The 107,178-nt window shown below is 45.7% G+C and overlaps 1 protein-coding gene and 1 pseudogene across 5 annotated transcripts; both read left to right on the forward strand.

Moving 5' to 3' along the window:
• Positions 1-23,285: 23,285 nt before the first annotated feature.
• ACSL1 (acyl-CoA synthetase long chain family member 1) lies at positions 23,286-92,868 on the forward strand. Of its 5 annotated transcripts, XM_055315744.1 has the most exons (22): positions 23,299-23,422; positions 24,099-24,192; positions 45,351-45,577; positions 60,615-60,729; positions 64,982-65,046; positions 67,595-67,696; positions 70,620-70,719; positions 71,372-71,550; positions 74,523-74,555; positions 74,708-74,759; positions 75,364-75,437; positions 78,075-78,152; positions 81,034-81,168; positions 82,545-82,679; positions 83,720-83,815; positions 84,504-84,576; positions 86,301-86,389; positions 87,573-87,689; positions 89,224-89,367; positions 90,602-90,703; positions 90,809-90,880; positions 91,194-92,868. In XM_055315744.1, the coding sequence occupies exons 3-22, from the start codon at positions 45,383-45,385 to the stop codon at positions 91,332-91,334; spliced, it is 2,097 nt and encodes a 698-aa protein (XP_055171719.1). In that variant the 5' UTR covers positions 23,299-23,422; positions 24,099-24,192; positions 45,351-45,382; the 3' UTR covers positions 91,335-92,868. The 5 variants fall into 5 exon arrangements, with proteins under 5 accessions (XP_055171718.1, XP_055171719.1, XP_055171720.1 ...); XM_055315743.1 differs by lacking the exon at positions 24,099-24,192 and having other exon boundaries at positions 23,286-23,422; XM_055315745.1 differs by lacking the exons at positions 23,299-23,422; positions 24,099-24,192 and adding an exon at positions 43,701-43,759.
• Positions 78,311-80,164, forward strand: LOC129503572 (eukaryotic translation initiation factor 4E type 2-like; annotated as a pseudogene).
• Positions 92,869-107,178: the final 14,310 nt, after the last annotated feature.

Raw genomic sequence — 107,178 nt, forward strand, 5'->3', positions numbered from 1 at the left:
CCCACTCGGCAGGGAGGGAGTCTGCTTCTCCCTCTCTCTCTGCATCCTCCCTGCTGCTCATGCTCTGTCTCTGTTTCTCTCTCAAATAAATTAAATTTTTAAAAAATTAACTTCATCTATTTCTTTTCACTTTTTTAATGTGGCTATTAGACCATTTAAACTTACATATGAGGGCAGCCCGGGTGGCTCAGCGGTTGAGTGCCTGCCTTTGGCCCAGGATGTGATCCTGGAGACCTGGGATCGAGTCCCACGTCGGGCTCCCTGCATGGAGCCTGCTTCTCCCTCTGCCTGTGTCTCTGCGCCTCTCTCTCTGTCTCTCATGAATAAATAAATAAAATCCTTAAAATAAATAAATAAACTTACATATGAATCTCAGATTATAGTCACAGTGCTGCTGTAGATGTCAGATCCAGTGAGGGCAGTGATTGTGTCTGTGCTCATCCAATAACTGTCACACTCACAGAATTTAACACAGCCTCAAGCACTGAAAAGAACCAAATAAATAATTTGTAGAATGAATGAAAATATGAATGAGCACATGGAGATCAGTTCCTCATTTCTCTGAAGCAAGAAGCATTTCTACTCCCTCATACCCCCTTTAATGTCTGAGAAAGAGGCAGGAGATTTGTAAAAATCCACCTCTCAAATATGAATCTCTGTCCCTGGACTCCCCTTAGTGTATATCTGATCACCTGCTCAGAAATTTCACTGAGGTGGGTACCAGACATCTCAAATTTAACATCTCCAGAGCTGAATCCTTGATATTCTTCACAAACCAGTCCTGCCCAAACCTTTCTTACCTCAATAAATGGTGCCCTGGTCTACCAGTCTTTCGGGATAAAAAAACCCCTAGTCATTCTGGAATACTCTACGTCCCCTGTTAATAGCACTACCCAATCCCATCCAATCAAGAAATAAGATTTATTGGTTCTACTGCAAAATATATTACGGATGTACCCAGATTTCTCCACCATCACTGCTGCCACATTGCGACAAGTCACCTTCATCTGTCATTGGCACTCAGAAATTCTGTGAACCATCGTTATCCTTCTGGCAAAGACAAAACAATGGATGCCTGGAAAACTTGGTAAGATGACTTTTATTGGTATTTAACAAATGGGTTTCAGTAGAGCACATAAGCTGCAGGATGGATATAGGTGGGCACTCATCTAAATATACAGCAGCCTTCGGGCAGGTCTTAAATTTGCCCAGACAAAAATCTGCTCTCTAGAAAAAACTCTCCATGGAGGTGGGATCCAGAGATGGGCAGGCAGAGGCTTTACCCCCATCATTTATTGGCTGTATGACCCCAGCCTTTCCTGGGTGGTGGGTACCACAGCAGAGCAAGCATCACTCCCCCTCCTAGCACAGCTTCCTGCTGTCTTTTGGGGACCTCATCAACAGTGTTCCCCCCAGCTCAGAAGTAAGCGAAGCACACCCCTACCCTCCCCCCCCCACTTGAAACACACAAAACATAAAATAACAGCTTTCATCTCTGAATCACAGATAAGATGAAGGAGATATCAAACATTTATGGAAATAAATCATGGGACCTCCTCAAACACCCTCCTCCCCTACAAACACACCACCATCCTTCTGGTGCCTGGCTTCATCTTTGGCTCTTTCTGGTGTGATTTTTCTCTCTTCCATGTGACACCACACTTCCCAGGGGTAGCCCTCTAGTCACTCTCTCCCACTCAGTTCTGCTGTGCCAGGCCAATCTTCCAGAAGTACCATTTTCTTTAAGACATTTTCTTAAATAAGAATCTGCAGTAGCTCCTGTGGTTCATTCATTTATCTTAAAAATTCATTCATCCAAACTACATTTATATGGGGCTGTATGCTGGGGATGATGATGAGCAAAACAGGCCAGTGCTAAGTCCCTAAGTCTGGATGAGCCCCATACTCTTTCCTACAATTTTTTTTAACATTTTACCATCTCTCAAACAGGCCATTGCTGTCATTATTTCCCCAAACAGGAGTTCCACCTTCACTCATTTTCATTCTATGAATTTCACTCATCACGAAAGGACCAATTCAAAGCCTCCCTTCTTAATACTTGTCTGAATTAGTATCTTTTATTTCCTGTACTAATTTGGTTGCTATCCTTCACTGTCTTATTTTTTTTAATGCAGTTACTTTTTCCTATCTGTGGGTCTTATTCCTATAGTTAAACATAAATATAAACAGCTTGAGTGGGATTCTTCCAATGTCTAGTTGGTAGACTGTTTTGTAATATTTTTGATTAATTGCTTGATATACACAGAAATTTACTATTTGAGAGATCTACTCCATTATCAGTGAAATTCACATATAGATTATAGTTGACCTTTGAACAACACAGGTTTGAACTGTGCAGATCCAATAATATGTGAATTTTTTCAAAAAAAGTTGGAAAATTTTATGGAGAATTGCGACAATTTGAGAAAATTCGGATGAACCACACAGCCTAGGGATATCGAAAAAAGTTAAGAAAAAGGTATGTCATGAATGAGTAAAATATATGTAGAGATTAGCCTATTTTATCATTTGCTACCATAAAATATACACAAATCTATTACAAAAAGTTAAAATTTATGAAAACTTACAGAGACCATACATACCACCATTTGCAGCCAGGAGAAATATAAACAAGCATAAAGATGCGGTTAGTAGAACTAACTGTAGTACATATTGCACTACACTAATAATTTTGTAGCCACCTCCTACAGCTCCTGGGGTGAGCTCAAGTGTATAGGTAGCCTCTTAAAACACCGTCATGCTAATTATCTCCATATGGGCAGCTCATCTCTCCAGTAAATTGAATGGCAGTAAAAAGTGATCACTAACAGTTCTTACATATTTTTCATCATATTTAGTGCAATATTTGAACACCACGGAATCCATGTGAAGCACCACTAGCAATGCTGGAAGTGCTCCCAAGAAGCAGAGAAAAGTCTTGATATTATCAAAAAAAAGTTGAATTGCTTGATATGTACTGGAGATGGTGACCTATAAGATGTGGTTGCCTGTAGTTTCAAGTAAATGAATCCATCATAAGAACCATTATAAAAAAGAAAAGAAAAGAAAATCCGTGATGCCATTGCCACAGCTACACCGGGGGCATGAAAATCTTGCACTTCTTGCTAAATATCCTTTATTTCTTATTGGGAATGTGTGAGTGTGCAACCTAGGGTGGGGGAGGGGAGCAGTGTGGGGGAGGGACTGAAAGAAAGAGAATCTCCATGCTGAGGCTCAATCCCATGACCCTGAGATCATGACCCGAGACGTTAACCCAACTGAGCCACCCAGGCACCTGGAAGAATAACAGCTTTTATGCAGGCACAAGATTGTTACAGGAAAGGCATATATCTACAGCCTCCAACATGATTCAAGACAAAGCAGGGTCCTGATATGACAACGTGAAGCAGAAGGAAGGCAAATGATCTAAAGCTGAAGAATTTAATACCAGCAAAGGATGGTTTGATCTTAGAAAGAGGTTTGGTTTAAGTAATCTCAAGATAACAGGAGAAGTGGCTTCTGCTGACCAAGAGGCACCAGATAAGTTCTCAGACACATGGAGAAAATCATGGAGGAGAAAGATCTGCCCGAACGGGTTTTTAATGCAGATGAAGGCAGAAATGCCACAAAGGACATTTATCAGTAGGAGGAAAAGCAAGTACTAGGATTCGGGACAGGAGGGGATAGGCTAACACTCCTGCTTTGTGCAAAGGTAGTTGGGTTTATGATCAGGACTGCCCTTTTCTGGGAAGCTGTGAACCCCTAGCCTTGAAGGGAAAAGATAAACACCAGCTGTCGGTCTTTTGATTATACAGCCAGAACCCTTTTTTTCTGGATTAGTTCCATCAATACTTTGTCCCTGAAGTCAGGAAGTACCTTAGCAATAAATGACTGCCTTTTAAAGTTCCTTTGGAAAAAAAAAAAGGTTTTAAGATAAAGTTCCTTTCATATTGGACAACACCCCTGGTGCCCCACAACCCCATGAATTCAACACCAAAAGCATCGAAGTGGTCCCTTGCCCCCAAACACAACATCTCTAATTCAGACTCTAGATCGGGGGTCATAAGGACTTTTAAGGCTCATTACACACATTACTCTATAGAAAGATTCTCAAAGCTGTTGAAGAGAACCCCGGTAGAGAGAAATCATGAAAGTCTGGAAGAATTACACCATTGAAGGGGCCATTGTTGTCATAGAAAAAGCCATCAAGCCCGAAGCAATAAATTCCTGCTGGAGAAAACTGCTCAGATGCTGTGCAAGACTTCACAGGATTTACGCCAGTGCCAGTCGAGGAAATAATGAAAGAGATTACGGATATGGTAGAAAAGGGTAGGGGATAAAGGGTTTCGAGATATGGGTGTTAGAAAAATTCAAGAGCTAATAGAATACCACGTCAGAGGAATTAAGAGATGGCCAGACTGAGATGAAGGCTCTCAAATCAATGCCAGCCAACGAGGAAGAAGATGCAGAAGGGGGCAGTGCCAGGAAAATGGACATTGGCCACTCTGGCAGAAACCAATCTGATTAACTCAAGAACTGATTTTTGTCTTTTTTTAATGACCTGGACCCTTCTGTGATACAGGCACTGACACCGTAACAGTGGAAGAAGGATTGGGCCCATTTAGAAATATCTCTAGACAAATGGAAAAGCAAAAAAGGCAGGCAGAGATTACGATATATTTCTATAAATGCATACCTAGTGTGCCTGCTCCTCCTGCCTCCTCTTCTACCTCTGCCTGCCCTGGGACAGCGAGACTAACTCCCTAAGTCTGGATGAGCTCCATCCTCCTCAGCCTACTCAACAGGAAGACGAGGAGAATCAAGGCCTTTATGATGACCCATTTTCCACTTAATGAATAATATATAATTGTCATGCCATTCCATTAAGGATATCTGTCATGTATGTGTATGTGGCTTCTGTGAAGATCTAACATTAGTAGGGCAAGAACTGTAGAAAACGTTCTTTTATCATCGTCCTCACCACGGCCTACGTTTTCACCGTGCAGAGCACCGTGAGCAAGACTTGGCAATGGCTAGCTTATCCTTATATAGGCAGAAGGTGAGCAGTACTTAGTAAAAAATTAATAATGCGTTAGTTTTCTTACTGTTTTATGACTGCTTTCAAAGAATTACATCACCGTAGAGCAGTATGCCTCTCTTTCATAATTGCAGAAGTTACACATGGGGCAATCATGGGTAAGTGGTTTTAAACAATGTAACGATGTTTTCAATACTGTGTTACTGTGTTATGAATATTACTATTATGCTGTGTGCCATAAAAATTTTATAGCAATTTCATTAATGTATAGTCTAGGCTACTGTGAAGCAATCATAGTGGATATACAAGGCTACCATAAAGCAATCATATCGCTGCTTTTTCATTATTAATGTGTGAATCATTATACCTGTAAATAAATATGAATTTTTTACATCATATTTTCATTTTCTCATGTTTGGTGTTATTAATGTGTATTAACATCTACAGTGTTTTGGATCATATAAGACAATATTGAAGTAGGTACTGACAAATGATTCATTTTGGTTATTTTTTTTTAAGATTTTATTTATTTATTCATGAGAGACACACAGAGAGAAAGAGAGAGGCAGAGACATATGCAGAGGGAGAAGCAGGCTCCCCACAGGGAGCCTGATGTGGGACTCGATCCCGGGATCCTGGGATCACGACTTGAGCTGAAGTCAGACGCTCAACCACTGAGCTCCCCAGGTGCCCCTTCTTTATGTGATTTTATTAATAACATTTTCTTTTCTCTAGCTTGGTTTGTTGTAAGAATACAGTATATGATATATATAACATACAAAATATGTGTTAAGGCTTCTAGTCAACAGTAGGTTATTAGTTGAGTTTTCTGGAAGTCAGAAGTTACACACAGATTTTAACTGTGTTTGGAAGGGTTGGCACCCCTAGCCCCTGCATTATTCAAGGATCAACTGTATTTATTTTTGTCGTCATACTGAATTATCCAATTGAATTTCTATTATTTGAACTTTATATAAAGTCTTTAATCGGGAGATATTTAATATCTATTCTCTACACTGAAAAATTGTTTACAAATTCTATTTGTAAACAGGAAATATGCTTAGTCAGGATTTGCTATTTCTCTTATTATTATTCGTTATGTTTAATATGGCATTGAGCAAACAGGCAGTGCCTAATTAAAAAACAATCGATTGTAATGTTTCCTGTATTTCAATGGTTGATTTTCTTGTCAAACTTTGCTATTACATTCTGACTTAATTGAAAGCAAGATTGTGTTTTATTTACTCTGCATCAACAATGCCCCGGACAGCCCTGCTACCTGTTTGAAAGAAAAAGAATCAAAGAATATGATGGATGGATGGATGGATGGACAAATTGAGGAATGAGTGCAATTTCTTCGAACCTAGGTATAAAAGTTGCCTGAAGAAACTGGTATATGAGCTTACCTTAAAGACTAAAAAAGCTTTAGATTTGGGAGTTGATAATAAGGGCAAACCCAAGTAAAGCAAGTATATTAAGCAGCAGCTGATGGATCAGAAGAATTTGAGTTGGCTAGATATGAAGTGCCAGAAGATATGGTTGATGACTAAAAATGTGTTTAGCATACTTGTGAATCCATTAGAAGCTTTTTAAGCTCCTTGAAGGCATGGCCTGTTGATGAGTGTGTTTGCAGAGCTCAGTCCTTTGCCTGCCACAGTGAAATAATGGAATAAAAGACAAGTCATGGAGGAAGGTTGGCCCATGACTATGTCTCTGAAGTCATCTACTGAAATTGTTTTCCTGGCTCACTCCATTCTACCATATTGATTGCCCTGTCCTTTCCAACACATGACTCAGAGCCTTTGCCTTCATTCTTCCCTTTACCTGACACTTACCTTACTCTGCTCTGCTTCATTGACCTTCCTTCTCTTCCTTAAACATAACCTCCCTGACACCTTTGTGGTTACCATTTATTCTTTATTTTTATTTTAGTTTCAGAGGTAGAATTTCATGATTCATCAGTTGGAAATTACACTCAGTGTTCATTATGAAACATGCCCTCCTTAATGCCCATTACCAAGTTACCCCATCTCCCTACCCACTTCCAGTGACCCTTAGTTTGGTTCCTAGGGTTTAGCGTCTCTTATGGTTTACCTCCCTCTCAATTTTCATCTTATTTTATTTTTCCTTCCCTTCCCCTATGTTCATCTGTTTTATTTCATAAGTTCCACATATGAGTGAAATTATATGGTATTTGTCTTTCTTTGACTGACTTATTTTGCTTAGCATAGTACCCTCTAGTTCCATCCATGTTGTTGCAATGCAATTGCCATTTATTCCATCACTCTGCTGGGAAAATTCTTCCCATTTGTCATCATGGCACTTGATCCCTCTTTCATTTAAATATCTTCTCAAGGGATCCCTGGGTGGCGCAGCGGTTTGGCGCCTGCCTTCGGCCCAGGGTGCGATCCTGGAGACCCAGGATCGAATCCCACGTCGGGCTCCCGGTGCATGGAGCCTGCTTCTCCTTCTGCCTATGTCTCTGCCTCTCTCTCTCTCTCTCTCTCTGTGACTATCATAAATAAATAAAAATTTAAAAAAAGAAAAAGAAAGAAAAAAAAATCTTCTCAAAATTTCTTTTGCTTCCTTGAGAAGCCTTCCTTGCCAATGTATATAAGGAGTGCCTCTCTCCTGTCACTGTCAATCTCCCAAACTTTCATTTTAATTCTTTTTTTTTTCAGATTTTATTTACTTATTTGAGAGAGAGAGTGTGTGTGCATGTGTGGGGGAGAGAGACAGACACAGAGACACACAGAGAGAGAATATGTTGGGGGAAGGGGCAGAGGGAGACAGACAAGCAGACTCCCCACTGAGCAGGAAGTCCGTCACAGGGCTCAATCACAGGACCCTGAGATCATGACTTGAACCAAAGGCAGATACTTAACTGACTGAACCACACAGGTACCCCCAACTTTTATTTTTCTATTGTTTTATTTTTCTTGATAGCACATATTGCCACCTTATGTTATTTGACAGTTGTATCTTTATTGTTGACCTCTCACCCTGTTAGAATATGAGCTCTTAATCCTAAAAGTTCATATGCTGTTGGAGAATTTCCTTGTTCCCTATTTCCCTAGAACACTGCTTCACATAGAAAATTCAATAAAATGTTGAATAAACAAATAAGTACTTTAAATACCTTACCCTGGAATTGAAGACTTTTTATACTTGTACTCCAATCTTTCGTTGGGTGACTAAGTCCTAGAACTTCAAAGGTAGAATGGACCATGTTAAGATTATCTTATCCCGGGACACCTGGGTGGCTCAGCAGTTGAGCATCTGCCTTCAGCTCAGGTTGTGATCCCAGATTTCCGGGCTCAAGTCCCACATCAAGCTCCCTGCAGGGAACCTGCTTCTCCCTCTGCCTGTGTCTCTGCCTCTCATTCTGTGTCTCTCATGAATAAATAAATAAAACCATTAAAAAAAAAAGATTATCTTATCTATTCAGGGACACTTGGGTGGCTCAGTTGGTTAGGTGTCTCACTGACTCATGATTTCTGCTCAGATCACGATCTCAGGGTATGAGATCAAACACTGCCTCGGGCTCTATGCTCAGCAGGGAGTCTGCTTAAGATGCTCCCTCTCGCCCTCTAAAACAAATAAATCTTTAAAAAAAAAAAGATTGTTTTATCCATCCAAAGCATTTAAAAGATGAGAATAACAAGGCCTAACATGTAAAGCATAAATTGGAGGCCAAATCACACAGTTAATTGGTGAAAGAGCCAGAATTAGAAACTTGATCTCCCATGGCCTAGCAGGCTTAACCCCAGTCCACACCCATTCTGCCTTCCACCCTCCATCAGGAATCAAAGCGAGCTTTCTAAAATGCAGCTGTGACCCACCTCTGTTTGAAACTGTTCAGTGACTCTCCATCACCCAGTCCAATCAGCTGGGCTGGCCAAGAGCAGCTGCCATGTTGGCCCCATGCCCTTGTTCTATGCTCAGGGTCATTTCATCCATCTGTACCTCCCTATATGATCATTTGTACCTGGACCTGTTAGCATTGGCTTGATGATTCCTAGCCATTTATCCTTCAAAACATTGTTTAAGGGGTTACTCCACCATGAGGCCTACCATTATTCCATCAACCCAAGTCCCTGAGAAATAATTAATTCCCCTCCTCTACATTAATTCTAATCCTAGTACTTGCCTCTATCATTGCAAAAGATTTTATTTACCCATTCATGAGAGACATAAAGAGAGGCAGAGATATAGGCAGAGGGAGAAGCAGGCACCTCATGGGGAGCCTGATGTGGGACCATGACCTGAGCCAAAGGCAGACATCCAACCAGTGAGCCACCCATGCATCCCCATCACATACATTATAACCCCCCCCACACACACACACACAAGGTTACAGAATTTGGTGGACATTTGTAATTTTTTACTGTGCAATGCTCAACTCTCCTTCTATGGGTGGGGGGGGGAGGCGGGGGGAGGTAGGGTCACACTACCTTATTGGCAACTACAGATGACAAAGCCTAGAGATCCTCTTTCTCTACCCTGGCAGCCAGAGTGCAGGCATAGGGCCAGAGGCTGACAATCAGAGGCTCATCCTACAATTTGGAATCTTGAGCAAGTGTAACAATCACAAAGAGATTAACTGGGATCTCCTTCTTGCACCAGCGACTGCGGCTGTGGTGGTGGCATTCTAACAAGGCTATTCTTGCTAAAAGATGGCTATGCTTCTTCTTGCTTCTTGGCTTGGATACCAGGCTCAGATACTGAATGTCTTGTGAGTTCTTTCCAATATTCCAGATCTATACAAATCAGCCATAATTGGTTTCTATTGCTTACAGCCAAGAAGCCAACCGTTCAGTAGAGGGTAGGTGTGTTAATCCGCTCCCCACCCCCGCCCCCAAGCTCTCCCAGAAGCAGTGCAGTGAAGATTGTACTTCTGGAGCAGACTGCAAGGGTTTGAATCTTGACTTCTGCACTCACCAGCTATGTAGCTTCAGGCCAGTAGTTCAACCTCTCAAACCTGCAATTTCTATTAAATAGGAAGAAATGTCATGGTAGATTTAAATAAAAGTATATTTAAATCTTAGTGCATGTATATGCACTTAGTGCATGTATATGTAAACTCAGTGCAAAGTTCAATAAATTTTGCAGTTACTCTCATGTATCCACGTATGGTGATTCAAGTAGTTCAATCTTTCTCCTAAAAAAAAAAAAACAAAAAACTTTCTCCTAAACAACCTGCCTCCTTCTATCCTATTTCTGATTTATCTATTTCTTGTCATCTGAATATATCTTGGGCACTTGGCTCCCTCATCTAAAGGGCTCGGCACCATCCCCATCTGTCTAAATCCTAACTATTCTTCAAGGTCCCTTCAGTGAGGGATCCACCATGGCTATTCCTCCCAGTGAACGTCCTGCCTCTTTGTTCCCATAGTGCTCTTTCCCTACACTATTTATGATAGATTGGATTCTCGGCCCCTGCTATTCACAGCCCCTTCTTGTGGAAGTATTATGCGCCACCCTCATAACTTGACGGGTCCAATAAAATGTGAGCAGAAGTGGCATGTGCCCCATCCAAGCAGAGCTTTGAAAGTGATGTTGTGGCCCTCCCATTGCACTTTCTTCTTTGCCATGAGTGGCATCTCCTTTGAGAGAGGCTGTCCTTCTAACCTGGGTCCTGGAGAGATGAAAATTTGTGGAGTCCACAGATGATCTTTAGTTCAGCTGTCATGAGACTGAAAAATAAACTTTTGGGGCACTTGGGTGGCTCAGTGGTTGAGCGTCTGCCTTTGGCTCAGGTCGTGATCCTGGGGTCCTGGGATCTAGTCCCACAATTTGCTTCCTGCAGGGAGCCTGCTTCTCCCTCTGCCTGTGTCTCTGCCTCTCTCTCTGTGTCTCTCATGAACAAATAAATAAAAATCTTTAAAAAAAGAAAAGAAAAGAAAAGAAATAGAAACTTTTGTTGTTATCAGCCACTGAAATTTTATTTTATTTTTTAAAGATTTTATTTATTTGACAGAGAGACAGCACAAGCAAGGGGAGCAGCAGGCAGAGGGGAGGGAAAAGCAGGCTCCTCACTGAGCAGCAGGCCGATATGGGGCTCCATCCCAGGACTCCGGGATCAAGACCTGAGCCAAAGGCAGATGCTTGACAGACTGAGCCACTCAGGTGCCCCAGACACTGAAATTTTAGAGTTCATGTCCCTGTAGCAAAACCTAGCATAAGCTGACTAAGGCACCACTCATTCACATTTTTTTCTGTGCTATTTGGTATTATTATTTATCCTTAAAAATATATATCCTGTGTTCCTGGGGTATTTTCCAAAACCAATAGCCAATTTTCTGCTGACATCAACAATTCAATTCAGTTCATAACCTAGAGTCAGCACAGACTCCCAAAGGTTAAGGGCTCAGTCCCAAAGACTGCCCTCTTGCTTCAGATGTCAATTGCAAGTAGCGAGGCCCCACACTTATGTCCAATTTGGCTACAGATTGGGCATTCCCATGATTCACTTCTCAGGTTCCATAATTGGCTAGCACAACTCATAGAACTCAGGGATGTTATAAAGGTTAAAAATAAACAGCCAGATGAAGAAGTTTATTGGGGCAGGGTCCAGGAAGGTCCTGAGTGTGGGAGCAGCTATCTCCGTGGAGTTGGGGTGTTCCACCCTCTGGGCACATGAATGTGTCCACTAACTCAGAAGCTCATCAGATTTCTTCTTCTCAGAGGTGTTATGGAACTGAATCTCCAGACCCCTGCTAACTTCCTGGAAGTCAATGAGTGAGGCTGGAAGATGACCCTAGTCTGAGGCTACTCTAAATCACCTCATTAGCATAAACTCAAGCCAAAGGGACTCACGTTGAATAACAAAAGACACTTATCACTCTATCACTCAGGAAATTCCAAGGGTTTTAGGGACTCCAGGCCAGGAATCAAGGATAAAGACCGAATACATTCCCTATTATTTAACAATTCCCAGTATAACTTAAAAACCTTTGCAGATAGAAATCACGTCTTTTGTCTTCTACCCACAACAGTTCCGAGCCCCAGATGGTGCCTACCAGTAAAAGTGAGCGGATGGTAAATGTGATTTTTCAATATACTTGAAAAGGAGGTAAATTAAAGCTGACCTATTAACCCAAAGTTTAGACTAGACCACTATGCTATTTTTTTTTCATTTAACATAAAAGTTATAGAAACTAAATAGCATGGGGTATATACCTCAGTAGGAACAACACCCAGGAGAAAGAGATTTCAGAAAATTACAACCATTTAAGTCTTCAGCAACCTCTCCAGATTATTACCAAAAAAGCCAAGTGCTTGGCAAAGTGGGAGTTTTGTAAATTCTGTCAAATCGAGTGACCTGAAGAAGACCCCGTGAGAGTAGAGGCATCTAAATTTTTTAAACTGTGATTCCAAATGACCAGAAGCCCATAGGTATGTGCCTGCATTTTAAATGGAAGAAGAGCCTGTCAGCTATTGAAAAAAAAAAAAAAGTATATGGATTTTTAACAGTGATACAAAACCAGTCCTCTGCAAAACACCTTTTAATAGCCTTTACCTGTGCAGAATGAGTATTATAATCAATTTTATTCAGTCAGTGAGAACACTGATATTTACCATATTGAACTAATTTCAAAAATCCGTGTATTTAGGCCAAATACATGGGATCCCTGGATGGCTCAGTGGTTTAGCGCCTGCCTTTGGCCCAGGGCATGATCCTGGAGTCCTGGAATCGAGTCTCATATTGGGTTCCCTGCGTGGAGCCTGCTTCTCCCTCTGCCTGTGTCTCTGCGTGTGTGTGTGTGTGTGTGTGTGTGTGTGTGTGTGTGTCTCTCTCTCTCATGAATGAATAAATAAAATCTTTAACAAACAAACAAAAAAACAAAGACATCTTCTGTTCTATGTAAGACTATTCCTGATGGAGACTCTTGGCTTCAAATTTAACAGAGTCAAGGAAGAGAATGTACTGTCACAGACATAGGTGGGCATCAAAGAAGGGTCAGACTTTGATCACATGGCCAAAATGCTGGAGGCCCCAGTACCGTGTCTTTTTAGTGAGTGAATTAGGTAAAATATTTTGTACTAAAATTTTTGAGAAAGAGTATATTCTAGGGATAGATAGGCTCTTGGTCATCATACTGTGAGCCGAGGTCCCATATATTATTCAATTCTGTGCATCTGTCATGAGCAGGTGTACACACACGCACCTGCACACTCCAACACCTGCCTCTTGGATACCGTATCGTAACTGCCCAGCAAATGTTTTTAAATGAAGTCTGCAGACCTTCATTTAAAAACTTAGAATAAAACATCAATCCTTTGCTGCCTACATGTGCCAAACTGATAACACCATGCACTTAAAAATGGTTACACTATACCTGGAGGCTTGGGATGGGGAACCTAGAACCAACGTCCTATTATGTGGCAGGCCGCTCATCACCTGTAGTTTCAGGTGTGGGAAATGAGGCTCAGAGAGAGAAGTCATACAAGTACCGTTAAGACAAATTTCTAGACCCAAGATGGATCTGCTCCTGCCCAGGATGTACTGTCAGTAAACCAAATTCAGATGACTTTCGTGTGCCTATAAATGCTCCACTTGACCAGAAATGCACTATATGGAGTGGGCCAATGCCCAAATGCCAAGCCCGCCTGGGCTCTATACATATTTCTTTGTTCCTTCTCACTCCAATCAAGGGTAACTATGTAGCTCCAGCCAATCAGGTATTTTCTGTTTTTCTCTTCCCTGTCCTTCATCATTTATCTTATAAACACTTCCCACCTTCCTCCCTGCTTTACAGTTCTTGAATGGGATGGGCTCCATGAAGTGTGTTAAATAATTTGTTCACATCGATGTCCTTTTGGGAATGTAGATGAGGTCCAGAGCAGATGGCCAAGAAAAAATTCTTGACATGTCTTAGGTGCATAAAGGTGACTGGCTTTATTAAAGCCCAGGGACAGGACCCGTGGGCAGAAAGAGCTGCTGCGCTGGGGTTGTGAGGGGTGACTGATTATATACTCAGGAATTGGGGGAGGGAAGAAAAAAGGGAAGTGTCCAAAAGGACTTTGATATGCTAAAAGAGACTCTCAGGATCCTGGAGGCCTTCCTATTGTGGAGCTAGAGTTGTTTTTCCCTCCAGCAAAGCCTTAACAGTAAGACAATTGGGAGTTTCCCTGGGAAGGTTATATGTAGTCTTGCCTGTCTCTTGTACTGGTCAATAGGCTGCAGGCCATAAGAAAATTTATTTTATTTACATAAATAAATGTACCTTTGTTTCCCACATCACTTTGGATCAGGGGGTGATGTTAGGATTCCAGGAAATTGAGTCTATGGGCCTATCTATAATCTAACTTTCAGAGACCCCACAAGAATGCTTTTTTCTGAAAATCACTAAGATGTTTGTAAACTGATGGAGACTCCTGTCTTGCAGGACTGAGATCTCTATTAACCATTTGTTTTGTCCTTTCCTTAGTTTTAGGGCAGCCAGGAGTGCCTGAGGAATGTCACACATGTCCCACCTGGAAGTGGCGAGGAGGTGTTTACAGGTGTTCGCTTGTGCTTTGCCCTCAGCTTGCTTTCTGCTCCCTCATCAGCATCACTTAAATTGTCTTCTTTAACCATTTTATTTGTTATAATTTTATTTATTCATCAGACACACACACACATACACACAGAGCGGGGGGGGGGCGGTGCAGAGACACAGGCAGAGGAGAGGCAGGCTCCATGCAGGGAGCCCGATGTGGGACTCGATCCCAGGACTCCAGGATCACGCCCTGACCCAAAGGCAGATGCTCAACCACTGAGCCACCCAGGCATCTCTTCTTTAACCATTTTTAAATTACCAGTAACAGGGGCACCTGAGCGGCTCGGTTGGTTAAGCGTCGTCCTTTGGCTAAGGTCATGATCCCAGGATCCTGGGATGGAGCCCCACATCTGCTCATCAGGAAGTCTGCTTCTCCCTGTTCCTCTGGCCCCTCCCCCCAATTTGTGCACTCTCTCTCTCTCTCTCTCTCTCAAATAAGTAAATAAAATCTTTAAAAAAATTTTTTTTAATTAAAAAGCAAAATACCAGTAAGAGGCAGAGTCCAGCCTGGAACTTAGATCTTTATATTTCCAAAGTGGATACTCTTTCTATACTGCCAGAGGCTCTTAACCTAGGGACCCTCAGACCCCCATACACAGCATGTGGTAAAGACAGGATCCCTATCTTTCATCAGATTCTCAGGGTGACCCGGGGCCTCCAGAAGGCTCAGGTGCAGGGCTTGGGACCACGTGCAGGGGCTGGGCTGGAGCAGTGAGGACGAAGGAGAGGCCAGAGCAGAACTGAGGAAGGCTGCATGTGGCTCCCCTCACCCAGTTTCAACACCTCTCTGAGCTGCTATACCAACCCCAGGGGGATTACCAGTGTCCTGTCCCCAGGAACCTGGGATGACCGATGATCTGGTCCAAGTCCCCTGCAGGCCCTGTGGTATTTTTAGACACATTCTCTTCACTGAAGAAAGTTCAGGGCAGCCCCAGTGGCTCAGCGGTTTAGCGCCGCCTTTAGCCCAGGGTGTGATCCTGAGAACCGGGATCAAGTCCCACCTCGGGCTCCCTGCATGGAGCCTGCTTCTCCCTCTGCCTGTGTCTCTGTCTCTGTCTCTCTCTGTGTGTCTCTAATAAATAAATAAAATCTTAAAAAAAAAAAAAGAAAAGAAAGTTCAAACACTGCTGGGTGTTGTGGGCCTGCCACAGAATAGTTGGATGGGGGTCACAGGGAGTGGGGGTCAGAGAGGCCCCAGGATCAGGGCCGGGCCTCCACCCATCACTCTCTCAAGCACATAGTGAGGGAGCAGCATTGTGACCTGACAGAGAAGGAAGCCAGTGAGTTCTAGTTCTAGGAATGGACTAGAAATAACTATCGATACCAAATCTAACTTTCCTCTGGACTTGTAGGCCACAAGCCTTCCCGAGTATAACTAGGATGGAGATTGAAACCCTGTTTTTATTCATTTCCAGGAATCTGTAGAGTGCTTACTGCTACCACCAGGCACCGGGCAGGGAAGGGGGTGGTCCCTGTGTGATATAAAGGAGAATAAGACACATTCCATCTGTATGTGTGTTACACAAACAAGTCATCACAACCGAATGTGACAAGTCCTATGACAGAAACATTATAAAGAGCTGTGGGAGCACGTCCAGAGGAAAGAGCAATTATACATAGGGGAATGAGAAGCAGTTCTACTGGAGGTGGTGGTGACACAGCAGTTCAATAGAATAAACGTGTACCAAGTGTCAGGCATTGTGTTGGCATGAGGGTAGGGGGTGTCTATGTGCAGATTATCCACTGTTGGGCAGCTCAAAGCCGGGCCCATTGGCCTAGAAGCACGGAATTGACAACCTGTTAAAATAGGCAACACATCTTAAGTGCAGGCTAACACAGCTCTGGGGGCAACGCATTCTGTGTGTTTGTGTGGTGTGTCTGTGTCCTGGAGTAAGGGATGCCTGAGTTAGGTCTTGGGTAAGTAAGACTTTACAGGGTTGCAGATAGAAAGAAGTATAAGCTACAAAGCCTTCCCAAAGAGAAGCAAAAGTAATAGTATTTACATTCACGAAGGGCCAAGCAGTGTACTGAGTGTTTTACAGGCATTATCTCATAGAGCAACTCACTAGCCCCTGCCCTGCTTTCTTTCTTTCTTTCTTTCTTTCTTTCTTTCTTTCTTTCTTTCTTTCTTTCTTCCTTTCTTTCTTTCTTTCTTAAGACATATTCATCCTTTCTTGGATCAAAGATGACACATGATCCCTAAAAGGCCCACCATACCCCAAGCATCTCACTCTCTCTGTCCTTCTCTATCTATCCATCCACCTGCCTATCTATCTATCATCATCATCTACCTATCTATCCCAGGGTCTATTTAGGCATCAGATATAGGATTTTATTTTCTTGAGAAAGTATGGTCTTCTAATAAGCAGAAAACACACTTTCAAAAGTTTTGGCTTATGTATTCTTCTATTAAGTCAGCGGAGAGATTATTGAACAAAAAGAGAACATGATGTTTGGACAGCAGGGGTGTGATTAATATTTAAGTACCTTGGAAGGAGCTTTCTTCTTGATATATTTCATCTTGTCACCCTAAACTGTTTAAAGGGACACTCCAGATTTTAAAGCAGAAAAGCACATTTTGTCAGAGCACTAGTGGTTTTGAATTGGGAACTTTAGTTCGATAAACTCTGTTGACTCACTAAAGTTTACAGAAGGCTGGAGGGCTCCTGTGATGGACTTGCCAGGAATGCTCAAAGGTACAAATTCTTAAGGGAAACAATATATGCCACGACTGTACATTGAACTGGACAGTCATACATGTTTTCATATTGACCAAGGAATTATTTCCTTGACTAAAACCCATAGACGCATGATTTTTCCTGTTAAACATCATTTCTTCTGTGAAAACAGAGGGAGCACAGGACTGTAATCTCTCGAGGAATAGGGAGAGTGAAAGGCATCAGGATGATATATTCTTTGGAATGAAGAATATTTGATTTACTTTGTCCACAGGATTGGAGGGCAGGATTCCTTCCTCTTTCAGCTCTAGTATTTTGAAACTTTTTTTTATAAAGATTTTTTTATTCATGAGACACACACACACAGAGAGAGAGAGAGAGAGAGAGAGAGAGAGAGAGGCAGAGACACAGGCAGAGGGAGAAGCAGGCTCCATGCAGGGAGCCAATGCAGGACTCAATCCTGGATTCCAGGATCACACCCTGAGCTGAAGGCAGCTGCTCAACTGCTGAGCCACCCAGGTGGCCCATATTTTCAAACTTTATCTGTATCCACTGTACTTCTTTCCCTCCAGTCCCAGGAAAAGGTCTTTTCCTCTGCTAGAAGCTAATAATGTTCCCTGCTTTCCAAAACGTTTGCCTGTCATCTCCTTCAGCATTGGGGTGTCCCTTCACCAACAAAGTTACAAACTAAATATTCTTAGACAGTATGTTTGCTTTAGCTAATGTGATTTTTCTTTACTTTTTTAAATTGAGATATGATTGACATATAACATATATTAGTTTCAGGTGTACAGCATAATGATTGGCTATATGTATATTGTGATTGAATCACCATAATAAATCTTTAACACCCATCACTACTAGTATTATATTTTGTGTATTCGTAAATGCGTATTTTTCCAGATTTTAATATCTCTGGCATCAAGATGTGTGGTAGATATTTTGCAATATGGTCATTGTAGTTGCCCTCTGAATCAATGTCCTTGGGTAATCCTTTCCCACGTGGATTTGGTCATGTGGCTTGCTTTCACCAATGGAATAGTGACAAACATAAAGCTTGAAGAACAATTGTATGTTGGGGCTTGTCCCCTTTGCTGGGCTTGGAGCCCTGACACCACCATTTTGGCACACATGAAGTAGCTTACTGGGGTGGGCACGTGGAAGAGAACTAAGGGGTGGGGGGCACCTGAGTGGCTCAGCAGTTAAGCGTCTGCCTTTGGCTCAAGGCATGATCCTGGGATCCAGGATTGAGTCCCACATTGGGCTTCCTGTGGAGAGTCTGCTTCTCCCTCTGCCTGTGTCTCTGCCTCTCTGTCTCTCATGAGTAAATAAATAAATCTTAAAAAAAAAAAAGGCGAGAACAAAGGGACCCCAGCAAACAGCCTGCAGACCAAGTGAGTGAGGCCATTCCTGAACCATCCACCTCATTGATCTACCAGCTGACTGGCTGCAAGAGAGTGCTCAGGAGAGACCAGCAGAGGAGCTATCTGGTTGAACCCGCCCAAGTGCCAAAGCCACAGTACCATGAGCTAAAAAATGGTTGTTTTTGAGCTACTAGGTTTTTTTTTTTTTAAATTTTATTTATTTGAGAGAGAGCAAGAGGAGAGCATGTGTGGAGGTGGGGAGAGGCAGAGGGAGAGGGAGAAGCAGACTCCGCGCTGAGTAGGGAGCCCAACCCCGGGATCATGACCTGAGCCGAAGGCAGATGTTAAGCAACAACTAGGTTTTAAGGTGATTTGCTATACAGAAAAAGTTAAGCAATATAGGGTGCATCTTCCAACTGTGATATTGTAATTATAGTGGGGAGCATTTTTTTCTTTCTCAGAGATACGTAAAATAATGGTGCATCTTAAAATGGATTGTGACTTGGAATGGATGCCATATGGTATTATACTCACTGGGCAGATGAGAAAGCTAGGGACTAGAGAGTTTCTTGCCCAAGGTCTGGAACCAGTAAGTTGTGGAATTTGTAGCCAAGCAGTCTGACTCTAAGCCTTTGCTCTTAACCTGGAAATATTTCCATCCAGCTGGATAGGATGAACCTCCAGGAGCTCCGCAGTGGGAAAAGGGGTACACCCATGGAAGTTACTGCCTATAGAGCTATAGACTAACTCTTCCTCATAAAGTTAATGAAGTCAGAGGATCAAGTGCACTTAATAAAAGGGGTGTGGGAGAAGGGAAGGTGATGGCTTCATTACGGCTACTGGAGACCATGTGATAATAACCAGTAGTTACAGAACAGTGCCAGTTTGGTGGAAATATCCTTTTTTCCCTATTGCTGGCAGCCCAGAAAATCTGAGATTAATGGCATAAGGTGCCTGCTCTCTAGTTTCATGGGGGAGATGGATGTATGCCTAGTGTTGATGTAGCCTCAAAAGAGACTGAATAGGGATCCCTGGGTGGCGCAGCGGTTTGGCGCCTGCCTTTGGCCCATGGCGCGATCCTGGAGACCCGGGATTGAATCCCACATCGGGCTCCCAGTGCATGGAGCCTGCTTTTCCCTCTGCCTATGTCTCTGCCTTTCTCTCTCTCTCTCTGTGTGACTATCATAAATAAATAAAAAATTAAAAAAAATTAAAAATTAAAAAAAAAGAGACTGAGTAATGAGCACCTAGCCACTGATGCAACCCTTTCTTTAACCATCCACTTACCAAGGGCTGGAATTAAAAGCACATTGGCCACTATTAACTGATGTGGCTATACTTCAGATGACCATGCTCAAAAAGAGCAGATACAGAAGATTAACAATAGTTACAACTTGGCAGTTGGCAATCACAGGTGGGAGCTTGTGAGACAAGATCATTGTCAACCTATCCCTCAGCTTGTCCCAACGAGGACCTTGACTCTCTTTAGCTTCTCTAGAAGATGGATCAGTCAGTTTTAAATGGCAATAGATTTGGACCCAGCCAGAATTAGCTGCCACATTTTAATCAAGCCAAAATGGGATTGAGAACAACTGGTCAGAGACTCAAACTTCCATTAGGAGATTTGCTCTGCTGCAACACCAGTTGGCTTTTGTTTGGGTGGCTACAGAAATGTTTGGGGGAAAAGAGACTTAAGACTGGGTTCTCAGGTCTCCCCGAGTCACAAAATGGAATCCCCAATCATGGGATCTGTAACCTTCATTTAATGAGAAAGCTGAGGCCATGGGCTGACACCCTTCTAAGGTAGGTACCATGATTCCTGTCTTACAGAGGATGAGATGCGGCTTATGCCCAACTCCGAAGCCTATGTTTTTAACTACTGTGCAATACTGCCTACCTTCAAAGTCTTTATTTCATGGTCACAGGACAACCCTATAAACTGCAAAACTTTTTGAAATGACTAGGGACATAAGTTTAAAAAAAAATGTTAGCACTGAAAGGGACCTGAGAAATTCTTCAGTCTAGCTCCCTATTTCCAGAGAAGAAACCTGAATTCGCTTCCCTATGTCACACAGCAGCTTTACTAGAGAGAGTAGGAATTGAGATGTAATCCCTGGTTTGTGCCATTCCTACTCTACAGCTGTCAGCTACCTGCATTAGGGCTAGAAACCAAGGAAGAGCACATTGATGGGGAGAAAAGTATCTTGGAGGGGAAGGGATAGGAAGACAGTGACCCCTTGGAGGGGAAGGGATAGGAAGACAGTCACATGTTGTGGGTTGAATTGTGTCCCCCGCCACCCGAATTTATTTGTTGAAAAATCTGAATTGCTACTACCTTAAAATGTAACCTTATTTAAAGATAGGGTCTTTACAGAGGGTAATCAAGTTAATGCCGTGATGGTGGACCCTAATCCAATATGACTGGTGTCCTCATAGAAGAAGAAATGTGGGGATCCCTGGGTGGCGCAGCGGTTTGGCGCCTGCCTTTGGCCCAGGGTGTGATCCTGGAGACCCGGGATCGAATCCCACGTCGGGCTCCCGGTGCATGGAGCCTGCTTCTCCCTCTGCCTATGTCTCTGCTCTCTCTCTCTCTCTCTCTCTCTCTCTCTCTCTCTCTCTCTATCTCTCTGTGACTATCATAAATAAAATTTAAAAAGAAGAAGAAGAAGAAGAAGAAGAAGAAGAAGAAGAAGAAGAAGAAGAAGAAATGTGAACAGAGACACAAACGGAGGGAAAACCAGGTGAGGAGACATGGGGAAGAGACAGCCTTCTCCAAGCCAAAGAGAGATGCCTGAAGCAGATTCTTCCCTCACTGCTCTCAGAAGGAAGCAACACTGCCCACACCATGATTTTGAAATTCTAGCCTCTAGAATTATGATGAGACAATAAATTTCTGGATCTAAGCTACCTGGGTTTTGTGATACTTTGGCAGCCCCAACAAACCACTCCAGCAGAGAACTTGGAAGTGTCTGAGGAGGGGTGATGGACTCGTTGGAGAAGCAAGAGAAAAAAGAAGAGGCTAAAATGACAAAATCACAGGTGAGGAGAAAGAGACCTGGCCAGAGAAGTCAAGGATTAGCCAAGTGGAAACCAACAGAAAGGGAAGTGGAGTTCATTTTTAATTTTAGATGGAGAATCTAGGTGTAGAAAGGGATTTGGGGGCACTCAGCTGCTACGGAGGCCACTGGAGTGTGGGCTGTCCTCACCGTCACTGTCCTATGGTGCTCAGCACACTTTAGGAGGCAAGTCCTTAGGGTATTACTTGCTTGAGTCAACTTGATGTGCTTGTGGCCTCCAGTGATACTTGCTTGAGTCAACTTGATGTGCTTGTGGCCTCCAGTGAGCACAGGCTCACACAAACCTAAGTACAAGCGGAGCCCAGTGGTTACGTGCATGCCCTGGAAGCAGAGCATCCAAGCGCAGTTTTGCCCTCTCTAGCCTTCAGCCTCGGTGCCTGTTTCCCCCTCATCTATAAAAGGAATAATGTCACCATTATTAACCGCATGGGGTTATGATGAAGAGTCAAGAAGATAATGTGTGTGAAGTGTTTCAGTAAACTGTACCTGTTGTTATGAGTGGTGTTTATCATAATTTTTTAGATTTTATTTACTTAGAGAGCGAGAGCGCGAGTGCCTGTGAGTTGGGGGAGGGGCAGATGGACAGACTCTTAACTATGCAGATCCCCGATGAGTGGGGAGCCTGGGCCTGGGCTGGGCCCCACACCCATCAGATCATGATTTGAGCAAAAACTAAGATTCCCATGCTTAACGGACTGAGCCACCTAGGCACCCCTTGGAGGTATTTATTATAACAATATTTCCTCTCATGCTTCAAATTCAAAGAAGTACTAGATAGCAGCCCTCCTTCCAATGCTGGGCACGAGCACCGCTGGACCCGGAACCACCATTGTTACTAGAGGTTTAGGACACCAGCAGGCCTCAGGTGCTAAGAGGAAAAATAACATCTAGGATGGGATCTGAGAAAATTCATGCCAAATGGGCATCGCAGGGATGCAGAACCCCTCAAAACCACAGCGAGGGCCGAGTAGGCTCCACCGGCTCCGAGAACTTGGCAGGTGAACATTGCCCTTGAGTAACGTTGAGTGTGCGTTGTGCTCTAACTATACCCGGTTTGATTAGTCCAGGGTTGCTTCACGCCAGGGCATTGCAGAAGTCCAGACAAGAGCCTTCCCCTGCCAGGGCCTGTGGCGAAACCCCATGTGGGGACCGTGGTGAAATCGGGTTAAACCGGGCTCCGCAAGTGGGTGCCAAAAAAAAAAAAAAAATAGGCAAAGGAAGCCCTCCCGCCAGCAGGGTCCGTCCCTGCAGAAGCCCCCAACCCCCGTCCGCCAAGAAGTCAGCAGGGCAGGCCATGGGGTAGGGGGCGGGTGGAGGATGCGAAAGGGCGTCCTCCTGTCCCCATAGCCACGGGGCCCCAGGGCTAGCCAGGCTTCCCGCCGCCTCCCTGCACCCGCCAGCAGGCAGCGGAGCTCGCGCGTAGCCAGACGCGAGGCGGGCACGCGTCGGGGGCGGGGCCTGCGGGTGGGCGGGGCGGGGCCTGCGGGTGGGCGGGGCCTGCGGACGGGACGGGACGGGACGGGACGGGGCGGGGCGGGGCGGGGCGGGGCGGGCGCGGCGGGCGCACCGGCAGCAGCTTGGCTCGGCGGCGTTGGAGGCTGGGGCGCTGCCCGGGCGTAGCGGCTACGGCGGCGCCCTTAAATAGCATCCGGAGCGGGCGCTGGCCAGGCAGTGGGGCTGCGGTGACAGCGGGCGGCGTAGCGGCCCGGCCAGGCGGGAGGTGAGTGCTCCAGCGGCGGGGAGCCGCGTCGTCTCCGGCTGCGGCGCGGCGGAGGTGCGGGGCTCGGGCTGCCTGCCCCGCCGGCCCAAGCCCGGGAGGCGGCGGCCGCAGCGGAGACGCGTGAGGCGCCCCTCGGCTCCCGGGCCCTTGCGCTGCTCCGGCCTCTGCGCCCGGCTCCCCGTGCGGCGGCGGCAGCCGAGGCCTCCGGGCCGCTTCCTGTGCTGCGCCGGGGATGCCCGGCCGCCGTTTCCCGCGGGGCTGGTGCCCGGCGGGGGGGGGGCGCGGGTGACGCGCGCCGCGGGACCGGCCCCCTGCCTGTGTGGCGGCGGGGACCGGCCCGGCCCGGAAGCGGGCCCCCGGGCGCCAGCGGGAGGGCTGATCCCGCGGGGCTGCGGCCGGGGGGCTCCGGGCCTCGGGCATCCGTCCGGCCCCGCGGCAGGGCGGGCCGGGCGCTCTCGGACCGTCCTGCCGCCCCGCGGTGCTGGTGGCCCCGCGCCGAGCGCCTGCTTGCAGGGGGCTCCGCTGCAGCATCCGAAGCCCGCTGCCGAATGCAGAAATTCTCGCGGTGTCTCCCGGGGAGCGCCCGGAGCCGCTGCACGGAGCCGCGTTGGAGGCATTGATGTACCGAGCCTGGGTTTTTTGTTTTTTTGTTTGTTTTTTTTTTTTTTGAGATTAGGAAGCAAGGAATGACTCCTATCACCTGCAGCGTAGACGGCGAGTCGTGGCCAGTGACTCTAACGGACACGTGGACTAGAACCTAGAGACGGACGGTAAACCGCGTGTGTTAGAGTCTCAGACCCCTTCCCCACCCCACCTACCTTCAAGGTTACGGGGCTTAATTAAGGAAGACCCTTGTTAAGAGTGCTCCCTGCCTTTTAAAAGTGAAGACTTTTTTTTTTATTTTATATATATATATATTTTTTTATAAATTAATTTTTATTGGTGTTCAATTTACCAACATACAGAATAACACCCAGTGCTCATCCCGTCAAGTGTCCCCCTCCGTGCCCGTCACCCATTCACCCCCACCCCCCGCCCTCCTCCCCCTCCACCACCCCTAGTTCATTTCCCAGAGTTAGAAGTCTTTATGCTCTGTGTCCCTTTCTGATATCGTCTTCTTGATGCAGGAGTATCCCAAAGTGCCTCGGACGGTCAATACCCTTCCTTTTATTATTTATTTATTTCTTTGGCCTTTGCTTAGCATGAGAAAAAAAAAAAAAAAGACATGCGGCCTCCGTTTCTGACACAGCTTTCATCTGCGATGAAATTTGCTTAACCCAAGCAAAAAGTCAGTTCAGAGATTTCTGATTGATTCTGCACTTTCAAGTAGAGACGGCAGGTTAGGATGCAGAGGAGTGGGGTCGAGGAGGTCGAGCTTTTAATGGAAATCTTGCTTCCCATCATTGTGGAGCCAGCCTTTGGAGACGATCTTTCCTGTCCTCGCTCAAATGGGAGAACCCATTCCCAGTCTGAAACTTGACTCTGTATTTGTGAAACGACTGCATTAGGCCAAGGCCTTTCATAAGCTAATAAGACTCTATGACTGGAAGACGAAAAATCCTTAAGAATAGCAAACCTCGTACCTCCCTTCCTACTTAAAATAATATGGACCTACTATAGACCGTGTATCATAGACCTCTGTCTTCTGCATTTGCTATAAACAGAGAAGACCTTTTTAAATCACCCTGCCCCTCGAAATTATAATCATTTTGTATATGTGCTGCCGAAGCGAGCACAAAATTATAAGCATTTTGACCTGCTTCCTTCCTGTTTCTGTTATGCGTATGTTGGCAGTATTTTTTTTATTATTATTGCAGGCAGCCTGACTAAAAAGAGATCTCTGGGCTTTTAATTTGGGGCCTTTAAGAGATAGCTACTTGTGACAAATGCAGATGAGGACAGGTTTCTGTATCCTAGAGGTTGGAGTTTTCCTGGCTACCTCTCTTGTGAATGAAGTTGGAAATAACTGAGGGTGTACTAGCATGCCACAGTGTCATGCTCCGTGTCCAGGCCTTACTACATCTTTCCTCCTTGATGTGGCTGTCTTGTGAAAAATGGATGTGTGCAGAAGAGGGGCGGGGGAAAGATCAGATTGTTTTGTCATCACAGCTGGGGATTTCTCTTCGCTGCCTTCAAGTTTCACTTTTCTGGAAAGAGCAGGACTAGGAATACTAGTAATTTCTAGATGTTGGTCCTCAGTAACCTGAGATGAATATACAATTTTTAAGGTCAGTTGCTGAATTTATGGTGCCAGTTTGCCACCTGAAGCATATGTCCATTATCCTTTGGCACTTACTGTCCCTTATATCCAAATTCTGTTGAGTTAGGACCCATTAATAACGTTTTATGAACAGTATTGTTTGGATGATGCACTGGGTTAGCCTCTTGTATTAGACAGAGGAACTTCCTTTAAGGCAGCTCCAAGCTGTTGGTATCCTATGGCCTAACTTGAAATCAGTAAAAATCAGTTTTTACTGAAGGTGGTCCCTCCAAATTGGGCAGACAGACACCTTAGGGTCACTTTTCTTTGACATTCCTCCCTGGAGAGTACATCTCACTGAACAGAGCTGATCTGAAGCTGCCAGTGGTTGAGTTTAAATTTCAATATTATCCTACTTCAAGGGCCTCTGAGAGCTTGCTTGCTTGCTTGCTTATTTATTTATTTATTTATTTATTTATTTATTTGAGAGAGAGAGAGAGAATGAGAGTGAGCCCTAGCAGGAAGGAGAGGAAGAAGGAGAGAGAATCTGAAGCAGAGTCTGCCCCGACTGCAGAGCCTGAGGCTGGGCCCCATCTCACAACCCTGAGATCATGACCTGACCTGAAACCCAGAGTCCCAGTGCTTGCTTAACTGACTGGGCCACCCAGGCGCCCCTGGAGAGCTTTTGAAGAAACATGAGTTTGTAAAGTTTATGAACGAGAACGGAGGCAATTTTACCAGTGGTTGTGGCTGTGACTCAGATTGTCACTTTATCTCCAGTTCCTTACCTAGAATGTGAAATGACAACTCGTAGGAATTTCTGGTTTGTGTAAGCCCAAGTGAGAACAAAATTTGAGAAAGTTGCCCAGACCACAGTGACAAGAGAAAACTATGGCATAGTCTCTGTTAGGTTCCTTTTTCTGCTTTTTTCCATCCTGACATTTATAAGTTCTTGACCGAATTGTAACTTTGTGGACTCAAGAGGGGACAATGAAATATGATGCGAGCCTTCCTAGAAATGGACGAAAACAGGTGGAGGTGAGCTCTCTGTTGCCCTGTGCTGCCTGTCTAGAATACCTTTGGCTGGAGGCAGATGTCTTATCTCCACAGTCTAAGATTTCAAAACTGGTGGCTCCATGTAGGCACCTGGGCTAATTCTCTTCATGAATTAGTGCCAGTCTTCAAGTTTTAAATGAAAAAGTGAAAGCCGTCTAATATCTAAATCAAAACCATTTGCCTCAGAAAACCTATATATATGTGTTTATATGTATATAAAATATAAAACATATACATAGTATGTAAATATGAAAGTATTTATATTATAATAGGGATGCAGGCAGCCCAGGTGGCCCAGCAGTTTAGCGCCACCTTCAGCCCAGGGTGTGATCCTGGAAATCCGGGATCGAGTCCCACGTCAGGCTCCCTGCATGGAGCCTGCTTCTCCCTCTGCCTCTGCCTTTGTCTGTGCCTCTCTCTCTCTCTCTGTGTCTCTCATAAATAAATTAAAAAAAAATCTAAAAAAAATTAATAGGGATGCATGCTTTTATTGTAAGAATTATATTGAAAGAGGACTATTATATATTATATGCTTTTTGTAACAGGAATTTATGCTTATAGAAAATTTGAGAGCTATAAAAAAAGGCCTTCAAGAGAATAAAACACTTTTTTTTAAAGATTTTATTTATTTATTCATGAAAGACCCAGAGAGAAAGAGAGGCAGAGATGTAGGCAGAGGGAGAAGCAGGCTCCCCATGGGGAGCCCGATGTGGGACTCGATCCCAGGACCCTGGGATCATGACCTGCACCAAAGGCAGATGCTCAACCACTGAGCCACCCAGGTGCCCCAAGATTAAAACACTATTAACATTTTTCTATTATTGCCAAAGAGATTTTTTCTACATTGAGCATATAGTTTCCATTGAAGATAAAAAGTTTGATAACTTAATTTTAATCGCCTAAGTTATATTGTGAACATTTCTCCATGTTGTTACCTACTCCCCAAAAGATGAGTTTTGAGGATGACTGCATAATGTGGTGTATGGGATACGTCCCAATTTATTTACCCTTCTCCTGTCGTTGGATATATATTTTTTAAAGATGTATTTATTTGAGAGAAAGAGGGCACAAGCATATGTGAGTGGGGGGAGAGAGAATCCTCAAGCCAGACTCCCCTTGGAGCACAGAGCCCAATGTGGGCTCCATCCCAGGACCCCAAGATCGTGACCCGAGCCAAACTCAAGAGTCGGATGCTCAACTGACTGAGCCACCCAGGCACCCCTCCTGTTAGATATTTAAGAATAACTATTTCAGAAAGTTTGCCAACCTTCTTATATATTTAAATTCTCTTTTTAAAAAAACGATGGCATGTTCTGCTCTACAACTGTTGAAATTGACAGTGATTTGAAAATTACTTTTGTTCGGGAATGGTTTTTATGGGCTTTTGGGTGCGTGTGTTCTAGTCAGAAGCTGCCGAAATAGGGGTTTCATGGTCTGAAGAGACAAATGGAAAAAATTAGGGCATCAGAAGAGGAAATGGGGATTGCTGTTGGTACCACGTCCTCTTTCTGGAAGGCCTTCTGATGAACGTGTATTGTCTGTCCACATGCCCAGTTTCGGCTGCGGAAGAGATTGGTTACTTTCCCCTCAGCTTCATCGTGAGAGAAATGTCCATATATCTGAGGCCCAAATACCTCGAATACCGCTTATTCTTTTAATAACTAGAGTAAAGAGAAAGTTGCTACAGAGCCTAGTTTCTCCCTCAAGGCTCAGCTGTCAACTACAAAGCAGAGCAGGGTCAGCTGACTAACCTGTGGCCACAGCTCGGCCAGGGGAGGCTCGGGCCATGATAGGTGGTGATAACAGCCAACAGCGCCAGTGCTCCTGAGGCGTTAGCCCACTTAATCCCCTGGACAACCCTGGAAGGTAGGGCCTACTATTATTCCTGTTCTACAGTGCAGGGGTTAGGTCACCCACACCAAGACTCAAACCTACACAGTTAGGCCTCAGGGTCAGAGCTCCTAATTAATTGGCTCTGCTTCCGCCCTAGAGCTGGAAGGGTTCTTAGTCCCAGGAGTGTCTGGAAAATTCCGGGTTACCTAGCTAGGAGCAAGCCTGAGGACAGAGCTGGTTCTTTTTCCGTGTCATTGCTCCTTGATACTTCCCTGTCTCATTTTTACACTCTGTCTTGCTACCACCAGAGCGCTGCAAATGACAACAGATTTTGATTCAGGTTGGTTCGGGGAGTGGCAAGATCACCTGCTACACAGCTCTGGCCTTCTAAACTAGAAGGGTAAAAGGCTTTGCCTGCCCTGGAAGCTGTTCTCATAAGACTTGGCCGACAGCCGAGGTGCAAGGTTACTGCATCAAGTGTGTACAAGGCAGAGAGCACGTGGCTGGGAACAGGGACCCAGGCTTAGCAGGGATGGCCGAGCCTCACTCACTTCAGGAAGAGATCAGCCTCACCGTGGCACACGGATTTGCTTTCTGCTGCATATCTGAGGGTACTTTTAACCAGAAAAGACTTTCTCAGCACGTTAGAGCCAAGGAAACAGAAGTGTGAATTTTCAGAGTTTGAAGGCACAGCAGGATGATCTAGTGGGTATGGGTGCCTTTTTGTTCCAGTACAATTTTAGGCAGAACCGCAAGACATCAAGTAAAAGCAGGACTGCCCCGGTTGAAGGGGGCAGGGGCAGGAACCCCAGCGCATGCATGCTTGCTTCCTCTGGCACCCTGTCTCAGGCACCTCCAAATGACCCTAGGCTCCCAGAACACTGAAATAGCTGAACTTGCTCTCTTGGCTAGACCCATTGTGTGGGAAATGAGTGACTTTGCCCAAGTTACACAACCTGTGTTCTCCTCTGGCCATCACACAGTGGATGTTGTCCAGTGGGCCCTGGGCCTGTTCGGGGAATGACTAGATCTTTATGTAGTCCTTGATTTGGGCCCTGCAAACTGCTTTTCCTAAAACTACTCTTACTCTCTGTATAGTATTGCACAATACATACCACTTCTTCCTTTTTCTCCTTGGCGTCACTGCCCAATCCATAGCTTGTCACCTCTGGTTTAGACAGCAGAGACCCTTCGTTAGAGAGAGAGAGAGAGAGAGAGAGAACGGCTGATTCCTTTTCCTAATGCAGAACTCTGAGTGAATCCCTCCTCTGCCCAGAAGCCTTCCAGGGCTCCCTCCAGAAGGCCTCAAGTCTTTATTTAGCTTGGCTCTTGAAAGCTTTTAGTCTGGTTCCAACTTGCTGTTTCCCGTGTCTCTCCCAAACCACCGCATCATGGGACTTCTGGAAGGCAGACTGGAAGCACAGGGTTGCCTCAAGATCTCTGCATCCCAAGACTCTATTCGTGAGCTCTCTCTTCGGCCTGACTGGCCTCCCTGTGTCCTGGAAGGGCCTCATGGACCATGTGCATTAGGGTGACCTGTCTGTGATTCCTCATGCCACCCTTCTTCCTCATGGCCCTGCTCCTTAGAGACTCCAGATCACTCACCGGAACCCTAGGCTGAGATTCAGCTAGCTGGGATGTGCCGGCAGCCACAACAATGGTTAGAATGCCCAGACACCCCCATATCAGTTAGAAATAGCTGCTACCCCAAGTGCCCCCACCCCTAATTCAGATTCTAGAGAGTTAATGCCTGCTCCATCCAAGGATCTCCTGAGCATGTTCTGGGGCAGTGGCCTTCTTCTTTCCCAATTGGTTGATGCCTGGCTGTACTGGTTATTCAGTGTTTAAATAGCACCCTTCCCTCCCTCCTTCATTTGCCTTTCATGTGAGCATATCTTCGTCCCTCACATAGGCTCCTCAGCCACATTCTAGGCCTTTGGGCACTTAATAGATCTAGTCATTGTCATTTGTGTGTTCTCAGCAGCTTCATATGAGACCTTACTGCTAGTCAGCACTTAATATCGTCTGATGATTGCTTGAGACCAGGAGACGGTCCGATGGTCAGGTGTCCTGTAGAAGGGGGTCACTGACAGGAATCTACATTTCAGTGTTCCAGGTTTGTATATTATGATCTTATAGCTAAGATCAAGGCATTGAAAATCACTAGACCAAAGCCTGAACTTTCATTGGGTTGACCTTAGTGTCTAGGAGGACATCTGAGGGATCTCTCTCAGGGTACGTTCAGAGCCGTTTGAACAGCAGGTGGTTGTAGGTAGGCCTTGCAGGATGTGGGCGGGAGGCAGATCAGTGTCAAGTTCTAGATAATCTTACATAACTGTACTGGAGTCTTCATTTACCTGGTATTCCTACTTAAAAACCATACCTTGTTTCTGTGCCACTAGGGCAATCAATGGTCCAGTAGCTGTGTGTTCCTTCTGTAGGGACAGTTACCCACACTGTGCCTCCGGCAAGCTTCTGAGGTACTCCAGAATGTGGAGCTGGCAGGAAACTAGACCGTTAAGCAGTCCAACCAACTACCTCACAGAGGACAGAACCAAGGTCCAGAAAGGTGTGGCTAAGAGCCCAGAGACAGTCTGGGCTCCGAAGACAGAGCCAGCCTGTGTTTTCCTCTCCTGACAGGATTCGGAGATGAGCACCACTCATGCCAGCACCTCTCCAGGGTGTAGGTGGGCCAACGATTCTTAGCCCTTGAGGCAGGGGCTGAAGCTTGGGGCTCCCTAGGAGAGACCCCTCAGATGAGGCCAGCCTTTTAGTCTGACATGGACCTGAGGCCTTGATTCTTTTTCCTCCACACTAGCTGTCCCAGTCCATTTGGGCTCTCATGCTTGGCCAGGTGATGCCACTGGCATCATCATGCCCTTTCCAGGACACTTCTTTCCCTCATGGGCAATGTTTAATATCTGTCTCCCTCTTAGATGGCAAGTGTGTGTGCAGGCTTTGGCGGGAACTGTACGCTGCCGCCTAGCTGTGGCAAGCTTTTCATGGTTCTCCAGTAAGCACTTTTATTTATTGCCTCCCATACTCAAAAACTGACAGGCAGGTGCCCAGAGAATTTGCAGGTTCTGCTCAGTTAGTGGTCTCCAAAATGGGATACACGTGCCCCACGGTGGGGGTAGACCATCTAGGTTTCAGAGTGTATATATTAGAACTTCTGTAGATATTTATTTATTTATTTATTTATTTATTTATTTATTTATTTATTTATTTATTTATTTATAAAGATTTTGTTTATTCATTCATGTGAGACACAAGGGTGGGGGCAGAGACATAGGCAGAGGGAGAAGCAAGTTCCCTGCAGGGAGTCTGATGTAGGACTCGATCCCAGGACCTGGGATCACGACCTGAGGCAGAGACAGACGCTCAACTGCTGAGCCACCCAGGCGTCCCTGTAGATATTTTTTTTTTTAGCTTAGATTCATATATGTATATTTTATAATGTTTGGAAAATATTTGCAAGTGTCTAGAGTTTATAAGTGAGTGTACTTCTATATTAGGGATGCATTTATTTATTATTTTGGATGCCCTATAAAAAGTTTAGAGAACCAGAAAATTAAACTGCTTTTCTACATCAGCATGGCAAGATATCTCTAAATGCCATTTAAAAAAAGGGAGAGAGAGAGAGAGAGAACTCAGTTTGTCAGTTAGGCAGAGGGAGAAACAAGTTCCCTGCAGGGAGTCTGATGTAGGACTCGATCCCAAGACCCCGGGATCATGACCTGAGCCAAAGGCAGATGCTCAACCACTGAGCCATCCGGGCGTCCCAAATCCAGAGTCTCTTGACTTTGGATCCAAAGCTTGACAATGTAGAAACTGCATTAGGATGAAACTTTTATTTTTATTTTTATTTTCTTTTAAAAAGATTTTAGTTATTTGAGAGAGAGAAAAAGAGCAGCTGGAAGGAGGGGCAGAGGGAAAGAGAGAAATGGATTCCCCGTGGAGCAGGGAACCCAATATGGGGCTCCATCCCGGGACCCCGAGATCATGATCTGAGCCAAAGGCAGATAGATGCTTAATCAAGTGAGCCACACAGGTGCCTTAGGACAAAGATTTTATTAATTTTTTTCTGTTTTATTCACTCCTGTGTCCCCCGAGTCTGGAGCAATATGTGATACAGAGTGCATACACGGTAAATATTCTCAAATTGAACATTTAGATCTTTTCTAGTGTAACAGTTAAATATCATGCTGGGTGTGGCACTTCGTGTCAATATTTAGGTTGGCTTTCTTTGTTGAAACCTTCAGTCTGTTGGCAGGATGCAGCACATGTGTCAGTTTTACACTTGGCAAATCGGTTCCCAAAGCTGTAGGATCATAGCGCCGGATGGGGCTCAGAAGTGTCACCTGAATGATAAGATAGATGTGTGTGATTTGCTGTAAAATCATTTTTAAAACAAATAGGTGTGAAATAAAACAATATTAGCAAGATACTGATCGTGATTAAAGCTGAAGCTGGGATTTTGGGCACATATGGCCTTCTCATACTATTCTATATACTTTTGAATCCATGTAGGAATTTTCACAATAAAATTTAAACACGACATAAGGGGAAAATAGACACCCCAAAACTAGTGTCGCTTGTTCAGGCAATAGCCAGATGAGACGATCTCTTTCTGCCTTCCCTTCTTTTAAACACCACGTTGTCATTTTTCAGCAGTCCTCCGCAACTTGTTGGATTCATTTTGTTTTTAGCATCCCTGGGACCAGCGATCTCCTCCCCTGGTTACCTGAACTCTCGGAGGTATTCTAGCCCTTGGCCTGCGCTGGTGGCCAAGTGCTCCCCTTCTCTCCTCTTACGATTCAGATTCAGCCGTGTCGGGATCTCCTGTGTCACTTCCTCCAACACCACTGAAACTTAGATGTCACCACGGGGCCCCGCGCTCTTCCAAGGCTCTGTTTGGCCTTGAGGAAGCCCACAGTGGAAGAAGGTTTGGTAGGTCTCCCTTCATCCCTGCTTTTCTGGGGCCTGGCAGTTGGGCGCTGAAATCTGTAACCACTCAAGGGCCCCTGTCTGGGAGCCACCGGCCTTCCTCCATCTGCGTGGACACATGTCTGTGGTCTGTCTCCCCCTACCCTGGGTGGCTGAGCCGAGCCCCTGGTTTCTCCGTCCCTCTGAAACAGCAGTCTATTTTAAGAGGTGTAAGTAACTCTACCCAACCTGATGTCCCCTCAGCCATCTTATCCAGGTCACCGCTATTTGATCGTTGTGACCTCCGTGAGCAGCAAGGACTGGGCCTGGTTCTTTTCGGTCCCCTGCACCGGGCCGTGCCCCGGTGGGGACATGAGATACTCTGCAGGGGACGGGGTCTGCTGCCAGCTGTGCCTAGCCTGAGCAGGGCCCACGCGTCCGCCACCCTGGGTCATGGACCCGTGCTGTGTGACCAGCCAGCCGCCCTGGCCCTGCCGGGCAGGCTCTCAGGCTGTTTGCCGACCCCTGCCTGTCTCTGCAGGCTGGCACCCTGCTCTCTGGAAGCCTGCCTCCACCCTCCCGCCCATATTTAGTGCTTTCTCCCTCCCGAAGCCCTCTGCCACTTACTTCTTCATGTTCTGTCTGGATAGTGTGGTCACATCTTTTTTGCAGGTGTGTGTGTGTGTGTGTGTGTTTTAAAGATTTTGTTTATTCATGAGAGTCACAGAGAGAGAGAGGCAGAGACATAGGCAGAAGGAGAAGCAGTCTCCCCATGGGGATCCCTGTTTGGGACTCCATCCCAGGGCCCCAGGATCACGACCTGAGCCAAAGGCAGACGCTCAACCCCTGAGCCACCAGGCGTCCCTCGCAGGTGTGTTTGTTTTCACCCATTCCCCAAACTCATTGAAGGCAGAGGAAGTGCCACAAGTGCTATGACCTCATGCTGCTGGTCTTCTGGCTTCAAGGGACCAGGGAGAGTGGGGTTTCCCGCCACGATTTGGTTCATTAACCTGTTGGCAGGATGCAATGGATGTGTCAGTTTTACTCCCGGCAAATCAGTTCCCAAAGCTGTAGGATCGTAGTGTGGATGGGCTTTCTTTCTCAAGGGGACCCTTCTGTAGGAGTCGGTCAGTGGCTGTTCCAGAGTCCAGCAGAGGGCTGCCAATGAGGGCCCAGGGCTGTATTATCTGGGAAGGGCTTCTGTGCCATCTGTCTGGCTCCTAGGAGAGTTGCCACCCTAAGCCGTTTTCTGGAGCAGGTGGGAAATATGTGTGTGTGTGTGTGTGTGTGTGTGTGTATATATATATATATAAATGAACTGACTTGACCCAATGATATCTTTTTCATCTTGAACAATAAGCAAATAATAACAAAGTACACAGAATGAGAAAATCACAGAACAACTACCTACATGCCACGTAGAACAGTTTTGTATGTGGCCGGTTTTCTTCCTGTGTCGTGCTGTCATCTGGAGTTCCTGGGTGGAGGTGGAATCCTGTTACTTAGTCCCGAACGGCAGGGCCATGTGGCCATCCATTGCCTTCTCTAGCGTCTTCTTGGAGATGCTCCACGGTTTTGGTGACAGAAGGGGGCGTACATTTCCTCTGTTCCCATCCTTTCTTTATCCCCTCTGAGGCCCACACAGGCAGCAGCGGAGCTGGCACAAGATTTGGCAGCTCAGCAGGGGCACAGCCAGTATCTAGAACAGTGAGATTTCTGCATCTGAGACCAGTATTTTCTTGGACAAAACATCTGAGGGACCCCGGGACTGTGGTACCTCCTGTGTGTGCAGTTTTTCGAACAGATGGGCCCTCCTTCCCATTCCGGGACCCTGGGTGGAGATGAGTTCTCGCCTTGCTGGGTCCAGCTATGGCTGTGCGACGAGAACGTTGGTCCTCTTTCCTACTGAGTTCTTTACCTCCAGGAGGTAGAGCGTCCTGTCTCAGGACTTGCTTTGTGGTTCATCGCAGGCCAGGGAGGTGGAGAGTCCGTTCTGGGTTCTTTCAGTGGCAGCAGGAATTACATTTCCATCTCTAGCTATTGTCCTAATAGGCTCTCCTTGTGTTGTTCGATTCGCCCAGCCCATGGTGTCATGTTCTTAACATGGTCCTCTGGACATAATTAGGGCTCTCCCTGTGCCGGATGTCACCTGAGGTAACATGTCCTGGTGGATCCAGTTGACAAGTGGGAAGCTGAACCTACAGAAGCCTCTTCCATCTCGGTTCCTGCAGAAGAGTTGGGTCTCCAGCTCAAGTGAAACAACCAACTGAGGCCTGGTCTGCCCAGCCTGTCCCTTCTCTAACTTGCACCAGGAAACATCCTGACCCTGCCTTGTTGTGGCTTCTGAGAACTCACTTAACAGTATTAAATCAGCGTTTGAAGACCAGTGGGAAAATCTTGCTTCTCTTAGGAACTTTTTTTTTTTTTTCAAATGGAAACTTTTCCTAAGTCCATGCCACCTCACATCACCTGGATATCTTTGCTGGCCATGTCCAAACTGTAATTGTCATTTTCCCCAGTGGCTTTACATGACAGGTCTCCGTATCTATGTTGAAGAGAGAAGGGAGGAGAACTCTGTGGCTTTTCCCTCCGGGGAATGCTGGGCAGGTCCTGCTTATAGCATTCCTTACATCTCAGATGGCCACCCATCCGGTGCCATGGGTATTTCCAAGGGCTCTCCTCCCTGCATTCCCACCATTGCTTTCAAGCTCCTGGGATGTTTCTCTGGTTTGGAGGATTCTCTTTTTTTGGTCATAGAAGACTCACTTATAGGAGCTGGCAGCCAACCTGATGTCAGTCTCTAGACTCTAGACCCCTTCTGGCATTTGCAGTTCTACTTAAGAAAGGTATTTGCTTGCTCTCTTTCCTTCCTTATGGACAACCTTCATCTTTCTTTCTTTTTAAAAAAAAATATTATTTATTTATTTATTCATGAGAGACTCAGAGAGAGGCAGAGACATAAGCAGAGGGAGAAGCAGGATCCCTGCAGGAAGTCCAATGCGGGACTCGACCCAGGACCCCAGGATCACGCCCTGAGCCAAAGGCAGACACTCAACCGTTGAGCCACCCAGTCAACCCAACCTTGATCTTTCAAAAAGTAATCCACTGTCTCCTGTCTCAATATATGTCTCAATGTCTGCGAAGGAGAAGGGAGGACCCTAGTCCTTAGGTGACCTTGAGGTGACATTATACATAAGTGAAACAGTCTGGAAATTGAAAAACATCCTGGGAAGATGTGTGGGAGAGTATTTTTATGTAGCTTTAAATCAGTGTCTTGCAACCTTTTTTTTTTTTTTTTGGTCCCCCTCCACATCACCTAGGAGGTGGTGCTTACTCCCTTCTGGCAAACCAGCTCACAACAGCAGCCGCAGCCACAATGTAAGGTATACACAGAGAACGCTAAAGTTTAGAAATGCTTTGAATGCCTCCTTTCTCTTTGGAGAGTCATTGTTCTATAAATACACCTTCCTGGGGCCTGTAAGCAGAGAACTGGTCAGAATCACAGAGGGTCATTCATAGCTCAGTGACTGTTAATGAAACACCTGTTCTGGGCAAAGCACTATGTCAAGCATCAGGGACATAATAAAGACAGATGGGAAGAGGCCCTGGCCTAGGAGAGGGAAGCGTACACATAAGAGAAGCATACCCTCACTACAGGTGTAATATTAGGAGGTGCTAAGGATTGCACAAGGGCTACTAATAACATACTCCTGGAATTCAGAGGAGGGCTCTCTGCTTCTGCCCATGGAGGTCATGTAAGACTTGATTAGAGAAGGTGGCCTGCTTGGGTAGGGCTGGACTTTTTACAACAGGGCCAGGGAAAGGGTTGTAGGTGAAGGAGACGGCAGGGAGGGGAATGCAGAGTGGGCATGGAGGGTAGATTCTCTCGTGGGTTCCTGGGAAGGGCAGGAGCTCAGCAGAGGAACAGAGGTGGCGGGCCCGGGACACCTGCCCTCCCAGCCCTGTTGAGACGAGGGGCAGAGCTGGCCCAGAGATACAGGGGGAGAGGATGGCCCCTTCTCCTTGCCGGGAGGAGGGCTTTCAGGACCCTGGAAAGCTATGTGTCCAAAACCCTCCCTCTCCCCATTCTTCTTCCTCCTCCCAGGGTTCGGTCTCCCAGGCTCAAAATCCCAGCCCTCTGATTCCTCCTCTTTTTTCCATTTATATCCCCTTAGTTACCAAAATCTGTGTTTTTTTAAGTGGTTAAAAACTTCTTATTGTAACAGGCATAACATAAACTTTACCCTTTGACCATCTTTAAGCATACAATACATTGACAGTAAGTACATTCTCAATATTGTGTAACCATCACCACTGTGGAGTTCTAGAAGCTTTCGTCATCCCAAACACAAACTCTGTCCCCATGAAGCAGTAACCCCCTCTTCCCCTCCCACCCTCCACTCCAGAAGTCTCTATTTCTGTCTCTACGAATTTGCCTAATTCTGAGTCCCTAGAACCCATATCACATTTTTGAGGTTCATCCATGTTATTGGTGCCTTTCTGAATTTTCTTCTTTTTTAAAGGCTGGATAATGTTTCACTGTCTACAGGTACCACATCTTGGATGTCCCTCCATCTGTGGATGAATGTTGGGGTTCAGACCCTGATGTTTCAAAGCCCCACATATCATGGCTCTTGTCATCCCCCGAGTTGCCTCCCACCTTGGTCTAGACGACAATCGCCGCGTGTCTCCACGGCAGCACCTGCCCCTCCGGGTCCAGAGGCTTTGCCTTCACAGACCTGGCCTCGGTCTGTGCGACATCCCATTGTCGCATGGAGCCGGGGCAGGATGTGCAACTTTTCCTGGGCACAGTTTGCTGTGTTTGAATCAAAGCTGAGAACATCCCCGGACAGTGAGGACTATTGTGAGGATCGCATTTAGTTGTGTTTGTAATTGCTCAACATGGGGGCTCCTAAAGAAATCGTAATTTCCAGCTGATTTCCCGCAATGTCTTCCTTCCCTTCTCCTACCCAGCTTAACCCTGTCGCTTGTTCCAGATTAATTTGCTGAAAATCCTAGCGCTGAGCTGGGGAGTTGCTTCCAGCCTTTGGGTTTGGTCCCCCTACCCTGAAGGAGTGCGAATGTTCTGAGACCGCCCATCCCTTGAGGACCAGCCCCACCTTGTGCATAGGAAGAGTAAATAATGTACATGCCCCAAGGGAGGGTGAGACTCAGTCATCAGGAGTCACCTGGGCTTTCATTCTGTGGGGTGTCCTCTCTGTCACCAGGGCTTTCATTCAGTGGGGCGTCCTGTGGGTCACTACGATTTGAACATCATCAGGTAGAGAAGGCACCTTTCCTGAAAGTACCTCTGCCAGTCCTGGTCTTGGGTCCTCATAAAGGCCAAGTAACAGATTTTGGGCTTTTCTAAGGCAAAGAAGTTTAACACCAGCTGGGTGTTATTTCTGGAGGCGTGACTTTACAAAGGCAAATATTGGATATTATCGTCAAAAGCTTTTAAAAGTCAGTTTAAAGGGCAGTAAAGTATGAGGTTGAGTTATATGAATATGGAGCCATCAGACAAATTTTTTAAACTATCCTAACAAGGGGCGCCTGGGTGGCTCAGTGGTTAAGGGTCTGCCTTCAGCTCAGGTCGTGATCCCCCGGTCTTGGGATTGTGTCCCTCATCGGGCTCCCTGCTCAGTGGGGAGCCTCCTTTCCCTCTGCCTGTGTCTCTGTTTCTCTCTCTCTGTGTCTCATGAATAAATAAAGAAAATCTTTAAGCTGTCCTAACATTATACAAATGTGTTCCTGTGACTTGGGAGGATTTGTTCAGTGGTGGCCACATATGTGACCTCACAAAATGCTTCAACTTGGAACAACTTAGATGGAAGAAATAAATGTGAAGGTATGCCACAGAAAACCACTTACCCTTAAAAAGGGGCTGTAGGGGTATGCCTAGGATCCTGTTTGAAGAAGCACGTTCAAAGAATTTTAATAAAATATCAGTGAAATGCAAATAGGGAGAAAGTGTACACTTCTCAAGTAATTTATTGTCATGTGACTTAAATATATATGTAGCTTACTGAATACAGAAACTATTAGAAGTAGACATTGGACCATCTCATCTAGTCCCTAAAAGTGTATCTGTTCAAGTTGGACACCTTATATTTGGAATCTCTTGACTTGGGGGCATATATGGTAGTTGTAGCTTGATGGCCAATATGAACAGGTGAGGTATCCCCCTAATCTTACTGGTTAAAAATTAGTCTACCTTGATCCTTTAAAAGCTTTATGTCCTGGGTGCTTGGGTGGCTCAGTCGGTTAAGCGTCTGCCTTTGGCTCAGGTCATGATCCCGGGGGTCCCAGGATTGAGCCCCACGTCGGACTCCCTGCTCAGCAGGGAGCCTGCTTCTCCCTCTCCTCCCAGCTTGTGCTCTCTCTCGCTATCTCTGTTTCTCTCTCTCTCAAATAAATAAAAATAAAATTAAAAAAAAATAAAAACTTTCTGTCCTACTCTTTGTAACTTTGGGGAGATGGGCAGGGGAGTGGTTTAGCATAGAATTTTCAACTTGACTTGAATATTTCAATAACTCTGCTTTCTGAAAGCAGAGCATCTCTGCTTCACTTCTCCTTTCAAATTCTTGGAAATTGAATTGGCGATCCAGTGAATCACTTTAATGAAAATTAAGTGGGTTTAGGGTTTCCTCTACTTAGTTGGGAAGAAACGCTCCAAGGTTGTGGGGTGGTGGTGGGGGAGTTAATTCCCCCCCCCCCGCCCCGTGTGTGGGATCCCGAAGTTACCCTGATGGTCTTTCTCCTTCTCATGCTCACAATGAGAAGATGGGCCGAGGGCAGTGACCATGGTCAGGAGTTCCCATACAGAATAGGGTTTGGACACTACGTTTTCCTTTCTAACTGGTGGGCTCTGACAGCCCTGTGGAGCTTCTCTGCACCCCAGCTTGAGGGAGAGCCCGGCTGCTCTTAGGTTCAAGGGGGGGATGGCTTAAGCAAATCTAGTTTTAGGTCATTTGCCAGCCAGGGTTAGGGAGCACGAATCCAGTGGTTTTGGAGTGGCACATTGAAAGAACAGCACACGGTCTGGCTGCCGCTCTCTTGTTCCTCTCCGAGGCTGAGCTCTCCCCAGCCAGCACAGGACAAAGGGGGAATTTCAGCCTTCTGTAAATAGCCTATTGTACAAGGGGAGGAGGTGGGGCAAGGAATGGCAGCCTCTTGCCAGCTTGGCTTGCTGCTTTTAAGGAAAGATGTCAGGATTTCTTCATTTGCTGCTGCCGGGGCAAGGGTGCTATTTATGTGGGTTTGCTTGAAGGCTGCATTCCTCGTGAAGTATTCCATCACACTGCTATTATTCAGCTGAATGGGAGCTTGAGGAACTTTAGAAGGGAAGAAACATCCAGATCGCGCATTTTTTGGTTTGTAAATGATATGAAGAACATAAAATGCTGATGTAAGTATACATCTGCGGAATCACAGGAGCTGTGTGTGTGTGTGTGTGTGTGTGTGTGTGTGTGTGCGCACGTGTGTATGCCTGCGTCCTTAGAGAATGATGCCCTTGTGAGTTACTTTTGCTCCAAGCCACTTTGTCCTGGTGTAAACAAAATTCTGGGAGGTGACCCTTCGTGTCCGGGTGGCCTTGAACCCATATGTTCAGAATCTAGCATGATGGGGCAAATGCTAGCAGTTATGTAAGACATGGAGCGTTCACATGGAGTACAGATGCTAAGGTCTCACCATGCCATGGAATGTGAGTGCTGGAAGGACCTTTAGAAACCACCTTCTCTCATGATTCCTAAGCCGGGGTGGGGACTTGTGAGCCCCCTGTGCAAGGAGGTATGCCCGCGACTCTAGTGCAGAGGAGCAGCGGCTCTGCAGAGGATAGGAATTGTTCGCTTAGAGGAAAAAGCATGACCTAAGAGCCAGGTCAGTGTCCCCATCTTGCGACCCACCTCCTGGAAGGCTCTTAAATCTCCAGCCACAGCTTCCTTATGATCATCTTGTATTGCGATGTTCCCATGAGGTAGAGGACGTGAAAGCCTTCCCCAAACACTAAATCGGTGTGAGTTGTGCTGCTAGCTGTACTTTGCAAAGTTTGGGTAGGTAAGTACCCGGATTTCTGTTTCTGACAGTCATGCAAATCCAGTTTCTAGTACTTGGCCCTGTAATTTCTGCCCAGGTCTACTTAGAGGCACCCTACCCACTGGTTCTTTGCACTGGCCATGTGCCATGCTTCCCTGACCATTGTTATGTTCTCCGTCATTCTGTGGTTTTAGACTTCAGCTTTATAGGAAATTCAAAAAGACCTAAGAGAGCAAATTCATTTTTTTTGTAGGTGTGGGCGGAGGAAGGATGTGCCAGAGAAGGTAGCTGCAGTGGGCTTATGTGCTCTTGAGCGAGAAATACTGACTGCTTAAGCCTTTAAGCCGATTGAATCATATTCTTAGCAAACAGCAGCATTGTTATTTGTCCAGCCTCTAAACTTCCTGAGAGGACGATGTGGAGATTTGCTTTTGAAAGAATTTTAAAAATATTCCAACTAGAATACCACTGGAATAAGAATTAAAATCTATCTGGGTTTTAATCATTGGTTGGCAAGTACGAGTCTTGATTCTTCTTCGAGACCTGTTGGGGGCCTGTTTCAAAGCGTGTTTATGTTCACCTGCAGCATCGAAAGGCTATTGATTGTGGCCAATTTTCTTTGAACGTAGTCTGCCTCCATTTCTAAATACCCCAAATAACCTTTTCCTTAATAGCAGTTTCATAGAAGAGAGAAGATTTAAAATGCTTTCCATTCATGTTTGAGAGTTGTCCCTCGTGGATCTAAAAGAAGGATTTGTTTTAATTCTTTATTGGATGGATTATCGTATTTCCTATGTACAGCATTAACCAGTTGGTTCAGTGAAGTTGGTTTGCAGCTTGTCACCTGGCTGCCAGTGAGAGGCATGAATTAAACTGTTATACCTTGTCATTACCCACTAAAGATAAGAACCTAGCTGGATTTAAACCCTTAGCATTACACATTAGTGTCTGATTAAATGTTCTTGCATGGGTGCTACTAAGTCAGTAATTTTTTGAAGTTTTTCTTTTCTCCAAGTTTTCTTAATTTTTTTAGTTTCTTAGTTTATTTCTTATCTCTGGAGATAGACTTTTTGTCTTTCTTAGTCTAATGCTATCTTTAGCTTGGCTATTGGTGATGCTTAAAATAAGGGGAAAAATCACCAGTTTATGACGGTATTTGTTCATGGGGGAGTTATTTAAAATTCTCACACAGGGATGGGATTCTGTTGAACAGCCCCCGCAAATTCATGTGATCTAGGTTTACAGAAATGACCTCAGGGACTTTTGGGAGAGAAGAGACAAGGGCAGAGGTGTGTGTGTGTGTGTGTGTGTGTGTGTGTGTGTGTGTGTGTTGGGAAAGTCTTCCTCAGATTTGGGGTGCAGTGGGTATGAAGATGGCCAGAAGGTGGGGTGATTTGAAGAGAAGGCAGGTTTGCACATTGTACATATCAGGTTGCTGCTTGTTTGTAGGGTGACAATACTGTTTATGAAACCTGACCCCTCGGTGCCAACAGGACTGGACTTGATTTGTCTGCTTATCCTTACAGTCTCTGTATATGCATGCCTTCCTCATAGAGGCCTTGCCTCGTCCCTGAGTCCCACTGCTGGTAACACTTGTCACTTCTTGCAGACATTGCTTGCTTAGTTTTGTGCCTTCCCTCCCGCCCCCCAGCTGGTTAGCCCATTGAGAACCTGGACCAGGTCATCAGCACTGTCCTCCCAGTGGCTGGCACAGGGCCTTGCCCACACTGCGTGCTCTCATATGTTCACTGACTAGAGTAGTTCAATTCCTATGCGGTCATCTAGAATAAATCTGCTGTGAGTATACTATGGACAATCTGTTTCTTTCCTGGTCTGTCTCATGTTGGTTCGACATAACCACCCAACATCTGATCATTTATTTCGCTGGTTTTTAAAAGTATGTCCATTGTCTCTTCTTATTGGGATGCCAAGCAGAAAGAAAACAGTGTCTGTTTTCAGATCTGGCCTGGCAGTGACACTGAAGCCTGTCCCTGCCCATGGGTGGAGCAGTGGGGTGACTCTGCTCCCAGCTGCTCATTGGCCCATCCTCCACCCTCTCTTCTCCTGGGAAGTCAAGTATGAATTTTGCCTGCTAGTTACCTTTAGCCCAGTGGGCAGCAGCACAGGAGTCGGCATGTGACTAATACCCTGAGAGACCTTGGCAGGTCGGGTAAGCAGCTGAGCTCCTCCAGCCTCCACCCCACCCCCACCCTCGCCACCTCTTCTGTTCGGCAGTGGTGTGTCACCTAGCAGTCAGCTCTTGGTGGCAGATGGCGAGTGGTTTTGTAAGTACTGGAGTTTTCTCTCCAGAATTATGACCTGAAGAAATCTTGCTTGTCTGTTCCTTCTTGATTGTCATGTAAAACCTGGAAATGTCCTGTATGTGTGCACGTGTGTGTGTGTGCATATATACACAGAGCTGTTGTAGCACAAGATTGCTTGAGCTGAGCAAATACAGTGCAGTCTTGATGGCCAGTGAAAACAATGGATACTCTGCTACTCCATTTTAAAAAAATTTAAAATAGTGTATATTAAAATGTAAAGATTTCTATATTTGAAAAAAACTTATTTTCAGCTTTGTGACTTAGATATTTAAAAGAACACAGGATAAGTAGCTCATAAGTACCTTCTGAATTACAGCTAAAATGTTAGCACTTGGTGGATTGGCAGGCAGTTTTTGAGAAAAGCATTTCAGAGCATGTTCTTCCCTTTACTGCCCAACATTCTTTACAGCACTTATTTATCAATCATCTTCTCATTAGGATCATTCTTATTTATTATCTGTACTGCACACTTTTTATGCTGATATATATAGAAATTGTCTATAACATCCACATTGAGGCTTTTATATACAGTAGGTTGTTCATCACATTTTCTTCTGTGTGTTTTAGCTTCTCAGTTTTGTTTGTAAACTCTGTAGTCAGACATTGTGGGTTTTTTTTTTTTTAATTAGCTCTGTACCTTACTGTTCTGCACACAGGACTAATTACAGAGTCTTGGTAGATGAAATAATAAGGGTGCCCAGCATTTATTGAGCAGTTTCTAAGGTCTCGGTGTAAATCATTTAGTCATTATAAAAGTCCTACAAGATAGGTACTATTTTCAGCCTCCATTTACACTTAGGGAAATAAGGCACAAGAGGTGAAGTAATGTGTCCCAAATCCTACAGCTAATAAGCTGGGAAGATAAGATTCGGCTCTAGAATCTGGGATCTTAATGCTTTTTCTCAAATACTATGCTGCAACCTCTCTCTAGTTATTTGGTGGTTGGTTTCAAGTTTATGTGTACCCTTTTTTTTTTTCTGTTTTAGCCATACCATCTTGAGGAATGTAAAGGAAATGATTTGATCAGAATAGCAAACTACAGTCCCCCTGCACTTGTGTTGATGCTTTTGGTGCACAAAGAGCATGGGGAAAGCAAGAGACACGTTGAAATTTAGGTTGGTCCCTTTCACCCATTGGGAGCTAGTTCTGAGATGTGTCAGAAGTGGGAGTGGACAGCCGTTAGGTGGTATGGGCTGATTTGTGCCTCCTCTCCTTTCTTCTCATTAGTCCTGATAGAGAGTTGAGTGTATCAGGGACGAAAGTGGTAACTGATGTCACCTAAGCATGTTGTGGCAGGACTTCTTCGTGAGTAAAAATCTTTTTAAATGTGGGGAGTGGAAACTTCACGCAGTATGACAGAAGTAAAATGAATGTCTAAAGTGTTTTTAGAGAAATGACATTAGACCGCCAAAGAAAGAACTGGACCATTAGACTGTGGTTTTTAACGCTTTGATGGCTCAGCCAGGCATTGAGTTGGATGGTTAGCCTTTGGGAGTTCTGGAGACTAGGCTTGCCTTCCTGGAATGAATGTGACGTTTTTCTCTTTTGACAGAATTCAGCTTAGGGAACCACCAATACAGGACAATGCAAGCCCACGAGCTGTTCCGGTATTTTCGAATGCCAGAGCTGGCTGACTTCCGACAGTACGTTCGCACTCTGCCGACCAACACGCTCATGGGCTTTGGAGCTTTCGCAGCCATCACCACCTTCTGGTACGCCACGAGACCCAGAGCCCTGAAGCCACCATGCGACCTCTCCATGCAGTCTGTGGAGGTGGCGGTAAGTAGACAGGCTGGCCTGCTTGCCACGTGTGTTTTCTTTGTGTCCCCAGATTGCCAGCTGAATGCTATATTGATCCAGATCAGTCACCATCAAATATTTGCTTGCAAGGGCACTTTGTAAGCCAGAATGTGCTCAACAAACCGAAGTTTGTCAATAGGGTAATAAATGGAGGGTAGGGGTCAGAATAGAGGGTGGAGGGACCAAGGAAGTCATGTTGGTTGGGTATCTCCCTGTGGTCACACAGAGGCTTCTACACTGTGCTAGGCGCTCCAGGAAGCCGGAGGATTCTGTGGGCAGGAAAGGACAGGCACAGAGTTCCTGCTCCCGGGAGCAAGGCTTATGTTCCAGCAGAGAAGAGAGCTGTCGAACAAATGTTCCAGAATGAAGGGTTTCATCTGTGTTGTATCTTATATCTGATACTTAGAACATATCCCTCAGCTTTGGGAAGGGGCTCTTTGAGATTTCACCTGGAAAAGGCGAGGCTAGGAACTTGCCAGAATAACATGGCCACAGAATTTCAGGTAGGACATGAACAAAAGCAAGGGCATTCAGGAGGTTGAGCTGTTGAGGATTGTGGTTGGAACGTCACTTGGGCAAACTACAGGCCATGCTCTCATCGTCATGAAAATGAAACCAGAGTGTGTGTTCTCTAATTAGGGCTTCATAGGTGGGATGGCACAGGGAAAGCTAAGGACCCTTTCAGGAAGATTCTTTCCTAATGTTTCTGCTCTGCCTTCCTTCCCTTTTGAATCTCGAGTACAAAACGTAGGGTGTTGAAAAGGTGAAAAGGTGAAGAAGCCATGTTCTCACTGGTGCGCTGACTCTTCACCTCCTCTCTGCCTTGTAGTTTCTTTCTTTAGTCTACCCAAGTCAGAATTGATTTTCAGCATTATAATTTTCAGCATATGTAAAGACTATTTCTTCTTCCCCATCCTGCCCTGCTTGCCAGGCTGATGGCCACAAGGAAGAGAGGTGCCCTTCCAGTCAAAGCCCTGGCCTGTTGAGTACCTTTTTGTTATTTATAGGGTTTTAGTTCTTTCTTTTAGGCAGTTGCTTGAATTCATGAATTTTTTTTTGAATTCATAAATTTGAAACGCTTAAAACATATAGAAGGTATGTCAGTCTAATTCATGCCAAAATGTAAAAATAAAATGACTGAATTATTGCCAAGAAAAGTTGGCTTTGCACCTTATTTAGGAGGTAAATGTGATTTAATATTTCACCTCAGCTGGTCACAAACCAAGAAGGAGTGGAATTCAGTTTTTCTAAAAGATTTGACATTCCTTTTCTTCTGGGGGAGGACCCAGTGTCTCATAGTAGCATTGCCATCACCATGAAAAGAGTACTTGGCAAGTGCAGATGTAAGATATTTATAATTCAGCAGTAACTGTAAATGCCTAATTTGTATTGTATGAGAAATTGTGGAGGCACTCACAGTGTGCTTTTTAAGTTCCAGCTCAGCATAAAGTCATTGTGAGACTTATTAAAAATAAGCTCTCATGTCCTCTGTAGAACAGTTTACAATTACTGCTAAGCCAAAAGAAAATTAAAATCTGTAATTCCACTGCCTCGTAGAGAGGCTTCCTGATTTTTCTCTTTGCTTATAGAAATGGACTTAGCTCTGATTTTCAGAACTTGTAGGTCTTAGGAATGAGATAGAAAATTTGCTTTGCATTTCTAAAAAAGCCCTTAAAATAGTGAATTTAAGACTAGCTTTGAATTCCAATGCTCGGTAACTATAGATGCTTTTCTATAGCTAGCATGGTCATACAGACTTCTGTGGCAGAAAGAAGCACTTAATTCACTTCATTAAGTATTCATGAAGCGCCTGTATATCTGGCATGGTGGCAGGAATGGGTTGCCAGGATAAAATATTGTTGTTTTGTTCCTACTTTGAAAGCAAGTAAGCACCATTTGCCAGTCCACACCCTGATCTTACACCCTCTGCCCCCATTTCACATTCATATTTTTACCCTCCTCTTCCCATAAACCTTACATGGGTATTAAAATGACAGGAATCTGCCTTTTTTGGTTTTGCTGCATCTCATCTCTATCCACACCGGCTGATCCCAAGCTACACCTTCTTTAAGCAGCAGCACAGAGGTTCTTGAGAAGTTATAGCTTCTAACATTTCTTTTTAAAAGTCAGGGTGATAGGGGCATCTGGGTGGCTCAGTCGGTGTCTGCCTTTGGCTCAGGTCATGATCTCAGGGTCCTAGAATCGAGTTCTGCTCAGGTTCCCTGCTCAGTAAGGAACCTGCTTCTCCGTCTTCCTCTGCCTGCTGCTCCCCTTGCTTGTATTCTCTCTCTCTCTTTCTCTCTCTCTCTCTCTCTCTCTCTCTCTCTCTCTCTCTCTCTCTCTCTCTCAAATGCATAAATGAGATCTATAGCTCGTGCTATAGCCCCATGTAGGAAAGGTGGTGAGGACATAGGCTGGTAACGGGACAGAAAAGCCAGAGTTTGGAACAGAATCCAACAAGTCTTTCTTAACTTTCAAACTTGGTTTGACCTGCACCCTGTTTAGAGGGCTGTGCCCATGCATCCATGGTTGCAGCTGACACCCGCCTGCAGCAGCGGGACCCAGAGGGCTGCCTTTCCTGTGTGTCAGGGAGGAACTTCCTTCCAGCTGCCACAGAATTTTTCGGCCCCTGCTCCACAACTCTGAGCTGTGAATAGAAGTGAGTTTTTCTGTATCCGTGTGGCCTTTAATCACTTTCATAAGTGATGTGTGCATTTCCAGGTTTGTTTGCCTCTGCCTGTTGGCTGAGGTTAGATCCCTGTGTCCCCCTGGTGAAGACGGCCTTCACTGCAGTGACCTAAGCCCTTTGCGACTGGTGAGGGCCCAGATCACCTTGCGGCCCAGAGACAGAGGAGAGAGAGTGTGATGGAGCCAGAAGGGCCCAAAGAGGCAGAGGCTGGACCTGGCTCCTCTGCTTAGACCAGGCAGCTTTGGGCAAGTTCCCTTGACTTTCTGACCTTGAGATTCCTGGAAAACAGAAGTGACAGTATCTTCCCTCCCTCGTGGGGATGTTAAGAGGACTGCATTGAGGGGACACCTGGTTGGCTCGGTGGTTGAGCCTCTACCTTTGGCTCAGGGCGTGATCCTGGAGACCCGGGATCGAGTCCCGCATCAGGCTCCCCGCAGGGAGCCTGATTCTCCCTCTGCCTGTGTCTCTGCCTCTCTCTGTGTCTCTCATGAATAAATAAATAAAATCTTAAAAAAAAAAAAGAAAGAAAAAAGAGGAGTGCATAGATATTTGCAGAGTATCGGCTTGGCCCATACTAAGTGTCTAGTAAATGTTAGTTTTCTTCTTCTGTAAAGGCCTGATGTTTTATACACAAGAAAACAGCTGAATCCAAAGAGGCAAAATTATATCGTATTTTTTTTTAAAGATTTTATTTATTTATGCATGAGAGACACAGAGAGAGAGGCAGAGACACAGGCAGAGGGAGAAGCAGGCTCCACGCAGGGAGCCCGACCTGGGACTCGATCCCAGGACTCCAGGATCATTCCCCGGGCCGAAGGTGGGCGCTAAAGCGCTGAGCCACCCAGGGATCCCCATATTGTTAGTGGAATACCTAGAAGTCTGTTACACTGCTGTCATTAACAGGAGTTGAAAGTTACATATTATAACTGGGGCTTTTCAGGGGCCAGAGGAGGATGAATAAAGATAATAAGGAAAGTTTGGTTCTATCTAGATTAATCTGAAGAGTTGGTGGCTAGACCTTTGAACCCAGGAGCAGCTTCTTCTGCAAATGGGGATTACAGGCAGATGGATCTGAAGGTAGTGACGGAATGGAAGGAAGAAAAGGAACAGGGGGTAGAAGAGAGCCTGAGGTTCTGCACACAGGTTGGGTGTGGGGGCAGACACTGTCGAGGAAGGGGTGAGAGAGAGGCCTGGGGCTGGGAGCCGGGAGCCTGGAGCTGTCACAGCCTGGGCCACAGCAGCAAAAGTGGATTTCTGGTGAGCTTCTGCCTCCCCTCCTCCTCTACTCCTGCACCAGCTTGGACATAAATGGGGTCAGGGCAAAACTCAGTGTGATCGGGTCATAGGCCCACCTACCAGAGTTTAAGAGATTGAGGCAACAGACTCTTCCGAAGTGTAAATGAGAATCATTATAACTGCTGCAGGAGGTCGTAAAAAGAATATGGGAATCCTTCCAACTGGTGAGAGATGTCGTCTAGGCCTTGAGATGGCTTACTTGTCAAAAGATGGATTTTGGATAGCCGCTGCCAGATTACAACGTACTTAAATGAAGACCCAAGTTACTTGCTTTGTTTTTAAATATTAGAGAAGGGAGTAAATTGTAGGATGCAAAAACCTTTTTTTTTTCTTTTTGAAAGATTTTATTTATTCATGTGAGAGAGCACCAGCAGGGGGAGTGGCAGAGGGAGAGGTAGAAGCAGGTTCTCCCCTGATCAGGGAGCCCGATGTGGGGCTCGATCCCAGGACCCCGGGATCATGACCTGAGCTGAAGGCAGACGCTTAATCGACTCAGCCATCCGGGAGCCCCCAAAAAACTTTTTTATACCAGTAAGTCCATAGCCTTTTTAAGACTTTATTTGAAGACTATCAGAACTTAGTTTCAAATTTATCTCTGGCAACTAAACTAATTAGTCTATAACAGAGTCACTGTTTAAACTTGTTAGTTATTGCTCCTTGGCTCTAGTGTGGGTTCATATCTTTCAAGATGCAGAACCAGTTCTTTGGGTCTCCCTTATCTTGCCTCCCTAAATTGGATGTGTTCCACGGCAAATGATCTAATGACATTGAGGCAAATGTTGGCTGGCTGGCCCTTTGCATGAAAGGTTGAGTTGACACATCCACATGGTGGGGTATATACGGTTAGCAGCTGGCCCTAGCAGTTTAGTCCTGTACCCCAGAAGGTCTAATATGGAGGATGTGGCACTCTGGATTTAATGTTCTGTGGCACGGAGCAGTTATCTGACAGGCATCCATTCAGAAGCACTTGAGCATCGGCCGAGTAATGTGTGCACAATCCCCAGGAAGGAGAGGCTGCTGCCCTCATGCAGCTTATGGGCAGGCGGGCAGTGCAGCCAAGGACTCCTTCTTTCCCTGGGAGAGGGCAAGGATTGTCCTTAAACTAAGAGCAATGTGAGCAACTTGTTCTCATGCCCTAAATAAAGCAAGATCTCTGGTTCATTCTCCCTTAAGAACTCTGAAAGGAGGGGCACATGGGTGGCTCAGTGGTTGAGTGTCTGCCTTCCGCTCAGGTCATGATCCCAGGATTCCTGGGATCGAGTCCTATAGTGGGCTTCTGGCTCAGCGGGGAGCCTGCTTCTCCCTCTGCCTGTCTTGGCCTGTTTCTCTGTGTCTGTCATGAATAAATAAATAAAAAAAAGAAAAAAAAAAAGAACTCGGAAAGAAGCAAACTGAATGTAACATATGCAGCCTATGGAAGCAATGCTTAATAAATGGCCTGGTTTTAAATTTCGACGAAGACTCACATTGGACTTAGACAGCCTGCCTGCCTCTGGGGTAATGACATTGGTAACACAGAGTGAAGATGACAAAGAGAGGTTGACTCAGAGAAGCAGTGAGAAGGGTGGTTGCCCGCGGCTGCAGGTGGGAGAATAGGGCGAAAAGGGCACAAACGTTCAGCTGTCAGAGGAGCGAAGTCTGAGGATCCACCTAGAGCGTCGCAGCCGTGGTTGGGAGCCCTGCATCGTCCGGTTGAGATTTGTCAAGAGAGTAGGTTTGAAGGGTTTTCATGGAGAAAGAAAAAAAAAAAATGCGACTCTCTGGGGCAATGAGCTACTCCATGGGGAGAACCTTCCCACGGTCCAGGCACACATGGGGTCACCTCGAGCGCTGCGGGGGCCTTGTCAAGGCCAGTAGAGTGGGGAAAACCAGAAGGCGAAGTGAGATGATGTGCTGGACAGGAGCAGCTGGGGCTGGCTCCGTGTGGGGGTGCTCATGTCCAGCTGGGCAGCGGCACCTCCCCACCCCCAGCGCTGTGAGGCATGGGTGCAGGGAGCTGCCAGGGCAGAGCAGCAGGAGACATTGCCTGGGAAGGGCAGGTGTGCTCAGGTGGTGGAACTGCTGCCACCAGCCTGGCGGTCTGTGGCAGAGCACCTGTAAGAGGGGGTGTTAGACTCCCCAACTTGAACCCGGTGGGAGGTAGCAGGGGAGCATGAAGAGGAAGGGTATTAGCTGCCATCTCGTTGTTTCTGCAGTCACTCATAAATATAGACATAAATAAAAACGAGTTTTCATCCTTGGGAAGACTCGGAATGGTCCACCGGAAGTACGTGTGGGACTTCCGGGGAATCTTCTGGTTTGATCCATCAGCTTCATACCTGTCGATAATACTGCAAATCCTTGTTTTGGAGCATTAACCTTCATTTACTTGCCATCTGTAATCACACGTTTCCAGTCAATATTGCCCACTGCTTGGGCTTCCCTGGTCTGACTGCAAATTAATTGTGCATGTGGTCAAAGATATATGCAAAGATTTGCCTTTCTTTTTCCCCAAAGATTTTATTTATTTATTCATGAGAGACACAGAGAGAGAGAGAGAGAGAGAGAGAGAGGCAGAGACACAGGCAGAGGGAGAAGCAGGCTCCATGCAGGGAACCCCACACGGAACTCGATCCTGGGTCTCCAGGATCACATCCTGGGCTGAAGGTGGCATTAAACCGCTGGGCCACTGGGGCTGCCCAAGATTTGCCTTTTTAATCTTATCCCAAGCAACTTGGCTGCTGTGGTGCTTAGAGCGCTTCCAAACACGTTTTTCTGAAGCGTATGGCATCTGAGGGCATTCTCAGCAAGCGGTCCTGGCAGTTGGGGCAGTGGATGGAGAAAATGTATTTGGAAGGGTGTTCCTGTTTAGATGTATTGTTCTGGGAGTGTGCAAACAGTGGCATTTTCATACCTTTGGGGTAACTTTAGCACCCCTGCTAAGACACAAGAGGCTTCTTAATAACATAATATGAAAAAAAGGGGGATCCCTGGGTAGCTCAGTGGTTTAGCACCTGCCTTTGGCCCAGGACATGATCCTAGAGACCCTGGATCAAGTCCCACGTCAGGTTCCCTGCATGGAGCCTGCTTCTCCCTCTGCCTGTGTCTCTGTGTCTGTCTGTCTGTCTGTCTCTCTCTCTGTGTCTCTCATGAATAAATAAATAAAATCTTTTTTTTAAAAAAGGTATGAAAAACCTTGCTAATTACTTTTTCTTAACTAGACTCACATTGTAGGAAGCTTAACTGAGTTAAATGGCTAAAAAGTCTCACCTATTAATTGAAAGTGACCCGTGATTTGAATGAGGCGGTAGCAGTATCAGTTCTGGTCACGGGGCAGCGGTGGGTAGGTGAGTAGGCTGCAAAGTAAAGGGCAGGCATTACAGAGAACTGAAGGCAGAGTTTCTGATCTTTGTGCCAAGGCCAACCCACAGGCTGCCTTTAGGAATTCAAAGAAAGACAGGTGATTGTTTTAGAAAAATTTATTTCTGGCTTCCATTTAACCGCGCAGTAAAAGCTTAATAAGTTCACTGGCTAGGAACAAGGTAACACAGGTCTGAAAACACAATTTGATTTTGCACAAAGGACACTACCTCCTAGAGGCTTCATCAAGCAGAAGTGTGTGCTGGAGTATTTATTTAAGTTTAAAAATAGCCTCCCCCCAAGCAGGGTCAACTCAGGCCAAATGAAAAATGACAAATATAAACTTTCTGAGCCTCTCGACAAAAATCCCTACTTACATTCATGTCTAGAAGGCCAGCCATGGGTGAGTATAGACACTGGTTCCCTTTAGAATAGTCAAAAGTGGAGCAGAATAATTCACATATTCTAAATGGCAGGCAAGTAGAGATGCTATGGGCAGTTTTGTTTTGCTGGAACAATGTGTGTTTGTGGGATTTTGGATTTTGTGGCTCTAGACTTTCTTCCCTCTCACGGAGGTGGGAGGGTGCTATTTCCCCTTCTGTGGTTGGCCGATTTCCCCTGGTGATGACATTGAAATGTGCTCGGCAGCACAGAACTATAGTTTCTAAATACTGTGCCAGCCTCTCCCCCACCCCGACATAAGCACATCCTCCCCTTGGGATGGCAGTAGGGAGGCTCAGGAAGTAGGAAACTTTAGAGTGAACGAGGGGTGCAATGAAAGCCCCTCTGAGGACTAGGGGAAAGTATTGGAGAACCAAAAAACTGAGCCTGCCACCGGTGACCTGGGCCTGGCTCCTTGAAGATGGAGATGAGCAATGTGTGGGTGAGTTTGAACCTGCTCGTGATCCACAGAGAAACCTGTTACCATACCAGATATCCACAGAGCTGGGCCCATGACCTTTTAAATGTCACCCTACAACCTCCCCCTCGGGTTGTCATCTCACCTGCGGAGTGGCTGGCATGTAGCAGGTGCTCAGGAAATCCTCACTTAGCTTCCCTCATTCCTGCACTCCGGCGACAGAACCCAGCACTGATTGTGACGTGATGGTTCTTCCCTTTCTTTACTCCTGGGCACCTCAGGAAGTCAGCTAGTTCAATGGTGAGCGTGAACGTTGATCCTGAGCGTTCCCCATTATGCTGGGACGTTTACAGTTCAGCCTATCATGGGGAATCTAAGTGAGTTCTAGATGTCTTGTTGTTACCGTTTAGGAAAGATGGTTGGGAAGGTCGCCAACTGGCTGGCTTTTAAAAGCCCCGGTTCGGTATAGCAAAGATCTAGTGTTGCTGGAGATGAGAATTGATGGCCAGAGAGTCTCTCTAAGAGGTCCCTGGATGGAAGAACGGCTTTGTGCCCGGGAAGTAGACAGTGGTGTTTTGGGCAGAATAAGATGCGTGGAGAAATCTAAGTGCTGGGAAGAGTATTTCACATGGAGGATGTTGGCAACAGCTCAAAAATAAAAACTCCAACAAAACCCAACAACAAACCCTGTGCTCAGGGCTGTGGTTCTATATGCTACTTTCCCCCTAGAGGTGGATTTAACATTAAAATCTAGTCACGTCTTCAATAACCTCCTTACTAGTTATACAGTTCTCTTGTGGCCTGTAGACACCCATTTTCTAGATTGAGATGGACAAGACCAGTTTATAAAGCTTGGGTATTTCCATCCCCCAGAAGTCCTCAAGGATGTGATTCCCCATTGCATTTAAATGTGAGAGTGCACAAAATGACTCTCACCTTTGGGAGTCCTCCCCCCCCCCCCAAATACAGGTTTTCTCTGCTGTCTGAAAGTAGGCTTACAAAAGCCTAGATGACAAAGCAAGAGTGTTCCCCCACTTTCCAAAAGTTCAAGTTATGCCACTTCCCTTTTACAAAAGACTACATTGATACAGTAACAGTTTTTTTCATTAACGTAAAACTCCTCTTCAGATTTCTTCCAGTTAGTGAAAATAGGTACTAATGTGGGTCTTTCATGAAAGTCAAGTGTCATAAAGTGAACTTTCAGAGAGCGGGAGGCAGGGCCTGTCTTTGTATTGGCAAGAGTTCTGTTCTTGGGAACTACCGATATGCACATGTACACCATGGTCCTGCCTTTACTGGCCCCAAGTAGAACTTGAACTTTTATTTCCTAATTCAGTCCATGTGGGAAGTCCAACCTCAGGAGGACCGTTAGCTTACCCTACAACCCAGGAATTGCACTACTGGGTGTTTGCCCCAAAGATACAAAGGTTGTGATCCGGAGGGGCACCTGCACCCCAATGTTTATACAGTAATGTCCACAATAGCCAAATTACGGAGAGAGCCCTTACATATTTATACACACTGGAATATTATTCAGCATCAAAAAATGAAATCTTGTCATTTGCAATGACAAGGATAAAACTAGAGGGTATTATGCTAAGCAAAGTAAGTCAGAGAAAGACCGTTATCATATGAAGAATTTAAGAAACAAAACAGGATCATAGAGGAAGGGAGGAAAAAATAAAACACGAAATCAGAGAGAGACACACCATAAGAGACTCTTCATCATAGGAAACAAACAGGGTTGTTGGAGGGGAGGTGGGGGTGAAGGGATAGGGTAACTGGATGATGTAGTGAGCACTGGGTGTTATATAAGACTGATTAACCTCTGGCTTCTACCTCTGAAACCAATAATACGTTATATGTTAATTAATTGAATTTAAATTTCAAAAAAAGGAATATTAGCTTATGTAGATGTTGCAAAATGTACTCGTGACCACCGATTTGACCATAGTGTGTTGGACTCACCATTTTCTATTTTTTTTTTAATTGGAAAAACTAAAACCACATTAAAGAAGTGTATAGCATAATCTTCCTTGACACTCAATCTTTTTTTTTTTAAGATTTTATTTATTTATTCATGATAGTCACAGAGAGAGAGACAGAGAGGCAGAGACACAGGCAGAGGGAGAAGCAGGCTCCATGCAGGGACCCTGACGTGGGATTCAACCCCGGGTCTCCAGGATTGCGCCCCGGGCCAAAGGCAGGCGCCAAACCGCTGCGCCACCCAGGGATCCCCCCCCTTTTTTTTTTTAAGATTTTATTTATTCATGAGAGACAGAGAGAGAGGCAGAGACACAGACAGAGAGAGAAGCAGGCTTCCTGAGGGGAGCCCGATGCGGAAATTGATCCCAGGACCCTGGGATCATGCCCTGAGCCGAAGGCAGACAGATGCTCAACCACTGAGCCACCCAGGTGGCCTGACACTCAGTCTTACAGAGTGATTTCCTGCACGTTTCATTAGAATTGTCTGCTTAGCTCTCCCTATTTCTTGAGGACAATTGAAACCCCGGCCTCTACCCTCAATCTGTAACTTATATCAGAAATCCAGAAGTATTATTTTTTTCATTTAAGTAGATGTTCCTCGAAATAGCGACGTGTACTTGCATGACCCAGTAATGAAATGCCCTCCTTTTGAAGTGGCTTGGGTTTGTAGCACATACAGACATTTGAGCTCTGTTGGTATAGCTGTGCTTCCCAACACTCAGTACGGTCCCTCTGCTTTGTAGGTATAAATCAGGCTACTAACACCCAGTGTTTACAAATAGCATTTTTGTTCAAGAAGAATGATAGCACATACGCACATCAAAAATGATGATTCTTCAGGGGAACGGGTGATCATTTCATAGGGCAACAAATTTCAAAGCGCAGATCTTGCTTAGTGGCCCCCGTGCCCCTTTTATTCAGACTCCTCTCTTGAAATCACAGAGTGTGTAACAAATAAGTGACAATGTGACCTTTTACCCAGTTTCACCTATGCCTTAAATGGTGTGCCTTTTTGACATAGGACTCATTTACGGCTAGTCCTCAAACCTTTGCTAAGTATTGTGATTGCCAATTAGAATCATCATAACTGTCTTGTCTTCAGGTTACTTGTCAAGATGATGGCTATTTGGGATATCATTAACTTCTTTAACTTGGATTTGGCTGCTTTACTTCCATGTTTCTCAAAGTTCTGAGGATTATATACCACCAAAAAAAAAATGAACCTTCACCAAAGAATTACTTAGCCAAAAAGTTTCTCATAAAATTTTACTCTAGAGCAGCAATTCTCAAAATAGGAATTTGGGAGGTTGACCTACTATCTTGAAAAGGAGTTGGTCTCCATATTTCCAAAGCCAAAGTGACTCTCTTCTCAAACCTGGCCCCCATGCCCAGTCTTCTATTTTTGATTAAATGGGACTGCTATTTTTAGACCTCCTTCTTTAAAGCAGTTACTGGCCAGATCCCTTTCGTTAACCCTTACTACTTCTAGTGTCACCCTTCTTTCTCCCCATTCCCGCTTGCCACTGCTCTCACCCAGGCCCACATGACTAGATTTTTCTCTGGTCCCTTCCCCTTCATGCCATTCTTCTTGCTGCTGCTTAGGCTTCTTGTAGATTTCTTTCTGAAGCAGTATTCCTCAGGACTTCCCTGCTGGGACCTTAAGGCCTCCAGGCTGGTGGTTCTCACCTTAGTGTGCACCAGAATCCCCTGGAGGGCTAGCTAAAACTTCTGGGTCACACCCCCAGAGTCTCTGATTCAGTAGATCTGTTGAAGGGCTAGCTAATCTGCTTTCCTTAGAAGGGTCTGCGGTCCCCCAGACCATCCTTCAGAGACCCCGGCCCGAGGGTGAGCCTGTGCTCTGAATGCTCCGAAGATTCCAGGCTACTCTTGTCTGTTCATTCTGACTTCCTGCACCCTCTTTGTTCAGCCAGTGCTCCATGGAGCCCCTCTGGTGACATAAGGATAAGACTTGGGCTTCTTCAGAAAAAGCTCTGTGTCTTATTCACCCGATTCCCACCTGCCCCATTGACAGCTGTAGGAGTTCTCAGCGAATGCTTGGGGAGGGCAGTATTGCTTTTGCAGAGAAATGGCTGAGTGACAGCACACACGAACGAGGGTCAGGATGAGAGATGTAGGAGGGCCCATCCTAAGGGACCTGTCTGGGCTACTAGACCGCCTGTGCCTCCTGGTCATGCTTGATAGGCAGACCAGTGGGCAGGGCTGGGCCAGTGGCCAGGAGACGGTTGTTTGTGACAGTCAGCTCCTCTCTACCAGGCACACCTCTTTTCTTAGCTTTTTTTCTTCTTCCCATTTTCTGTCATTTAATCCCTTGCTCCTTTTTCTCCTACCTTAGCCATGATGCCCTGGCTCCTTTTGGTGGGTGGCTTCCTGCATTGAAAAAGGCTTCCAGTGCTTACTGTAAAGCCACAAAATTGCTTCTGAATTTTAATCCGAGTATTTGTTGGAGAAAAGATACAGGCTAAGAAGGACTGGCTTTGTAGTTAGGGCATGTTGTAGGGTGTCTGAGTAGTGTTCTACATATTCATATTTTGTTAAAAGATTTTATTGTTTATTTGAGAGAGAGAGGGTGTGCACGCACAAGCAGGGGGAGGGGCAGAGGAAAAAGCAGATTCCACTGAGCGGGGCTGGATTCCAGGACCCCAGGATCATGACCTGAGCCAAAGGCAGACGCTTAACTTACTGAGGCCCTCAGGCATCCCTACACATTCATATTTTATAGGACTAATTTTAATTGTTTAGCTAAAGATAACCCTGGATGTGGACACATGGTATCCCCATTTTGCAGACGACTCAGAGATTAAGTAATAATATTGCATGAGTCTACAGAGCAGAGGTTTTCCCACCATTGTACATACAAAGAATACCTTCTTTGCTTTATAAAGTATATGTTGTAATTAATAATTACATTTGGAATCATGGCTACAGGTATTAGAAAGTGTCTGCCAAGATAGAGAAGACCATGTAATGAATAGAATGTATCATTGGGTATTTGTTCTAGAAATCTATTAGTAGCTTTAGATCTGATGTCAAGCACATGTGAGTACATAAGAATTTCTATAGATGTAAAACATAGAAATATGTCTGGAAGGAACTTATCAAACTGTTACTAGGGGGACTCCTGAGTGGCTCAGCAGTTGGGCATTTGCCTTTGGCTCAGGGCGTGATTCCGGAGTTCTGGGATCGAGTCCCACATCGGGCTCCCTGCATGGAGCCTGCTTCTCCCTCTGCCTTTGTCTCTGTCTCTGTGTATCTCATGATTAAGTAAAAAAAAAAATATATTTAAAAAAATGTTAATAGGGACTAGTCATTTTTTTTCTTAATATACTTCTGTACTGTTCCTTTCTTTTGGAAGTACATATATGATAAATTGTTTGGAAGGAGAGCTTGTAGGAGGAGATAAGGATAAGAAGAATCCTAACTAAATCCTAAAAACAAAACAAAACAAATAACAAACACGAAAAACAGAAGGAGAAAAAGGGTCCATCAGCATCTATCTGGAGGTCATTACCTATAAAGGGATCTCCCATCTTGGGTCTTGCCCTGGAGTGCATCCCATTTCCCCGTCAGCTCTGCCTGCTTAGACCCTACTCTCTGAGACCTAGCCCTTTGCTCCTTCTTCATGAAGACTTTCCTGTCTGCTTCCTTCAGACCTCATACTAGAAACCATCTCTCCTCTTTGCGAATGGTCCTTTCTTGTAGGTCCTTACCAGAAGTTCTTATATCCTTGTCTGACTTCCCTGTTTCCTGACATTGCAAATGTGAAGACCCCTCTCTGAAATTAAAAAACAAACAAAAAACCCATGGGTTCTGACATCATAGTAGTTGAGCTTGTATTTATCAGTTTCTAAAGAATGCTTGGCATGTCCGGATACCTGGCCCCATGGTATTTCTGTGGATGCAGAGTGCTGCGCAGCTCACAGGCTGAAAGCTACTACCTCCAGTGATGACTTCCACTGCTAGTCAGGCGTTGCGGTGGATAGCAGGTGTGCTTTCTGCACCAACCAGTGAAGGCCCTGTAGAGAGGGCGCACAGTAAAACCCGGTCTGTGTACCTGTCAGTGCAGCAAATCAAAGCAGTCTAGACATGTCCCTGCACCTCCATACATTTTGTAGCTGTTAACTGTCAGATGCTCTGTGAGAATCCAGAGTTCCTAACAGGCTATACTGCTGTTGACACAGAGATAAAACAGTGGAAGTAATCTCCAAAGGAACATCGGCGTTATGGAAGTAAAACTGAATGGTGTGTTTCTAAGAGATCTTACACAAACTCAGTCCCTGTGACATTGATGGTAGGGTTTTTTTTTTTTAAGATTTTATTCATTTATTCATGAGAGACATACACAGAGAGAGAGAGAGAGAGGCAGAGACATAGAGAGAAGCAGTCTCCCTGCAGGGAGTCCGATTGGAGACGTGATCCCAGGATCCCGGGATCACAATCTGAGCCAAAGGCAGACATTCAACCTCTGAGCCACCCACGTGTCCCGATGGTAGAGGTTTGAGAATTGTCACAGCATGTGTGACAGGTTCCCAGTCCTTCTGCTCTCTTTGACCTTATCCAGCCAGACCAGTGCTCAGAGGTCTGCTCTGTTGTTCCCTTTTCCCAGGGGCCCTCTGACACCCATTAGGTCTTAGCCTTCCTTTTCTGAAGCCTGCACCTGACCCCAGATGAATGGGTCTGATTAGCAAATGCTGCACTTCTGTTCATTCAGCAAATACTGAGCAGCTACTCCACAGGGGCTCCCTGGAGCACATGGTGGGCATGCATGTTAGAGTTTTTATTTTTAAGATTTTCTTCTAACGTGCTCATGTGTCTGTCTCTTTGCACAGGGTAGCGATGGTGCTCGGAGATCCCCACTACTGGATAGCGATGAGCCCTTGGTATATTTTTACGACGATGTCAGAACCATGTACGAAGGCTTCCAGCGGGGCATTCAGGTGTCAAGTAAGCATTTGCTGAATCTGTGTGACGAATGCTTAATGATTTTCATTCAGAACAAGTGATCTTTCTTGAGGAAGTACTTTGCTTTCATCTTCCATCTACTTCCATCTGTTCAAGTCCCCTGTCTCCTCCTCAAACTTCTCCAGAATGAGCCCCAAAGCACAAGAGCCCCTCTAGATGTCCCCCTGACAGAGCAGTCAAATATATTTTCAGCAGGTTTTGTATTTTATGGATAGTTACATATACCTTAGCTCATTATAGGGCTCTGAGGTCAAAAGACATGTTTAATTGGGCCCAGTCCAACATTATCAAACGTACTCGACCATGAGACCCGTATTTTGAGAAATAAACACTGACCTCCCAAGGAAGCAATGTCCTGTGAGACACTTTGGAAACGTTGGCTCCCAAAGTAACCACACTTCCTCACTAGCGTTGGCCTAAGAGAACCACCCCACCCCACCCCAGGCCTCCTGCCTGCCTTTCCGGCCTCTCTCCCTTCCAGGAAGTGTACCTTCTGGGTACTCTTCCTTGAGTTACACTGAACTTCTTGCAACACCAGGACCCCTCCCCTTTCCCATAACCCCACACCTTTGTGCACTTGTCCTTTTCCTGATTGTAAAGCTTCTTCTTTCCTACCTTCAGCGCAGGCGCTTACTATGCTATGTGAGACCTTCTAGGGCATCTGGGTTGCTCAATCGTTAAGCATCTGCCTTCAGCTCAGGTCATGATCCTCAGGTCCTGGGACTGAGCCCCACTGAGTAGGGAGCCCACTTCTCTGAACCCTGCCCTTCCTCCCTGTTTGTGATCTCTCTCTCTCAAATAAATAAATTACATCTTAAAAAAAAAAAAAAAAAGAAAGAAAAAAAAAAAGAAAACTTTCTTCTGTTGCTTTCATCTCCTGCCTCCAGGTGAGGCATTTCCCTGCTTTCCCCAGCACCCTGTACCTATTTCTATAATAGCCCCTCCAGGAAGCAGAGGCATTTGCCTGATGTTCTGTCCCACTGGCCAGTGCTCCTTGAACAGGGCGGCCATCTCTTCTCTCGACACTGGCACATAGCCTGGCACACAGTAGGTGCTCCATCAACGTATCCTCAGTGATGGAGAGAGCACTCTCTGCTCCCCACACCCCCCTCTTTTGTTTTAGCCTCTTTATTTTGGCTTGTTCCAGATCACTCTCTAGAAATGGTCTTTGGGATCCATGATTCCTTATTTAAATCATTTGGTGGCTGGCTCTACTGCTAGCTGGACTGCAGTTCCCTGACAGTCAGGGACCATGTGCTGTTGCTGTTCTCTGTCTCCACAACGTGTTGCATTATGATAATGTGCTCAAGAGTGCTATGTTTTTTACTTGATGCTAGTAGAATTGGGTTACTCTAGTATCTGCACAGGACCCAGTAATCCTGTGCCAGATTCATCGAGCCCCACTCTAAGGGGAAAACAAACCTCACTTCTATATTAGGAATTTTTTTTTAAAGATTTTATCTATTTATTCATGACAGATACAGAGAAAGGCAGAGACACATCAGAGGGAGAACCAGGCTCCATGCAGGGAGCCCAATGCAGGACTCGATCCCAGGACCCCGGGTCATGACCTGAGCCAAAGGCAGACGCTCAACCACTGAGCCACCCAGGCATCCCTATATTATGAACTTATTCAAAGTTAGTGTCAGGGTCAGGGTTTGTCTGTGATAGTAAATATCCATACACAGAGCAGCTTAACAAAAGGCCACATCAAAATATTTATAGATTAAATATAGATTAAATCTATATGTATAGATTAAATATAAATTAAATATTTATATTTTTATAAATATAAAATATTTATAGATAATTAATTTGACATACATTATATATAAAATAAGTGTAGATATGTGTGTATGTGTGTGTGTGTATATATGTATATAGAATCTTTACCACTACCACCAAGTGATGTGTGTGGATGTGTATACATTTGTCTCATGGTTATCAGGGAATGAATTCATCCTGGTAGTATGGTGACTTACATGATTCTTCTGACTCTCCTCTCACTTAAAGACAGTAACTTTTTTGTGTGTGTGCACTTTCTCTACTTGGAATATGAAGTCTTATATGAATGTTTCAGAGAAGTTGAAGAAAACTTAAGTTCACTCTTAACCTATACTGATTGAAGGAAGGTCCTTTGTAGGCCACTTTCCCTTCTTTTTTTTTTTTTTTTCCAGAGGATCTTTTTAAGTTTTATTTTTCCTAGACTACCATAAGATGAAGGCTTTATGGGAGAGCAAAAACCAAACTGTACACAGGAAGCTGCTTATAAGGAGAAGCCCTCTGCCTGTGAATCTGTAGATTCTCGTCCCTGGCTGCACTGCGGTATCACCTGGGGAGCTTTTAAAAAGTGCTGAGGCCCAGACCCCATTCCTGTCCTATTACATCCAAAATTTTGTTTTTAGGGCCTGGGTATAGTATTTGTTTAAGTTCCCACTATCCTGGAGCTGGGGTCTGCAGACTTTTCTATAAAGGGCCAGAGAGTAAATATGGCAGGCTCCCAGGGCCATATGGTCTCTATGAGGCCTTGCGGCTGCAGTCTTAGATAATATGTAAATGAACAAGCAAGGCTATGTTCCAATAAAACTGTATTTACAGAAACAGGTGGCAGACTTGATTTGGCCGCTGCTGCCTGTACATCTCCAATCCCTGTTTTTACAGAATGAAATAACATTATTTCAGATGGCCAATGTGTGAAAACAACTTCTGATGGAACTCATGACGTCCGGCCTGGTCTTTATCACAGTCCCTGTGAATGGCAGAGGGTCTGAGAATAAGGCCCTTTGTGCTCTTTCTGTTTTCAGCAAGGCTGCAGTAGAGAGAGCCAAGAAGTCAGTGTGAGGCAGTGAATTTGTCCAGCCTGGGTCCTCCCTGTCCTCACCACCGACCCGCATACATGCCCCACTTCTCTTCTCCAGGGTGTGACTCGGTGTAATAGGCCCAGCCTCCTCAGGACTGCCAGTGGGGCCATGCTCTGCTTTCCCAACCTGTCCTCCAGGCCCCCAAACCAAATCAGAACACCTCTGCTGACACTTAAACCTAGAATGGGGAAGCCACAGATCTTACAGTCTAGAAACAAATGCTGATACCCTGATAGAGGGGAGATGACAAAATGCCCTACTGGAAGGAGCTGTGAGGCCCCACTTAACACAGAGGGGCCTCTGGCAGGAGAACCTGTGTGTCTAGTAGAGAGGCATTCTTGTATGTGGTCAGCTATGATCATCGGAACATGGAGACTTTTTCGTTCTTCTTCTTCTTCTTTTTTTTTTTTTTTTAGGTGGACGTAGCTTTTCCTTCATCAACTATAAACTGAGCATAAAGTTAGCTTGGGGTTAATCTATAGAAAGAAACTTGCATGATTCCAAATATAAATGATTCAAGTGATACTTATTACTGTCCTAGCCCTTAGTATGAATACTTAATATGGGTTTTCTTTCATCCTGTTTATTCGGTACCCAGATTAGAATCAGGACACATCCTGATATTTCTTAACTTTGGCTTTCACAGATACCCCCTTATTTTCTCTTTATTTTGCATCTCTTCTTCATTTTTGTTTCTCTGCAATTAAGACTTCACCCGTGTGAGTAAATTCTAAGTCATCAGAATTTGGGGATTTAAGAGTCCTATTTTTTCCTTTTTTTTTAAAGATTTTATTTATTTATTTATTCATGAGAGACACACAGAGAGAGGCAGAGACACAGCAGAGGGAGAAGCAGACTCCATGCAGGGGAACCTGATGTAGGACTCAATCCCAGGAACCCAGGATCATGACCTGAGCCGAAGGCAGATGCTCAACCACTGAGCCACCCAGGCATCTCTGTATTTTCCTTTGTACATCCTGAGTTAGAATGCTTTACACTTTAGGAATCTTGTGGGAGTCTTCTGAAAAGGATTTCTTTATCATTCAGCTCCTCCCCCCTTTCTGAACCACTAGGGTACAGAAGAATTCAAATTGAGTGTCCTTAAAATTTGTATTTGCCTCATATTCTCTTATTTTTCTTACCCCATTTAAGAAACAAACAAAAAATCAGACCAGAACCCAAGGAGAACACATCTCCAATCTGAACTCTTTATTTCTAATCTGGGGCCCAATGTCTACCTGATACTTTGTAGGATGAAGTAGAACACAAATGAGAATATTTATGCACGTTAATCCCATTTTTTGTTTTTCACTGTATTTTTCTTTCTTTCTTTTCTTCTTCTTCTTCTTCTTCTTCTTTTTTTTTTTTTTAAGATGATGGCCCTTGTTTAGGCTCTCGGAAGCCAGACCAGCCCTACGAATGGCTTTCCTACAAACAGGTGAGTTTCCTGGCTCTGTGGGTCCTCCTGCACGCTTTGGGGCTGAAATCTTGGAGTCCCTGACTGTGAGGGCTGTATGGTTGCTGCAAAGTCTGTGTGCTAGGCCGACTCAGAGCTCTGGGGTAAACGTGCAGCATCCAAAGGGAGAAGTTTTATGCAAAGATTTGGGAAAAACTGGTTAAGTAGCTTAATTGGTGGTCCAAATGCACTTTATTCTAGAATTATGTGGCTGCATGGGGGAATTGAGCATGATTCTCAGATAACGTTCTAGAAATGTGCTTGAAGCAGGTGACTCTCCTCACAGAGCCCATGGCAGGGTAGAAATTCTCCTCTGCCTGGCAGGATACTAGACAATGTTAGAACCCCTAATATAGAGTAACTTTCTCATTTTATAGAGGAGGGAAACATCCCCCAAGGAGAAGGATGGGACTTGCCCAGGGTCCCAGCTGGTTCGTGGCAGAAACAGGACCAGAAGTGAGGTCCACATCTGGTCTGTGGCTCTTCTGTGCATCGTATGAACCTGACCAACGTGGGACAGGTGTGATGTTGAACCCCAGGGCAGCCATGGCGAGCAGCACAGATGTTCAGGGGCGGCACCTGCTTTGCTGTATAAGCACAAAGGAAGCTGGGATCCAGTGTGTTTATTCTTGTCCCTCCATAATGCCAACTGATCCACAGCTGCAGCTGCTTGATGACAGACATTGCTTTCATGTTTGTCGTGATAACAGGGCATCTTCTCCCCATGGAAGTAAGAGCCCAAGGGTGTCTGGGAGCCCCGATGTGTCCGCTCTTGCCTTTTGTTTCTAGCACAGCTGTCCAGGAAATAGCTCCCTGCTCTAGGGCCAGGTTGTCCTGTGGTTTCATGAATACAAATGATATTCCTCCATCCATGTTTGGTGTGAGAGGTGCTCTGGGCAGTTGGCGTGCTGGGGAGGATACGTGAGGGATTGTCCCGAGGAGCCCTGAGTAGCCCCAGAGCTCGCTGGCCCTTCCCGAGACTGAAACACACTCCACGTTTCCTTCCATTCCCGCATCTGAGGACGAATGAAATGCACAGGCTTTGTTTGGGTAGCTCTTGGTAGAGAGCAGAGAGGCAAAACAGGCTCCTTTCCTGTGAGAAAAGTGATGAGCTGAGTACCCTCAGGGACCAGAGGGATTTCACCACTTTAATTTTGCTTTACCGGAGACCTCCCCCCGCCCCCCCAAGAAAAGAGTTGCTGAGGTTCCTCATTTTCGCAAGTGGTAGATAAACAGTTTATGTGTGTTGGACACCTAATGTTGCGCGGTGGTCTCAGGGCCTCACAGAGTCCCCAAGTGCTGCCTGGAGTCCTTCTGTTATATGCTGGAAGGAAGGCAAAAGACAAGTCCATGGCAGATTGGATTTTTCAAGGCAGATTGAAAATCACTGCAGTTTTTGAAGGTGTTAATCTGTGTTTTGCACATTTCAGCCAAAGGCTGGTGAAGATTTCAAGCTAGAGTTGAAGGCAACTCTGGATTTGTACACTTGGTTAGGTCCTTTCCTCATCCTAGTGACTGACCTTTGTGGGGCTAGGAACACCTTTGAGGTTTTCTGGAGAAAGGAATGGAGCCTCTTTCTAGAGATATAAATGCCTGTACCTTCTCCTAAGTAGCTCTGCAAACCATGGCAGCATTTCATGGGTTCCCATCCCTGACATGTGAGCAGAGGTTGTGAAACAGGCTGTGGGTGCAAAAACAATAAGCGTATTCATGCCACCCGTGCCGTCACCTCACCTGGGTGAGCTCTCATTCCCATAGGCAGAGCGCAGTGGTACTATGTGCCAGGACCAACAGGGTTCTGGGCAGGAACAGGCGTGGCTCTATTCCCTACAGGCGTGGGTGGGATTTCAAAGTGCTCTTGAGAATTCACTAACTGAAAATAAAGAAAATAATTCCAAATTTAAGATATAAAAAATTTTATTTATTTTGTAGTTAATTTAAGGTAGGAATGGGGAGAGACTAGGGGGCAGGTTTATAGTCCTCCCTAATTCATAGGAATCTACCTATTTTTACTTGCAATAATAGTGTTTATTTTATTTACTTATTAATTTTACTTAAAACTCTTACAAGTTTTTTGAAGGTGTCCCCCCAGACTATTTCTGTGTTTATAGCAAATGACAAGTTTTGGCTGCATTGCTACTCTTCATAAATACAAATATAATAATAATAATAACAACAATAATAATTCTATATCCTTGTATTACTTTTATAATTCTATAAAACTAAAGTTTAAAATAGAAATGTGTAAGAAGCCCTGACATCCAATGATCTGTGACCTGCAGCTGTTGGAATCCTCCGATTCATCTACTTTGCAGAAGGAGCCCTATGATCAGTTCTCTTTAAGAGTGAGTTCTGGTGAATTGAGCCTTGTGTTTTACAAAAATGTAGAACTAAAAGAATGCCTATTTGCTCCTCTCTCCTCTGTGCGGTGCTGCTTGCTGGCCGAGGTGTTAGACTCGGTTGTCACCCAGTGAGCTTTGTTCTTTGAGTTTGACCTGATTTTTCCTGTTTATTTTCCTCCCCATTTTAGGTGGCGGAGATAGCCGAGTGTGTGGGCTCAGCGCTAATCCAGAAGGGCTTCAAGACTGCCCCAGATCAGTTCATTGGCATCTTCGCTCAGAACAGACCTGAGGTATTGACCATTAGACACCAACTGTAGGCGGTTTGAGACTTCTCAGACGTAAGAGCCAGTTGGGGTTCACACCTACCTTTGCTCAGGACACGATTTTGTGTTTTGATCTCTACTGAGAATATATCTCTGTATTATTCCTTAGAAAGTGACAGGAAAATCCACACCAGGGCCTCCTTGGCCCCTAATATTAAGGGGGAGAAAAATCACTTTTTTGATTATTGGTTTTCTTTTTTCTTTTTTTTTAAACCAGGTCCCAAAACAAAAACTAACAAGTTATTTGAACAGATAGCTAACAAAGAATCTTCTTACCTTAAGGCTTATTTATGTCTGTGATTAGAAAAATAGCCTCAATAAATTATGAAGAAACTTGGATACATTTTTGTCCATTGCGGACTCTCCTCTTTGCTTTCTGAAAGGTAGAAGCTTTCCCTCTGATCAGGTTACAAAGTTTAAAATGCCATGGGCAGCAGGGAGAGTGCCTCACCGTGAGTCAGCCTTAATGTAGACGTGCTGTCCGGCTGGCTGTCAAGGCCCCTGCATGCTGCTTCTGTAAACCCTTGCATGAAAGGTCAGTTTAAATGAGAAGCTCTTTTGGAGCTGTTGTATATGGTGCTAGTGAACAAATTAGCAGCATAATTTGGCTTGGAAAAATTCAAGCACTAAGCTTGAAGAAATTGAATTGATTCTTGCATCCAAAATACGTGTTAGCACAATCCCTGGGCTACTGACTATTTTATAAATTAGATTTCCTGCAGTTTTCTATATTGGTAAGGGAAATACAGCAGTTTCCACAGCTGGACCACGACCAGGCTCATGAAATCTAGTTTCTTTCATTTCAAATAAAACTCATTCAAGTGAACACATCCCAGATTTTTGTGTTAGTGGAATTTTATCATGAATCTACCACAAGAACAGGTATTTCCTTACTTCACAGAGTAAGCTCCTTCCTATATTTATCAACTAGCTTAATAAATGTTTATTGAGCACCTGCTATATGCCGTGCACTGAGAGGCACCAAATCACAACAGTGACTTGGATCCTCCCTGAAAGGTACCATGTGAGGGAAGACCAGCCCATAAGCTGATGCTTTCCCTGTAGCGTGGTAAGGTGGACACAGGGGAAAAGGATTATGGGAGCTCAGTCAAGGAGGACTTCCTGGAGGTGGCCTCCCAGTGGAGTGTTGAAGGATATGAGGGTGGGGCAGCCAAGGGAATGTCAGGAACAACCACCTGTTTGCATCAGGTGGCATGTCTCTTGGGGAATGAGGCATTTTACTATGGAAGAGCTTGGAGGGACAGGGAAGACAGGACCACATGTGCCACATGTACCCTGCTGACAGTCTTGGACCTGACCCCCGTGTTCGTAGACTGAAATTGGTGCCAGGAAAGAAAAAGGGAAAAAAGAGGTCCAGGCCAAGTGAATGTGAGTGCGTCGTGCTCCCTTCCCACAGCAGCTAAGCCTTTATCTGTACCGCATATTGGGAGTACGGCGGGGGACCCGAGAGCTGCACCTGGAGATAATGGTGCCGCCAAGGATTTTGAGTGAAAGGCTGATCTCGCCATGTTTGTCTCTCAGCAGATTAGTTGCCACATAGTTGATGAGTTTAGAGGCAAGGTGACCTGTTGCTATGGCACATCTTTCCTCCACCACTTTTCTGGAGAGATTTTGCCAACACATTTCTCTTGTTACACAAGTGTGTCCCTCCTTCCCCAGTTCCCAGATCCTACTGCACACTGCTGCCAAGTTGATCTTTTTTTTTTTTTAAAGGTTTTATTTAGGGATCCCTGGGTGGCACAGCGGTTTAGCGCCTGCCTTTGGCCCAGGGCGCGATCCTGGAGACCCGGGATCGAATCCCACATCGGACTCCCGGGGCATGGAGCCTGCTTCTCCCTCTGCCTGTGTCTCTGCCTCTCTCTCTCTCTGTGTGTGTGACTATAATAAATAAATAAAATTTTTTTAAAAAAAGGTTTTATTTATTAATTTATGTGACAGAGAGCGAGCACAAGCAGAGGGAGGGGCAGAGGGAGAAGGAGAAGCAAGCGCCCCGCTGAGCAGGAAGCCCGAAGTGGGGCTGGATCCTAGGACTCTGGGATCATGACCTGAGCCAAAGGCAGACCCTTAACCGACTGAGCCACCCAGGCACTCCAGGCTGATCTTCCACAGATCCCAGAGCCCCTGTTTCTCTGAGAAGCCCTCAGAGGCTGTGCATTCCCTGGGGAATGGAGCCGGGCAACCGCATGGCCACGGGCTTCTCCTGCCCACCCGTGGCCTTCCCTGCCAGAGCATGTGTGCCGGCCAGAGTGCTCACCTGCTTTTGGTCGTGGAGTCCCCACTGTTGGAGTCTCCTTGGCTTTCTCTCCACCTGTCCAAACCAGGCTACCCTGGTAGAGGGTGAGCTCAGTTACTTTCCCTGCAAAGGTGGTCTCACTGTGGGCTTTGTCATGCGTGTGTCCCAGTCGGTCACTCTCCTGTATCGTTAATTATCTTTTCACACATTTGCCTCGATTCTTCCAGCAAATTGCTCTTTCCTTCTAAGAAGGGGGCAGGTGTTTGCTTTTCATTATGAGTCCCTCGTGGTGCCTGGCACATAGTAGGAGACACACAGATGTTAATTTTGCTACATCTAGTGTTTCCACTTTGTTTTTGTCTTTTTAAAGATTTTATTTATTTATTCATGAGAGACACAGAGAGAGAGGCAGAGACACAGGCAGAGGGAGAAGCAGGCTCTACACAAGGAGCCCGATGTGGGACTCGATCCTGGGACCCTGGGATCATGCTCTGAGCCAAAGGCAGATGCTCAACTGCTAGGCCACCCAGGTGCCCTTAGTATTTCCACTTTGGATCTCTCTAGAGTGTGGTTCTCCTTGGAGTGGTTCTGTGATAACGTCTTATTTTCTCTCCCCGTCCTTTACTGTTCATTTAGTGGGTGATCATCGAGCAGGGATGCTTTGCGTATTCTATGGTGGTCGTTCCACTCTATGACACCCTTGGAACAGAAGCAATCACCTACATAATTAACAAAGGTATGTTTGTGGTCTCTGGGTGGACCTTGGCCTAGTTATCAGCTAGATTTGGTAACTTCACATTTAGTTATATTTGATTGATAGGGATTTTATGGGTTTTTTTTTTAAGATTTGATTTGATTGATTGATTGATTTTAGGGATGCTTGGGTGACTCAGTGGTTGAGCATCTGCCTTTGGCTTAGGGCGTGATCCCCGAGTCATAAGATCAAGTCCCACATGGGGCTTCTTGCTGGAAGCCTGCTTCTCCCTCTGCCTGTGTCTCTGCCTCTCTCTGTGTGTCTATCATGAATAAATAAATAAAATCTTTAAAAATAAAAAGGTCTATTTATTTGAGAGAGAGTGAGCAAGATAGAGAACGAGCATGTGCACACAGACAAGGGGTGGAGGCAGAGGGAGAGGGAGAAGCAGACTCCACACTGAGCAGGGAGCCCAACACGGGACTCCATCCCAGGACCCCAGTTTATGACCTGAGGTGAAGGCAGATGCTTAACTAACTGAGCCACCCAGGAGCCCCTGGGATTTTATGTTTAAATGCACATCTATCTTTCTATTTAAAGACTATAGTCCTTAAAATAACCTGGTGTCAGGTATTACACAGTCAGGCTTTAAATATCTCCGAGCTCATTCTTCATTGTACCTCTTCCTTCCCAGCTGAACTCTCTCTGATTTTTGTTGACAAGCCAGATAAGGCCAACCTCTTATTAGATGGTATAGAAAATAAGTTAATACCCGGCCTTAAAATCATAGTCCTCATGGACTCCTATGGCATCGATCTTTTGGAACGAGGCAAGAGGTGTGGCGTGGAAATCATAAGCATGAAGGCCATGGAGGTGAGTCACCCTGCCCATTTCTCTGATGGGTGTCCCTGAGGCTACTTTGGTTCAAATGTGGTATCCAGTGCTACCACGCAGTCCCAGCTCTGGTTGGTCCTCTCAGCAACCCATAAAAAATCAAAGAGCAGAAACTCCTGTCTCATTACTGGAAAGAAGAATTCTACGTGCGTGCCCCACTGTGAATTCATCACATCTTACAGAAAATACCGTCATAAAACAAGTTGCAATCCTCACATATTTATCCTAGAGTAGTGACAAGCCACACCAAGAAATGCGAATTTCTGATTCAGGTGGAGACTTAAGTTTGTATGTCCTTTTTAGGCCTTCCTGCCACTTACTTACTGATTCGTCTCTAAAATGGAGCCAGCTACAGAAATCTGCCTCATTATTTTTTTTTCCCAAGTTGCTTTTATAGCGTCCTGGAGAATTTCCAGCATAAGGTGTTTGATTTGGTTTATTTTTATATTAAGTTTCTTAAGATACACATTAATCAAAGCTTTAAAGGTAACCGTTCTAGGAGAATGAGTGGGGCCCATATTTAAATTGGTTGTTTGACATCATATCGTGTAAGAAGCTGATTCTCCCAGTTGGATTTGGATTAGAGAGTTTAATCCCAAGAAGCTGGTAAGAGGAGGATCTTGTCAGGTACATATTACAGGAATAGGCTAAATACAGTAAGTTGTTCTCCTTCCGGAAACATTATAAATACTTTTCTGGAACTGTTACAAATAGAGTTTCAATTTTTATTTATACTTCTCCTTCTACAAGGAATTGGGAGCTACAAGCTAGGACCTATGTAATACCTTTCTGGAGGGACTTAGGAATCATTAGGGAAACTGATTCGTTCTGACAGAGCCTTTGCCTCACACGTGTACACACTCATACACACATGCACACGTAGCAGAGAAGCGGAGTCCGTAAGAACCCGTGTGCTGTACTGTTCACTTGGGCTCTTTGCTAGCTCTTTACCTAGCGTTTCCTCACACTTGCTTTTTCACTTACAATCACCGTTCACAATAATGTCATCTTTTTCCCCATCTTTCTTCCTCCTCCCTAACCCCACCACACAGACACACATACGTGTGCACACACGTGCACGCAGGAATTTTTTGGTGTTTTTTGACTGTTCGTATAATGTCATTTTAAGATTTAAAAATTTAGGTAAGTGAAGATCATACAGTTTCTATTAAAGGCTTTATTTTATAAAAAGACATTGTTTTACACTTACCTGTGTAATAGGATTCATACTTGGTCTTTAAAAATTTTGTAAGCAAAAGGTTAATATTTAAGAATTGAATTTAAAATTGGCTTTATGGTTGATCATATGATCAGGTTTATATTTATACATATTTTTATAGGATGAAAAAGAGAAAAATTGGCATTTGGAATTTTTACTTTTATTTGATATTTTATTATGAAATTTTCAGACATGCAAACAAGCTGGAAGAATTGTACAGTAGACTGCCGTACACCTACCAAGCACCCTCCAGCTAATGTTTTAATAATTTTGCTTCATCACTTACTTGTGCATCACTCATCCTTCCATTCATTCATGAATCTATTTTTGTAATGCATTTTCATTAAGTTGCATTTTTTGCCCCCCATAAATTCTTTAGCATGCTAATCATTAACTAGAATTCAGTCTTTCTTCTGGGTAAAGTTTTTGGGTTTTGGTTCTGGTATTTAGAGCCTGAAGATAGCAAATCCATTATTTATTTATGGATGCTGTACTCTTTTTCTGTCTCTCTGTGTCTGTCATGAATAAATTTTAAAAAAAATGAAATTACCATTGCTTCAGCTCTTAGTTGAATTCTTTTTTTTTTAAATTTATTTATTCATGAGAGACACAGAGAGAGAGAGAAAGAGAGAGATAGGCAGAGACGCAGGCAGAGGGAGAAGCAGACTCCATGCAGTGAGCCTGACATGGGACTCGATCCTGGGTCCCCAGGATCAGGCCCTGGGCTGAAGGCGGCGCTAAACCGCTGAGCCACCCGGGCTGCCCCCCTCTTAGTTGACTTCTAATTGGACTTCAGTGTTAGTTTTGAATCAGTGGTCTGTTACTGTTTTGGTGGTCTGTTATATATATAATTTAAAATGTAATTTTAAATTACATTATAATAAATAATTTAAAATGTAATTAAGAATAAAAACAGTTTAAATCTGTATACTGGCCAGAAACTCCCTGAGTCCTGAGCACACTCATCAGATTTCCACTTAATTCTAGGCATGCTCGCTCCATATGCTCATTCAAGCCGTTCAGTTTTAATAGGAAAAGAATATAAATAGTTCATTAAAGAAATTAATAGTAATTAAAGTGGCCACCGAGACGCCTTTGTGCAGTGCTGAAGAGCATCAAAATGAACCCCTGGTGGTGATGGGGAACTGGCCACTGGGAAATGCACCCCTCAGAAATGAACCTGCTGCTCTTCATGTCCATTGGAGAGTGGTCTTCCATCTTTTGTCATAGGCTGTTTTATAATTGGAGGTTCCCAAATCTTTTTTTTTTTTTAACCCACTTCATGTGGGATACAGATATTTGAGCCTCTGGCAGGTAAATTTTTTCTCTCCAGACTGAAGAAGACACTAGTTATCTCAAATTGGGTGACCACATAGCCACGCTCAGATTTCGGGAGAATGCAGAATATCTGTCGTTCTTTGGTTTGGTAAAAGATTCTGATTCCTGTCTTTTGAGTAAATCCTGTTTCAGAGGCCAGTCCTAATACCATTTATATGGCTCTATGTATGAGAGAAGACAACTGGACAACAGCTTCTGAGAACAAGGCATAAATATTTCACTTCTGGTTCATTAAACTTGCCAGTCTCTTTCATTAGAAATGTCTCCTGGCTTTGAGGCAGCTCAAAGTGAGTCCCACAGTAAAGTCAACTTGAAGCGACTGGATGTCGCCTCACTCTCTACATTTAGAAAATGTTTCCATTCAAGATTTTTTTTTCTTTCTCTTCTCCTTAAGGACCTGGGAAGAGCCAACAGACAGCGGCCCAAGGTAGGTTCACAGTGTCAGCGCCCCTGGTACAGCCCTTGCAATAGCTGTTTGTCTCCAAGACTAGTACAGATCTTGGGGGTTAGCTAATGGCTTACGGTCTTCTGACTTAGACCACCTTTGTTGTGTTGTTGGGTTTTTTTTATGTGCTGTAGCCCCCTGCACCTGAAGATCTCGCAGTAATTTGTTTCACCAGTGGAACCACGGGTAAGTTTTGACATGCATCTGCCTCTGAGTGGCCTCTGGAGGTCTGTACCCCCTGCTCCCTTCCTTGGATGGCGGCCTGGCAGGTGACTTAGTTGAACTACATATATGTGGATCAAAAGAGGAAAGATGAGGGTTCAAGTGCTCTTTCCATGTCACCATGTCAGGCTTCTCAGAATCTGAGCATGCCGTGTATGTCCTCAGACACTTACGGAAGGCGACAGTAGATTCCTCCCATTTCCTGGGACAAACTGACCTTGTATTTCCAGAAATAAAAATCCCTGCGTTTTCTCCCCTTACTGCTATGCACACCCTCTAAAAGTCACCCGTGTTAAAAATAAATAAAAAAATAAAATAAAATAAAATAAAAGTCACCCGTGTTAATAAAGGTCATTGAAAAAAAAAAAGGTCATTGAAGATAAGAAGTTCCATAGAAAGGTTGCAGATTGTTCAGGAATTTAAGGACCTCCAACGTTTGGCTGTCCCGAGTATGCCTAAGGCTAGAGGCTCTGGAGACCCCAGTTATATAGGGTTCTGGGCTTCCTTAATTTCTGTCACTTTGGGATGAACTTTGTTTAACTTTGTTCTGCTCATGTGTGTTCCTCAGGCAACCCCAAAGGAGCAATGATCACTCATCGAAATATAGTGAGCGATTGTTCAGCTTTTGTGAAAGTTACAGAGGTAAACTTTTGGGATATTGTCGTCTTTCTTCATGTTCATTGGTTGGCATTAGGCCTCAAGAACGAGAGTGGTAAAGGCAGCACCCCTTGCAAGGGCCATGCTGTATTTGGAGCACCATTTGAAATAGAGTTAAGATCTGAGCTTTAATACGGTCCTGCTCTCAAATAGTTTTCCTTGTGGACCGAATCTCCAGCTCCAGCTTGTGCCCGCAAAACTGAAATGACAGACAGGAATTATTACAACTTTTATAAGGTACAACTCAATTTGGATACTGCCCCGTAAATGTTTCTAGGAAAGGAGCAAGAAGAAATGACTCTCGTGTGCTTTTTATTTACCATTCCAGTGTGGGGAAGATACTTTCTTTTAAGTAGACAGATGAAATGTTAAATGCTACGCAGAAGGTTTCTGAATTATCCTTTTTTATTAAAGTCGATTGAACTTGCATTGTATGAGAAAGCCTTGAACTTTAGTTGGTTCCCTGTAATCTGAAAGTTTGCCCACCTAGTGTCCCAGTCCACCGGGCTGCCGTAATGGAATCACACAGGCTTGAGTGGCTTTAATGACAGATATTTATTTTCTCATGGTGCGGGAGGCTGGAAGTCCATGATCAAAGTATCAGCAAACTCGGTTGCTGGTGAGGGCTTTCTTCCTGGCATGTAGGTAGCCGCCTCCTCATTGTGTCCTTGCCTGCCCTTTACTCTCTGTGCACCTGGAGAACGAGAAAGGGGTTTCTGGTGTTTCTTCAGCTGCTTCCAAGGACACCAGCCCTATTGGATCAGGTCCCCAACCTATGACTTCATTTCATGAGTTACTACCTGAGTTACCTCCCTAAGGGCTCCATCTCCAAATCCAGTTACATTGGGGTTTAGAGATTTAGCATGAATTTGGGGGAGGAGGGGAGATATAATTTGGTCCACAGCACCAACGGTGTATTTTGAACTTGAGTTTTAGGAAAGGTACTTCTTGAACAATATAATGCCTTTCCCTCAGATCCTTTGCATGTTATATAATTTGCCTTTGCAGTCTCTAGGAGGGTTCTTCTGTGGGCCCTGATTTTCCTAACGGGAGCCTGGGCGTAATGGTTTTGGGGAATGCACATCTTTGGTGGTTACAGAAGGCCTGTCTCACTCTCGCCTATATCCATACTTTCCTAGTCCCAAATACCTTTTTTTGGCATATACTTTGTAAACAGAATTCAACATTTAGTACCTCATCTAAGCGGAATTTAAGTTTCCTAATTAATTAGCCTTCAAAGAAAACTTAAAATACACTAGTGGCTCGCTAAGGCAAATGATTACAGACTTTATTTAAAATGAATTATACTGTCAAGGGCATTCACAACTTTGTAAGACTTCTAATCTTGCTAATGCACATTTGGGGGATGCCAAATCAGAAAATTGAAATGTGCAGAAATTACGGAGCCTGGCTTCTCATTACATAATGTTTCCTTGCTGAGATGTACTAATCGGGATGCGAATCACACTTGAATAAGATTAATCTAAGATTATGGCATGTTCAGGCTATATCACGTGCCTGAGCAAACCCAGCTCAGGACTGATGCTTTCATCTGTCACCGTGTTATTATGAAGGACAGCCAGCTTCCACGCGGGGATGGGCACAGCCCGGAAGTGGTTGCACAGGCACCTAATGGGACCTTCATTCCCTTGTCGGTGTGGCAGCAGCTGCTGTAGGCAGCCCCTGCTTTGGCCAGAATTCTTTATGTTAATAATATGAACATTCCCTACAAACCCTCACCAGTGCCTGGCCCTAAGGAAAGCCCATTCTTAGCCTTGAAATGGAAACCAGATGTCCAGCTCAGTGTAGATGCAGACCTCCATCACAATCAGCATTTTATAGGAGGGGCTGCGAGATCAGGGCTCACACTAAACAGATCGAGATGTTGTTTTCATGGGGTAAAGCAGGCCGTTCAGGTAAAGATGTCAAACTACAATACTCAAAGTGCATTTATACCACAAATGAAAAAGACTTGGAAACCAGTTTCTCTTACCTTCTCTCTTCCTTTTCCTTTACAACATAATATGCTGTTTTATGTTGGAATAGATCTATTTCCCCCTTTTTTTTAAAGATTTTATTTATTCATGAGAGACACAGGCCGAGGGAGAAGCAGGCTCCCTGCTGGAGCCTGATGTGGGACTTGATCCCAGACCCCAGGATCACACCCTGAGCCAAAGGCAGACTCTGAACTGCTAAGCCACCCAGGCGTCCCAAGAATAGGTCTATTTCTGCAACATAAAATGCTATGCTATGTTGGAATGGACCTTTAATTTCTTACTTAAGGTGAAATGGAGCTTGCTGGGCAGCAGGGTACCATACCTTCGAAATAGTACATGATTAAAGCACATGATCCCTCAATATTCCAATCTGGACAAAAGTTGCCTGATTTTGACTAAAAGCCCCAAGCTGGTGTACTTTAACGTGAGGCATGACCTCCACTCTAATGGAACGATTAAAGTATTAAAGTATTGCTTTTCATTTCATCCTTTGGTGAGAAATGACCACAGGTGATAAGCAAAAGCTGTTTCTATGTAGTATTAAGGTATTATGTGCTCTCTGAAATAAAACGTGAAATTACTGGGAATCTAATGCTTTTCTGCTTGCTGATGTCTTTGCTTACAGAACATAATCAGTCCTTCCCCAGATGATACTTTGATATCTTTCTTGCCTCTCGCCCATATGTTTGAAAGAGTTGTAGAGGTAGGCCTTGTTTTGTGGGTTTTTTTTGTGCTTGCTGGCTTGTTTGTGTTCTGCTAAGTCATTGTGTTTTACAGAAAGTACTTGCCTTGAATGCCAGTGACACACACATATCGTTTTTACCACTTGCACACATGTATGAGCAGCTCTTGCAGGTAAGTTTCTTGTGCAGACGTCCTCCCTAGAGAGCATTCTTTGCTCAGCCCCATTGTAGAAATGGGGCCGGTCACTTAAAAAAGTATAAATGTTGGTGGGGGGAGTCTGCGTATTTGAACTTTAGTCACTCATTTTTAAGTTGGAAGCTCAGACTTTTGAAGGATGTGCTCATGAGCACAGTTGCAGAAAGACTAACTGGGAGGCAGTGGCGACGGCGGCGGTGAGAGGATGAACAAGTTCGACGCATTGAAAGATGATGACAGTGGGGACCATGATCAGAATGAAGAAAACAGCACACAGAAAGATGGTGAGAAGGGAAAAACAGAACGAGACAAAAGTCAGGGCAGCAGTAAGAGGAAGGCTGTTGTCCCTGGGCCAGCAGAGCATCCCCTGCAGTACAACTATACTTTCTGGTCTCCAGAAGAACCCCCGGCTGTCCCACCAGCTCACAGAGCTATGAACAGAATATCAAACAGATTGGCACCTTTGCCTCTGTGGAGCAGTTCTGGAGGTTTTATAGCCACATGGTACGTTCCGGGGACCTGACAGGCCACGGTGACTCCCATCTCTTCAAAGAAGGAATTAAGCCCATGTGGGAGGATGACGCAAATAAAAATGATGGCAAATGGATTATTTGACTGCGGAAGGGCTTGGCATCCCATTGCTGGGAGAATCTTATCCTGGCCATGTTGGGGGAACAGTTCATGGTTGGGGAGGAGATCTGTGGGGCTGTGGTCTCTGTCCGGTTTCAGGAGGACATTATTTCAACATGGAATAAGACTGCCAGTGACCAAGCAACCACAGCCCGCATCCAGGATATGCTTTGGCAAGTGCTGAACCCACCTCCCAACACCATTTTGGAGTATAAAACCCACACCGACAGCATGGAAATGCCAGGCAGGCTGGGCCCCGAAAGGCTCCTTTTTCAAAACCTCTGGAAGCCGCGGTTGAATGTGCCATGACCCTCTCCCTCTCTGGATGGCACCGTCATTGAAGCTGGCATCATCGGAGTCTCTTGTTCTGTTGGCGTGCTACCTGGAAGATCCTTCTCTCCTGGACAAGAGGAATTGGAAGAGCATTTTATGTTTTAAGAATAGGCTGATACGCAGCAGCTACAACAACAGCTGAGATCACTTAATGGTGCTAAACTTAAAAAAAAAAAAAAAGACTAACTGTGAAGGTAGAACTTTTACAGACACCATCCTACAAAGACTCATAAAGCTTCTGCCTCTGTAAAAAGCCTCTCTTTTCATTGTGCTTGTTCATGATGCACAGTTTGGCTTAAGACTCACTTTTTTCACCAGTATTCTAAGCGCCCTTGAAAAAGCAGGATGACCTTTTTTTTTTTCTTAAAGATTTTATTTATTCATTCATGAGAGACACAGAGGCCGAGACATAGAGGGAGAAGCAGGCTTCCCACTGAGCAGGATGCCCAACATGGGACTCGATCCCAGGACCCCAGAATCATGACCTGAGCCAAAGGCAGACGCTCAACCACTGCACCACCCAGGTGCCCCAAAGCCTGAAGATCTTTAGCTGACCTTGACCTGGGCTCCTGGTATACAACCATGTGACAAGAATCATCAATTTTCTTTCTCGGACAATTTTGGATCATATACTTCTAGGAAAAATCAGAGGGTACCATTCATTCATTCAACGAATATTTATTGAGCATCAGCTATGTGCCAGGCACTGTGCTAGGTGTCAGTGACCTAGACTAATCGAGAGGTGACTAATGGAGAGCAAGTGGCCCTTTGATTGGCTGCTGGCCTGTAGGATGCACTTACCCTAAAGGATCAACAGCCACGAGATCCTGTCTCCATCTGTTCCCTCTGCTACTGCACACCTCAGGGGATCTTGTGAGTTTCCGAAGCAATCTCAAAATGAGTTGATAATGGCCCATATATACCTAATTGCAGTTTTGGAAGTGTGCCTGGGAGGCAGGCCACCCTGAACAAAAGTCCCCTCCTCCCCAGCTTGAATTTTTAAACCATAAACCATGGTGTACCATTATAGTGGCTTCTGCTTTCAAGCCTTGAGATCATTTGTACTTCCGTGGCATCATCTTTTGAATCTTTCTTTTTAAAATTTAAAATAGGCAGACTGTTTGTCAAGTGCATATGGCTTTCGGGTGCAATTTGCATCGGACAGGAACAAATCTATGCAGTAGATTATAGCCGAATGTCAAGCCACTCTGGTGTTTGATGCCCCAGTGTCTCAATGGCAGCGTAGTCAGTGGCTTCTCAGAAATTTTTTGTTAGATTCAGATTTTTAAAATCTTTAATTTTTAAATTAAAGACACTTCAATAAGTTTGGTAAGTAGCTGGGTTTGCAAGGAGCTAAGTTTTTGTTTTGAGAATAAATTAGACCTAAAGTTTCCAGGAGAGTAAAATATTTGGGTTACATAACACCATGTCGATTCATTCACCAGCTATTTATCATAAAGCTAAAACAGCAGAAGCTCCATGATCACCACTAAAAACAACATAGTCTGGTTTCTTATGAGCTTCTTTATCTTCAGGATGATCAAGAAAAACACTACACTTTAATGTTGTGCAATGACAGGGAATGCAAGAACATATTTTGAAAAGCTGCCTACATATAGGAACTTCAAGATTTCTGGAAACTAGTCCGAAATGCTAAAACGGAAACTTTGTGTGTCTGTGTGTATGTTGTGCAGTCCCTGCTTTGATGATGACATGTGGGTTATTTTTGTTCACTGCCCTAGTGTGTAATGCTGTGTCATGGAGCTAAAATAGGATTTTTCCAAGGAGATATCAGGCTGCTTATGGATGACCTCAAAGCACTTCAACCCACAATCTTTCCTGTGGTCCCTAGACTGCTGAACCGGATGTTTGACCGAGTAAGTTCCAAGCACCAGGTTGGGGGCAGAGCCCTGGACCTGGAGTCCAAGACTCCAGTTTGAATTGGGGCAGCCAGGTACCTTCTGTACTCCTGGTCTCGCAGAAGAGCGGTTTACCTCAGTGAGCTCTTGGTAAGGATCATGAGAGAAAACTCGTGAACGTACTTTGTAAACTGGAAGGCCCAATACAGTTGTGATATGGGAGGTCATATTATTTGTACATAAACTCTTTGCAGCCTCTGTTTTCCCATCTGCATGGTGGACTGTTATCTCCTCCCCCCGCTGCATAGCTCATAAAGTCACTAATTGCATCACATGAGAACAGTATCTATAAAAAGGTCCTATAAATTATAATGTCCATGCACGTGTAACGTTACTTACTTAGCCACATGGAAGGAAGTGATTATGCTAAGCCAGGGTCAGAGAGAATGCCAGCCTCCTCCATGGAGGGGTCACTGTGGCACGGAGCACACACCCCGGGCAAGACCAGTGGGTGGCATGAGCAGCCCGTCTTCAGGATAAATTTGGAGTGGGAAGTTTTCATGCCCTTTGTTGTAATACAGGGCTTCTGGTACTATGTGTGAGTACCTTCTCTCTCTCTCTCTCTCTCTCTCTCTCTCTCTCTCTAGTGGTCCTTTCAAAAAACTATTTAAAAACAACTTGACTGAGATAGAATTCACATTCCATATAATTTACCCATTTGAAGTGTGAAATCCAAAGATTTTTAGTATATTCACAGAGATCTGCAGTCATCACCGCACCCTCAGAAAGAATCACTCTCTATCTGCCCTGTAGCAGTCCTTTCCTCCCTTTCACTCCCAGGCAAAATGGATCTACTGTTTGAATCTATACATGCCCCAATCCGGACTCTCCTATGAATGGAATCACGTACCGTGTCCTTTGTGACTGGCTTTCTTCACAAGGTTCATCCATGTGGTAGCATGTGACAGTACTTCAGTACTTCATCCCTTTTAGTGGCCAAGTAACATTCCACTGTATGGATAAAACGCATTCATTTATCCTTTCATGCGTTGGTGGGCATTTGGGTTGTTGTCACTTTTGGCTATTATGCATAATGACGCTATGAGCATTCATAGACAGGTGTCTGTGTGGACACGTGTTTTCATTTCTCTTGGGTACTTACCTAGGTGCGCAGTTGCTGAGTCACATGGTAATTCTGTGTTTAACTATTTGAGGGAACTACCAGTCTGTTTTCCAAAGCAAGTGCGCCATATTGCCCACCCTGCAGCTCCCATCATCGAGCTGTGGATGAGGGCTCCAGTTTCTCCACATCTTCACCAACACTTGTTAGTATCTTTTTGATTTAAGCCATCCTAGTCATTTTGAAACCTTCTTTTTTTTTCTTGACTCGTTAGATTTTTGGGCAGGCAAACACCACGCTGAAGCGATGGCTACTGGACTTTGCCTCCAAGAGGAAAGAAGCAGAGCTTCGCAGTGGCATCATTAGGAACAACAGCCTGTGGGATAAACTCATCTTCCACAAGATACAGGTGACAGATTCACAGCTGTTGTTTGCAGCGTAAACTAATTTGGGCTTCAGAGTTTCTATGAGGGCTCTTTTTTAAAGTGAGGCGTGAAGGTGAGAGAGAATGGCACATTTTTATTAATTCTGGCACATTTCTAAAAGTTAAGGACAAAGCCCCTGTGTACATACCTCAGTATGCCACACAAATCTGAACAACATGGTGACACTGGAGGGCAGAAGAGGAGCCAGGTTATTAGAGCCTTTGTAATTTTTTTTTAAAAAGTTGATTTATTTATTTGAGAGAGAACCTCAAGCAGACTCTGTGCTGAACATAGAGCCCAATGTGAGGCTTGATCTCATGACCCTGAGATCATGATCTGAGCTGAAATCAAGAGTCAGATGCTTAACCGAGCCACCCAGGGACCCTGAGCCTTTCTAATTTTTTTTCATTTTACTTTCCTTTTTGAAACAAGTATGTTACTCTTGATGTCATTTTTTAAGACACGAGTGATAAATAATGTGGAATAATAATACTATGTCCAAAAAAAAATCTCCCCAAATTGTGCTTGCCCCCAAATCCACTACACTCTTGTTCTAATTCCTTAAAAATATGTGCAGGTAGAGGCGTTGGCTTGTTTTTCATACCCCGTTGAGAGAGAAGGGTGTAGTGTAGCTTCAGGTGGAAACCAGCTCCAGGGCAGCCCGGGTGGCTCAGTGGTTTGGTGCCAACTTCTACCCAGGGCGTGATCCTGGAGACCTGGGATCGAGTCCCACATCAGGCTCCCTACATGGAGCCTGCTTCTCCCTCTGCCCGTGTCTCTGCCTCTCTCTCTCTCTCTCTGTCTCTCATGAATAAATAAATAAAATCTTTAAAAAAAGAGAAACAAACACACAAATAAACCAGCTCCAGCCAGGCCTTCCACTTTTGAACGCCTGTGAGTTCTCTGGGCAAGGGTGGCGCCTGCGGAGAAGGAGCTGGTGGACCAGGGCAATGGGTTCCCAGCAGGGGAGGGGGTCTTTGGGCGGCCCTCGGACCCTCACGCACCCCTCTCCTTGCCTTGTTAGTCGAGCCTGGGAGGAAAAGTCAGGCTGATGATCACAGGAGCCGCGCCTGTGTCCGCCACCGTGCTGACGTTTCTGAGAGCAGCGCTCGGCTGTCAGGTGAGGTGGGCGTCGCCACGGCTGATTGTCTCGGGCCTTTTCAAGCCCAGGCATCTCCTTTCCAGAAGTGATCCTTAGGTGCATGGGCTTTATGTTGGTTTGGAAGGCCTTGTTATTCCCCAGTTGCCCAGGGACAGGAGTGTGTGTCCACCTCTTACCCTTGGCAGGAGAGGATGCGTCCGTGGCCACCATGGAGCATGTAATCTCCTCTCGGGTAAAGATCTAAACATGGAACTTGCCTTTAATCAGGCAGGTGACCAGCTGGCCTGCAGATCCCGCGGGGGCTGGGTGGCAGGTGCTGGGTGGCAGGTGACCAGCTGGCCTGCAGATCCCGCGGGGGACCCGCCTTAAAGGGGACGGGGAGGCAGCAGAGACTGGGTGACAGGACGTGTGTGCGGCCCAGCAGTGAATGGGCAGAGCAAGGGGCTCCTGGGTGGGCCGTGCACACTGTGACCTGCCAGGTCGTGTCCCTGTCCCCACCGTCGCCTGTCCGCAGGAGGGTAAATAGCAGACGGCCACAGGTAGCGGCTGGGGTCGGGTGCTGGGGTGACAACATTTGGCCATAGTGGCAGGAGTGTGGAACAGATTCACCACACAGAGCATTTAAAAAGAGGTGTCCCACGGCCAGCCGTTCCTCGGGAGCGAGTAGAACTTACCGATCGGTGTCCTTACTAATGTCTGTCTCCAGTTTTACGAAGGCTACGGACAGACGGAGTGCACTGCCGGCTGCTGCCTGACCGTGCCGGGAGACTGGACAGCAGGTAGGGACGCTCCTCCTGGCATCTCGGGACGCCACCAGCAGTTGCTGGAACTGGGTTCATCACTGGCTCCCTGGCCAGCGTGAGCTCTGTGTCCCAGGTGACCAGGCCTTGGGGCGGGCAGCCTTGTAAATCGGGGATGCTCGTGGAGGAGCGCGTGCACTGGGGGGCCCCGGCTGTCAAGCGGGTGACGGTCAGGATCCCCCAGATTCCAACGCAGGCTGCTGAGGGGCCGATGCCCTTTTCACCAGGTTCAGAACGTTTGGCTCCACCGAGCTTTCCGGGAATTGGTCGGGGTCTCGTTATTTGCTGGCAGACGTGACTTGAGTTTACACTGGGCGCTGTGCTAGGGGTTGAGGCCACAGAGAGAAAGAACAAGTCATTGCTCCGCAAAGGCACGAAGAGGGGCAAATACAAAAATAATCCATCGAGCAGCCACCCTGGACAAGGTTCTGTGTTCGGTGCCTAAGACGTGCCTCAAGTCCATTTCATCCCAGCAGCGTGTCCCTGTGACATAAGTCCTGTTACCTCTGAGAGGAAATGATTGTCGGTTAAAAAGCTTGTAAACCATATATAAGAATTTGCACAGCATTAGTGCTTCAGAGCCAGGATTGCAACCCAGATCTGGCTGCAAAGTTTCTGCGCTTTCCTCTCTGGCACGCTGGTGGTACGTTCCTCACTCTGAGAAGCGAACTCCACCCATTGATTTAGTATAGGACAAATATAAGCACTATCTAGAAACATGGATTCTCTTGCCCACACCCTCGTAACCCAGTTCTGCTGGGACTCAGACAAACAGTCCCAGAACCTTCTTCGTGGTTTAATTTTTAACCCCTCGTTCTTTACCAGCCTCGAAAATTCAGAACAGTGATCACCTTATGCAAACATTACAAAAACGTAGGAGGAATTATTTGTGATGCTCTTAAAACCTATCTAACTTGTGTTCTTTTTTTGTTTGTTTGGGTTAAAAGACAACCCAATCCTGACAACTTTCAGCAGGACAGTTGAGTTAGCTGTGAAAGTAAGCACCATGCTGTCTTAATAAACTTAAATCTAAACACATTCACCCAGGCCATCTTGGTCAGAGCGAGGTGACCTTGAGAGAATAGTCCAGGTTTGGCAAAGCTGTGTATTTTCTCTTAGAGCAAGTAGGGATGTTAAGTCTGTGTGAGGGAGAGGTGGCAAATGAGCAGGGGCTTCAGATCGTAGGAGCCTGGTAAAAGATTTAGAAAGCTTGCTGCCAGGTATTTTGTAGAAATCTTTACAATCAACAGCCAAATTTTGTTTTAAAGATTTTATTTATTTATTCATGAGAGACTTACAGAGAGAGGCAGAGACAGAGGCAGAGGGAGAAGCAGGCTCCCTGTGGGGAGCCTGATGCAGGACTTGATCCCAGGACCCCAGGATCACGCCCTGAGCCAAAGACCCACGGTCAATCACTGAGCCACCCAGGCATCCCCTCAAAAGCCACATTATTTATACTTTAAAAAAATAATTTGCTGCATCAAACTTGGGAAAGGTCCCTAAGAGAGTTTTGAATGTTTGTCTCTGTTCTAGGAATAAACTCTGTGTGTTCATATACTGGGGGAGACAGGCTATCCTCGCAGCAAACAGATGTTGATACCAACTGTTCTTATTAAGAGCAGACCTGCTGGCCATACGAGTAATGTGGCTGAAGGATATCAGTAGTCCTCCCAGGAATGATCATTCTTTCGTTTACCATGCAGGCCACGTCGGTTCCCCGATGCCTTGCAACCTTATAAAACTTGTTGACGTGGAAGAAATGAACTACCTGGCTGCCAAGGGCGAGGGTGAGGTGAGTGAACACAACCCCCGGGTCATTCACCTTTGGACACCCGGCCGTGACCCGTGCGCGGCCACTTCCTGGCAGTGTGGCCGGGAAGCTTGACGCTATTGGTGATCCTGGGTCAGACAGGCTCCTTTTTGAAGGTGCCTTTATGTGGGAGGGAGACCACCAAGGTCTCTTCCGGACAGCACCGGGACTTGGGCTGGAGCGCGTGCAAAGGCTCCAGTGCCCAAGGTCTGGGGCACAGCTCCTGTCAGCTAATAGCCCAGGATACCTATTAGGGAGAGGCTAGGAGAGGGGGAGCCTGATTACTTCAGGGTGAGTTCATTCCCCTTGGGGCCTGATTACTTCAGGGTGAGTTCATTCCCCTTGGGGCCTCGAGCCGGAACCTTGGGCAAGCATTAGCCCTACATTAGCCCTTGATTGCAGCTGAGGTCGTTAGGACAAGGAAACAGGGACCTTGGATGTACCTTCAAGATCCCAGCCAATATGGGTCCGGTAGCTCCTTCTGGATCATGGGATTCAGGGCTTCTTGCTAAAGGTTGAGATACACACACACACATATACACACACACACCAGTTTTCTCTGGAGAATTCTCCAAAAATGCTGTTAGCAGATCATCTCCCCTCACCCCCCACCCTGCAGTTGTAGAGAGATATGATTGACGTACACACTGTCTGTGTTCAAGGCTAAACAGCATAATGATTGGATGTACGTACTTTATGAAATGATCATTCCCCACCATAAGTTTTGTTCATATTCCATCATCTCACATAAATACAAGAAAAATGGAAAAGAAAAAAACAAAGATTTTTTCCTCTGTGATGAGAACTCTGAGGATCTCATCTCTTTAACTTTTAAATATCATCACATGTCAGTGTGAGCTGCGGTCGCCAGGCTGCATATCTGGTCCCTGGTGCTGACCTGGCTCCTGGCTGGATGTTTGTCCCTTTTTTTATATATATTATTTATTTATTTATTCATGAGAGACAGAGAGGGAGAGACATAGGCAGGAAGAGAAGCAGGCTCCCTGTGAGGGTCACAATGCGGGACTCGATCCTGGACCCAGGGATCATGACCTGAGCTGAAGGCAGACGCTCAACCGCTGAGCCACCCAGGCGTCCCTATTTGTCCCTTTCGATCTCCTTCCTCCACCTCCCCCAACCCCACTCACGATCTTTCTCTCTTCAGGTGTGCGTGAAAGGGCCAAATGTATTTAAAGGCTACTTGAAGGACCCAGCAAAAACAGCAGAAGTTCTGGATAAAGATGGCTGGTTACACACAGGGGACATTGGAAAGTGGCTCCCAGTAAGTGCTCCTCCCCTCCCGCCCCCCCCTTCACAGGTGCTTTTCTTCTGCCGCAGGGAAAAAGATACCCTGTTTGCCGCATGTCTTCCATGTGCTAACCTCGCTTTTCCTTTGCCGGCTGAGGGCGGGCACGGGGATGGCCCTTCCACATCCCACAGGGAACAAGTTTACACTCTTCGCGTGCTGGGGTGGGGTTTTCAGCTGAACGGTAGCAAGTATGTTTGGCTTTGATGCATGACATCAATTCCCGTTACTGCTCCTCGTTCAAAATCCAGAGAGATCATATGGCTTTTTATACATATCAGCGCTGGGCCTCGGTGTGAAGGCCTCGGTTCAACAAGGGTTGGCGGACACTGTGGTAGACGGCCGGGAAGGTGTGGGGGCAGGAATTTGTAAATATACATGTTTCATAGGTTTGTCATCCCGTTAAAAATAGGATAAGCATCCCTTAGGCCAACTCCTTTGCATGTAGTCTCAGAATTGTCACAGTAGACAAATGCCAGAGTCTGTCGGAAGAGGGACAGGCATGCACAAGAAGCCCTACTCATGGGTTTGACCAATCTTGCTTGCCATGGTGACACCCGCAGCTTTTTTGAAGTTGTCTCTGTATTGAATTGCAAGTACTAAAATGGCTAATGTAAGTTTTATTATTGTATGTTGTTCAATTCTTATAGATTTAAAGTGTGTAATACTCCTGGAGATTTTTATTGATTTGACAATGCCTCCCTGCTCCCCACCCAATTAATTCAGACTTCAGAAATCCAAGTTATTTAGAAATACATTAAGTCCCTCTTTTCAAGTTCAGGAGAGATGAAATATCAGTTCTAATTCTGGCTCTGGCTCTAATGCACACATTTCATAATTTCCCTGGACCTCAGTCTGCTCCCTGGGGAAGTAGCACAGAACCAACATGCAGTGAGGGAACCATAGGAACTTGCCTACAGCTGACTTTTGCAAGCATAGGAACGACCCTGGGAGTGGGACGGCATGACAGTCAGCTGGGGGGTTTTGGCCACCAGAGGTGGACACGATGGTGTTTGGCTCATCTAGTGCAGGGGTAACCTTCCTGCAGTCCCTACGTGGGCAGCTGGCACCCTGGCCCAGGGGCTGGGAGCAAACCCCTCTGGCCCCCTCCCCTGCCTTGAAATGATGACAAAGGAAGGTGGCAATCAGCCTTTCTGTAGGAGCTTTACTGAGCCCTTGCTCTGGGCAGAGTGCTCTGGAGGAGAGTCCATGTCTATGCCCTCAAGGAACACGACCCCTACTCGGGGAGGCAGCTGTGCAGTACGCAGCCATGGGCTCCGGAGCTCCTTTCTCTCTGCTTGGCTCGCTGGCCTTGGACCAGCCGCTTGGTCATTCCAAGCCTTGGTTTCTGTCTCCGTATAAGAGGCTGATAACTGGCCCCTGTGCAGTATTCTCAGGACCAGAGGAAAGCCTGTGAAAAGGGCCCTGTACTGTGTGTGCCTGCCACAGGGCGGGGGGCAGGGTGGAGCAGCCCCGGGCCCACCCCCAGCACCTCCCCTCTGATACACAGAATGGCACCTTGAAGATCATCGACAGGAAAAAGCACATATTTAAACTGGCACAAGGAGAATACATAGCGCCCGAGAAGATTGAAAATATCTACGTGCGAAGTGAACCTGTGGCTCAGGTGTTCGTCCACGGAGAGAGCTTGCAGGTATGTGCCTTCTGCGCAGAGGGCCATGACGGCCAGGTGCGGCGGGGCCTCGTACTCCAGAGGTCTGCGGTGCCACTCAGCTGGCCTTCTGGGTGCCGTGCCGAGTATTACTGCAGTTTCCTGCCTGGCACTGCTCATCCAGAAAGGTGTTTCTCTTTAAATCCCATGTTTTTCTTTGACCTAGCTGGAGTGGTCTGGTGTACCAAGGGAAGTTGGATAAAGGCATTAGGGAGTGGGTGAGATACTGAAACTATGAAAGGAAATAGTGATATTATGTTTAAGAAAGCCCCGAAGTTTCACTATTTCAACCCAATGTTTTTTTGTTTTGTTTTAATGATTATTTATTTATTTATTCTTGAGAGACACACAGAGAGGCAGAGACACAGGCAGAGGGAGAAGCAGGCTCCCTGTGGGGAGCACAATGTGGGACTCGATCCCGGGACCCTGGGATCACGACCTGGGCCAAAGGCAGACGCTCAACCACTGAGCCACCCAGGCATCCCAGACCCAACGTTTTTATGCTGTGTTTCCGAAGTCATTCTTGAGCAGTGGGGGTCTGAGCCGGTATAGACGAGAAGTTGAAAACCAAGGTCCTACTGTAGTGGAATGTCTTTGCCAAGATGTTGGGCAGATGGTGGCAAGGAAGAGAGGGGGGTCTAGTTTCCTAAAAGCTAATCTCTTTAGGAATCTTGAGATTTTTAAAGACTTCTGGAAGAATATTTTCTCATTTTATAAGAAATGCACCTATTTTTCTTTGAGAGTACACCTGTTTTTCTTTGACCTGGAACTTTGATTTCTATTTAGTTTGTATTGTTACTAAATTGTAAAAAAAAAAAAAAATAATAAGACATTGGAGATTTTAAAAAATGAATCTGTGAAGCAGTTACTTGATACCTTGTCTGCTTATTTGACCCTATTTGATTAAAATATATGTATATAAATATATATGCAAAAATAAATAAACCTCAGGGTTCCATTAGATGTTGATTCCCAGTGGTCCTTTTAAAACACTTAGTTGCAAAATTCCTGATGCCGCGCCGTCTGTTATTAGAGCAGAGAGCTCCGAACCTGGGCTCAGTGACTACTGGGGGCTGGTAATTTGTCCTAAAGAGAAGGTCTGTAACTTCTAGCAGATTCTCCCCGGGGTCCATCGTGCAAAGTGATTAAAAGAATCGCTATTTCAGAACATCTGTCTGGATCAAGCCACATAATAATTCACTTGTCTGTGTTAAAGGCATTTCTCATAGCAATTGTTGTACCAGATGTTGAGACGTTAGGTCCCTGGGCCCGAAAGAAAGGACTAGAAGGCTCCTTTGAGGAACTGTGCAGGAACAAGGTAAGGCTGGCGGCTGTGCAGTCTGTCCCCGACCCCTCGCCCAGCGTCCAGCCGCCTTCAGAGCCCTCCAACACAGCAGGCGTGTTGTCCCCTCCACTTTCTTAGGACGTCAGAAAAGCCATCCTGGAAGACATGGTGAGGCTGGGGAAGGATTCTGGCCTGAAACCCTTTGAACAGGTAGGATTTTCATCCCCTGGCATGCACCCCAACGAAATAGTCTCTGACCTGAGGATTTCATATGAATAGGCGTGGGGACACGAGGAGTAAGCTGGGGGACGGTTGGCAGGGGAGGGATTTCTGGAACCGACGGTGGGCCTTCTCTCCTGGAGGTGGGGATCCAAGCCCGGAGCCTGTCGAGGAGCAGCCCCTGCCCTGTGCTGAGCGAGCCCACCGGCCTGAGTCCGAGGAGGGCCTGGCCACGGGGTCTCTATCCCCTCAGACCTACGTGCTTGTAGACTCAGCCTGAGTTCACGCTTGTGTTTATTTGTAGGTCAAAGGCATTAGTCTCCACCCTGAATTATTTTCTATTGACAACGGCCTCCTGACCCCAACGATGAAGGCGAAGCGGCCCGAGCTTCGGAATTACTTCAGGTCACAGATAGATGAACTTTATTCTACCGTCAAAGTTTAACGCGAGGAAGAAACCACACACCTCCAGTCTCCCGCTGATGGCCTTCACGTTGGTAATTTGGACTAGCGCGCGCATAGGAAAGGGAGCGTCCAGGTTTGACTTGTGCATTCGGGGTTCTTGTCATAGGAATATTAGAGGAAACGGAACACTGCCTTACAGTCACCCCGTGTTGCAGACCATGTTTATGGCGATACACAATTTCCAAAATGAGCCTTAAAATTGCAAAGGGGAAACTATAAATGTGCTAAGTTATTTGAGACTTCCTCAGTTTAAGAAAAAAAAAAAGGGCGGGTGAACACTTCTGTCTCCCTGTTTTTCTAACCAAGGGGTTAGGACTTTGCTATTTCTGAGATGTCTGCTACTCGCTGCAAATTCTGCAGTTGTCTGCTGCTCTGACAAGTACAGTGCACTGGAGGGAAGCTGTCCCTTAAAAACAAGAACTGTCCCAGCTGGAGAACATCACAAGTGGACCAGAGATTCTTTTTTAATCCCTGCCTCCCACGCGCCCTGACGACCCTTCTAGAAGATGCCGGGTTCCGGAGCCCCCGTGTACCGCAGTCTCCCTGTGGTCCCGTCGGAGCACAAGGTTCCCGGTGCAGGAGAGAACAGATCGAGCTCAGAACAGCTCAGACACCAAGTCTCAGAGGAACGGCTGCTCACCTGAGCCAATGGATTCTGGGGCCCATGGAGCAGAATGTTCTCAGACTCTTCTCCAGACCCGATCCTCCCCACCCCCATTCCAGCCCAGGGGTTAGAAAAAATCTGCCTTAGACTCTGCAGTGAAGACAAGCATTTCAAGAAGGAAATAATTACCTGGATCAACCATGCTTAACTGTGACACCTCATTAACTGTCCACTTTATCTTCACTGAACCAGTCATTCTTCGTTTGTGATGGCCAATGGATTTTTAATGTGGTTTTCATATCAAAAGATTGTGTTGTGATTAACTGGCTTTTTCCACACACCCCCGTCCCCCAAATAAATTCTCAGGCAGGGCGTGTCTTTAAAAATAGTAAGGGAATAGATATACTCGGGTACTTATTGAAATGGACAGTAATAAACAAATGCTTTTATAATGCTGCCTGGTTTTTATGAAATGTCTTTGACAAGCCAAAATTCTAGGGTGTAGTGATCTGGAAAACTCCATTTCCTGGGATTAACTTCTCAAGGGATTCAAAAAAAAAAAAAAGTTAATGTGGGAAATTAGCTGCATTTCACTTTACTGCAAGTCTTTGCCACGTGTGATCGAATTAAGTTGTCATTTATACATGGAAAGCACTTGGTTTTGGGGTTTGTGAGAGTACGTGTATTATACAAGCACAACAGGGTTTGCACTAAAGAATTGTCATCGTAGTAACACTATTTGGGAGCCTAACTTCATATGTGTATTCTTAATTGCACAAAAAGTCAATAATTTGTCACCTTGGGGTTTTGAATGTTTGCTTTAAGTGTTGGCTATTTCTATGTTTTATAAACCAAAACAGAATTTCCAAAAACAATGAAGGAAACCAAAATAAATATTTCTGCATTTCAAGTGAGTGAAAGCCTCTCTTTTTCTGTTGGGGTAACATTTGAGGCAGCCTTGGACGTGCACAAGTGAAGAGCTGGAAGGGCCTTGGGGTGCGGGCGAGGGGGGTGGCGGGGCTCCAATCCGCCTTCCAGCATCTTCCCCGACACTTACAGAGGCCGACTGGGGGCCTCAGGCCATGTTCTCTGGCAACAGCCCGGTGGTGTCATGCAGAAGAAAATCATGGTGTGAATAATACGGATATTCTTGGAAATGCAAATTCTCTGCTGGGAAGCTATGTTTCCGGGGACATTGGCTATGGTTGGTGGTTCTGTGGTGCCTTTAATCCTGTATATTTTAGTAATTCCCTTACTAAGCACTGTTTTAGAAGCTGTCTTATTTATAGCAGCCAACTTTCTCTCTTTCCTTTTCCTCTTGTTTCCACACTACGCTATCATTGTGAAGATTTCCTCTTCTGTAGATGTTAATCAGTCAGCCCCTAGTTCCTTATATAGTCTGTGGGGTTGAAATCTGCCTCCCGCCTCCCTTCTTAAACCTCATGGTTGGTATGGAGATGTTTGGGTTTTTCCCTCCCAAGCTCAAGCGCTGTGCACATATCTCCGGGAAGGCCTCCTCATCCATTCCGCCCTCTGCTTGAGTTCCTCCATTCCTTTCTCTTCCTCTTCCCCTGAATTGAGGAAGTGTGAGTGTCTTCACACTGGGCATGACCTTTCTTACCCCTCCCTCAGTGGGTGATCATTAAATAAATCTCATGGGAACAAATACTTACAGTTTTGAACAAAGCATCTCTTGCCTGTCTTTATGAATTCCACTGCCCGTGAATCCTGAGGTAGTGTATCCATCTTCGGGACTGCTTATCTCACTCACCACACCGTCCTCAGGGCTCATCCATGTTGTAGCACACGCCGGGATGTCCTTCCTTTTTAAGGTGTTCATCGCCTGCACACACCACATTTCCTTTATCCGTTCATTTGTTGATGGACATTCGGGCTGTTTGTATCTTATAGCTCTTGAGAATGGTACCGCTGTGAACACGGGCGTACAAATATGCTTTAGTCCCTGCTTTCAGTTCTCTTGGGTATGTACCTAGACGGAGAGTTGTTGGATCATGTGTATGGTAATTCTATGCTTAATTGGTTGAGGAATTGCCATATGCTTTTCCCCAGTGGCTGCACCACTTGATATTCTCACTAGCAATGCCCAAGGGTTCCAATTTGTCCACATCCTGTCTATAAACTTCCTCCTGTGTGGATTTCTGCTTTTGATAACACACATCTTGAGGGGGGTTTTGCTTTGCATTTCTGTAATGATCAGTAAGGGTGAGCATCCTTGCCTATGCTTATTGGTCATTCGTGTATCTTCTTTGGAGAAGTGTCGCTTCAAGTCCTTTGCCTGTTTTTACAAATTGGGTTTTTTGTGTGTTTTATGGAGCTATAGGGGTTCTTTGTATATTCTGGGTATTAATCCCTAAACACAGCCTTTCAATTCTTAACTCTCATGGTGCCCTGTCTGGGGTTGGTGCCTGTCAATGGTGGTAGATACTCAGTGGCTCTCTCCCACAGACCAGCCCACGCCTCCAAAGCCCAGTGGTCTGTGTGTTAGACCCAGCTGGAGCAAAGAGGGTGGTTGACTCAGAATGAGGCAGTCATTTCTTCTGTCCAGACCCCCTGTGTGTGTGTGAAGCTTCTCTCAGGAACAGCCAGAGAGCAGGACATGGGCCCCGAGTGAGGAAGCACGAGCAGGGTAGTGCCAAACCACAGCAGCGGCTCTGCCCTCAGAGCTCTTCCTGCCCCTGCAGGCCCCAGCTGCGACACACCTTCATTCGAGATCTGAACTCCGAAACGTCATTTGTTTTTAAGTATATTTGGCATTTGGTAACTATTTTTGCCTCACGTCCACTTTTTTGGTTACTTGGAATAACAATAAGAAGAAGAAGAAGGAGAAGAAGAAGAAGAGGAGGAGGAGGACGACGACGACGACAAGATGCATCAGATGTTGCCACATGCCAGGCACTATACTATTCTTAGTATTTTGCACAGATGACCTGTTTTATGTTACAGCCCCAATGCTACCTACTTGTCCCCATCCTACGACGAGGAAATTCGAAGCACACAATGACATGGTCAGTGTCACACATCCGGACAGAATTGAAGCGAGGCAGGCTGGCTCGGGGATGAGCTTCCAACCTCATGCTGCCGGTGTTTCTTCTTGTTTACCTTTGGCAGTGAACTTCCTGACAAAATGTGTCATTGGATTATCTCTCCGCCCCGGCTGTTCTGCCTCTGAGCTTCAGGACACACAGTTTTGGTTCCTATCCCATGATTGTTCTTCATCAGAGCAGGAGCTAATACTACGTCCCAGAGTTTTGTTCTGGTTTTAGGGCTTATCAAAAATTGTATAGAGTTGCCGTCTGCGATGTGGGCAAGCCCAAGACCATCAGGGACTAGAAGTGTAGTAGAAGCAGCCGCTCTTATTTTAGGAGGAAGATGTGCGTGAAGCTGTGTCACAGGCATGTGGTCGGTTCGTGAGATCCCTCTGATGTTCTGGAAACACCCCAAGTGGGGTACTGCGTTGCATGCCCCAGTGCACTCTGCTGTGTCCGTTCCTCAGGTCCCCGTTCAGCCCCCCATAATACCCAGTCCACAGTGACCTGTTCCCATCAGCTAGGTGCCGGGTGCAGTTCTGTGCCGAGGCCCATAAACACCATCTTGTCTGGGATTTTCATGTATCTTTCTGGCAGGTGTTTCTTTCCATGGCAGCCTGAGCAGAAGAGAAGCCTGCCAGTCTGCCCCAGTTTCCAGGCAGTGGGGCGGGGGGGGGGGGGACGGACAACAAAGGGCAGCAGGTCCTAGGGGTACCTTGAGAGGTGGGCCCCCCAGGCTGCTGGGCTGAGCATCCCTCCTGTTGCTCCGCATAGGTCCCTCCTTCTCAGCTGAGCAGCCCCAGGTGAGCCTGGCCCACAGGGGTGAGGCCCCCAGGGCAGCCCCTTTCCCCATGGGGTCCTGGTGGAGACCCCCAAATCAGCACATCCCTCACTCAGCACCAGACATGGGGAAATCAACCCCCTTACCTATCATCCATCTCAGCACAAAAAGAAACCCTCATTTTTCTTGTTTGACCTTTAACTCCTCCGCACTGTTGACCTGCTTCAAACGGTACAGAGGGGTTTTTCACAAACGTGGGTTTTTTTTTTTTAAGATTTTATTTGTTTATTCATGAGACTCAGAGAGAGAGACAAGCAGGTTCCCTGCGGGGAGCCCAGAGCAGGACTGGATCCCAGGACCCAGGGATCACATCCTGAGCCGAAGGCAGGCAGACGTTCAACCACAGAACCACCCAGGGGACCCCACAAACAAGTTTTATTTATTTATTCATGAGACACAGGGAGAGAGAGAGAGAGAGAGGGGCAGAGACACAGGCAGAGGAGCCTGATGTGGGACTGGATCCTGGGACTCCAGGATCACTCCCTGGGGCAGGTGCTAAACCGCTGAGCCACCCAGGGATCCACAAACAAGTTTTAAATGCCACTCACTTTTGCTGAGATTTTTAATGGGGAGAGGGGAGCGGTTGTGCCAGTGGATTTTCCCTAGCAGACATTGTCCTTCCTAAATACTAAGGCTCCTGGGTTTCCCCACCAGGACCTGGGCAGACTTCCTGCTTTGCACATGTCTGGTTCAAATGGGAGGGTGAGTCATGGGAGTGACAGTTGGGGAAGGGAGGGGTGAGCCGGGGAAGGGGGCTGCCACCTGGGCACTGGTGGTGCGGAGTGGGACACGTGTGAAGCATGCGTGAAACCGGTTTGCTCGCATTCTGCATTGAGCGACCTGTGCAGACAGAGGGACTCTCCCCCAGGAGGCCTGCACTTTCCCACACCCACTGATACTGCCCCCCTGCTGAGCTCCAGCCAGCTCCCCGCCCCACCCGGCCCCACTTGGCCAGCTCCCCAACTCCCCAGCTCCCCAGGCCAACTCCCAGCTCCCCAGCTCCCCAGGCTGGCTCCCTAGCTCCCCAGCTCCCCAGTTCCTCAGCTCAGCTCCCCAGCTCCTCAGGCCAGCTCCCCAGTTCCCCAGCTCCCCAGCTCAGCAGCAGGCCCTGCACCTGAGAGGAATTCTGCCCACCATGCCTATCCTTCTGATGCTTTCTCCCCTCCCCTATCAGCCTGTCTGCTCCCCATTCCTACTGCCCAGTTGGGGTGGCAGCCATCCCTCCCTGGGACAATTGCACCAGCCTCCGTATCTCTGAACTCATCTCTACTGACTCATCTTCTTTTCCTCCACTTTGCAGCAGGCTTGAATTTTTCTAAATCACAAATCTTACCATGTAATTTCCCCAGTTGAATCATTCAGAAAGTTCCTGTTGCTCCCACATCCAAACTGCTTAATGTGTTTAGAGGGGACGGCTTCTCAGACTTTATTCTGGATCAGATCCCCTGGGGATCTTAAAAATGTAGATTTGAATTCAGTGCATTTGAAATTGGACCTGAACTTGTGCATTTGGAATAGGTTCCTCGGGGGATGACAATGCTGCTGGTCTGTGCACGACACTTTGAGGAGCAAGGAACCGGAGAACCCTTGCTTGTGTCCCTAGCCTCATCTTTGGCCACCTCCCCAACTCTGTTCCAGCCACACTGAACTTATTCTAGCTCCCAGAATGCATCACACTCTTGCTCACCACTGGGCCTTTGCACAGGCTCTCTCCCTAGAGCACCCTCTGGCCTGGCTGGCTCCTATTCCTTTATTCCAATTAGATTGTAGACGCCACTTCCTCTAGGAAGTCTTCTCCTATTCTCCAAGCTCAGGGCATAAAGAGTCAAGCATGTTTGTGGCCTGGCAGTGGTGTGAGGTGGAAAGGGAGGGTAGTTGGTAATGATTTTCTTTGGGATTTACCCCAAAGATTCAGATGCAATGAAACGCCGGGACACCTGCACCCCGATGTTCCTAGCAGCAATGTTCACAATAGCCAAACTGGAAGGAGCCTCGGTGCCCATCGAAAGATGAATGGATAAAGAAGATGTGGTTTATGTATACAATGGAATATTACTCAGCCTTTAGAAACGACAAATACCCACCATTTGCTTCGACTTGGATGCTGAGTGAAGTAAGTCAATCGGAAAAGGACAAACAGTGTATGTTCTCATTCATCTGGGGAATATAAATAATAGTGAAGGGGAATATAAGGGAAGGGAGAAGAAATGTGTGGGAAATATCAGAAAGGGAGACAGAACATAAAGACTCCTAACTCTGGGAAACGAACTAGGGGTGGTGGAAGGGGAGGAGGGCGGGGGGTGGGGGTGAATGGGTGACGGGCACTGAGGGGGGCACTTGACGGGATGAGCACTGGGTGTTATTCTGTATGTTGGTAAATTGAACACCAATAAAAATTAATTTATTTAAAAAAAAAGTGACAAGGTTAAAGAGGTGAGTGAAATGGCCTGTGAGATACAGGGCAGTAGGGAGAGGGGGGCTGAGGGAGCTGTTTACTCCTACAGAAGGTTCCAGAAAGAAGGTTTTTGTGTCATGTGGGGGAGTTGAGAGGGAAGCCTGTCTGACCTGAGCTGTCTGGCTGATGGCAGTTTGGCTCTTTTACTGTTCCATTCCCAGCTGAGCAGAAAAAGATCACTGAGGTAAGAGCGCCAGCTGCCCTGAACTCTATGACCAAAGTCACCAGCAGACGTGTGTGTGTGTTGGTTGTCAGGCCGCCCAAAAGGAGTGTCAACCTGCGCAAGGTCATTACAAGGATGAAAACTGTTTTTGGAAACTTTTTTTTTAAATCACAGCTTGAGAGCAAATCATGGAGACCAGTTTCTACCATAGAAATTTTATTTCTCTTATTTTCATATGAAAATCTCTTCCTGGGCAGCCCAGGTGGTTCAGCAGTTTAGTGCCGCCTTCAGCCCAGGGTGTGATCCTGGAGACCCAGGATCGAGTCCCACATCAGGCTCCCTGCATGGAGCCTGCTTCTTCCTCTGCCTGTTGTGTCTCTGCCTCTCTCTCTCTGTGTGTCTCTCATGAATGAATAAATAAAATATTAAAGAAAGAAAGAAAGAAAGAAAGAAAGAAAGAAAGAAAGAAAGAAAGAAAGAAAGAAAGAAAGAAAATCTCTTCCTTTGGGATGTTCTTTCATTTCTCTTTCTCAGCTTCTTTGCTCATGTGTCCCTTTCACAAGTTTGAGTCATAACATTAATTCCTCTGGTTGGAGTCAGCTAGAGAAACCCTGGATTTTGCTAGAATGCTCCTGCCAGGGTTCCTGCACCAGACCCAGCCCTGCAGGGAGCCGGGGGGAATGGAATCTGAAACATGTGACATTGCAGGTCGTGATGCAGTGGTCAGACCTATTAGCCATGTGATCTCAGCTTGGCTAGGAGCAGTGCCAGTTAGGTCTGGAAAAAGTAGGACGTTGGTTGCAGAGCAAATAAGTTTCGCAGTGGGGGATCAGAGCCAGGGAAATGTCAGGGAGCTTGTGACACACGGAGGGCTCTAACATCACCGCAAGTTTGCCACAATGGAAAAATCTTTCTGCCCTCCAACTTTAAAATACACCGAATAAAAAACTTCCTTTCTGAATTGTATTTCCTCTTTTTTTTTTTTTTTTCTGAAAGGGAACATCCAGACACTGGAGGTTTCATCCTTCCCCACCCCAGCCTTGCCCTCCCGGGATGTTTTCAGTTTTTCAGCGTCATGGTTACAGATGTGGAGCAGTTGGTCTGTTGAAAACAGATAACGACTTGAGTTTCTTCCCGAAGAGACCTGCCACGTTTAGTGGGTTATGCCTGTAATGAGCGGGTGCTGCAGGGGAGTTAAAAAAAAAAAAAAAAAAAAAAAAAACGAAAGGAAAATTTGAGAAAGAATTTATTTGCTGGATTTTCTTTCCACAATAGGAAATCACATCTTTCACCTTCAGGGAGATTTAGAGGGATGAGTCTGACCAACGGTAGCAGAGGATACTGCACATGGCAAGGAAAACCGGGTTGAGCAACAGGTAGTGAAGATGTGTAGTCTTGGGGCGCCTAGGTGGCTCAGGTGCTTGTGTCTGCCTTCGGCTCAGGTCATGACCTCAGGGCCCTGGGATCCTTGGATTGAGCCCCAGGAGGCCCCACACTGGGGGGCTCCTGGCTCAGTGGGGAGTCTGCTTCTCCCTCTGCCCCCCGCCCCAACACATGCTCTCTCCACTCTCTTTCTCTCTCTGACATAAATAAAATCTTTAAATAAAAATATTAAAAGATTTTATTGATTTATTTGAAAGAGAGAGAGTGCACACGCAAGAGAGCGCAAGTGGGAGAAGGGGCAGAGGCAGGGGGAGAAGCAGGGACCCAGTGAGCAGGGAGCCTGACGCAGGGCTTGATCCCAGGACCCTGAGATGATGACCTGAGCTGAAGGCAGATGCTTAACTGACTGAGCCACCCAGGTGCCCCTAGTCTTACTAATCTTGAATAGACTTTGTTTTTTTTTAAATAAAAAAAAATTTTTTTAAAGATTTTATTTATTTATTCATGAGAGACAGAGAGAGAGGCAGAGACACAGGCAGAGGGAGAAGCAGGCTCCCTGCAGGGACCCTGATGCGGGACTCAGTCCCGGGACCCCAGGATCACACCCTAGGCTGAAGGCAGATGCTCAACCACTGAGCCACCCAGGCATCCCCCCAAATTTTTTTAATTTAAATTCAATTTAGTTAACATATACTGTATTATTAGTTTCAGGAGTAGAATTTAGTGACTCATCGGTTGCATATAACAACACCCAGTGCTCATCCCATCATGTGCCCTCCTTGTTGCCCATCACCCCGTGATCCCATTCCCCCCCACCCCATCCCGTCCAGCAACCCCGTTTGTTCCCTAGAATTAAGAGTCTCTTATGGTTTGCCTCCCTCTCTGTTTGCATCTTTTATTTTTCCTTCCCTTCCCTTATGTTCATCTGTCTTGTTTCTTACAAAGTCTGAAAATACGAGCTCTGGTCTCCAATTACATTTGAAACCTCCCGGCCCAGTCTTCGTCTGCCCTCTGGTGGCCGTGGTTCTGAACAGGAAATTCAACAGAAGGGCTCGCGTGAAAAGAAGCAGAGGCTAATAAGAAATGATGTCTGTTTGTTTGTTTGTTTGTTTGTTTTAATGCCAGAAATGGAATATCCATTTGTGATTTATTTTGTAAGAATACAGATTTTTTGCCAAGAGTTTTAGGAATTGCCCCAACATTGCTTTGTTGTTGTTGTTTTTAATGTAAATTCGTTAACCTATAGTGTATTATTAGGGTCCATGTAGAATTTAGTGCTTCATCAGTTGCAAATAACACCCAGTGCTCATCACATCACGTGACCTCCTTAATGCCCGTCACCCAGTTACCCCGTCCGTCCCCCACCCCCGTCCCCTCCACCGACCCAGTCTGTTCCCTAGAGTTCAACGTCTCTTACGGTTTGCCTCCTGTTTTTATCTTGTTTTATATTTCCTTCCCGTCCCCTATGTTCATCTGTTTTGTTTCTTAAACTCCGTGTATGAATGAAATCATGTGGTATTTGTCTTTCTCTGACTTATTTCGCTTAGCATCATACTCTCTAGTTCCATCCACATCATTGCAAATGGCAAGATTTCATCTTTTTGATGGCTGAGTAATATTCCATTGTATATACACCACATCTGCTTTATCCATTCCTCTGTCGATGGACATCTGGGCTCCTTCCATAGTCTGGCTATTGTGGACATTGCTGCTATAAACATTCAGGTGCAGGTGCCCCTTTGAATCAGTATGTTTGTATCTTTGGGGTAAATACCTAGTAGTGGAATTGCTGGGTCATAGGGCAGATCTATTTTCAACTTGTTGAGGAACCTCCACACTGTTTTCCAGGGCGGCTGCACCAGCTTGCATTCCCACCAACAGAGTAAGAGGGTCCCCCTTTCTCCGTATTCTCATCAACATCTGTCATTTCCTGACTTGTTCACTTTAGCCATTTGACAGGTGATAAGCCTATATATATATATATATATATATATATATATATATATATATATTTTTTTTTTTTTACATTTAGAGACTCCATATCCTTTATCTGTTATCTTCATGATAAACCTATAAGATAAATAATAATATGTTCACTTAAATTCTTATTTAAAAATCTAATAATTCTAAAATATGAAACTAATAATACACTAACCAAATCCACAGGAAAGATACATTTCCACGTGTCCATGCCCAACCCTCTGTTCATCCCAGGGTCCAAGATGTCTTGTACTTCTTTATTTTCTGCATCTGGATATTAAAAGCAATAGTGTGTCTGTGTATGTGTGTGTTTCACTTTCCAAACATAAAAGTATGTTGTATAACCCAGGGCCTCCACCCACCCACCCATGCAGGTGTCCTCCAGCTTTTCCTCTATCACCTTTTCTCTTCCAGTTGCTCACATGGCCCCACGTACCTCCAGGGGGCAGCACCCTGCTCCCTCCACTCCCGTGTGGCTCCCTCCCAACACCCTTGCTTCACCTCATCCTGGCCACTCCCCCTAATTCTTCACCACCTCCCTAGGCACACTGAGACAAGGTTGTTGGCTTTCACAAACATTCACAAGAGGGTCACAGTGATGGAAAGAGCACACACAACACAGGCACCATCTGAAAATAGAAAATATGGGCCATGGCTTCCTCAAAAAGTCCTCTGCCATTGTCTTCACAGAGAGTTGACTGACCCACGTCCCCTCTGCAGCTGCCAGCTGTCAGCCCCCACGATTCTCTGACCATCCTATCATGAGCCCTGGTGTGTGCCTCCTCCCACCCACACTGGGCCCTACACCTGGCTCTATACATTTGGGTGCTCATGAAGTGGGGTCTTCGCCCCAGCGATACAAATAACCACAGAAGCTTTGAAATTGCCATTCGACCCTAAAAGTCTTAGTCAAGGCTTCCACCCAACCTCTGAACAGAGCAATTGGGCATCTTTTCCTTGTTACAGTATTACCTGCTTTATCACGCTACACATGCCCCGGAGATCCTGGAATCTGCCTCCTTTGCTCTCCCCTCCCCTTCACCTGATTTGAGAAGCACTGTTCTGAGCTGACAGTGTCACTGAGAAGGCAGCATGAGGTGAGGGAGTGGAACAAATGTGACTTTGGTGGTAGAAGACCTAGGCTGGAATCCTGCCTTCCCTATGACTAGCTCTACCGGCCTGGGCACATTTCTCCAGGGACTTCAGTGTCCACAGCATCCATTTCCCACTTTCTCAATTTTCAAGCCCCATCCACCATCCCTGTTCTAGTGGGGATCCATGTGCTTCCAGGAAGCTAGTGAGTATATTCCAATTCTTGCCCCAAGAATTGGTTCAGAGGTCATGTGAATGTTCACGCTATGTATCAAAGCTGTAACACCCAGATGTTTGGCCAAACACCAGTCTAAATGTTGCTGTGAAGGTGTTTTTGGTTTTTTGATGTGATTAATATTTATTTTTTTTTTTTTTATGATTAATTTTTTATTGGTGTTTCAATTTACCTACATATCAGAATAACACCCTGTGCTCTCTCCCAGTCAAGGGTGCCCTCAGTGCCCGTCACCATTCACCCCCAACCCCCCACCCTCCTCCCCCTCCACCACCCTAGTTCATTTCCCAGAGTTAGAAGTCTTTATGTTCTGTCTCCCTTTCTGATATTTCTAACACATTTCTTCTCCCCTGTCCTTATATTCCTTTCGCTATTATTCATTTTACAATTGAATGTGGAACATAACTGTTTGTCCTTCTCCGATACTGTGTCCAATAGTTCAAAAAAAGGGTGTTGCCGAGTTCTCTCTGGGATTTTGATGTGAATCTTGTCTCACATTTAGATTCTTTCATCCATTTTTGAGTTTGATTTGTGGTATGGTGCAGGAGAGTGGTCCAGTTTTCATTCTTCTGCATGTGGCATGTCCAATTTTTCCAGCCACCATTTATTGAAGAAAGAGACTGTTCTTTCTTCCAGTGGATCGTCTTTCTCTTTTATAGTTTATTAGTTGTGCATAAAGTTCAGGTCCATTCTGGGTTCTCTGTTCTTTCCATTGACTTATGCTGTTGTTTTGTGCCCAGTACCTCACTGTCTTGATGAACACAGCTTTGTTGTACAACCTGAAATCTGGCATTGTGTTGCCCCCCAGATATGGTTTTCTTTTTTTAAAATTCCCATGGCTGTTCGGGGTCTTTTTCTGATTCCACACAAATCTTAAATTAATTTATGTTCTAGTCTCTGAAGAAAGGTCCATGTGTATTTTGTAATAGGGTATTGCATTATACGTGCTAAATTGCCCTGGGTAACATGTCATGTTCACAATTTAATTCGCAATCCATGAGCATGGAATATTTTAGCCATCTATTTGTGTCTTCCTCAATTTCTTTCAGAGTGTTCTGTTGTTTTTAGGGTAGATTTTGAGAACCATTTGATTGGTAAATTGGTTCTCCAACCTTTTTTTTTCTGGTTGTAGGTGTTCCTTCTGTCTAATAATGAGTCTCTGGTAGACCGCAAATAGATGGGTCCTGTTTTTTATCCTGTCTGAAATCCTGGCGCCTTTTGTGGGGCTCTTTAAGCCCATTCAGTTCAGAGTTACTTGAACTTCTTCTTAAAGGGGAGTTTTAAGAGTCCCCTTTAAAATTTCTTGCAGAGCGGGTTTTGGAGGTCACATATTTCTTTCAGTTCCTGACTGTCTGGATGATCTTTATCTCTCTTCCATTTTGAATGAGAGCCTTGCTGGTATAAGTATTTCTTTGGTTGCATGTTCTTCTCATTTAGACCCTGAATATATCTGGCCAGCCCTTTCTGGCCTGCAGGTCCTGGGAGAGGTATGAGTTACCTAATATTCCTCCCATGAAAGTCAGGGACTTTTGTCTCTTGCTGCTTTTAAGGATCTTCTCTTTATCTTTGGAATTTTGCAAGCTTCATATTAGATGGCGAGGTGTTTTTGGTGAAGGTTTTTTTATTGATTTTAGGGGGGGATTCTCTCTATTTTCTGGAATCTGGAAGGCCTGTATCCCTTCCAGGATTGGGAAAGTTTTCAGCTTAGGGTTTGTTATAAATACATATTCTGGCCCTCTGTCCCTTTCGGCGCCTGGGAACCCCAATTAATATCGTTGGTTTTTTTCCTTAGAGTGTTAATTTATTTGCCTCTTAATCTGTCTTCATGGTCCCTTAATTGTTTGTCTCTTTTTTCCTCAGTTTCCCTCTTTGCATTAACTTGTTTCTATGTCACTCAATCGTTTTCCACCTCGTTACCCTCGTCGTTAGGACTTTCTAGTTTGGATTGTAACTCATTCCAATTGATTTTTAATTTTCTGCTGATTGGGATCTAATTCTCAGTCATGAAGTCTCGTGAGACCTAATGCTTTTTCTAGAGCACCAGTAGCTGTAGAATAGTGTTTTCTGAATTGGCTTATGACATTGATGTGTAATCCAGATTTTGTAACTCTGTGGGAGAGAGGGCTGTTTCTGTTCTTATGTTTGAGGTGTGGTTTTCCTTCTAATTCATTTTTGCCTCAGTGCAGAGTGGCCAAAAACAAGTTGTATTGGAACACGGGGAGTATTCACTGGTCCGTCAGCTGGTCTTCTGGGGGAGTGGGCCTGCTGTGCTGATTCTCAGGTGTTAGCATTGGGGGTGCTGCCCTGCCCATGCCTGCTGCGGGGCTTCAGTGGGGGTTGTTTAACCGTGGGGCCCCAGGAGGGATCGAGCCGCAGTTGCTATGGCAACTCTGGAAGCTGGGAATCGTCTCCGCAGGAATACGGGGCTCGGGGCTCTCGGTTCTCCGTCCGCAGGGCCTGGGGTCCGGGGCGGGTGGCCGCTGACTGCTCAGTCGGGGCAACAGGAGCGTCCTCGCTGTCCTGGGCCCTCCCGGGCCTTGCCTGGTCCCGGGTGGGGAGGCCGCGATCCTGGGCTGTTGTTCCCGGAGCCCTGTGCTCCGGGGCCTGCGCTGTTGGAATTCACGCTCACGCCCTGCAGCTCCCTCCCCGGAGCCGCCCTCCGAGCTTGCTCCGGGGTTCACCCGCAGTGCGCGATTGCAGCCCCTTAGGGAGCTCGGAGCACTCTCCGGGGCGCAGGTTGTCTGGTAGTGTCCCCGGGAGCCGAGGGATCCCCGCCTCTGGGTCCTGCTACAACTCCCTGCGGGCCCTTTCGCCCGCCGGGAAGGTTGGTGCAAGCTCATGCTCCTCGGGACGGGGCTCTCTGTCCTGGGGACATCGCCGGCCTCTGCGGCTCCTCGCGGGGGCCCCTCCCCCTCGGAGGCCTTTTGTTCCTTTATTTTCTTTTCCCGTCTTCCTAACCTTGATAGAAGGCGAACTCTTTAATGTAGCATTCCAGTGGTCTCTCTTTACATCTCAGGCTGAATTCGTAGATTTTCAGGATGGTTTTGAAAGGTTATCTAGGTAACTTGGTGGGGACAGGTGATTTGGGGACCCTGCTCTCGCCATCTTGCCCTCCTCCCTCGTGATTAATATTTAAATTAGTAGACTTTGAGTAGAGCAGATTATTCTCTAATGTGTGGGTGGGCCTCACCCACCTTAGCCTTCAGAGCAAAGACTAAGATTTTGCCCATGATGAAAAAATTCTGCCTCAAGAGCGCAGCCTAAAAGTTCTGCCAGAGTTTCCAGCCTACTGCCCTGCAGAATTCAGACTCAAGGCTGCAATATCAACTCTTATCTGAATTTCCAGACTGCTAGCCTGCCCCTCTCATTTCAGACTTGGCAGCCTACACGATTGATTGCATGAGGTAATTCCTTAAAATAAATCTCTCTCTCCTGTTGATGTGTGTAAATACTCCATCCAGAGTGCTGAATTTCTCCCTGTCTTAGCAGTTGGGTATTTTCTTTTTTTTAAAATACATATACATGAGGGCAGCCCAGGTGGCTCACGGTTTAGCGCCGCCTTCAGCCCAGGGTGTGATCCTGGAGACCTGTGATCGAGTCCCACGTGGGGCTCCCTGCATGGACCCTGCTTCTCTCTCTCTGTCTCTCTCTCTCATGAATAAATTTTAAAAAATCTTAAATACATATACATGAAAGGGATTTATTTTATGTTCATAAATATCCACACATACACATACGGGAGATTGTGTGTGTGTGTGGTGTGTGTGTGTGTGTATACCTCCTGTTGATTCTGTTTTCTGTTTCCCTGGAGACCCCTGGCTAGCTCAGGTCGGTATGCCACCAAAGCTGGCCCGAGTAGAGTAGAGCTTAGGCCTTTTTCTGGGATGCTGGACATAGCTACTCCCTTTCTTTGAATGGTCGAGTTCAGATGTGAGACTTGGAGCAGCTGCCAGGTCCAGCTCTGGACACGAATCCTAAGATCTAGTGCAGGCACCACCACTTACCACCTGTGGGGCGGCTCCTT

The sequence above is a fragment of the Nyctereutes procyonoides genome, unplaced genomic scaffold (assembly GCF_905146905.1).
Source record: "Nyctereutes procyonoides isolate TBG_1078 unplaced genomic scaffold, NYPRO_anot_genome, whole genome shotgun sequence".
NCBI classification, from domain to species: Eukaryota; Metazoa; Chordata; class Mammalia; order Carnivora; family Canidae; genus Nyctereutes; species Nyctereutes procyonoides.

Coding starts and splice junctions, on each gene's coding strand:
- ACSL1 (XM_055315743.1), top strand. CDS start 45,383: ATGCAAGCCCACGAGCTGTTCCGGTATTTTCGAATGCCAGAGCTGGCT. Junction 60,730..64,981: donor GCGGGGCATTCAGGTGTCAA/GTAAGCATTTGC, acceptor TTTTTTTTTAAG/ATGATGGCCCTTGTTTAGGC. Junction 70,720..71,371: donor CACCTACATAATTAACAAAG/GTATGTTTGTGG, acceptor CTTCCTTCCCAG/CTGAACTCTCTCTGATTTTT.